General features: G+C 46.6%; 1 protein-coding gene across 3 annotated transcripts; it reads right to left on the bottom strand.

The window, feature by feature from the left end:
* Positions 1–49777: 49777 nt before the first annotated feature.
* Positions 49778–106684, bottom strand: USP48 (ubiquitin specific peptidase 48). 3 transcript variants are annotated; one of them, XM_077837550.1, is made up of 27 exons: positions 106464–106684; positions 105289–105409; positions 104441–104597; positions 103276–103403; positions 97817–97941; positions 97020–97128; positions 95055–95188; positions 94514–94596; positions 93879–94058; positions 91336–91458; positions 87395–87544; positions 80066–80266; positions 77739–77853; positions 77263–77393; positions 75301–75372; positions 66921–67045; positions 66614–66736; positions 62683–62744; positions 61678–61788; positions 60800–60930; positions 60373–60479; positions 55438–55542; positions 53948–54103; positions 53362–53487; positions 52468–52516; positions 52092–52118; positions 49778–52003 (listed from the first exon to the last, which is right to left on the bottom strand). In XM_077837550.1, the coding sequence occupies exons 1-27, from the start codon at positions 106595–106597 to the stop codon at positions 51981–51983; spliced, it is 3108 nt and encodes a 1035-aa protein (XP_077693676.1). In that variant the 5' UTR covers positions 106598–106684; the 3' UTR covers positions 49778–51980. The 3 variants fall into 3 exon arrangements, with proteins under 3 accessions (XP_077693676.1, XP_077693675.1, XP_077693677.1); XM_077837549.1 differs by having other exon boundaries at positions 91336–91461; XM_077837551.1 differs by lacking the exons at positions 103276–103403; positions 104441–104597; positions 105289–105409; positions 106464–106684 and adding an exon at positions 98768–102222 and having other exon boundaries at positions 91336–91461.
* Between the last annotated feature and the right edge of the window lie 22881 nt (positions 106685–129565).

The raw sequence follows: 129565 nt of genomic DNA on the forward strand, positions 1-129565 counted from the left end.
GGCCAGGTGCTCCACTGTGCCCTGCTGGGCTAGAGACCCCATGACAAGGCTGGAGTTTACTTCCACAATGGCTTCCCCCATCAGCCTCACAGGAGCTGTCATCAGGCTGCATAGGCAGGGCAGGTGTTCGCCTTCTAACTGGCCACCTGTGTGTAAGCAGAGTCAGGATGAGCTCCACCCTGACATCGGGTGGTGAGGTGTGGCAAGTTGTGGAAAAGAACTTCAGGGGCTGATCTCATTTGCATAGGCACACCCACCCCACCTAGAATGAGGCCAGAGCTGCCCAAATGGTCACTTTGGCTGTTGTGGGATCCCCAGTGTCTCTGTTATTGGGGCAGGAAGAATAAATTATTACCCTGATTATGGGAACTGTGCTTGGAACTGTACTTGGCCTTTTGTTATGATGGAGGGACTCACCATCAACTAAGTAGCACTCGCTAGGCAAGGGTCATGGGTTCCAAAACTCTGTGAAGTGAGAGAGGTTTGAGACAGGTATTAGTACCTGGTGGTGTGGGCCCAAAACACCAATTGCACCTCTGTCTCTCTCCACTGTGGAATGTCAGAGCTAATTTTGGGTCTATTAAGAGTCTAGCTACAGGCAGGGAGCTGAATTCACTTTGGCCTTAGGGTGCACCAGCACTAAGGCTCCCACTACTATGAGCTGAAATCGCTGAGCGCTGTGTCACGTAGAGGGGAGCTGGAAGATCTAGAGCGCAGTGGTGCTGTTTGTGGCTAGGCTGGCGGAGCGTTCGTGAGACAGCAAGGCGAGCTGTGCAGAGCGGAGCTGTTCGTGAGGCAGCGGAGCGGAGCCCTGTGGGGCAGTCAGCTTCAGGTCACGTAAGGTGCCCCTTGCCTCTTTCCCCCACACACAGGCACATTTTTACCCAGACTGGGGAGTAACACTCTGCAGATGAACTTTTGAACTCTGGGGCTGGACTTCTTGGACTCTGGGTGATTTGTGGATTGCTGGACTCAAGAGACGTTTGGGTTCTGGGACTCAAGAACCCGAGGGAAAGGACGTGGCCCAATTTGCTGGGGTGGGTCTTTGCTCGTGGTTTGGTTGATGAACACTAGTGGTGGTGTTTCCCCAATTTAATGCTGATGGCGTTTACCTCATGTTATTAAAGATTCTCGGCTACACCGAGACTCTGTGCTTGCGAGAGGGGAAGTATTGCCTCTTTGAGGCGCCCAGGGGGTGTGTAAGATTTTCCCAGGTCACTGGGTGGGGGGCTCGAGCCAGTTTTGCATTTGCTTTGATGAGAGGGAACCCCTGTGTACTGAACCCGGCCCTTGCTGCTATCAACTCGGCCTGGCAGAAGGGTTACATGTGCACTCCCCTCCCCAGAGCAGGCAGCACGAATCATGCAGGCACCTATGAATGGCAGCTGGAGCCTCCCAAGGGCTGCAGGGACAGTCGTTCTTTGGTAGCCAATGGCAGCTGAGTTGGTGGGTCTAGGTCCAGCCCCAAGTGGAGAGTGGCCACCCCCCACACTGCCATTGGCAGGGATTGCCCCCCACCACCATAGTGCCCTATGCAGAGAGGCAGATCAGGCTGGGACTGGGGATTTGGATTCTATTCTGTCTCTGCCACTGACTTGCTGGATGACCTTGGGCTTGTCCTGCTGCCCCCCACACAGTGCCCATTCTGGGTGAGCAGAGGCCTTCAGCTCCTGGAGCCACCTGCCTGGCACCACTCACTGTGAACAGCGTGTTCCCACGTAATCTGAGTGGGCAGATGGGACAGATGAAACAGAAAGTACAGAATAGTGGAATCATGGACTATCAGGGCTGGAAGGGACCTCAGCAGCTCACACAAAGGAGTCTCTGGCCATGACTGAGCTGCCAAAAGAGTGGGTGGGCGGCAGGTACTGTGCTTTACTAGCCTGGGGCAGGTCCCAGCTTTCAGGGCAGCATAGCCATGGCCTCCGAGCCCGGGAGGAGCTGAGCAGCAAGGCCAGGGCAGGGTTAATGTGGCTGATACAGCATGAGCGTGCTGAACCCACGCTGGAGCCAGGCACGTGCCCCTGCCAAGCAGCCCCCAAGGCGGGCGTGCGGGGGAGCCACAGGGCGGGGGCTCGTGCTGCGCCAGCCTGTCACTCGCTTGTCATTTCTCACTGACGAGCTGCCTGGCTTGGCGAGAAGAGAAGCTGCCGGGACTTGGCTGGCAGTGGGGGAGCAGCTGACGAGTGACAGGCTGAAGCCGAGGAGGGTCAGAGGAGGCCCAAAACTGCTGACTCGAGCGCTACGCTCAGGAACCAGCAGAGCCCTGGGCAAGTCCCCTGGCACTCCACTGCTCTGACGATTGTGATTAGGAGCCCTGGGAGAGAGGCTCAGAGCTCGGGAACGTGGAGGGAGAAGCCACGCACCTGAAGGGTGCAGGGAGGGAGGGGCTGGCCAGCGGAAGCAGCTCGCAGAAATATTTAGGAACATGCCAGCCATGCCTCTAAAGAGGCTTGGAGGCACCACCCCCATTTGTGTCCAGTCTGCTACCATGCCAGCTGGCGAAGCCAAGGCCTGTCTAGGTCTGCCTGTGCTTCGCCTGGCACAGCAGGCCCTGGGCATAGCTGGGGTGCAGCACGGTGCTTCTGCCAGGAGGTGAGTGATGGCAATGGGGGGGAAGAGGGAGGGAACTCTAGTAACTGACAAATAACTAGACCAGGGGAAACTAAAGCTTCCCTCTCTGGCCGGGTATCCTCCCCCTGCCCCACTCCCAAGTGCTCCGAGATGGCATCCCAACCACAGGAAGGGAAAGCCGAGAGATTGGCAAACACAGCAGTGGAATACAGTGGTGCAGAACAGCGGGGCCAGGAGGCTTCACCCATCTACTTTTCGCCAGGGCAGACCCTGTCCCCTTCCCTTCCTCTTCCCCCCAAGGCCCCACCCCCTGGGCAGGCCAGCGTGGAGCCCGGCCGGGGAGCCCGGACAGTTGTGGGAGCTGTGTGCACGGACCCTCCATCTGCCCGCAGTGCAGGGGGCTGACAGGTAGGGTTGCCAGTTTTGGTTGAACGTATTCCTGGAGGGTTGATCACATGACAATCTTTAATTAAAGATAAATCTTTAATTCCTGGAGAATCCAGGAGAACCCTAGCCTGGGCCAGGGCAGGTGGAGGGTCCGTGACTCCACGGCAGCTCCGCACAGCTGCCCATGCAGCTCTCCCTGACCTGGCTCCAGCCAGGGGGCAGGGCCTCAGAGCTGCAGCCTGACATGGTAAGTGCCGTGCGGGCAGCCATGGTATGGACCCTCCACCTGCCCTGGGCAGGGGGACCTGTCGCACCACGGACAGGTGGAGGGTCTGCTGCAACTCCCCACTGCTGCCTGCACGGCTCTTATCATGGCTGGGCTGCAGCTCCAAGGGCCCCCCGGCTGGAGTTGGGTCAGGGAGAGCTGTGCAAGCAGCTATGGGGAGCCGCATGGACCTTCCACCTGCGCCTAGCCTGGGCTGGGCAGGGGATATGGGCATGGGGCTGCTTTTGGCCCCACCACCACCACCATGGGTGGGCTCCCCGGCCCTGCTCTGGCTTCCAGCTTGCCCAGGGGCAGGGCCTCAGGGGTGAGGGCCTCCAGCCCCCCCCCCACTTTTGGGAAGGCTCGACGCCCTTAATGGAATGTATCTGCAGCTAGAGTCCAGGGCCTTCTTCAGCTGGTGGGAATATCTCGGAGAGAACAGGCCCTTGGCTGCACCGCCCAGCCAGCCCCACTCACACCTGGGAGCAGCGAGCAGCCATCCTCCAAGCGTCCCTTCACTGGTCCTGCTCCAGTCCCATGGGAGCTGTGGCTTGGTACCACCTGTGATGGGTTGGATCACAGAAACTCCTTTGGGACTGCCACCGGATGCGCCTAGATTACCTCTGAGCCCGTTTTCCCTGCCAGCTTGGGACCTCAGTACCTTGTCTTGTTTGAGCCAGACATACTTGCCTGCTGCAAACACAGATCCACATCTGAACCACGTCTGCCACAAGCTGCAGGCTTAACTGAAAACAGCTTAAGAAGTGCTCCTGTCTCCAGCACTCAGATACCCAGCTCCCAAAGGGGTACAAACCCCAAATAAATCCATTTTACCCTGCATAAAGCTTATACACAGTAAATTCGTAAATTGTTTGCCCTCTATACCACTGATAGAGACATAGGCACAGCTGTTTTCCTCCTGCGCCCCCAAGTATGAATACTTACTGGGTTAATTAAGAAGTAAAAAGTGATTTTATTAAATACAAAAAGTGGGATTTAAGTGGTTCCAAGTAATAACAGACAGAACAAAGTAAACTACCAAACAAAATAAAATAAAACACACAAGTCTATCCTAATACAGTAGGAAACTAAATGCAGGTAAATCTCACCCTCAGAGATGTTTCAATAAGCTTCTTTGATAGACTAGCCTCCTTCTAGTCTGGGTCCAGCAATCACTCACACCCCTGTAGTTACTGTCCTTTGTTCCAATTTCTTTCAGGTATCCTTTGGGGTGGAGAGACTATCACTTGAGCTAGTTGAAGACAAAATGAAGGGGTTTCCCTGGGGCTTATACAGTCTCTCTCTTGTGGGTGGACACCCCTCTCTCCCCCTGTGTAGAATCCCAGCGACAAGATGGAGTTTTGGAGTCACATGGGTAAGTCACATGTCCATGCATGACTCAGTTCTCTACAGGCCGATGCCATTGTCCACATGCTAGTTTGAGAACTTGTGGCACCTTAGAAACTAAAAAATTTATTTGAGCATAAGCTTTTGTGAGCTGAGCTGTGGCTCATGAAAGCTTATGCTCAAATAAATTTGTTAGTCTCTAAGGTGCCACAAGTACTCCTTTTCTTTTTGTGGCTACAGACTAACACGGCAGCTACTCTGAAACATGCTAGTTTGAATGTTCCCAGGAAAGCTCAGATGTGGATTGGTGTCTATCAAGGTCCATTGTTAGCCAAGTACTCCCAATTACTTGAATAACCTCTTCACACTATGTTGACCAGATTTCTCTTAGGTGCTTCCTACAGCAAACACTTTAAATACAAGCATAGAGCCATAACTTTAGATATAAAAATGATACATGAATACAAATAGGATGAATACATTCCGTAGAACATAACCTTTGCAAAGATGTGTTACATGGCATATGTAGCATAAAGCATATTCCATTTATGTCATATTTACATTCATAAGCATTATAAAGCATTATGGGGTGCAATGTCACACCACCACCTCAGCTTCCCCAGGGCACTGGGTAAGGCAGACCTCGCCTCAGGTTGTGTTTGCTCACCAGCGAGGTCCTCGCCAGAGAACAGGCACCTGCAGTCAGAGAGCAGAAACTTGACTAGACAGAGAGAGGCTCAGCCTTGTCTGGCAGGGGCGAGCCTGTTACCCTCCCAATATGCCAGTTTATAACTTTTGCTGTAGCTGTCAGGGATTCCCAGCCAGCCATGCCCACACCCTGCCCCATGCCCAGCTACCCTCCCAGCCATGCCCAGCCGGAGCCAGCAAACACAGCAGGGAGCTTTGGGATATGAGTGGTGAGGGAAGGACACGTTGTCTATAGGCTGGAGCAGTCAGTTTGGCAGCTAAAACTCCAAGGCCTGATTGTCTGGGGGTGCTAAGCACCCACTGGTGTCTACATGCCCCTCAGTGGCTCTGCCTACTGGAGGGCACTGCTGTAGTCTATGGCGGGTGTCTGACTCTGCTTGAGAGAGGCAGCTCAGCACCCCTGCGAATCAGGCTTGCAGAGACTGTGGGTCTATCAGACGCCCTGGGCTGGACGCTGGCAGAAGCAGCATTACATGGCTGTACGTCTCCTCCACTGCCTCCTTTCCTCCTCCCTTCGCTCCGTCCTCCACACTCCCTTGTTTCTCCTACGTAATCGACAGCCACAGGAGCTTGGAGAGTGAAGCTGTTTGTTCCAGTCGCAACTCAGCTGTATCACAGCGCATGGAAACCACACAAGAGATGAGGATGGGGTGCAGAACCCCTCCCGCACGTCCAGCACATGGCAGAGTTAGCCAGGAGAGGACCTGACTGTAGAGCACAATGCATCAGCCCAGAAACTGGCCCCACGGGTGAACAGGGCCCTGAAGCCGGCGGAAGGAACAAAATGTTCCCATTGGCATCAACAAAATGTTGGCCAACAAAATGTTCCCATCAATGGCTCCATCTACTGAGGGCACTGCTGTAGTCCATGCTGAGTATCTGTCTGACTCAGCTTGAGATAGACAACAGCTGCTGTTCCCATGGCCAAATCAGAGACAGCACATAGCCAATGGAGACTGCTTGACTCACGTCACAGCAAAGGGTCTTTCCAGCAAGCTGGAAGAAACTATAAAGGAGGGGAAGTGACATCATCACTTAGCCTCACTCCCTCCACAACTCAACACCTGGAAACACATCTGGAGGACAAAGACTGAACTGGGGAGGAAGTCCCAGGCTGAAGGAGTCTTCCAGCCTGTGTATGGAAGATCTGTAACCTGTCACACACAGTTAATTGCAGAGGGGCCTATTGGTGACTTTGTGCAACTATACTGTCCAGCAGACAAAACCCTTCCTAATGCAGACAACCTCACTCATAAGCATCCGAAAGAAAATGACGATGCTTTAGTGTTTAAACTGATGGAATGAGGTGATGGAAATGTGGTGTCTAGTCTGATTCCTGATGAGTCTGCTGATGCTTTGGACCATACGATTCTTGTCCTTTATTTCAAAGTGAATAAACCCACATTGTTTTGTGCTGACTTGACATTCATCTCCTCTGCTGACAGCCATTTTGTCCATGCAGCAAAAACGGACATTTTTGAGATGTTCCAGCTAACTTGGGAAAATGTGACCACAACCAACACAGATACTGCTTCCTACTTGATAAGTATGCCTGGGAGATGAAACTCAATCAGAAACCAGAGCAGCTACGTACTACCTGTCCTGCTCATCTGATAAACATTGTGCTGTCAGCAGCTACTGCGGCAGAGGAAATGAAAGATGTGAAATCTTGCATCATTGGATTTGGGTCCATTTTCAAGCCCACAAACTACCCCTGTTGTGCCACTTTGGTGAACAAGCTTGTTCTTTGCTGCCTGTCATGAAAATAACGTGTGGACTGTGCTAATGTGTTCCCTAGATCATCCTGAGTTTGTTGGGTCTAAAGCGGGGGTGGGAAGAGGTGGGGTGGGGCCTTGGGGGAAGGGGTGGAGGGGGCGGGCCTGGGGCTGAACAGGGAGCTTGAGTGTCTGTGAAAATTTTTAAATCAAAATGGAGGTCATCGGGTTGCTAAAGTTTGAGAACCACTGCTCTAAACAGAATAATACAGTTTAGATTCAGTTCCATCTCCCCCTTTAAATTCTACATTGCTGTAATGTGCACAATGGATTACAACAAGGATTAGCCTTGCAGATCAAAGCAAACCATCCAGGAGACGGGGTGTTTGGGAGTTTCCTCCATGGTGAATGGCTCATGCTTTCCTGGGCAAAGAGGGAGGAAGGCTGCAAACTATAGAAAGGGTCAGCCTCAATTTAAACCCATTTTAGACCACAACATGCCTGGGTTTCAGAAATGAAGGCCTGATTCAGCAGAAAACCTCCCTACCCTTTTGGGGGGTCACGTAAGCCCCAAGAAACCAGTGTGTCTGGCTACAGGCTGTGAACCAGGACAACCAGGTCTAGCCACATCCCTGCCTTCCTGTGTGTCCTCAGGCCAGTCATGAACACTCTCTAAGGCCGTTGGCCGAAACCTCTGTGTGCCTCAGTTAGCCTGTGTGAGCACGTGTGTGTGTGAGTGTGAGGTGTCTGCACATACACGTGTGGGGTGTGTGTACATGGGTGAGCATGTGAGTGAGCACGTGTGTGTGAGCACGTGAGTTAGCGTGTGTGTGTGTGAGCACACGTGTGACGTGACAAAGTCTCAAGCCTGCATTGGCGGGTCCGGCGCATGTGAGCGGTTTCAGGGGCCTCAGAAACTCGGTAAGGCCCCAATGTGACCTCCCTTTCTCAGCGTAGCAGCAAGAGCCGCAGCCTATGGAGCGACTTGCCTCACTGGCCAGCGTGGGAGTTGGGAAGGGGAAACACCCCCAGTCTCTGTTGCTCCCTAGAGCTCAGAAGGCACATTTCGGCCTCCTGACTGGACCGAGTCCTGCTTCCCTTCTCCAGGGGATCTCTGCAGAGCATGGGGCGGGGAAGAACCCGGGCCCACCCTCTACTCCGGGTTCCAGCCCAGGGACACTAATGGTAGCAGCTGGTGGTGGATTTCCCTTCACCACTGACGCCGCTTTCCCCGTGGTCCCGTTCCTAGCTTCACCCTTAGTTCAGGATTCAGCAATGCTTCCTCACCTCCAGCTCCTTTCACCTCAGGCTCCTGGAGGGCCCTGGAAGGACAGTTTTTAAACAGTATAAGTGGGATCTTGATTGGTTCCAGCTGTTCCTATTAGCCTAATGGCTTTAACTGGTTAATTGGCATCAGGTGCTTCAATTGGCCTGGAGCAGCCTTTGTTCGCTATCCAGGGAACAAGGGCATGCTCGTTCTGAAGGCTGATATACCTGCCTTCCAGCACTCTCTTATATTCTTCTGGTCTGAATCAGTCACAGTGGGGGTGTGGGGGGGGGTGTCTGGGTGCACACACACGTGCATGTGTGTGAGAGTTTGCGCACACGCCCGTGTGTACCTCCATATGCTTTCCTACATTTGCAAAGTGGCTGAAGACAAAGCTTCATTACCTGAGAGTGGGCGGACCCCCCCAAGCTCTTTGCACAGAACCAGGGGGTGGAACACAGGAGCAGCAGTTTTATGATGATGCTTTGCACAGCTTTATGATGATGAGGAAGGCTACGTTCATGTCATGGAAGTCACAGAATCTGGAATCCCAGACGTCCAGAGACCTCCATGACATTCTCTGTTTCAGCCCCAGGGGCCCAGGGACTGGAGCTGGCAGCCAGAGGGGACCCAGGAGGGTTCCAGCGACAGGCAACAGCCTCCTCATGGAGACCTCCGCAGGGTTCCAGTGAAGGGTGACAGCCTCGCGTGGGGATGTGAGGAAACGGGGCCTTGGGCGAGTGGCTGGGGGTGTCCTCTTTTCTCTTTGGGAAATATGGTCACCCATCAGCCCCCAGCCACTGTGGGTGCAGGGGAGCCCCCCTGCAGCTTCCAGCTGCCGTGGGAAGAGGGGGAACCCCACAGCTCCCAGAGTGGGGAACCATGGGCCAGCAGCAGCAAAAGTCACAGACAGATCATGGCGTTTGTGGATTTTCCTTTTTTACCTATGACCTGTCTGTGACTTTTACTAAACATAACCATGAGAAAATCTTAGCCTTAACAATGATCCAAGGGGCAGCTAAGCCCCTTGTCAGATCAGCCTGAGAGGAAACTCAGGACTGCAGCAATGTCTTTGCTGTGCCCGAAGACACTTTCAGAGAGATAAGAGAAGCAGTTCCCCAGGTGAGACAGGTCCCATTCCATGGGTTTATGAGGGGAGAGGAGTGATGTGAAAGTCTCTATCAGCATCAGCACCATGGCCCTACAACACCCTCAAAATAAGCGTGTAGGAATACCCATCTAACTGCAATAGCGTCCCCTAATTTAACATCATAAGAGCATCTCTAATGCCTCAAAAATAATGAGGAGTCCTTGTGGCACCTTAGAGATGTCAAAGTTTGACTCAGATTCACAATTTATCAAGCCACTCTGTTTTATTAGCAAAGCTGCTCTGCTAATATATTTAGAAGTGAGCCCCCCGAGTGGGGCTTGTGTCTCTTAATTTATACAGCTTGCTGGAGAACAAGTTACAGAGAAGTTACAGACAAAAGAAGAAAAAGATTTTAGTCACCACCCTTCGAGATCCCTGAGACCAGTCACGTATCTTCAATTACCTGCCACCCTTAACAATCTCCTTTAACAGCTTCCAGTTAACTTAACTATTTGCCCTTCACACCTTCCATTCTGATGCCTGCTTCTTAGACATGCTGGCTCTATCTTAATTGCTTCTCCATTCAAAAGCTAACTGTCCCTACGTGTGCTCCCTCAGATACTTTGTAACATGTTTTGGCATGCCCTCTCATATACAATGTATCCAGCATGTCCCCTTATACAACGTTATACTTATACAATGTTATACTTCCACAATCCCCCCTTTTGGTCAAGGCTACGCCCATGACCATTGACTTACTGGATTCCATACATCAATCGTTCTTTTTCATTACTTTCACTGGTGACATTTAACAACATTAGATTAGCACTCTGGTTAGGGGTAACCTGATGGATGGTGTGTCTTGTGCAGTTTTGGATACAACAAGAAATCAATTGAAAACACACCAAGATTATTAGAATTCCAAATAGGATAGTCAGGATTCCTTGAAACAACCAGTTTCCCAGACTAGAGAAATTGAATAAGTTACTTATCCATTTCCACAAGGAACTTGGTTCTTTGTGGGGAAGGTATGCAATTTGCTCCAGATGGCTAGCATGATTTATTACCTCGTTGGTATTATCAGGTATGTATACACAGCATTCTGTTCCAATTAGAGCACAGCTCCCTCCTTTGGCTGCCAGTATTATATCTAATGCCTGACGGTTTTGGAGGGCCACTTGTTGGACCGCTCCTGCTTCTTTGGCTAGAGCTTTTAAGCTCTCTCCTGTTTCATTGGCCATGATCTCAACCACCGCTTGTAACCTTAAAAGCCTTTTTGCATGGTGGATTACCCCCCCCCCCCACTGGGGCTAAAGAAATGCCAACAGCTTCTTCCCAAGTTAGGGGGTTTTTGTTATCCACATACCATTTAGCATCTGGCAAGTCTCTCCTTTTTCGCCTGAAATTACGGAGGCAATTTCATGGGAGGGATTGAAGCACCCGGAATTGTGGGAAAAGCTGAGCAGGATAACAGATACCTGACCAATTTGCTGGTAACACAGTGTAAGCATTTTCCCCACAAACCCAATGATGTCCCATTAAAGCTGGGAAGGGTTGACTGCAACCCTTTGACATGTAAGAATTTATGAAGGAGAAATAGTATCCCCCAAAGGGCACAGGATGATTTTCACTGGGAGAAGAGGTAGCATTCACATGACATTTGTAGATGGTGCTGTTTTTCTCAGGGAGGCTGTAGGGGAGCAAGAGATTGAATCTTTGGTTTGGTCCCAGGTTGAGAGGAAGTTTATCTTTCCATACCTGGTTCGCCATTCTCCAACCTTGTTTGAATAGTCCCATATAACACGGGACATGATGTATTGGAGACAGCTGCTCCTCCCTAGATTCAGCCCTGTCCCATTACACACCCAGCACCAGTGGCCCTTTCCTTTCACCACACTTATAAGTTTAGGAACATGTTTTTCCCAGCCCCCAAGTGTCATTTTCCTTCCATGTCCTTTCAAGTGGATAGGGTTCTCCAGCAAGCTCTGAGGAATTCAAAGGGATTGCCATGGTGGGGATACTAGCTTGTGAGTGAGCTGGGATGTGGCTGCAGACCCAGCAATTAGAAATATTCAGGATCTGGGCTATCTGCACCTGTTGTTGGATGAAAGAATTGTCACTGTCACTCTGGATTCCCCAGACCCTCAGGACACAGTAGCTGAGGATTAAGCTTCTCAAAGGATGCATGTTGGAAGCAGGACCCTTTCTGGTTCCGACAACCCCTTTCAAGGGAACCGCAAAAGTCACGGTTTTACGTCCACCAGGCAGCAGGCGCTAGGCTCACTACTGCTTCTTGTTTGTGGGGTCCTGCTGTCTGCTTACCCTCTGCTTCTGGCAACCCTTACGAGAGCGCAGATTGTACGGTATTGCAGGCTGTTCCTCTTTGTCTTCTGGGGTTGAAGCTGGTTCTGCGTGGTCTTGCAGAGGTGCTTGGTCCCCTTGAGGTGGCGCTGGCTTACGCTGTGAGGCGTGGATCCATGCAGCGATGCCGGATAATTTCACTGCTGTCTGGGTGGTGAGCAGTACCTGGTATGGACCCTTCCACCGGGGTTCCAAGGCGTGCTTCCGAAGGGGGTGCCGCAGGCAGACCCACTCACCAGGCTCAGGAGTGTGACAGGCAGCAGAGGTGGGTTCCCTCGGCCAAGCTGCTCGCACCTGCGAATGGAAGGAGCTCACAGCTTGCATTAACCCTTTGCAGTACTGGAGGAGCGTGCTGTGAGTTAGGTTTAGGTCTGGGGCTGGTGTAATAGTAGCCATTGTTCGCATAGGGCATCCCATGATGATTTCAAAGGGACTCAATTTGTGTCTCTGGGATGGGGATGACCGAATTTCCATAAGGGCCAGTGGTAAAGCAGCTGGCCAGTTTAACCCTGTGGAACTACAGATTTTTGCCAGCTTATTTTTAAGCACACCATTTCGCCTTTCAACTGCCCCTGCAGTCTGTGGATGGTAAGGGCAGTGCAACAGGTGGGTGACATGTAATACCTGGTTTAGATGTTGAACAATTTTTCCAGTAAAATGTGTTCCCCGGTCACTAGACAAAGTGGCAGGAATTCCCTTGGTAGGGATAATGTGGTTTAACAGACATTTTGCAACGGACAATGAATCAACTTTGCGACAGGGAAAGGCTTCAATCCAACCTGAAAACAGACATATTATAACTAAAATGAATTTATATTTCTGACACTTTGGCATTTGTACAAAATCAAGTTGCCAGTGTAGGAAAGGTGCTTGAGGCAAACCCCGGAACCCTTGTGTTACTTTTACAGATTTGCCTACATTGTGGCTTTGACAAGTAACACAAGCGGCACAGTGGCGGGTTGCAAAGGAGCTGAAATGGGGAGCCCACCACCCCGCCTTACTCATAGTGGAGACCATCCCCTCCTTGCCTACATGCGAAACACCATGTAGCAGGGCGGCTAGAGATGGGTAGAGTGAGAGGGGGGCTACAAAGGTACCGGTGGGCGATCGTCAAAGGGAATCAGAATGCAAAGAGCAACCCAAAGCACTCCAGGAGTCTCTCTCTGTTTCTGGGGCAGAATCCTGGAGCTGAGCGAGATGAGACACGGATGGTGGCATTACAGAGACAGAGAGGGGACCAAGAAACGCTTCTGGTGAAGGTTTTATAGTGGCGGCATGTTTTGCAGCAGCTTCAGCAAGTGCATTACCTTTTGCCTCCTCGGTCTCTGCCGCTGAGTGGCCAGTACACTTAACAATTGCCAAGGCAGACGGTAGTAACTGCATACAGGAGGGCGGCAATGTAGGGGCCATTCTTGATAGGGGTACCAGTAGAGGAAAGAAAACCTCGAGCCTGCCAGAGGGTGCCAAAGTCATGCATAATCCCAAAGGCATACCAAGAATCAGTAAAAATAGTGGCAGAGAGCCCCTCGGCTAGAAAGCAGGCACGGGTTAGAGCAATCAGTTCAGCCACCTGGGCAGAGGTCACAGAGGGTAAGGGCGCAGCTTCTATGCTCTCAGAGAGACCACAGCGTACCCTGCAAGAAGGTGGCCTTGGTCATTTCTATAACAGGACCCATCAGTGAATAATACCAGGTCAGAGTTAGGGAGAGGTACATCTGAAAGGTCGGGGCGCGGGACAGTGATAGCGGAGACAGTTGCAAGGCAGTCATGGGGTTCACCATCACTAGGTAAAGGAAAGAGGGTAGCAGGGTTTAACCGGGAGCAGCGCTTAATAGTGATATGTGAGGCTGAAAGCAGCAAAAGTTCATACCTAGTGAGGCGAGCAGAGGAGAGGTGAGCAGTGTTGCGTTGCAGAAGGAGAGTTTCCACAGAATGGGGAACCATGAGAGTGAGAGGAGAGCGGAGGACAAGGGACTCAGACATCTCGACCAGGCACGCTGCAGCAGCTACAGCGCGTAGGCAAGGGGGTAAACCCTGGGCTACAGGGTCCAAGGTTGCAGAAAAATAAGCCACCAGGTGATTTCTGTCACTGTGCTCCTGAGTAAGAACCCCGAGGGCACAAGCAGATTGTTCGTGACAGAAAGGGGTAAAAGGCTTGTCATAGTTAGGTAACCCTAAGGCAGGGGCAGAGGCTAAATTCTGCTTAAGGGAGATGAAAGCAGCATTTGCTTCAAGTGGCCATGGCATGGGGTTAGGTACAGAGGATCGAGTGAGTTCTTGGAGTGGTTTAGCCAGAGAAGCATATTGGGGAATCCATTGCCTACAGAACCCTGTCATGCCTAAGAATTTTCTGACCTGGCGTGGAGAGCAAGGCTGGGGAAAGCTAAGGTGGCTTGTACCCGGGCTGGATAGAGTGTACGGGAGCCCTGGGAGAGAAGGAAGCCTAGGTATGTGACAGAGGTTTGGCAGAGCCGCAATTTTGTGCGAGAAGCCTTATGACCCTTGTTTGCTAAAGCTGTGAGAAGTGTTAGTGAATCAGTTTCTGAGGCAGACAGAGAGGGGGGAGCACAGGAGTAAGTCGTCCACATATTGGATCAGTGTGGATCCTGATGGGAAAACCAGATCAGTGAGATCCCTGGCTAGGGCTTGAGAAAAATAGGATGGGCTCTCTGTATACCCCTGGGGAAGGGTAGTCCATGTATACTGCTGACCCTTGTAGGAGAAGGCAAAGAGATACTGGGATTCAGAGTGAACTGGGACAGAGAAGAAAGCGGAGCATAAATCTACAACAGTAAAGTGGGTTGCATTTGGAGGAATAGACGCTAGTATTGTAGCAGGGTTAGGAACCACTGGAAAAGAAGGTATGACAATACGGTTAATAGCTCGAAAGTCTTGAACAAATCGCCACGATTTGCCATCAGCCTTTTGAACTGGGAGGATAGGGGTGTTACAGGGGCTGGAACAAGGGACAATAATTCCTTGTTCTTTTAATGCAGATATAACTGGAGCAATCCCAGCCTCTGCCTCAGGATTCAAAGGATACTGAGACAGGCGAGGCAGAGGTTTGGAATTGTCTACAGTAATCCGAACTGGGTCAGTATTTAATCGGCCCACTTCAGATGGGTGAGATGGCCATAGGGAGGAAGGAACCTGAGAGATTAGGTGCTCTAAGGACGGAGTTAAGGGACAGCAAGGGACCGGAGTGGAGAGGGAAGTTTCAGACAGCAGGGAGGCTACAGAATCACATAAGGAAGACTGAGGGATTTGCAGATAGACACCATCTGGGGAGCAGTAAATAGAACAGCCAAGTTTGCATAGCAAGTCACGTCCCAGAAGGTTTGCAGGGGTGGAATCAGAGAGGAGGAATGCATGCTCCTCAGAGAGGGGACCGACCTGAACAGACAAAGGTTTGAGAGGGGAAAAGAGGTAGGGATCCCTGTAATGCCAACAGCAGACACAGATTTTCCAGATCGGGGAACCTCAGGCAAGTCAGTGGTGCGGATTGTAGAAAGAGAAGCTCCAGTATCAACAAGGAAAGGGAGAGAGAGATCATTTACAGTCAGGACACATTCTCCAGTAGGGGACAGAGGTAATAAGGGAGCTAAAACTTTGTGAGGTTCCCCAGCATCCCGTCATTGTTGGGGTGAAAAATAGGGTTGGGGATCAGCTGGAGGAATCAGCGAGGTATTCACTTGATTTCCCATACAATTATTGGGTCGTCTTGGACACTCTTTTTTCCAGTGTCCAGGCTGTTTACAGTAGTTACAAACCCCAGTTAATCCAGCCCCCTGCCCCCTTCCGCAACCCCGTCCCTGTCCCCGGTGTGGTCTGCTTAGTTCTGAATAATGCTGTATCTGCAGAGCCATTAACTTTTGGGAGGACTGTTCCTCCTTTCCTTTTAAAGTGCGGTGGCAATGCTCTGCTACTGCCAGCAATTTGTCCATGGTTTCAGTCTCCCATCCCACACTTATTCGTTTGAACATGCTGCCTGTGGCAGGGAGAAGACCATCAACAAATGCATGTGCCCAGGCCCCCTGCCCATTTACATCGGGCTCTTGTATTCCTGAATGTTGTAGGAAAATATCAGTTAGCCGGGACCTATAGTCGCCTGGGCTTTCTCCTTGCCCTTGCTTACAGCAACGTATTGCTGTCCAGTTTGTTTTAGGAGACCACACTTTGGGAATGGCTTGATGCAGGCGCTTCCAAAGAGCCATACACCGGTCTCTGTATGCCAAATCTGGGCCAGTACTTTTTATGGTTGAGTGGCATGCCTCAGCTGGCCAGTCTGCGGCAGCCAACCATTCTTCATAATAACTGGCAGGAGCTAACAATTTACACAGTTGGAGGAGATCTGTCTCAGAGGGTTCATAGGTTTCACAGATTAACAGAAACTCCTCAGCAAATTCGACAGAGTTTTCCTGTGGTTTGGGAAAACTTTTAACTATAGATAAAAGTTCCGTATGAGTCCAGGGCCTATAATCCCATATGGACTCACTTTCTCCCATCTTAAGGACTCGTAAGGGTGCCAAACAGTTTGATCAGAGTCTCTCATTAACCTCCCATGAGGTTCTCTTTTCCAAGAAGAGATGTCAAGAGAATCTTTGCAGTCTGCTTTGGATTTCTTCTTCATAATATTTTGCAGAGCTGCGAGGCCAATGAGGGTATCTTCTTCACTTTCATTATCTGTAGTCACTGAAGATTTTTCCTTTTCTGATTTCTTATTTGCGCAGGAGTATGGTGGGGGTCGGGTTTGATCCGGATCATTGCACAGGACTGGGCAAAGCGGAGCGCTCGGACTAGTGGTGGGAGAGACTGCATCCAATTGAACTGTTAGTTTTTTGATAGAATTTTTAAGAGAGGTGAGTTTTGACTCAGTCCAGCTACCATTTGCCTCTTCCCACCACTGCGTGAAGCAGTCTACTTCTCCTCTCTCCAATTTGGTTTTTGGGAGGACGAGTTTGCTTTTTAAAGCGTCCACTCGATCCTTGTCCCAAGAACCTAACAGTGGCCACTGTAATTTGGGGTTCTCTAGAGCTAATTTGGACCATTTTTCAAGAAACCTACAAGAGTCCAGACCCCTTCTAAAATACATAAAATAAGCCAGAGTTCCCTTAGGGAACTGTTCTACCTTAGACTTCTGATTACCCATCCAGGAGGACTTCACACAGCACTCACACAAGAAGGAAATTCGGGCTCAGCAGAGCGGTGCCCGGTGCAACACACAGAAAGGAGCCCACAGGCTACTGCCTCAACTGCCCTTGCTTTCACACCAGGGGTTATACCCAAGGCGTGGTGCGGCTGCAGCTGTGCAGATTCCACTTATTCAGACCGTGGGGACGGGGATCCCTTGGTCAGCCAGTCTCTGGACAGAGATAGCTCCCAGATTCACACACACACCACGGGGAAGACGGATAGACACAAAGACAAGACAGTCCTCAAACCGGTTAAAGCACAAAAATAATAATTATCTGAGACGTCTGATTCCAGAAGCTGGATCCAAAGACCCCTACCCGAACAGAGTGGGAACCAACAAGTTCAATGGCGTAGACTGCGCTGCTGCTGTGTACCTTTCTGTCTTGTGGAGGATCGCTTGGACTAAGCGTCCAGGCGCCGGCTGCCACGATTGTCCTGCAAGGCAGTCAGGGATCACACAGCCTCAGTGAAGCCGCTTGCCATCTCGGTGGAACCTTCAAATTGTCAAAGTTTGACTCAGACTCACAATTTATCAGACCACTCTGTTTTATTAGCAAAGCTGCTCTGCTAATACATTTAGAAGTGAGCCCCCCGAGTGGGGCTTGTGTCTCTTAATTTATACAGCTTGCTGGAGAACAAGTTACAGAGAAGTTACAGACAAAAGAAGAAAAAGATTTTAGTCACCACCCTTCGAGATCCCTGAGACCAGTCACGTATCTTCAATTACCTGCCACCCTTAACAATCTCCTTTAACAGCTTCCAGTTAACTTAACTAATTGCCCTTCACACCTTCCATTCTGATGCCTGCTTCTTAGACGTGCTGGCTCTATCTTAATTGCTTCTCCATTCAAAAGCTAACTGTCCCTACGTGTGCTCCCTCAGATACTTTGTAACATGTTTTGGCATGCCCTCTCATATACAATGTATCCAGCATGTCCCCTTATACAATGTTATACTTCCACAGAGACTAACAAAATTTATTTGGGCATAAGCTTTTGTGGGCTAGAACCCACTTCATCAGATGCATGGAGTGAAAATACAGGAGCAGGTATAAATACATGAAAGGATGGGGGTTTATTGTGAAGCAATCCCCATCCTTTCACGTATTTATACCTGCTCCTGTATTTTCACTCCATGCATCTGATTAAGTGTGTTCTAGCCCATGAAAGCTTATGCCCTGTCATAAATATAAAGGGAAGGGTAAACACCTTTAAATCCCTCCTGGCCAGGAAAAGGGGTGTAGTGCTTGGGGGGATATTTTGGGGGGGGAGACGTTTCCAAGTGGGCACTTCCCCTGTTCTTTGTGTAACACTTTGGTGGTGGCAGCGTTTAACCTAAGCTGGTAAGAATAAACTTAGGGGGTCTTTCATGCAGGTCCCCACATCTGTACCCTAGAGTTCAGAGTGGGGAAGGAACCTTGACATGCCCAAATAAATTTGTTAGTCTCTAAGGTGTCACAGGGACTCCTCGTTATTTTTGCTGAAAGAGACTAACACGGCTACCTCTCTGAAACCTGTCTAATGCCTCAAGTCACTGAACAATAAATGTCTCACCTGATAATATTCTGTTAGCAACTTCTCTCATCATTCAGCACTGATGGGTCACTGACCCCAGCCTCTGGAACTCAGAGTCCAAAGTTCTTGCTAGAAGCTCCAAGACTAAGCCCACCCTTCCACTCATGCCCCAGAAGAGTTATTTCAAAGCTGTAGGAACACTCCAGCAGCCCATTATTAGCATTAAGACAACATCTGGATTAGTTACTCTTAAAACAATTCTATGTCCAAGTCTCCTGGTCATTTCTCAGGATGGGTGGAATGAGGAGAGAAGACACCTAAGAAAATGACCAGTTAAGAAAGGTCTCATTGCATTGCATAGCTTCTGGCCTTGTTCCTCACTCATGGAAAGTAGCGAGCAGTGAATCAGAAAGGTAGGGGGTGGAGGGAGGGAAGGTGTAATGATGCTGGTTCTGGTGGAACCCAACTGAGAGTGCCAATTCAGGACAAATTGCTTAAAGCAGGGTAGTTACAGCCCAAGGCTGGGGTTTCTCCATCTCTAAGGCACACTAAACCAGACAAACAGAGAAGACTTTGGTTTTACCCCACTGGCTTACCACAAGTCACACGAGCAATTCCCTTAGACACTCCAGTTTCCCAGTATCACCACCAGTGCCCCTCGTTATGGGGACAAATGGTTATGAAAACCAATACCCCAGTAAAAGAAAAAAGGTTCTCTCGATCCCAAAGGACCAAGCCCCAGACCCAGGTCAATATGCAAATCAGATCTTACCCACCAATCACGCTGCTGCCAATCCTTTAGAATCTAAAATCTAAAGGTTTATTCATAAAAGGAAAAGGATAGAGATGAGAGCTGGAATTGGTTCAATGGAATCAATGACACAGTGATGGCAAAGTTCTTGGTTCAGGCTTGCAGCAGTGATAGAACAAACTGCAGGTTCAAATCAAGTCTCTGGAGAACATCCCCAGCTGGGATGGGTCATTCAGTCCTTGGTTCAAAGCTTCAGTGTAGCAAAGTCCCTCCAGAGGCAGGAAGCAGGATTGAAGACCAGATGGAGGAGCTGCAGCAGCTTTTTATAGTCTCTTGCCATGTGGTCTCTTTCTGTGTCCCAAAGACACGCTGTCCATCCCATGGCCTGGAAACACCTCAGAGTTCTGTCCCTAGGCAGGTCCCTGCACACCTTGCTGAGTTCCAAGGCGTGTCCGCCTTCCCTCAGTGGGTCACTTGTATCGCTGATGGTCCTTAATGGGCCATCAAGCAGGCTAGGCAGAGCTGACACCAACTTGTCTGGGGTGTCACCCAGAAGCATAGCACAAGTTTGAACTACAGACAGTATAGAACCAATATTCATAACTTCAACTACAAAAATGATACACACAGATAGACAGCGTAATCATAACCAGCAAACCATAACCTTGTCTTAGACACCTCATTTGACCCCGTTTATATAAGATTTGGTGCCACTACAGGACCTTGGTTGCAACAATGATCTATACGGTCCCAGTTCAAGTCATTAATGTCACAGAAGGATAAACAGAGTTTTAGTTATAATAGAACACCAGGCAGGAATGGAAGTTCCCCCACAGAAAGCAGGGAATGATGTGGGAACCAACCCATTCTTCCTACTGAAGGATATCTCTGCAGAAGAATGGAAACTTATTTTGCAAATCTTCTTCAGACACACACTTCTCCCTCAGTGCCCCACGAGCCATCAGTGAATAGCTGCCCAGATGCCTAGCACACCAACAGGTGCAACCTCTTGCCTGCAGCAACTTTAGGGCCCTCAAGTCTTGGCATTTTGTTTGGCATGAGATGAACAGGGTACGAATGGGGCATGTTTCTCCCTATATTGGAGATATACCCTTAGCGCACTAGGAATGCCCGTTTGTGCCACTACCTTCCAAAGGATTGTGCTAAGGGTTAGAACAAAATGATGGGGAAATGCTTTCCAGGAATTGTGGCCAGAGGAATTTACGCTGACCAGAAAGGGCTCTGGAGCTTTGCCTCACCACAGCAGCAGGGTTCTCGTGTAGATAAGGGAGCTAATTCCAAACTCTAAGAGCGACTAGCAAGGTCAGCCACAGGCTTCTCTAATCTGGCATTCAGAGTCATCTTGGCGCCTGCTGCTACTCAAATGGAAAGTGCGATATGCCTGCCTACAGAACACCACGATGGCTCTACTCACCCATTCCAGGGTAACAGGTCACTGCATATATTGTATTTCGTAGCCAGAGGGCCGTGCACAGCTTAAGGGGCAGTCCCTGCCCCGGAAGCTTTCTGTTGCCCCTTGCACAAGAAACATCAATTTGGCCAGACCAAGGGATGAAGCATGCTGGTTGAGTTCATTCGGGATCCCAGAAGGTGCCAGAGGCCAGCGGAGAATCCCGGCGGAGCAACATCTCTCTTCTCACGCCAGCTGTTTGTTGCGGGTGCTCCTGGTCCGATGAAGGAGTCCCTGTTTCTATCGGTGAGGTCTTTTCTTCTTCGAGTGATTGCTCATGTGCATTCCACAATAGGTGATTCCAAGCTATATTTGTTGGAGGTGGGTAGGAGTTCACAGACACTCAGGATGGAGCACAGCCCTGCCGAACTGGCATCTTCCCTGGTTTAGGAGACAATCGCATAATGAGATGTGAATGTGTGAACGGATGACCAGGTAGCAGCCCTCCAGATGACCTAGATGGGGACATGGGCCACAAAGGTGGCCAACGAGGCTTGTGCCCTTGTTGGAGCGTGCCCTCACAGTCAGCGGTGGGGGGACTCCCGCCAGGCCGTGACAGGTACGAATACACGCGGTGATCCAGTTGGAGAGCCGCTGAGTGGAGATCGGCTGGCCTCTCATGTGTTCGGCCAAGTCAATGAACACTTCCTGCGAAGACTTCCTGAACGGTTTTGTACATTCCAGGTAAAAATCCAGGGCCCGTCTCACATCCAACGTGCGGAGGCGGCGCTCCTCACTGGACACGTGGGGTTTGGGACAGAGCACTGGCGGGAAAAATGTCCTGACCCATATGGTAGGCGGATACCACCTTGGGGAAGAACGAAGGATGCGGTCGGAGCTGGACCTTATCCTTATGGAACACCATATACGGGGGTTCGGAGATCAGGGCCCGGAGAGCCGAGACCTGTCTAGCGGACGTGATCCCCACCAGGAAGACTACCTTCCATAAGAGGGGCGACCAGGAATATGTAGCTAGCAGTTCAAATGGGGGACCCATCAACCTGGTCAGCACCAAGTTCAGGTTCCACTGCTGGACTCCGGTAACATATGGGAAGAGGCGATCCAAACCCTTAAGGAATCAGCCAGTCATGGCATGGGAGAACAGCGTGTGGCCCTGCACCAGCAGGTGGAAGGCTGATATGGCTGCCAAGTGCACCTTGATAGACAAGGGCTCTTGGTCTTGGGCTCTAAGGTGAAGGAGGTAGTCTAATATAAGCTGAATTGGAGCAGCTACAGGCGAAATGCCCGGCTCAGCTGCCCACTGGGAAAACCGAAACCATTTTGCCAGGTTGGCCTGACATGTGGAGGGCCGTCTGCTTTCCAGGATATCACGCTGAACCCCTTCTGAGCAAGTCCTCTCCTCCTGGCCTAACCATTGAGCAGCCTCGCCATGAGGTGGAGTGCCGCTAGGTTGGGGTGGAGGACGCAGCCGTGGATAGAAGGTCCGTGCAGCGTGGCAGCGGCCATGGCGGGGTGACTGCCAGCCTCATGAGAGTCCCAAACCAATGTGGCCTGGGCCACGCCGGGGTGATCAGGAGGACCCGGGCCCTGTCTGTTTTTATCTTTTCTAAGACCTTGCCAATCAGCAGGATTGGGGGACAGGCATAGAGAAGCTGGCCCACCCAGCAAAGGAGGAAGGCAATGGAGATGGCGCCCACACCTGACCCTCCCCAGAGCAGAAGCTGGGACACGGCGGTTCTGCCATGTCGTGAACAGGTTTATATGCAGGGCAAGGTCCTGTGCAGACCACAGACCTTGGGTCTGAACATTCCCCACATGGGGTCCCCACCCCAGGTCCAACACATCGGACACCAGCTCCATGGATGGGGGTCGGCCCCTGTCATAAAAATAAAGGGAAAGGTAACAACCTTTATGTATGCAGTAACATAAAATCCCTCCTGGGCAGAGGTACAGACAGAAGTACAGAATCATTTTACCTGTAAGGGGTTAATCAGTTCAATTAACTTAGTTGGCACCTGACCAGAAGGACCAATGGGAAAAGAAGATACTTTCACACCTGGGGGCGGGGGAGAGTTTTGTTTGTGCTATCTTTGTTGGTTCCCTCTCAGGACACAGAGAGAGACACTAAGCAGGTAAACGAGCTCCTAAAAAGATCCTGAAATGCTACATCTAAAATTACAGAAATTGTAAATAATAGCAAGGAAATGCATTAGATTATCTTTTGCTTTAGCTTGTGAATTTTCTCTATGCTAAGAAGGAGGATTATGCCTGTTTTTGTAACTTTAAATTTGAGCCTAGAGAGGAATCCTCTGTGTTTTAAATCTTTTATTACCCTGTAAAGTTACCTTCCTGATTTTGCAGGTGTGATTCTTTTACTTTTTTCTTTATAATAAAGTTCTTTTAACAACCTGATTGATTTTTAGTGTCCTAAAAATCAAAGGATTTGGTCTGTGCTCACTTTGTTAACCTATTGGTTAGTATATTATTCTCAAGCCTCCCCAGGAAAGGGGGTGAAGGGGCTTGGGGGAATATTCTGGGGAAACAGGAACTCCAAGTGGTCTTTTTCCTGAATCTTTATCTAAATCACTTGGTGGTGGCATCAATACCGTCCAAGGACAAGGAAAGGATTTGTGCCTTGGGGAAGTTTTAAACCCAAGCTGGTAGAAATAAGCTCAGGGGATCTTTCATGCAGGTCCCCACATCTGTACCCCAGAGTTCAGAGTGGGGAGGGAACCCTGACAGCCTGTGAATGAGACCCCATGGAGCATGTTCCCCTGGCAGGCCCACCATCGCAGAGAGGCAATCACCGGTTCGGGCACAGTGAGGACTTTGTCCATCCTGTCTCTGGACTGGGAGAATACCGAGGCCAACCAGAGCTGGAGGGGCTGCATCCTGAGTATGGCGTGGCGAAGCACATATGTGCATGCCGACATATGACCCAGGAGCTGGAGGCATGCTCTGGCTGTGGTCACAGGGAATCTTGTGACCGGGTTGATGAGCTCCCTTAGGGTTTCAATCTGTCCAGTGGGAGGGAGGTCCTGGCTGATATCGCATCCAGAATTGTCCCAATGAACTCTATGCACTGCACTGGGACTAATGTGGACTTGGTGTCATTGACCAACAGGCCCCGTATGGTGCATGTGGACAGGAGGAGTGTTACGTGATCTCGCACCTGTGACCTGGAGCTGCCCTTGACTAGCCAGTCGTTGAGATAGGGAAAGATCTGGGCCCACCGAAGTCTGAGGTAGGCCACTACCACAGACATACACTTTGTGAAGACCCTGCAAACAGTGGACAGGCCAAACGGGAGGACAGTAAATTGGTAGTGCTCCTGCCCAACGGTGAAACAGAGGAGCCGCCTGTGTCCCTCAAATATATGAGGGTGGAAGTAGGCATCCTGCAGATCAAGGGTGCCATACCAGTCCACGGGATCTTGGGATGGGATGATGGAGGCCAGAGAGACCATGCGTAACTTGAGCTTTGCCATGTCCTGGTTTGGCCTCGCAGGTCCAGGATGGGCCTGAGCCCCCCTTTTGTCTTTGGGACAAGAAAGTAGCGGGAGTAGAACCCCTTGTGTCTGAACTCTGCTGGCACCACTTCCACCGATCCTAGGCCAAGGAGCTGCCTCACCTCCTGCTCGAGCAGGGCCTCGTGAAAGGGGTCCCCCAGGAGGGAGGGGGACGGAGGATGGGTAGGTGGGGTAGAGAGAAACTGGAGGGTGTGGCCCCTGGAGAGGGTGTTGAGGACCCATCGGTCCAAGGTCAGCTGCTCATATCTAGAGTGGGTGGCCTGGGTGGGAGCCTGCTGCAGTTTAAACTTGGTCCTGGCCAGGGCCGGGACATAGAGGCCGAGGGTCCTGTAAGGAGGTCTGCGCCTCGCTGGACAACCAGACAGCAGGAGCCACATCGCCCTTCTCATGGATACCGCGGAGGCCATAGACTTTGCAGCCATATCTGTGGCATCCGAAGCTGCCTGAAGGGCTGCCCTGGCGGCAGCTGTACCCTCCTCCACCAGAGTGTTGAACTCTTTTCTGTCACGCTCTTGGAGGGAGTCCTCAAATTTGGGCAGAGCGCCCCACAAATTTAACTCATATCTACCCAGCAGGGCTTGGTGGTTCACCACCCTCAGTTGGAAACTCGAGGCCAAATAAACCTTTCTACTGAATAGAGCTAGTCTCTTCGAGTCCTTATTTTTAGGAGTAGGGGCTGGTTGGCCTTGCCTCTCCCTATTGTTGACCAGCTCACTAGGGAGTTAGGGGCAGGGTGGGCATACAAGTATTCATGCCCCTTGGTTCTGCCCTCTTAGAGATGGGCGGCAAGGAAGCCGGGGTTTGCCACAAGGCATTTGAGATCTTTCCCACCCCTTCATGGAGTGGGAGAGTCACCCTGGCCGGTGCCGAAGCCGAGAGAACATTGAAGAAGGAGTCCAAGGGTTCCTCCACCTCCTTGGCTTGAAGCTTGATGCCACACTTTTCAACAACTCTTGGTGGGCTTTAGAGTCCTCCTGAGGGACAGATGGAGGAGGGGCTGTGATCGCCTCATCAGGGGAGGATGAGGATGGGGGTGAGGTACTCTGCGTCTCCACCGGTGCTGCAAGTCCCGCCACTCAGTCCCCCTCTGGGTGTGATGGGAGAACGCTGGGATGAACGCTCCATCGACTCCTTTCTGGGAGGCTGAGAAAGGGAGACTGACAGTCTCTCCGAGGCTCCCACCACCAAGTGAGCCAGCACCGGGGGCTGCTTTGGGGGCCATGGGGCCCATTGGTACCATGGTGCTGGCCAAGGAGCCTGATTAGCCTGGCCCATCAGCTGACGACTGTGAAGGGAGGCCATGCTGGCATTCGATCTACTGCTATCTCGGGACTGGGATGAGAGGTGGTGTTGGGAGCGGTGCCGACCATGAGACCGTGATCCTGTTGTGGAGGAGCAGGAGTACTACCGGTAGCAGCTGCTCCGCGATTGGCTCTGATGGGTAGATCCACGACGGCGAGGTGCCAGCGATCGATGCCTGGGGCTGCAGGAGTGATGCCGCGGCAGGGACCTCAAGTGAGACGAAGAATGGGAACGGTCGATGCCCGTACCACGAAGGGCTATGGTAGCTTCTCGGAGACAAGAACCTCTAGTGCCATCTGTCCTGGTCTTGATGGGGCCCACTCCCCTCACGAAGTCTACGGACCATCGAGGCAGAGCAGTCCCTGGGGCCCCTGTCAGTCGGAACCCAGCCAGACAGCCTGGTGGAGGTCAACAGGGACCAGAGTGGACTGTGCACGGGACGGTCACTGAGCAGCGAACAATGTCAGGAACCTTCCCTTGACCGTGAACGGTACCGTCCAGGTGGCGACTGCAGAGATCCTAGTGGCGGCTTGCCTCTGGACTGGGGACTTGATGACTACAGTGCCCCTGGTACCGGCAGAGACATAACGTCCCGGGCCACCTGCAGGGCCTCCAGCGTGGAGGGCACCCAAACGTCCGGGGAGGTCGGCTCGGAGTGGGCCGGGCTACTCTGCTGAACTTGAGTCGGAGGCCGCAAGGCTGATGGGGACCGAGAGCTGCCCAACATGGGTCTAGTCTCTCCCCCAGTCTTGCTCCAGTACCTCGGTGAAGACCTCTTCTTTGCCTTTTTAGAGTGTCCCGGGGACGGAGAACGGTGCCGGCTGGTAGAGGGCACTGTTAGGTTGCCCTACACCGATGCTGTGGTGCTCGGTACTAACTTGGAGAAGTGCAGCAGTTTTGGGGTCAGGGCCAATGCCATCAAAATGGCTTGGAGCCTAATGTCCCGCTCCTCCTTGGTCAAAGGTTTAAAGGATCTGCAAATCTTGCAGCTATCGCTGAGATGGGTTTCTCCCAGACAGCGTAAACAGTCCATGTGCGGATCACTCACGGGCATAGGCCTCTTGCAAGTGTCGCATAACTTAAAGCCCGGGGCACGCCCCAACCTGGGTGCACTTAACTAACTCTAACTACAGGTACTACTAACTATGAACTAACAGAGTCCAAAAGGGAAGCTGCAGCCCAGCTGGAGCAGAACAGTCCCGACGCACCTTCACTGGCAGGAAGAAGGAACTGAGGGTGGGGGGAGCGCACAGTGCCCCTTATACCGTGCCGTGGAGGTGCCACTCCAAGGGCTGCTGGGGCACTCCCCTACGTGTACTGCTAGGGGAAAAACTTCTCACACTGGTGCACGTGGCGAGCATGCACATTTATTGTGGAATGCACATGAGCAATCACTCAAAGAAGAACAGTTACGAAAGGTAGGTAACCGTGTTTTCTTCTTCGAGCGCTTGCTCATGTCATTCCATTCTAGATGACTCACAAGCAGTATCCCTGAGGTGGTTCACAGTTGTGCAGTACAGCTCTACCAAAGCCAGCATCGTCTCGCACCTGCTGGGTCAGTGTGCAGTGCGACGCGAACGTGTGGACAGACAACCAGGTGACGGCTCGACAGATCTCTTGGATCAGCATCTGTGCCAGGAAGGCTTCTGAAGATGTCTACGCCCTAGTCGAATAAGCCATCTCAATTGCTGGTGGGGGCACTTTCGCCAGCTCGTAGCAGTGGTGGATGCAGGCCGGAATCCAAGATGAAATTCTCCGGGCTGGCACCAGTCAACCTTTCATCCTGCCTGTGACAGCAGCGAACAATGGAGTTGGTTTACGGAACGGCCGCGTTCCATCGATGTAGAAGGCCAGTGCCCGTCTGATGTCCAGCGTATACAACCTGTGCTCCGCATCTGACGTGCAAGGCTTTGGTCAGAGGACCAGTAAGTAGATGTCTTGGCCCGTGTGGAACTGGGACACAACTTTAGGCAGAGAAGCCAGATGCAGGCAGAGCTGGACCTTGTCCTTGTAGAAGACCATACAGAGCAGCACCAACATGAGCACCCTGATCTTGGACACCTGGCATGTTGACGTTATAGCGGCCAAGAGCACACCTTCCGGAAAGGAGCAGGAAGCTAGAGGTTCAAAAGGAGGGCCCGTGAGCTTCGACCGCTCCAGGCCCCCTGGGGGACCAGGGTCTCGGACGTGCAGGTACGGGCACTGTAGGCCAGTGGTTTTCAGACTGCGGGTCGCAACCCAGCACTGGGTCACGGAATGGAAGGCATTGGGTGGCAGCGGCTCTGGTCAGCATCACCGACGGGACCGTTAAAAGCCCCGTCGGCAGTGCTACCCGGCTAAGGCAGGCTAGTCCCTACCTGTTCTGACACCACACTGTGCCCTGGAAGTGGCCAGCAGCAGGTCCAGCTCCTAGGCAGTAGGGAGGGTCACAGGGCTCCACATGCTGCCCCCACCCCGAGCACTGGCTCCGCTCTCCCATTGGCCGGGAACTGGGCCAATGGGAGCTGGGGCGGGGGCGGTGCCTGCAGGCGAGAGCGGCACCCTTCCGCCTAGGAGCTGAACCTGCTGCTGGCCGATTAGCACCCCCACTGTGCCACTGACCAGGAGCTGCCCAAGTTAAGCCCATGCCCCAACCCCACACCCCAATCCCCTGCCCCAACCCTGTGCCTCCCCCAAACCCAGAACCCCCTCCTGCACCCCAAACCACTCATCCCTGTCCCCACCCCAGAGCCCTGACCCCTTTCCCAAGCCCCAACCCACTGCCCCAGCCCAGAGTCCCCTCCCACATCCCAAACCCCTCATCCCCAGCTTTGTTGGGTCGCGGGCATCAAGAATTTTCTTCAACTGGGTTGCCAGAAAAAAAGTTTGAAAACCACTGCACTAGACCTTTTGGGAATTGCACCATCATGGGATAGGCAAAGACAGACCTGTCCTGAAGCGGAGGGTGGAACACAGAAATGGCCACCAGGTGCACCTTGACTGAAGACAGGGACAAGTCATGGAGCTTTAGATGCAGCAAATAGTCCAGGATGTCCTGCAATGAGGCCTCCTCAGGACGAACCCTTTTGTCCAAGGTCCAACATGGGAAGTGCTTCCACTTGGCCACATAGGTAGCCCTGGTTGAAGGCTTCCTGCTGCCCAGCAGGACCTGTTGGACCGCCGCGGTGCACTCTTACTCGTCCCTGCTTAGCCACGGAGCAGCTACACTGTCAAGTGCAGTGACATTAGGTTTGGGTGCAGCAAATTGCCATGGTTCTGGGATAGCAGATCTGGATGGAGAGGTAACTGCAGTGGGTTGGCCACCGACAGACTCAGCAGCACACCGAACCAGTGCTGGTGAGACCATGCCAGGGCAATGAGAATGACCCACGGTCTGTCTTGCTTCACCTTTAGCAGGACTCTATGGATAAGTGGCACTGGTGGAAAGGCATACATCAGTGCTCCCAACCAAGGGATCAGGAAGGTGTCCAACAGGGAACCCTTGTCCCTCCCATATAGGGAGCAGAACTTGTGACACTTCCTGTTCTGCCTGGACGCGAACAGGTCTACCTGGGGAGTCCCCCACCATCGGAAGATCAAGTTGACCACCTCCGGATGGAGGGACCACTCATAGCGAGAGGAGAAGGTCCTGCTGAGGTGATCTGCCAGGATGTTCCAGGTAGGTGAGCGGCCACCAGGTGGATGGCATTCTGCACACAAAGGTTCCAGAGGCTCAGCACATCTTGACACAGGGCTGAGGACCTGGCACCGCCCTGCCTGTTGATTTAATACATCGTGGCTGTGTTGTCCGTGAGGACCTGTATCACCTTGCCTTTCAGGTGGGGCAAGAACACCTGACAGGCCAGGCGCACCACTGTGAGCTCCCTGGCGTTGATATGAAGAGTTAAGTCGTGCTGCATCCAGCGACCCTGGGTGCTGAGCTCACCCAGGTGGGCTCCCCAGCCCAGAACTGATGCATCCAAGACGAAGGTGAGTGATAGTAATGGGGACACAAAAGGAATTTCCTTCAGCACTGACTTGGGGTCTAGCCACCAGTTCAAGGACGAGAGAACTGCTCGGTCTAGGGTGTGCCTGCTAGGAACGTAGACTGTTGCTAGCCACGTTTGTGGGGGTCGCAGATGAAGCCAGGCGTGCCTGACAGTGTACGTGCATGCTGCCATGTGGCCCATCAGCTTAAGGTAAGTGTTGGCTGTGGTGAAGAAAGGTAAGCAGCAGGATACGGACCCTGGACTTCAGGAAAGCAAACTTCGACTCCCTCAGGGAACGGATGGCCAGGATCCCCTGGGGGACTAACTTGAAGGGGAAAGGAGTCCAGGAGAGCTGGCTGTATTTCAAGGAATCCCTGTTGAGGTTACAGGGACAAACCATCCCAATGAGTCGAAAGAATAGTAAATATGGCAGGCGACCAGCTTGGCTTAATGGTGAAATCCTAGCGGATCTTAAACATAAAAAAGAAGCTTACAAGAAGTGGAAGGTTGGACATATGACCAGAGAAGAGTATAAAAATATTGCTCGGGCATGTAGGAATGATATCAGGAGGGCCAAATCGCACCTGGAGCTGCAGCTAGCAAGAGATGTCAAGAGTAACAAGAAGGGCTTCTTCAGGTATGTTGGCAACAAGAAGAAAGCCAAGGAAAGTGTGGGCCCCTTACTGAATGAGGGAGGCAACCTAGTGACAGAGAATGTGGAAAAAGCTAATGTACTCAATGCTTTTTTTGCCTCTGTTTTCACTAACAAGGTCAGCTCCCAGACTGCTGCGCTGGGCATCACAAAATGGGGAAGAGATGGCCAGCCCTCTGTGGAGATAGAGGTGGTTGGGGACTATTTAGAAAAGCTGGACGTGCACAAGTCCATGGGGCCGGACGAGTTGCATCCGAGAGTGCTGAAGGAATTGGCGGCTGTGATTGCAGAGCCATTGGCCATTATCTTTGAAAACTCGTGGCGAACGGGGGAAGTCCCGGATGACTGGAAAAAGGCTAATGTAGTGCCAATCTTTAAAAAAGGGAAGGAGGAGGATCCAGGGAACTACAGGCCAGTCAGCCTCACCTCAGTCCCTGGAAAAATCATGGAGCAGGTCCTCAAAGAATCAATCCTGAAGCACTTGCATGAGAGGAAAGTGATCAGGAACAGCCAGCATGGATTCACCAAGGGAAGGTCATGCCTGACTAATCTAATTGCCTTTTATGATGAGATTACTGGTTCTGTGGATGAAGGGAAAGCAGTGGATGTATTGTTTCTTGACTTTAGCAAAGCTTTTGACACGGTCTCCCACAGTATTCTTGTCAGCAAGTTAAGGAAGTATGGGCTGGATGAATGCACTATAAGGTGGGTAGAAAGCTGGCTAGATTGTCGGGCTCAACGGGTAGTGATCAATGGCTCCATGTCTAGTTGGCAGCTGGTATCAAGTGGAGTGCCCCAAGGGTCGGTCCTGGGGCCGGTTTTGTTCAATATCTTCATAAATGATCTGGAGGACGGTGTGGATTGCACTCTCAGCAAATTTGCGGATGATACTAAACTGGGAGGAGTGGTAGATACGCTGGAGGGGAGGGATAGGATACAGAAGGACCTAGACAAATTGGAGGATTGGGCCAAAAGAAATCTGATGAGGTTCAATAAGGATAAGTGCAGGGTCCTGCACTTAGGATGGAAGAATCCAATGCACCGCTACAGACTAGGGACCGAATGGCTAGGCAGCAGTTCTGCGGAAAAGGACCTAGGGGTGACAGTGGACGAGAAGCTGGATATGAGTCAGCAGTGTGCCCTTGTTGCCAAGAAGGCCAATGGCATTTTGGGATGTATAAGTAGGGGCATAGCCAGCAGATCGAGGGACGTGATCGTTCCCCTCTATTCGTCATTGGTGAGGCCTCATCTGGAGTACTGTGTCCAGTTTTGGGCCCCACACTACAAGAAGGATGTGGATAAATTGGAGAGAGTCCAGCGAAGGGCAACAAAAATGATTAGGGGTCTAGAACACATGACTTATGAGGAGAGGCTGAGGGAGCTGGGATTGTTTAGTCTGTGGAAGAGAACAATGAGGGGGGATTGGATAGCTGCTTTCAACTACCTGAAAGGGGGTTCCAAAGAGGATGGCTCTAGACTGTTCTCAATGGTAGCAGATGACAGAACGAGGAGTAATGGTCTCAAGTTACAGTGGGGGAGGTTTAGATTGGACATTAGGAAAAACTTTTTCACTAAGAGGGTGGTGAAACACTGGAATGCGTTACCTAGGGAGGTGGTTGAATCTCCTTCCTTAGAGGTTTTTAAGGTCAGGCTTGACAAAGCCCTGGCTGGGATGATTTAACTGGGAATTGGTCCTGCTTCGAGCAGGGGGTTGGACTAGATGACCTTCAGGGGTCCCTTCCAACCCTGATATTCTATGATTCTATGATTCTATGACTGGATGGCTCCTCACATGGGCAATGAGATCCACCATGGCATGAAAGCATGCTTCCGGAAGGAAGGCCCTGGCTCACGTGGAATCAAGAACTGCTTCAATAAACTCTATGCGCTGGACTGGCGTTAACGTGGACTTTTCTGTGTTATTAACAGGCCCAGGTGGTTGCAGGTGGAGGTCACCCGATTGAGGCTTCTTTGCACCTGCTCCAGAGACTTGCCCTTGATGAGTCAGTCGTCGAGATATGGAAAGAGCTGGATCCCCTGACATGCGAGGTGTTTACTGGAGCCACGGATTTTGTCAACACCCTAGGGGCCGAGGACAGGGCAAAGGGCAGCGCCATGAATTGGAAGTGGCACCTGGCCACTATGAAACGCAAGAATCGTCTGGGTCCTGGGAATATGGAAACATGGAAACAAGCGTCCTTTAAGCCGAGAGTGCGTACCAGTCCCCTGGATCCAGGGAGGGGATAATTGAGGCCAGGGAGACCATATGGGACTTCAACTTCTTGAGAACATGTTGAGGCCATGCAGATCCAGGATGAGTCTGAGACCCCCCTTGGCCTTCAGGATTAGGAAGCGTCTGGAATAGAAGCCTCTGCCTTCCATGTCCCGAGGAAACGACTCTACAGCCCCCAGCTGCAGGAGCTTGCCGACCTCCTGAACCAGGGCTTGAGAGGGGTCCCTGAAAAGGGACAGGGAAACAGGGGGATGGAAAGGAGGGGTATCCACAAACTTCAGGGTATAGCCCCGAGCTACTATGTCCAGGACCCAGCGGTCTGAGGTAACCCATTACCAAGCCGAGCAGTAGGGAGAAAGGTGGTTGAGAAAAGGGTCTGGCTGGCTGACTGGGGTGTTGCTCTCAAGCGCACCCTCAAAACAATCGCTTTTGGCCTCCCGAGTGCTTAGCGGGTCCAGGCTGGGTTGGTGAGTGAGAGGAGGAAGGCTGGCGATGGCTAAACCCCGCGTCCCTTCTCCTTGCAGATCCCTGGTGGGCTTCCAAGGCCTCAACGGTGGTGGAGGCCAGAATGGCTTTCTAGCAGACTGCAGGGTGTGCGTGCCCAACAAGCGAAGGATACCCTTAGTGTCCTTCAACCCGTGCAGCCTGGCATCTCTCTGATCTGAGAACAGCCCAGCTCCATCACAGGGGAGGTCCTGAATTGAGGCCTGCAACTCCTGGGAGAGGCCTGCTGTCTAGAGCCAGGAGCCGCGTCGCATGACACCACCGATGCGACCACCCTCGCCACCAAGTCCACTGCGTCCCATGCCCTTTGCAGGAAGCATCTGGCTGCCACGGTCCCTTCCTCCACCAGGTGCCAAACTCCTGAGCCTGACCCCGAGGAAGGGAGTCCTGGAACTTCTGGAGGCTTTTCTCAAAACTGTATCGACCCAGCACCGCCTGATGGTTGCCATCTGGAATTGTAGGCTGGCTATTGAATAAACTTTTCTGCCAAATAAATCAAGTTTCTTGACTTCTTTGTTCTGGGGGTAGAGGTGGTGGGGACCTGCTTGTCCTTCTCATTGGCCGTCGACCCCACCAGCGAGCCCGCGTGAGTATACAGGTACTCAAAACCTTTGGCTGGCACAAAGTACTTTTTCTTGGCCAGTTTTGAGGTGGGTAGGCTGGAGGAAGGGGTCTGCCACAGAGCCTTAGCAATCTTGAGAACCCCATCATGAACAGGTAGGGCGATATGGGCGGGCACAGAGGCTGAGAGGACATTGAAAAGGGTGTCTTCATGCTCCGCCATCTCCTGCACTTCCAGCCCCAAGTTCTCGGCCATCCGCCTGAGAAGGGCTTGCTGTTCTTTAAAGTCATCAGGGGGCTGGCCCTGGAAGGTCCCGCAACTGCCTTGTCTGGGGAAGGGGAGGCGGCCCTGGCCGCTGGTGGAGGCACTGAGGGCTTGGCAGCCACTGGAGAGGGAAGTTTGGGGGTGGGTATTGAATCCTCCATCCCGACCTCAGAGCGAGCTTCTGGTACCAGGCCCAGTGCCAGTGGGGCTGTCGATCTCCACTCCGATATGGCCACTGATGCACGCTGTGAAGGGGGCATCATCATCACCAGAACACCCCATGCTCCCCAATATGGCCACCTTTTTGGCCACTGGCCTTGCTGCCACTGTGGTGCCATGGATAGCGGAGCTGTTCCTGATGCCCAATCCTGTCACGGAGACCGGGGCAATGGGCTGAACTGGGCCTCCGTGTCAGAGGAACCACTCTTCAGCGACCAGAGAGGAGCCGTCGATGCCTGGGTCTGCTTGCTGGTCATGGCTACCAGTGAGTGCTAACCAGGCGTAAGCAATCGGTGGCTATACCGGGGAGAACAGTCCCAGTGCCGGCGAGATAGGTGTCAGGGGGAACGGTGCCGGGGAGACTGGTAACATGAGGGGGAGTGGTCCCATGGTGCTGGCGACCAAGACCGACGTCTAGACATGGATCGGTGAGAGGACAAATGGCATCAGCCATAATATGGGGAGCATCGACCCCACACTGGGGAATAACATCTTGACATCCGGGGGGAGAGTTTGGGTGACTGGTGGCATGGTTGCGAACTGCCATGGGATTGCTTGTCCAGTGACCAACAGTGCTGCCCTGCCCCCGGAGGGGTCTTAACGGCTGGCTTGCCCTCTCAGGGACCCTTAGCCTGGTCCTGCAGCACCAGAGATGTCATAGGAACAGGAGGAGGCCTGTGTGCTCTCTGTGCCTGGGCTTGGGGTGACGAGGGTGCAGGTAAGCTGGTGGGTCCCATACCGTTCACCAGAGTCAGTGATGGACCTTGAAAGACGGCTAAGAGCCCCAGCTGCGGAGGCACGCTCACGCTGCTCCAGAGAAGGCTGGTGGATAGGCCCGGTCCCTCTACCGGATGACCCCTGGGCCTTCTTGCTCGGCGTTGGTGAGCGCTTCTTCACCTTCTTCTTCGGCACCAGCAATGGCGAACTGTGCCGAGAGGAGCCAGGTGCCAGCGGTGCACTGCGAATGGAAGCTGAAGTACTTGGTGCGGCCTGTATTGAGGGCTCGGAAGCCGGGCAGAGAGTGGACTCCATCAGGAGAGCCCTGAGGTAAGTGTCCCGTTCCCTCTGGGTGCAAGGCCAAAAGTTCTTACAGATCCAGCAATGCTCCAAAGCACTTAAGACAGCTGTCGTAGGGGGCTACTCGCAGACATAAGCCAGCCGCAGAACAAGCAAGGCTTAAACCCGGGAGCTCGGGGCATGCTCCGCTTGGGACAAAGTCCCCTCTGGGACCTTAACTATCAGCTATATGCATTAGTGATGGGCCGCCAGCCTTGAAAAACCAACCAGACTGCTGCCATGGGGAAGCATACCAGTGCTTCTAAATGTCCTTTATTCCAGCTTTTCAGCACAAGCATTTGTTTCTGAATACTTGTGGTCTGCTGTGGAGTCACTATCACCACCCCTATCCAGTGGGTGGTAACAGCTGGACAGGAAGCCGTGGGAGCAGGGAGGAAGAAACAGCATGCATTTCCTGGAGTCCCACTTCCTCCCCCTCTCACCTGCAAGAATCAGGTTAAGTTCCAAGGAGGATGTGACATTACCCAGGGTACAATCTGGACTGTCAAACAGTTGTGTCCCCTCAATTCTTCTATCTGGGGTGCTTTTTACACTGCTTCAATGTGAGAGCTACCACTCCTGGTCTGCCCACGCACAGCCTCCAGCATGTGAATTACTCCCAACTATACAGTATGAATGCTATGGCCAGCCACCCATGAATTATACTGCTGGGCAACACCAGCAAACTTCCAATCCCAGACCTTCCCCCAGAAATGTGCATCTTGTACTGCCCAGCCCCTCCTGGACAACACAAGCTCATATAAAGTCTGTCATTTATTAACAGAAAATAACATGCACAAATCCTGTTATCTCAAATGGAGTTTCCCAAACACTTCAATCCAAACACACTAGTTTTGATAAAATAAGTTGATTAACTACAGAAAGATAGATGTTAAGTGATTAAAAATAAATGAGGCATAAAAGTCAGAATTGGTTACAAGGAAATAAAAGGTAAAACACAAACGAATGCTTAACTTAACAAGCTAAGTGAATTCCAAGCAAAAGTCTCTCTCACCACATGCTTAAGCCATCTTAGTGCCTGAATTCCTTTCAGATAGGATCCCTCCTTCACACCAAAGCTGTTTCTTTGTTCCTCATATGTTACGGCTGCCATGGGTAGAGAGAAAGGGAGGAATAAAAAACAGTTACTTACCTTCTTGTAACTGTTGTTCTCCGAGATGTGTTGTTCACGTCCATTCCACATTAAGTATGCACAAGCATCGGAAACTTTTTCCCTTAGCGGCTCCTGTCAGGCTGGCAGGGCCCCCTGAGTGGTGCCACTACGCCGTTCATATATACCCCTGCCACTTGACCCCCTCTGGTTCCTTCTTGCTGGTGACTCCGACAGAGGGGTAGGAGCGTGGGTGGTGGAATGGACGTGAACAATACATCTCGAAGAACAACAGTTACGAGAAGTAAGTAACCGTTTTTTCTTCTTTGACGGATGGGGGGCTCACCTGGGGGACCTCATGACGCAAGGGTTGTGGTCTGAGGCAGAGCGGTTGCTCCATATCAATGTGAAGGAGCTCAGGGCAGTTTGTCTTGCCTGCCAGACCTTTCACGCCATTCTGAGTGGTCACAGCATGACAGTTCTGACAGACAACACTACTGCCATGTTTTATATAAACAAGCAGGGCGGGGCATCCGGTTGTGGGGCGGCAAAGGGGATGCCTTCGCAAACCACAGCCTGGGACTGCCACCAAGCAGGGAGTCCAGCACGTCCCTTGGGGCTGTCACTACCAAGTGCAGGGGGTCCCTGCCTGGGCGGTACACCCGAGCGAGCCACGCCTGCAGAGTCCTGAGTCTCAGTCATGCTGCCTTGTGGCCCAGGAGCCGCAGGCAGCACCTGGCTGTTGTCATTGGAAACTGGCACAGGGAGGCCACCTCTTGCTGGATTGCTCAGAATTGGGATACTGGAAGGCTTGCCCTGGCCTGCACCATGTCCAGGACCACCCCATGAATTCCACTATCTGCGTGGGCACGAGAGTGGACTTGGGGATGTTGACCAGGAGCCCCAGTTCACGGAACAATCTGAGGGCCACCTCCATGTGGCCCCGCACCTCCGCCTCAGATCGGTCCACCAGGAGCCAGTCATCGAGGTACGGGTACACCCGGACCCTCTGCCTCCGTAAGAAGGCCGCCACTACCGCCACGCATTTCGTGAACATCCGTGGGACCGCAGCTAGACCGAACGGGAGAACCGCAAACTGGTAATGTTCTTGGCCCACGGTGAAGAGCAGGAACCGCCGATGTGCTGGGTGGATGGCCATATGAAAGTATGCGTCCTTCGTGTCAAGGGCAGCATACCAGTCCCCCGGATCCAGGGAAGGGACGATGGTGCCCAGAGAGACCATGCGGAACTGGGCCTTGACCAGGAACTTGTTGAGTCCTCACAGGTCTAAAATGGGTAAAGGTCCCCTTTGGCCTTGGGGATGAGGAAGTACCAGGAGTAGAAACCTTTCCCCCTTAGGCCACGCAGCACTGCCTCTATCGCCCCCGCCTCTAGCAGCGAGCGAACCTCCGTCTCCAGATGTTCGTGAGAGGGGTCCCTGAAGAGGGACGGGGAAGGGGGGTGGGAGGGAGGGAGGGAAGAGAACTGTAGCGAGTACCCGTTCTGTACCATGCACAAGACCCAACGGTCCAACGTAATGCTGGACCACACACGGAAGAAACGGGCCAGGTAGTTCAGGAAACAAGGGGTTGGATCCGGAGACTGGTCTGGTATGCTGTCCTCGAGCACACCTTCAAAAGCCTGGCTTAGTGCCTGGCTGGAATTTGTGCTGACCTTGGTTCTGGCCCGGCGCATTATTGTTACTGTTGTTGCTGCACCGTCGCCTGCTATCCCTGCCTCGCCTATGGTCAGGCTCGTGCCTATGGTGAGGCTGGTACTAGCATTGAGGGGGAGGCTGCAGCTTAAACGGCTTCCTCTGTGTCACCCGGGTGTGCATACTCAGCGACTAGAGCATAGCCCACGAGTCCTTGAGGCTATGCAGCCTCACATCTGTCTGGTCCAAAAAGAGCCCAGACCCTTCAAAGGGGAGGTCCTGAAGCGTACTCTGGACCTCCGGGGTCAGGCCTGACTCCTGGAGCCACACCGAACGCCTCATGACCACCCCAGACTTGATTGTTCTGGCCCCCGTGTCTGCTGAATCCAGGGAGGCCTGGAGAGAGGTCTTGGCTACTGCCTTGCCCTCGTCCACCAGGGCTGTGAACTCCTGTTGGGAACCTTGTGGAAGATTGTCCTTAAACTTCCCCACCGCTGCCCAGGAGTTAAAATTATGCCTGTTGAGAATGGCCTGCTGATTAGCAATCCTCAACTGAAGGCCCCCTGACGAGTACATCTTTCTGCCAAAACGGTCCAGGCGTTTTGCCTCCTTGGCCTTAGGTGCCGGGGCCTGTTGTCCGTGGTGCTCCCTTTTGTTTACCACCAAGACCATCAGGGAGCATGGATTTGGGTGGCAAAACAAGAATTCATAGCTCTATGGTTTAAGGGTGGAGGGTCGGACACCGCTGTTCCTGCCACCGCCTCATCCAAGGATGAGGAGATTAGCAGCTGCTCAACCCCCTCTGGCTGGTCCTCCTGCTCCCCTTCTCCCATGGGAGGGGCCTCCAGCTCAGTCCGGGGTGGGAGACCTCGGGGCAACACCGTACTTGGTGCTGGTCTCTTCGGTTTGCCCTGGGGGGATGCTGGAGACCTGGATACTGTGACTTCTGGCACTGTCAGGCATCGGCGCGGGGACCAGGACCACTGCACCAAGTAGCTTGCCTGGGATGGGGCCCCTTGGTGCTGTTGATAGGCACAAGGAGTCCAGAAGGACCAATGACCTGGTGGCCCCCGTTGGGGGTGCCACCCCGTCTGAGGGTCCTTGCTGTCCGGAGTAACTGTAACGGCCTGAGTCGGCGTTGGACTGTGGCGACACCGACCGCAAAGGCAATGGTGGTGCCGATGATTTGTGCCGGTGGGAGGTCGATGAGCGGCTCCTAATGGAACAGGAGCGAGACTGGTACCAATATCTAGTTCTTTTTTGAAGCCTGTTATAGTGTTGGCCTTCACAACATTCCTCTGGAAGGAGTTCCACAGGTTGACGGTGCGTTGTGTGAAAAAATACTTCCTTTTGTTTTAAATCTGCTGCCTATTAATTTCATTTTGTGACCTCTCATTCTCGTGTTATGAGTGAATAACACTTCCTTATTTACTTTCTCCACACCAGTCATGATTTTATAGACCTCTATCGTATCCCCTCTTAGTCATCCCTTTTCCAATCTGAAAAGTCCCAGTCTTATTAATCTTCTCCTAATATAGAAGCTGTTCCATACCCCTAATCATTTCTGTTGTCCTTTTCTGAACCTTTTCCAATGTATCTTTTTTGAGATGGGGTGACCACATCTGCACACAGTATTCAAGATGTGGGCGCACCATGGATTTATATAGAGGCAATATGATCTTTCCTTATTATCCCTTTCTTAATGATTCCCCGACATTCTGTTTGCCTTTTTGGCTGCTGCTGCACATTGAGTGGAAGTTTTCAGAAAACTACCCTCAATAACTCCAAGATCTTTTTCTTGAATGGTAATAGCTAATGATCATTTAATATGTATAGTTGGGATTATGTTTTCCAGTGTGCATTACTTTGTATTTATCAACATTGAATTTTATCTGCCATTTTGTTGCCCAGTCACCCAGCTTTGTGAGATCCTTTTGTATCTCTTCACAGTCTGCCTCGGACTTAACTATCTTGAATAATTTTGTATCGTGACATTGCACTCCATATGTTCTAGGGAAATCTGCTTATGAGCATAAATATGATGAAACTGGAATATGCTTTATGCACAAGGTCTCGTCAGGTATCATTACAAAGGTTATAACCTACTGAATATATTCCTCCTATTTCTTTGCGTGTATTGTTTATGTCTGGAGTTAGGAGAATAAGAAACTTGTACCACTGATGTAAAACATATTAAGTGGAAGCCATTAAAAGTGCTTCAGAATCAATGAACCATAAATGTCTCTGTTTACTTGTTTCAGAGTAACAGCCGTGTTAGTCTGTATTCGCAAAAAGAAAAGGAGTACTTGTGGCACCTTAGAGACTAACCAATTTATTTGAGCATAAGCTTTCGTGAGCTACAGCTCACTTCATCGGATGCATACTGTGGAAAGTGTAGAAGATCTTTTTATACACACAAAGCATGAAAAAATACCTCCCCCAACCCCACTCTCCTGCTGGTAATAGCTTATCTAAAGTGATCACTCTCCTTACACTGTGCCATTTCCAGCACAAATCCCGGTTTTCTCCCCCTTGAAGTGGGATTCCAAAGAGAATGGCTCTAGACTGTTCTCAGTGGTAGCAGATGACAGAACAAGGAGTAATGATCTCAAGCTGCAGTGGGGGAGGTTTAGGTTGGATATTAGGAAAAACGGTCCTTGACAAAGGCTTGACAAAGCCCTGGCTGGGATGATTTAGTGGGGGATTGGGCCTGGTTTGAGCAGGGGGTTGGACTAGTTGACCTCCTGAGGTCCCTTCCAACCCTTATATTCTATGATTCTACTGTTTCTTTAAAAGGTTTCCTTGCAGCTTGCAGGGATTTCCCTATTGGCACTGTACCTTTTAATTTCTGTTTCACTAGCTTCCTTATTTTTGTATAGTCCTCCTTTCCGAAATTAAATGCTACAGTGTTGGGCTGCTGTGGTGATTTCCCCACCATAGGGGGATGTTAACTTTAATTATATTATGGTCACTATTACCAAGAGGTCCAGTTATATTCACCTCTTGGACCAGATCCTGTGCTCCACTTAGGACTAAATCAAGAATTGCCTCTCCTCTTGTGGGTTCCAGAACTAGCTGCTCCAAGAAGCAGTTGTGACAGGATCCCCAGGGTGCAGCTTGGGACCATGGGACCACTGTGCCCCCCATAACTCTCCAGTCTGGGCTCTCTCTCTCTCTTTCTCTCAATGCTTTGCTTGTGACAAGCAGCAAGCCCCTCCAGGTGCTGCTATCACTCAGCACAACAGCATGTGGAGCCCCCACACCCAGCTAGATTGCATGAATGCTCCCAGAGCCACTCATGAATCACAAAGGGAAAGGCACCAGCCAAATCCCCCCAGCTCCCAGCACTGTACCTCAGGAATATACCGTCTTGCACTGCTCAAGATGAGCAATGCAGATTTATTAATTGGTTCACCACTTCATCAATGGAAAGTGAATATACACCAGCCTTTGTAAACCTGAGCAAACACCCTTACCAAACACTTCAGGCAAAGTCCCTGGTAAAGATAAACAAAATAAGTTTGACTACAAAAGATAGATTTGAACTGACTATTAGTGATAGGTAAAAAGTCATAGTTATCAAAATAAAATAAAATATAAGCATGCTGTCTAAACTCTCAACTATTAGACTGGGCAACATCTAGATGAACCAGTTTTTCTCACCCCACTGGATATTGCAGTCCTTAATATACAGGTTTGTCCCTTAAACCTGGGCCAGTCTCCTCTGTTGGAGTCTTCTGAGGACATGTCCACACTGGCAGAGTTACAGCGCCGCTGAAGGGAAACCGCTGTTGTGTGTTCACAATAGCGTGTTCACACCTGTGGCACTCGTAGTGGTATTCAGAGCAGTGCACTCTGGGCAGCTATCCCACAGAGCATCTCTTTCTTGTCTGCAGCCTAGGGTTGTGGGAAGGTGGAGGGGGGTCACGGCGCACCTTGGGTCCTGTCCCAATGCCCCGTGATGCATTGCTTTGCATCCCAGCAATCCTTGTGCTTCCATCCGCATTTGGCGCCATCTTTCCATGGTTTCTGTATTTCACGACCTGCCTCTTTGGGCTGCAGGAATGGATCCCGAACTGCTGACCAGTATGTTGCTTGCTCTGACCAACACATCACAAATAGCAGTGGAGTTATTCCTTAAACTACAAAGGCAAGAGGAGTGCGACATTGATCTCGCCACACATACTAGCTACGACATGAGATTGTTTGTAGCATTCACGGAAGTGCTGAACACAGTGGAACGCTGCTTTTGGGCTTGGGAAACATGCACTGAGTGCTCGGATCACATTGTGATGCACGCCTGGGATGACGAGCTGGCTGCAGAACTTTTGGATGAGGAAAGCCACTTTCATGGGACTGTGTGATGAGCCTGCCCCAGCCCTACAGAGCAAGGACACAAGAATAAGAGCTGCCCTGCTGCTGGAGAAGCGTGTAGCAATTGCACTGTGGAAGCTGGCTACTCCAGACTGCTACTGATTGGTCGCTAACCAGTTGTGAGAGGGAAAGTCGACCACTGGACTCCCGTTGACAGAAGTCTGCAGGGCCATTAATCGCATCGTGCTCCAAAAGACCATGACTCTGGGGAATGTGCGTGACATTGTGGATGGCTTTGCATAAACGGGCTTTCCTAACTGCGGAGGGGTGATAGATGGCACGCATATTCCAAATTCTGGCACAAGATCACCTAGCCACCGAGTACACTAATTGCAAGGGGTATTTCTCAATGGTTCTCCAGGTGCTTGTGGACCACCGTGTGTGTTTCACAGACATTAACACAGGCTGGTCCAGAAAGGTGCATGACGCATATATTTTTCTGAACATGGGCCTGTTCAGGAAGCTGCAAGCAGGAACTTTCTTCCCAGACCAGAAGATCACTGTAGGGGAAGTCGAAATGCCTATTATGATCCTGGGAGACCCCGCATACCCCTTAATGCTGTGGCTTATGAAGCCATAAACGGGGCAACTTGACAGCAGCAAGGAGTGGTTCAACAACAGGCTGAGCAAGTGCAGAATGACTGTTGAGTGTGCTTTTGGCCGTTTAAAAGCCTGCTGGCGCTGCCTCTGTGGGAAGCCGGACCTTGCAGAGGACAATATTTCTATGCTTATAACTGCACGCTGTACACTCCATAATATTTGGGAAGGGAAGGGAAAAAGCTTCACTCAGGGCTGGACTGCAGAGGCTCAGCACCTGGAGACTGAGTCTGAATAGCCAGAGAACAGGGCTATTAAAGGGGCGCAGCGTGGGGCCATAAGGACCAGGGATATCTTGAGGCAGCAATAAAGCGGTAAAGAGTCCTGTGGCACCTTATAGACTAACAGACTTATTGGAGCATAAGCTTTTGTGGGTGAATACCCACTTCGCCGGATGCATGAGGCAGCAAGTTGAAGCTGAAAACCACTAATGCTAGCAGGTGATTGGTGCAGGCAATGAAATATGAAGGTTTAACGTAATTGTATGTTGCTTTGCAGGGTGCTTTTTGCTTTCAATTCATAGAATAAAGATTGCTTTCAAACCAATACAATTCTTTTATTAAAAAACAACAACCGGAAGAGAGTCAAACAAAAAAACCCCACAACAATAGTAGTAAAGGGGGAAGAGAAGGTCCCAGGAGGAGGAGGAAGGGTCCCGGGATGGCTAAAGATTTTGTATGTCCAGGAATGATATCCAACCTTCTCCTTTGGAGTACAATGCAGTGGGTACTGTGCTTCAGCAGGGCCAAACTGCAGAGGGACGGGCGTTGAGTGCAATGGGTAGCAGGAGTCCGCAGTGCTGGACCGTGATGGGGGAGGAATGGAATGCCATGGATATAGACTGGAGCCAGGAGGTTCATAAGAGTGTGGTGGCGGTGTCTGGGGGGAGCATGAGAAACAGTTTTGCTACAGTGGCTGCAGGGGCGGGCGGGCATGGAGCTGCTCGGTTTGAAGAGCTAGTAGCGCCTGGAGCATGTCCGATTGGCACTGCATAACCTTTAAGAGCTGCTCCATGGCTTCATTCTGGCGTGCCATGTTCTCCTTTCGGTCCCTCTTCTCGCTGTCCCGCCACTCCAATTCCTGCTTCTCAGCGGTGGAGTGCATCATGACATCAAGCAGAAAGTCCTCCTTAGTTATTCTTGGCCGCTTTCTAATTCTGCACAGCCATTCAGCCACCGATAACAAAGAGAGATTGGGCTCCCAAAGTCACCTCTGTGCAGTTTAATACTATTTCTGTAAAATATTGCGTTTGTTTGCAAAACAGACAACACTGATTCAGTGATTTAAAATACAGCCAGTAATCTCGCACCTGTCACTAACTGGCTGACCCCAGGCAAGCACACATGAGCCACAAGACCCTCCAAAATGGTGAGTAGCTGCAGGGGCAGGATACATCACTTTTCCCGGACCCTGCTGTACACTGGGCTCGTGGCTCTTGGGGAGGGCCAGCACTGTAGGGTGGGCCTGATAATCATTCTTGTCCCCACACTTTCCACAAGATGTGATCATTATGGAAAATATCTCACTGATGAGGGTCAGCAGGGAATCAAGGGAGGGTCTTCTCCAAGACTGCAGCTTCTGCCCTGGCCCCTATGTGACTCGCCTGTGTGCAGCAATGATCCTCCTCCCCATCCCGTGATGGCACAGTGGTGCAGGAAAGTTACCGTTAATGGGGCAAGAAACAAAACTGCTCTGCCAAAGAACCTGTGGCAGCAGATTGCCCAGTATCTCCACAAGAGCTTCCTGGAGATCTCCGAAAGAGATTCCCATGAAGTGAGGGAGTCAATCAACAGACTATTCTGCCACTCAGACTAGGCATGCGGTGGGAGACAAGCCTGCTTTCTGCAACCCTCCTTCTTCCCACCAACTCGCTTTAGCGATTCCCAAAATCAGATCCACTTACCAGGGGCCGCCTCTCCTGTTTGCGCTTCGCCAAGATCCGACTGCTGTGACTGGCTAGCCTCCTCCTGGGTAGAAAAGAGCTCCTGGCTGCCTGCATCTCTGACCTCCAAATCATCCTCTGCCTCTGGGTCCCCCACTCCACATCCTCATCCAAGATTTCCTCCTTCTGGCTCACTCCACTTTAGACTGGCATGCGAGCCACCGGAGTATCCACAGTGATGTTAGCAACGGAGGTAGAGTCACCGCCGAGTATTGCGTCCAGCTCTTTGTAGAGCCAGCAGCTCGTGGGCGCAGCACTGGAGCGGTGGGTTGCCTCCTGTGCCTTGTGATAGGCATTCTGCAGCTCCTTCACTTTGACCCTGCACTGCAGTGGTCCCAGTCATGGCCCCTTTCTGTCATGCATTGTGACATCTGTCCACAGATATAATTCCTATGGCTGGAGCTCAGCTGGGACTGGCAGCCTCCTCTCCCCAAATGCTGATGAGGTCCAGCAGCTCGGCACTGCTCCAAGCAGGGGATTGCCTGGTGCGTGGAGCAGGCATGGCCACCTGGAAAGATGCACCGAGACCACTACACACTTCACCGAGCAAACAGGAAGGGGACTTTCAAAATTCCAAAGGAATTTATGGGGTGGGGATGACGGTTGGTAACCTGAAGGCAGGGCAGTAGAGTTCTGATGACCAGAGAGGTGAGAACAGGCATTGTGGGACACCTCCTGGAGGCCAATCGCAGCCCTGTAATTGACCAGTCACCACGGTGTCTACACTGGCACGGCAACGCAGTAGCCCCGGCACAGACAGCTGAAACCCTCGTTGGGGTGTTTTTTTTACAGCACAACTGCACAGTTTCTGCACACTAAGAGGCTTGGCCGTGTGCACACCTCGGGAGTTACAGTGCAGAAAACTGCTTTACTGCACAGAATCTTGCCAGTGTAGACAAGGCCTGCCTTTGTTGTTTGCAGCATAGATGGGGGCAGGAGAAAGGCCAAGCATGGGGGCCCTGTGTTCTATTTTATACCCAGGTCCCATGTGCTAGAGAACACAAATCCAGGCATGTCTGGTGGGCATTGCTGTCACCAGGCAACGTTGAGCAATTCCCCTCGTGTGGCCTTATGCCAGTGAGTCACTGAATTGTAGCTCCCTTGCTGGACAATGGCTGTTAATGGTTGTTTGAAACCTGCTCGGGCGTTGGTTACTTTCCTTGGCATTGTCTCTGTAGAGCCAGTATCTGGGCACTTCCCAAACCCATAGCATATTTAATGACAATGATACAACACAATTCTCACAACTTCATATGCATTAATAATATACATATTTAGACAGAACCGTGACTTTCAGCAGATCATAACCTTTCCCCGGAACCTCACATAGCCTGCTTTATACGCAATATCACAATTATATATAAATGAAGAATACGGGGGTTACAGGACACTCCAAGGTATAGAATGTCACAGCAGTCAGTTAAGGTGTCAAGAAACTTTATCTCTGCCTCCCGTCCTGAGGTGACATGTATCCAGTCAATACGGGGATAGTTGAAATCCCCCATTATTGTTGATTTTCTTATTTTTATAGCCACTCTAATGTCCCATAGCATTTCACAGTCACTATCACCATCCTGGTCAGATGGTCAGTAGTATATCCCTACTGCCATATGTTTATTATTAGAGCATGGAATTACTATCCATAGAGATTCTATGGTAGAGTTTGATTCATCTAAGATTTTTACTTTATTTGATTCTATGCTTTCTTTTGCATATAGTACCACTCCCCCACAAGCACGACCTGTTCTGTCCTCTGATATATTTTGTACCCTATTACTGTGATCATAAGAATGGCCATACTGGGTCAGACCAAGGGTCCATCCAGCCCAGCATCCTGTCTGCCGACAATGGCCAATGCCAGGTGCCCCAGAGGGAGTGAACTTAACAGGTAATGATATAGTGATCTCTCTCCTGCCATCCATCTCCACCCTCTGACAAACAGAGGCTAGGGACACCATTCCTTACCCATCCTGGCTAATAGCCATTAATGGACTTAACCTCCATGAATTTATCCAGTTCTCTTTTAAACCCGGTTATAGTCTTAAGTCTTCACAACCTCCTCAGGCAAGGAGTTCCACAGGTTGACTGTGTGCTGTGTGAAGAAGAACTTCCTTTTATTTGTTTTAAACCTGCTACCCATTAATTTCATTTGGTGGCCCCTAGTTCTTATATTATGGGAACAAGTATATAACTTTTCCTTATTCACTTTATCCACACCACTCATGATTTTATAGACTTCTATCATATCCCCACTTAGTCTCCTCTTTTCCAAGCTGAAAAGTCCTAGCCTCTTTAATCTCTCCACATATGGGACCCGTTTCAAACCCCTACTCATTTGTTACCCTTCTCTGAACCTTTTCTAATGCCAGTGTATCTTTTTTGAGATGAGACCACCACACCTGTACGCAGTATTCAAGATGTGGGCGTACCATGAATTTATACAAGGGCAATAAGATATTCTCCATCTTATTCTCTATCCCTTTTGTCCCATTGATTATCCTCATTCCACCAAGTTTCTGTGATGCCTATTATATCAATATCCTCATTTAATATGAGGCACTCTAGTTCACCCATCTTATTAAGACTTCTAGCATTCGTATATAAGCACATACAAACTTTTCAGCTGTCTGCCATTACCTGATGTAATTGAATGGGCCTCTTTCATTTGACTGTTTCTTATCAGAGCCTACCCATATTTATCACCTTCCATCATCTCCTCTTTACTAGGACATAGAGAATCTCCATTAATAGATCTTCCCCTAGGGGATGCCTCTGTCCAAACCACGTGCTCCTCTGCACCTGTCAGCTTTCCCCCAGCCCTTAGTTTAAAAACTTTGAATTATGAGTTTTTAAATGATACCTCACAAAGCATACGTTGTACAAAATTTATCGTAATCTTGTAAAAGGGAACATATGGGTACAGACTGTCTCAGAGCTTTCTTTAGAAAGTGATCGAACTAAAGGGAGCTAGCTGGGATGAGAGAGAGAATGGAGGTATCTAAGTTTGCAAGTCTCATTAGCATCCCACTGCTTTATATCATGTGGGTGCTTCTGCGAGGGTGGGGAAGAGGGACCCGGCCCAAGTATCCGCTCAGCTGTTCCTGGCAGCCTTTCCACAGGGCCCAAGCAAGGGGCTAGTTAAACGTGCACATACACAAATCCATTTATAGCAGGAGTCCAGGCTCAGGTGAGGGAGTGGTGGAGGGGATTGGTAAGTATTTGAATGAAAAAAAGGAAGTTGGGGAAGCATGACCCACAATGGGAAGTGTAAACAGCAATGGCTTTTCAGAAGTGGTAACTTAGGACTGGGATGGGAAGTGCAACAGGGCAGTTGATCCCACATTCACTTCAAAAGCCATCACACATTCATTAAATTAAAATATTTTAAACCCTCCTTCTGCCACTTCCCACTCAGATATAGCAACTCTTTCCTACCTGACATATGGAAAGCACAAATGCGCTTACTATATGGAATTATCAATGGTAGATCTGTTGTTGTTTATATATTAGAATTGGGAAGTTGACAGATCAAGCTCAAAGGGATTGTGAGGATGGAGAGAGAAATCCAAAGCTGCATCTATAAAGGCAGTTGGTGGGAGGTCAGAGCTCAGGACTGGAATCAGCCCATATGCAGGCACAAATGCACTGGTACAGCAGCAGAAGCCCAGAGATCACACAGTAAGAATGGGCCATGTCACACTGAGCAGAGCTAGGAGGAGTTTTCCTGCCCCCATTACCAGTAGCACCAGGATACCACGGATGGGATTTGAAGCGGAGCACTGACATTTCATGTTGATGTTTTTGTTGCCATTATTTTGTACTGCAGGCAGCAGGTTGTTTTAAAACATTTTGCTGACACACAAAAGTAACCCCACATGCTTGCACACAGCCCCAGCTCTTTTATGTGCATTTTCCACAAACTTCTCAATGCCTTCTCAACCATCAGCCCCTAACAATAAAATAGCAGCAAAGCATGTTGTGGGCCTGGCAGGAGATCCCACTCAACAGCGGGCCACAGGACCGCTGCTAATATTGCACCTCTTGATGAGGGCTCAGCTTCTTTACTCTGCACACCCGTAATGCGTAGCGATCCACTGGAGTCCTAGCAGCACACAGGGATACCCCACTGCAGTGCTTCACAGGGTAAGAGGAGGAGAAATACTGACCTGCCTCGCAGAGGGGAGACACCCCAAGACATAGTTACAAGAAGCACAACAGACACAACAGATCATTCCATCTCTATGGCCATTTTTCTTAGTACACAACAGAGCACCGCAGAAGGTGAAATGCTGTCTAAACTACAGCTGAAGGGGGGTTTGTTCTGGCATGCATTAAGTGTATCTTCCTTTGATACAGAAACACCTCTGTCATGAAGGACAATTGCTTTATCAGTTATTTTCACTTCTGCAGAAGAACAGCTGCCAAAGTTTACACTACACAAAGAAGTCTTCTTGAGCCATTAATTTGGGACGCGATAGTCACAAGACCTAGAGTGAGGAAAGACTGGTTTTACTGATGTTTTTATGGTTTCTCAAACGTCACTACATGAAAAGCCAGTCATTCTGGTATAGTAGTTTCTGGACATGGAGTTTGATTTGTGTATGTGAAGGCCCATATTTAATCATAAACCTAAGCTGGAGCTGACTCGCCTTCTGGATTCACTCAGCATGGATTCTTTCACAACTATGAAGTATTTAGTACTACAGGAATGTTTCTGTAACCGTTTTAGACTGTGCCTCCTTAACTACGCCTCTGCAATACAACTAACAGTAGATGAGATCCATATGCCTAAGTATCTGAACAAGATTATTCAATTTAAGCTGCTGTCTCTGATATTAATTTGGGAACAGTGAATAGACAACCATGAGAAAATCAACTGGGACTGCGCTTAAGTGTTTACACATATAGTGTTTCTTACTAGAGGAATCTGTACTATTGTTCTGCTACAGTTTAAATATCCTGAGACCCACGTGAAATTTGGTTTTTTTACTCAACTTTCCTCCTGGCTTTATTTTAGTAATCTATTGTTCCTGCCATCAAACAGTCAACTACCCAACGACTTTATGGCACATTCAACTCATGGAAAAAAGTTTCAAACTGTGGAATTCTCAGAAATACTAGAAAAAGACGACAAATTTTACAGAAGATACCTGAACCGATCAATGTAAAAAATGCTTTATGCAATACATTAAAATATGAGAAGATAGACCATGTGTATGTACTTTAATAAGGCTTCCACAGCTCAAATGACAATTTTAGTCCAATATGTTTGCAAATACAGACAAAACAGTTAATGTGCCTTTGATCACATCTTGTACCTGTTTCCCTTGCAAAGCTGTAAGATATAGCAATACCAAGGCCATTAGGTACATCTATACATCACATCTGTAATTGTGTCTACTTATACATCATGGTTTACAGTTCTTCCCTGTGAAGTTTAAGAGACTTAGTTTTGGAACATTGTAATCTCAAGGAAGAGACTCTAGTAACAAAAAAACAAAAATAAAAAACAACCCCCCCGCCTCCCCCCCCAAAACCAGCAAATTGAAAAAAATATCAAATTTCCAGGGGCTATGTACATGAGTGAGTGCTTCAGTCTAAAAAGAAGAATAAAATCTCTTTCAGGCAAACAAGCCTGTTTTCAAGGGAAGTAGAGTTGCTTAATCAAGCACTAACAATAGCATATTGAACTTTTACTGAAGTCTTTACCTTGGGAAAGAATAAATTGCTCAGCTGCACTGTTTCACCTCTCTAAGATCCAGCCCTTTTATTGGATCCAAATCCCGTATCTTGAAGTACAAAGCCAAGATACATTAGAAATAATCTCAGTTTTAAATCCCCTTTTCTGAATCATTTCCAAGCCATTATTTATGGCTTTACAACTGCTCCAAATAGAATACTTTACATCAACTGTTTTGCCATTCTCACTGGTCCAGACCTGCTGCCTGAATTCCCTACCGCCTTCCCAAAATGGTTTTGGAGGAAGGGAGGGGGGGAAAGATGGATTAAAACAGTATAGAGAAAAAGAACAAAGGTTAATCATTTTATGAAGGGGAGCTATAACTATTCTGATAAAAGGTAAATTTAAAAAAAGAACACTATCAAGGGCCCATGTTTTTATATACCCTCCACGCTCCACAACTGACCCCTTAAATCTGCCTGCAATGCTCATGGGAGTGTTAAATACACTAGTTTTGCTCTAAACAGCCAATTTAAAAACAATAATAAAACACTGCCGAAGCCCAAACTGAGCAAGAGGCTATTTTGCTAAGGGAGCACAGTTGAGCATGAAGCTACCAGGAAATATTTAACTTTATTATTAAGGATACCTTGACAGTGTCCTTTTAAAAATTTTAGTGGTAAACTATTTCCAGCTAATATTTAATAGGGTCAGGAAGAGATCCTTTCTGGGAATTACAGATGGTTTAAAAAAAAAAAAAAAAATTAGTGCATTCCTGAAAACAATGAGAACAAAAGGAAAATCTCTTCACATGAAAAACGTGCCCCAAGTATGACACCTCATCCCCTTCAGTATCTCTGATTCTGATGTTCTAGTGAAGATTAATTCAACGTTCCTGAATTGATCAGTAGAGCGGAAATGGATTTCTGGCTCTTGGCAGTAGCATACTGGAGAAGATGTTATCAAAAGTTGTTAAAATAGCCAACAATTCTAAAAACACATTTCACAGAGAAAGACCATGTGATTATTAAAGTTAGGATCATCTTCAAGTTTGAAACTGAAACTGCAAAAGGACGGGTGTGTGCTAGAGCCTCCAGACACAGCCAAGAAGGCAGTTCCTTATCCCCCTCATCTCGGTATTGAAGAGCCACTGATGGAGGCTTTCACAGGCAAGCCACAGTTTACATTTTGGGGTACATATCTGAAGTCTGAAAAAGCTAGTCATTCTTCACAATTAACACATTCTTTACTTCCATGCTGCACTGAGAGAGTAAGAGTGGATCAAAGACAGGGTGTCTGTTAGCAGGGTGATCTCTAAAGAGTTACTTGAGGGCAGATCAAGATGTTTTTGATCTACTGTAATACTATTTCTTTATGGACAGGCGACTGTGGTAGGAAATCAGAGCAAGGAAACAGCAGAGCCTCTCCCTTCCTCAGCTAGAAACTTCTGTCTGTAAACATGATGTATTGTTCCTGCTACTATACTTTTACTTTTGTTTTATTAAATATAAAATTTGAAATGCTCTCTTGAAGTCAGGATGTCCCTTCAGTGCAATCTGCTTTGACATAAGGCATTTGGGGCAGTCATTTCAGAATGGGTTTCTGCCTTCTGGAAGAGTCAAGCAACTGTTTAGTCCTATATCCACCTTTGTTTTAATGCCCTACCATGTCAAAATCCTCTTCCTTTCTGGTCATTTCTCTGCTGCCAGCGGTTATAAAAAAAAAAACATTAGTGTCCAAGAAGACCAGTCCCTGTAAGTGAGAAAGCAACAAAGAAGATTACATGCATTCAAGATGAAATTAAGGTAGGTTCAAATAAATGAAGAAATAAGTGTCTTACCTTTAAATCCTTCTTCAGGCATACAAACTGAAAAGGAAAGATACCACATCAGAAACCTCTAATTACAGCGTGACTTCTAAGAGAAGAATCAAGTGTTTGAATTATAGCAAATTGCAAGCTTCAACAACTTTCAGGTGCTGGCTACAGGGAAATCTTGAATGCTTCCATCTTCTGCTAATTTCTCCTACCTTTCTCCTCCTGACTTCAGCTCCACAAATTAGCCTGTCTTATGCTTAACATGTTCTGTCCCAAATGCAGTACTACATGACCATAAATAATTTTTGTCAAAGCAACCAACCAGGAAAGAGTACAGTGGTAATAATGTGTTTTCACAAATAAGAATGTTTCTAGATTGTAATTATGAAATCCTCTTTACCTTGCATAACATCATCCATTGCTGCATAATCTGCAATTGGTTCATCAGCCTGTAAAACAAACCCAACAGAACTATAAAACAACATGAATACTAGAAGTTTACCAGTCCTATTAGCTAAGCAAGAGACTCTGGCAGATGTGCATTTAAACAGACTGGAGAAGAAAATATATGCTGCCAAAGAAAGAAGTTTTCCCAGGGCGGTTTGGGGGACAATAAAAAGAGGCCTGGAAGCACTTTTGAGGCTTTAGGATCTCCAGTTCAGTAATGTATCTCTGTTGAGGAAGGGCTGTTTAAGCCTGTGCTTTAGTCCCACTGAAGTCAACTAAGCATATGCCAACTGGGGCCATTGTATTTTGTTGTGCTGCATGCTTACGAAGGTATGTACATGCACAGATATGGAAGCACTTACTGTCCTTGCCCAACTGGCACCTGTTAAATTTACAAGTGCACAGGTTACTAATGACACTAGTTAAGGCATTAGTTAGCCTTCACCATCAACAGCTCTTTATAGAGTTTAAGATTTTTCTTCCCTCAAAAAGGAGGACAGGAAATTAAGTATGAAAAATTATACTTCAGTTATACAGTTCAGTGCTCAAAAATCTAAGTGTGAAAGTTGAGTGCACAACCTTAATTCTGCTGGCCTTGTGCTTATGAGCTACAGAACCTTTCACATTCACTACACACGTATACCTTCAGTTGTAGAAAAAACGTTAACTTCTCAGATACCGTATCTCAGACAATTAAAGACAATGCATGCATCCTAGGAGGAGAGTTCTGACTCAAATACTTAACGGTGTAATCTCAATATAGTGTTAGTGTAATTCTAAGTTTGTATCATTTCTGCTGCCAGTCAGCATTCCTTTCAGCAGACCACCACAATTCTCACGTTGTTACCTTTAATAAAACGACTGACTCTGGAATGACTCCAAGGGCGCCAAGTGTTGCAGTATCATCATTTAGTATCTTCCCATCGATCGACAAATTCTGGTCAAACGGAGCAACTGAAAATGCGTGCATGATCTGTGCCAACACAACAACACACACTGATTTTGTGCAAAAGCAAAATATGTAAGTCACACACACACCAATAATACTGTCAAAAACCATGCATCTTAGGACACCATACAAACAGAGCCACGGATTAGCATATCATTGTGGGTGCTGCTGCCCCACCCCTTCTGTGTCATCACAGAGAACCACGGAGCAGTACTTTGCAAGAGCCCCCTTGGGCACTGCCGCCATCTGGTGCAGAAATGTGGTACTTAGAGCCTTCCTCAGCCATGAAGTGTGGAACAAGATTTGGCTGCGAGTTACCATGACAGATCTTGGAGTATTTTATAAGTTCTTACACAGGAAAATCTAAAACAATGGCAACAGCTAGGAGTACAAGACATCTAGATTTACTTCCTTGTCACCATTGTGCGCTCACACACGACAGCAGAGGAGAACACTGTTTTTAGGAACAAAGGAAGTTCCTCACCTGTATTTTCAGCTCTTTCAATGTCTGGTTGGCGGAAACAAGTAGAGCCTTTTCCCCTCTGACTTTTCTGTGCCGTGTACTCCGTCTGATGCCTTGCTTTTGATAAACAACGTAGTTCTGATGGGATATCTTCTGTCGTTTCGCACCACCATTAGTCTAGGAACAAGGGTCAGAAATAGGAAGTTCGCTTACTGAATTCACTGATAATGCAAATTCTTCAACCTGCCTCTTGCCCAGGTGGCCTTGTAAATAAGCTATTTAAACAAGTGAAGCCACAAAACATTAAAGTACATCTGTGATAATCAACTGATGCACACAGGCATCAGAGAGGTTGCAAGTACTGAAGGACTTGCTCAAAGACAGCCACATTTCCATGTTTAACTTGAGGACAGCATGGAGTACAGAACCACTCTTCAACATGTGTTAAATATTTAATATTGTAGTAACCACTTCTCTCTAAAAAAAAGTACAAGGAGGAAGACACTGCCAAAATCAGGGGGTAAGACAACAGTATGCATTACCATCACTTGAAGGAAATATCTCAGTATTTCTATGGGTACCAGGAAGAGCATGCATCAGTGTTAGGACAGATGTACTAGGACTAGGAATGTTTAAGAATTTTAAGCCCAAATTTTCATAGGTTCCAAACCTATGAAAGTCCTCTAGGTTCCAAGTTTCTTTTAAAGAAGGTAAGTTAAGTAAGGTAATATCATTTATTGGATCAACTTCAGCTGGTGAAAGGTACAAACTTTCAAATTACACAGAACTCTTCTTCACTTAGTGCCTCATATACTGGGACCAACATGGCTATACTACTTTTAAAGATGACTTAATATCCACCATTTTTGTGGGGTTCACAAAAACTACATGTTCAGTAATTTAATAAAACCTTGAACTTGGAGAACACCTTCTATCAGAACTTTAAAATGTTCTTTAAAATGTGCTTTACATTTAATAAATACACTTTCACAATACCCCGTAAGATGTACTAACAAGGAAACTAATCAAAACAATATTAGCTCCACAACCATATTAGACACATAGGAGCAAAGAACAATTGGTTTGTCAAATGGAACAAAAGGGTAAGGAAATTTTAAGAACATAAGAATGGCCATACTGGATCAGACCAAAGGTCCATCCAGCTCAGTATCCTGTCTACTGACAGTGGCCAATGCCAGGCACCCCAGAGGGAGTGAACCTAACAGGTAATGATCTAGTGATCCCTCTCCTGCCATCCACCTCCACCCTCTGACAAACAGAGACTAGGGACACCATTCCTTACCCATCCTGGCTAATACCCATTAATAGACTTAATCGCCATGATTCTAATTTTAAGAAGGTATTACAACAATATGCTTAAAATAAAGAAGCTTATATATTTCTGGTTTCAACAGTAAACATAAGAAGATTCCTGTATTGTCAGAGTTGGACACTTTGCTATCTAGAGGGAAACTCAAAATTGCAAACCTTGCAGCGTTTTAGATCTTTACCTGGTTAAAATCTGGATCCTGTTCCCCTTCTGGTTTGGCTTCTTCCCTTTCCTCTTCAGCTTCTGAACTGCTCACATTCAGTTCTGGAGCAGCTTCCTTCATTACCTGAAGTTACACAAATCACACACTGTGTAACTGTGTTCCAACAGCACAAACTCAGATTGTCCCAGGGCTTTTAGCAAGTTCCTTACAGAGCGTTTTTAAAGGTGCTCCCTTAATATAATGAGCTTAAATAGGGCACAAGGACAAGTGACCATAGTGGATAAAACGCCAACTGCCCTAACCCAGGCAGATACTTGGAGTGCATGAACCTAGGAGATACCAAGAGACAAGGCTCTAGTTTAACACACATATAGCTTGTAAATGATCTTTTAACAGATTTTGGATGCTGGCTAAAATGGGAGAAACCATTGCAGGGATCTACTGCTTCCTGTAGCTCAGGAACTCTTTCCCTTTCTCGACAAAGGAAAAGTCTTTGGGGCTGGATTCTTTCCCCTTCAGCCAGCTCTCTCTCTGACCTGAACTCAGTGTGTTGAGAGAGCTGTAACCAAGAGAAACTAATATTCTCCATAAATGACACATACAGGTCAGTCGTGTGGTTGCATTTAGCAGATGGACAGAAGTGCTCATTAGTGATTTATTGGTCTGTCTGCAGTTAATCTGTAAGTAAACTACAGATAAATAATTTATACATATCTATCCCTATGTTACTTCATGATAAATGTACCTACCCTACACTAATGTACGTATTTACACTTGTGCTAGGCTCCTCAGATAGCGTCGGAGACTGGAATTTTCAAGGGAACTTATGGAAAAGTTACACATACTCCCACCTGAATGCCTCAGAGCATGCTAACCTATCTAGGTGTATGCTTGTCCATACATGTATTTTGCGATTGAAGAAACCAGCACATCTTCTAAACACTGAGCATGATTTGCAGCATTCTCAAAGTTATTAGCAGTTTATCAAAGTTCTCACGTTTACAGAATATACAACCGTGGCTGCCAGGTGAAGAGACAAATTGCCCATCTTTCACCCTAAGTTTAGTTATAAATGCTGAATGTATATCTTTTACTAAATCTCTACTAGTTACTGCTAAGTAGCTATATCTGCCATGAACTGAAGGCAAGTGCAGTGACAAATAAAGCTTAATTGATTTATGAAGCCAAATAAATGTGTTGCAGAAAGTTATCAGTTAAAATACCCACTGTTTAGTGAGCAGTCACTCCCAGGAACACATAAGAACATAAGAATGGCCATACTGGGTCAGACCAAAGATCCATCCAGCACAGTATCCTGAGTGGGTGGGTGAGATTCTGTGGCCTGCATTGTGCAGGAGGTCAGACTAGGTGATCATAATGGTCCCTTCTGACCTTATATCTATAAATCTACTGACAGTGGCCAATGCCAGGTGCCCCAGAGGGAGTGAACTTAACAGTAATGCTCTAGTGATCTCTCTCCTGCCATCCATCTCCACCCTCTGACAAACAGAGGCTAGGAACACCATTCCTTACCCATCCTGGCTAATAGCCATTAATGGACTTAACCTCCATGAATTTATCAAGTTCTCTTTTAAACCCTCTTATAGTCCTAGCTTTCACAACCTCCTCAGGCAAGGAGTTCCACAGGTTGACTGTGTGCTGAGTGAAGAAGAACTTCCTTTTATTTGTTTTAAACCTGTTACCCATTAATTTAATTTGGTGACCCCTAGTTCTTATATTATGGGAACAAGTAAATAACTTTTCCTTATTCACTTTCTCCACACCACTCATGATTTTATAGACCTCTATCATATCTCCCCTTAGTCTCCTCTTTTCCAAGCTGAAAAGTCCTAGCCTCTTTAATCTCGCCTCATATGGGACCCGTTCCAAACCCCTACTCATTTTAGTTGCCCTTTTCTGACCCTTTTCTAAGGTTCCTGCTCATTAACATCTGGTCACGACACCACATGTTAATGGGCAGTAACAACATTTTGGTACTACTGATTTTTCTCAGTGTAGGACGGTTTGATACATGTGATCATATACAAGAGCATTTAAAAAAACTTTCCTGAGTAGAGGGCCAGTTGATTAAAAATCTCATCTGGAAATAATTTGCAATAATAATTTGAAATAATTTGTAGGTCCCACCAGTTCTACCTACATGCAGATTCTACTCTAGTACTCAAAATCTGCTCATCTCTGCAGAGACAGAGCAAATTTCTGTGCATGAGAACTATGACTTTCAGCAACTCGCAAGCCAGCTGCTTCTGTTAACTCTTATACTCATCATGTAAAGCTCGATTATTAGGGCATGCATCCGATGAAGTGGGTTTTAGCCCACGAAAGCTTATGCCCTAATAAATTTGTTAGTCTCTAAGGTGCCACATGTACTCCTCGTTCTTTTTGCTGATACAGACTAACACGGCTACCACCCTGAAACCTGTCAAGTATTACTGACTTCACTGGGCACTGAGGGTGCTCAGCACCCTTCAGAAGGCAGAGTCCCTCCCAGAATCTGGCCCTGACCCAAAAGAAAACAATTCTTACTGTTCCATTTATTTTCCTCTGAAACTGACAGCAGAGGGGATAAAATGAACAGCTATTTCACCTTCTTCGCCCACACGGGCTAGCTTGTACACTTACAGCTACTAGTGTAACCCCCACACGGCTCCTGGAACAGTGGACTGAGCCTCTGAGTGTTTCTTAATGACTGGTCCGCATACGGGCAGTCCCCGAGATCTCCCTGACACAGTTTAGGAAGGCAGCAAGCCAGTCCCTGGTATCAAAAAGGCTGAAAAACACTGCTCTAGAGGGTCCTACCCTATGGACTACATTTAACAATAATGGCTACCAGAGCCCTATGACATCATTTCCCAGCATGCCTGACTGCAGGCATGGAGACAGAATGCACTAGAAACTCCTACTGAGGTCAAAAGGGAGGCTTCTGCATGGGGTGATCTGGACAGGCAATGTACTGGGGCTGCTTAGGGAGTCTCTGATTAACCCCCCTCCACAAAACGGAGCCTTTGATCTGCTGTGGGATTCAGTGCATAGGTCAGGCAGCTCCAGCCCTACAGAGACCAGTGTCCAAAGTGGCAGAGATACGACCTGACACCACTGACTGAGCCAACGGAGACCTCCACAGGACTCCAGATCAGGGAGCCAGCAGAGGACCCTGCCCCACAATACGACGATACAATAAAAGGGCACCCTCCTAAGTTGGCCAAAGCTCACAGCACTGCAGCATTTATCTCTGGATTCATTCCCAGCATAGATTCTACCTGGGCAGGTGCCATGGAAGGAGCTGGGGGTTAGGAAGAGTTGAGTGTGTTGGGAGGCAGGAAATGGTTGGTTCTGGTCAGCATTTTTTAATTAATCCTCACCCTTTCCTTCCCCAGATCTAATTTTCCTATTCTCAGCGAAATCCTCTTTGTTATACTGTTATTTTGGGGTTTGTCATTCCTTTGCTGGGGTTTTTGTTTATATACTTTATTGTATCTTGTGTACTGGGTTTTATACTCCTTGCAAGCAGGGGTAGAATTATTCATTTTCCCAAGAGACAGCACCTCTTGGTCTCAGGCACAGTGAGAAGTCACCAAGCATCCCAAAAAGGAACTCAGGACCCAAACCCAGGTGAGGAGAGGGGAGATGCCTCTCCACGCTGCTAGCACCAGAGAAGACGCTTGAAAGACACACCTTGAGAGAAAGGTTACTCTACTTAGGCCTAACATGCTTTAGTAGAGACAAACTAGCCAGTAACTCTTACAAAAATAGAATAAAATGTCACAAACTGAACATAATACACTGTGCAGCCACTTCACAAAAGCCTGAGTTCACAAATCTCCTGACAGCTGAAAAGTTAAATATGTTTCAGGGACATGTCGGTAGGCAACTGTTTGCCTTTCCCAGCACTATCACTCCCCTTGAATCCTCAAACCACCACACTCCCACTCTGAACAGCATGACGACGCAGGGCTTCATTTACCCCAACTCATGGGCTGATGGGCACCAGTAAAATCTGTCCCTCCTATCCACTGTGCCCTCTGAAAAACTCCTAGTACAACAAAATCCTGTGACCATCCCACACGAAAGCGCCTCTATACTATCAGCTGGTTCTTGTCAGCTTATCTGAGGAGTTTTCCTATGAGGAGTCTTGGTTTCTCACCCAGAACTACAGAGCATTAAAATACAACTAAAAGAAGACTGGAGGCTTACTGTAAGAACCATCAGATACTTGTAAAGCAAGTTCTAGGGCCATTATTTACCCTGTAAAATGCTGTTTAGATTTTTGGTAAAGTAAATTTACAACCTAACCTTGTGTCTGATTTTTAAAAAGCATCTTAACTCACCAGTAGCGAGTCATTACACAAAGTAGAACTAGTTCCCCATGCTTATTTTTTTTCCCCCTACTGGTCCTCACACCTTCTTGTCAACTGCTGGAAATGGCCCATCCTGATTATCACGGCAAAAGGTTTTTTTCCCTCCTGCCGGTAATAGCTCACCTTAACTGATCCCTCTCGTTATAGTGGATATGGCAACACCCATTCTTTCATGTTCTCTCTCTCTGTGTACGTGTGTGTGTGCGTGTATGTATGTGTGTACGTGTACACACCCACCCACCTTCCTACTGTATTTTCCACTGCATGCATCCGATGAAGTGGGTTTTAGCCCACGAAAGCTTATGGTCAAATAAATTTGTTAGTCTCTAAGGTGCCACAAGTACTCCTCATTCTCTCTGCTGAAGAGGTATCCTCAACATAGCAGCAGTCACTGAGAGGCCCATTTGTAGAATAGAGGCACAGAAACAATGCTGAGTAATTTCTCATGCAGCACGGGCATTCTCTTTGCCAGTATATATTATTTGATAACTATTTTTATAGCTATCTTGGCTACCACTCAGTACAGTTTACCTTTAACAAAATTCAGTGAAGATTAGTAGTGAGAGATCAGTACCTTTTTATTATCCACCACTTTATGTACATAGATGGTGGCCTGGGTGTACTCACGCAGGTCCCTCTGCTGCTGGCATAACAATCCTTCTCTGCATTCTGGACACAGCTCTAGAAGGATAAAAAGGAAAGCATAGTTAAAATGCTAACAGATATTTTGGTGACAGTGACATTACACAAGGGACCACTACAAATATTCGCCACCTTCATGATTAAATCAAGAATGGCTTACACAATGGGGGGTACATTCTCTGAACTCTGGATTTACTCTATAGCTGTTACTGAGAAACTGGCATCTATCTTTTCCACTCCTCCCTTAAGTTCTGACCATTTATGCTAAAATGGCAGGTCCCTCTCCAAACCCCACAAGGGAGCCAGTATCAGTTGAAAAAGCTATTCTGCAGACACTGGTGAAGATAAGACTCACTTACTGGGTTCAGAATCGAAAAGCGTGCTCTCCGGGCTCATCTCAGCTGTTTGCATTCTGATGATTTTGATAATGTGATCCACAACAAATAGTTTTTGTATTGCCTCCCACTCACTGGGCCATATTAGAGCTATACTGTGCAAAGAAACACAACATGCTTCATGACATAGAAAAACCAAACCAGAAGTATTCAATTACAGCTGTGTAGCTTAGTCATCATTAAAGGAAACACTGTGCACAAGCCTTACAAGTGCACTGGGCTCTAGGTTTCGGAACCTTTTAAATGTTAAGAACAGTCTCTCTAACTCCTAAAGCAAAACTATGCAGGGAGGAAGGACTGAGATGGAAGAAAAAGTACGAAAGTGGAAGATGTGTTACATTTACTCTGTGCCATTGAAGAAGCAATTCCACAAAGCATGAAATCCATTGATGGTATCTGATACTTTGAAGACAAGTCTTGTGGAAATCAACTTTGAGAAGACCTGTGTCCATTCTGATCGTAAAGGTAAGGAAGTGAGTTTCCAATGTCAAATAATAGTCAGGTTTCAGAGTAGCAGCCGTGTTAGTCAGTCTCACTTGAGCTCGTTCAATTCCTAATAATAAATTCTACTTTACTGATCATATTTCTTTCTCCAATGCTAGCCTGCTTCTGCAGAACACTTATCACTGAACATGTATGGTACTTTCTGCATGAAGATCCATCTAAAGGTGTAAACGGGTTTTCACATCAAGGTCATTCAAAAACAGAGACATCTCCCAGGAAAATGTTACAGTTACAGAGATCAACAGTACTGTCCTCACAGGTCATTTGATTTACATATTCCTGGAGACAGGGAGAGAAATACCTGACAAAAGGAAGACAAGAGAGCAGAAGAAACTCACAGTTTAGAGTCTTCTTTGGTCATGGAAGCAAATGTGAACATGAGGCCCCCATGTGGGCAGAGAAGAGCACTGTTTCCTACTGATGATACAGGACTGCATCTTGTAGGCCTCCTGCTCAAAACAGGAGAAGAGAAAACAAATGTGTACTTAGGATGGTTAGACAGAGCTGAGTGAATTTTTTTTGGCAGATAAGTAAATTTACCAAAAAAATATACATATATGGGAATGGAAACTACTCATGAATGTGGGTCAAATCTGGCAAATTATTTCAGCTGAAAACAACCTGCATTTTTTTTTTTTAAAAACATCTGAATGTTTTGAATCAACATTGTTTTGAAAAGGCTGATTTGAATCAACATTCAAAATGTTCTTTTGTTTGATCCAAACAATTTTAATTTTGGTTTTTCATTTTGGTGAGAAAAACTGATTAAAAACTAGCATAATTTGGGGGGATTTTTCACTGAGCTCTAGTTAGACATCACAGGGTTATGCTATTTCCTTAACAAGAAATCAAAAGTCAGCAAATAGCACTGAGAAGAGAGATAAGTAGAGTATTTAAATTTGTGATTTTACAGAAAAGTAGCCAAAATTCAGAAGTATTAGATTGCTAGGCTCAGGGAATCAGATATTGGGGGTTTTTGATCTTGGGATGTTACTTATATCTAGCATTGCAGGGAGGATTTTCATCTCCTATTAACGACAGACTACAGAAGCAGGACGGAGTTATGTCCTTTGACCAGGATATAACTTTAGTCATGAGAAACTAATCAATATGGTATCTAACCTGACCAGCTGTTTCTCAGAACCTGTAATAACCAATACCAGCTTAACAATCCCAGTGCTTCCTTATTTCCACAAGGCCAGTCACTACACAGCAAGATATTTTAGTTTTAGCATAATTCTACACTGCACTATACAAACTTCATTCAGAAGTCAAATCACTACATATAAAACTAAAAGGAATAAAGGGAGTTCAGTGAAGATTTAAAATATGAACCAATTTACCTTACAAATTTCCTCCATTCTTCTACAAAAAACTGTGATACAATGTAGAGCTCATCTGTCTCCTGGAAAAACAGACTTCATTTAAATTAACCTAACAATGGAGATAGAAAAAACCTAAGTTTTCACTGTCTTTGTTACACCTGACAGGTTGTTTCAGAATAGCAGCCGTGTTAGTCTGTATCCACAAAAAGAACAGGAGTACTTGTGGCACCTTAGAGACTAACCAATTTATTTGAGCATAAGCTTTCGTGAGCTACAGCTCACTTCATCGGATGCTGTAGCTCACGAAAGCTTATGCTCAAATAAATTGGTTAGTCTCTAAGGTGCCACAAGTCCTCCTTTTCTTTTTGTTATACCTGTTCCCTTTCAAGATCCTAACATTCTTCACAATAACTCCATTCAAGTGTGACTTCTGAAAGCCAACTACAATAATTTGAGATCAAGTACCAAGAACATAGTACACAGTGAACCCTTGTGTTACTGCTTATATTACATTAGAAAGCTAATTCAGTTTTGTACCAATTATCTTCAATCCATTGTATAAATCATTTCTACTAAACTCCAGCAAGTCTTATGGCACACACAGCCTGTGATTAACCAGCAGAGCATATTATACTAACTGCAGAGTTGCAGACTTTGCTGCTTCGATGGGCAGATCTCATTGCACACAAAAGGGGCTACTGGCATTCTTCCATTCCACACCCCCGAGTTCCCTGTGTGCCAGCCTCACATCCCCGTTATTTCAGGGACTTCCTATAACCCCCGCCCCAACACACATGCCAAGGGCATTGTGTCCCTTCTCTCTCCCCTCTGCCCATACCAGGATCCTCCATTCTCTCTGCCCCATGCCATTGTGTATCCCCCATGCCATTATCCTCCATTTTCTCCTTCGGGGCTGTACGTCCCCACTCCTCTGGCCCCTCATGCCAGAGCCCCCTATTCTCCCTCCATCCCAGGGGCTCTGTGTGCATCCCTATTTCCTCCACCATTCTTAAGTCATTCAGGGCATCAACATGTTGAACTCTATTGGGAGGAGGGGCAGAGCTGGGATGGAGTTATGCAGCAATGTTGTAATGTCAGCCATGAACTGGTTCTCTGATCTACAGAAAATTACAGAGATGACTGAACTTGCTGGATATGCTAATCAGAAGCCGGGGCTGTCTCCCCCTCATTTCCCCTTTCTGGTTTTCACCAAAATCAACAGGGTTCTGCCCACTGATGCTAGAACATTCCCTGAAATTTGGAATTGATTTGATGTGGTGTTCAAAAGTTACATTCAAACAGAGAAATATCCATGTGCATAAAACACTCCTCTTGCTGCTACAATACTCCCACACACGCTCAGTGAGGTGGCAGTAAGAACAGCCTTGCTACTCCTATCATGACTGGCTCCAACATTCACAACCCCCTACCCCAGCTGTGACTTGTTTGCTGCTTAAAGACACTCCACCCCCTCTCTAGGGTTTTTGCCTGCTGCTGGAAGTGTATAGCAAGACAAACCCTTCCCTCCAGTAGGGTTCAGAATGGAACTCTCCAGCACTGTAGCAACAGCTAGTGCCCTAAACCCAGTCCTGTGGTGCAGAAGATTAATTAGTACCACTTCCATGTGAAACTGCTTGAAGGTGCTGCTCTTACTGCTGGCTCAGTACCATGGGAGCAGCAGGTGTAGATAACACAACTACTGTCAAGTTACTTTCTTCTACAATGTATTGAAGAGAGCAAGGACCAAATACTGCCCTCAGACAGGGGTGTACCCCTAACGACAGAAAAATAAATTTAAAAATATATTCCAATAAACAAATTAGCTGATAAAGTATCACCCTAACACCAAAGAGCAAACCACTGAGGCACTAATTGTATCAGCAATTGGTTGATAAAAAGGAAATTCCTTTCTTTGGTAAATTTAAGATTTGCCTTGCAAAACAAGAACAGTGGAAACAGCTCCTCTTTTGAAAGAAAGAACAAAAAGGGCAAAAAACTTATTGGATTGTGGGCTGCCATTTCTGCTCTCACTTCTTCCCCCTGAGATGAGCTGTTCTAGCCTGCTCTCACATATGGCCCCAAATACCTTTCCCCATCCAGACATACACAAACATTTCCTCTTTTGAAAGCTAGAGCCACATAGGATGCGGGAGGAAAGAGGGATGATTACAGGAGGGGGAAGAGGAGCAGGAGTAGCAGCTAGGTTACTGTGACAGATGATCTGGATGGTTGACAAGATCATCTGGAGAAAGCAGGCAGGGTCAAGAAGTAGTGGATGTGGAAGCAAAAGGTAGGGGAACAAGACCCAGGCAGGAGGCCTGGAGATGCGGGGGAAGGGGGGTGGGGAAGAGAGGAAGGACACTAAGAAACTAGCTGGGATTCAAGATTAGGCTGAAAGAGAGGTTCACTGATGTTTGAGTGACATTTGGATGGAAGGGGAAAAACACTAAATTTCTCTTTGATCAAGTATCAGCCTCCATGCAGTAAGTGCAGCTCCAATGGCTAGGGTGTCAATTTAGGACTCAGGAGATCCAGGTTCAGTTCCCTGCTCTACCCCAGACACCCCTGAGCACATCTTGCAGGCACAGGGAGACTCAGTTTCCTATCTATACAATGGGGATAATGGCCTTGCTCAGCCTCGCACAGGGGTTGCGAGAATAAATACATTCAAGTTTGTGAGGTACTCAAGACACTGCAGAAAGAGGGCACGGTCAATATCTAGGAGAGACAGACGGTACCTGAGGAAGTTTACTTCAACTAATATTTGCTATTCTTTTTCATTTTAAAGGACATTCTCATGAAAGATACACACTTCTACAAATGCCAGTCAAAAGAGCACCATGGAGTTCTTTATCCTCAGCAAGTTTGCAGATGACACTAAACTGGGAGGAGTGGTAGATACGCTGGATACAGAGGGACCTAGACAAATTAGAGGATTGGGCCAAAAGAAATCTGATGAGGTTCAACAAGGACAAGTGCACTTAGGATAGAAGAATCCCATGCACCGCTACAGACTAGGGACCGAGTGGCTAGGCAGCAGTTCTGCAGAAAAGGACCTAGGGGTTACAGTGGACGAGAAGCTGGCTATGTGTCAACAGTGTACCCTTGTTGCCAAGAAGGCCAATGGCATTTTGGGCTGTATGAGTACGGGCATTGCCAGCAGATCGAGGGACATGATCGTTTCCCTCTATTCAACATTGGTGAGGCCTCATCTGCAGTCCTGTGTCCAGTTTTGGGCCCCACACTACAAGAAGGATGTGGAAAAATTGGAAAGCGTCCAGCGGAGGGCAACAAAAATGATTAAGGGACTGGAACACATGACTTATGAGGAGAGGCTGAGGAAACTGGGATTGTTTAGTCTGTGGAAGAGAAGAATGAGGGGGGATTTGATAGCTGCTTTCAACTACCTGAAAGGGGGTTCCACAGGGGATGGATCTAGACTGTTCTCAGTGGTAGCAGATGACAGGACAAGGAGCAATGGTCTCAAGTTACAGTGGGGGAGGTTTAAGTTGGATATTAGGAAAAACTTTTTCACTGGGAGAGTGGTGAAGCACTGGAATGCGTTACCTAGGGAGGTGGTGGAATCTCCTTCCTTTGAACTTTTTAAGGTCTGGCTTGACAAAGCCCTGGCTGGGATGATTTAGTTGGGGCTTGGTCCTGATTTGAGCAGGGGGTTGGACTAGATGACCTCCTGAGGTCCTTTCCAACCCTGATATTCTACGATTCTATGATTCAAAGAGAGTACCCAAGTCAGCACTTAAAGGATTTGTAAGGAACATTTTTTCAATAAGCTTTACACCATGTTTGCATGGTCTATTTTGCTCAAGGATTACACACACAAATTTCCCTCTAATAGATCAGAATTTTACATTCTATTGTCAAGTGCAAGAGTACACTAATAGCCTTTTCCCAGATCTGGTAGACAATCAACTTTTCCTAGTCTTTGTACCTGAGGCCAGCTCCCAAGACACGGTCTGCATTTGTCTTGGAACAGGTTCTGGAGAGCAGTCTTCTGCTCACTTGCCATCATCTTATGCAGGGCTTCGTTTTCCTCTCCTTCTCTTTCCAGAATCTGTGTGAAAACAGAGAATCCTTTTCGCCGCTTGTGTTTGTTTTCAAAGGTGCTATTAAAAAGGTAAAAGCAGATTTTTTTCCTCCCATACATTTTAAGCAAGGGGAACGCCAACATGAAAGCTAAAGCTACCACCATACATAAACTGTCAAAAGTCTTACGAAGTCATCAGATATTCAGATACCTTGCACTGGGAACAACACTCTTTGCTATTTGGAAATTCTGGAGCCTTTGGAAAATATTGCTTGAGCTTTTTCCAGGCTTCTTTAGAAACAACCCTCCTTTCATTTTCTGATATGCATAGGTCACCTGCATGGAGAAATGCAAGAGATCATTTTTGTTCTGCACATACTCAGCAAAAGTTTCACAGCACTAAAACAGATTTAAGAGATTACTTGTATGAATACAGAAGTAGATTTTACACCCTTATAATCTGACACCTGTGTCAGCACTAGAATAAAAAAAGAATTTATACAGAAGAGTCACCTTCAGCCTCTATTTCTACCCCATCAATGATTAAGTTTCCTCCTGGAGGTAGGATTTTAGTGCTTACTCACAGCAACAGTATGTTTTAAGAATTATAGCTAATTATTTTAAAAGCTAACCCAATACATTCTTAAATACAGCATTCCTATTTAAAAACAGAAAGATCTTAATCTACCATGATTGCCCTTTGGATTTATAAAACCATGTGCCTGAGCAATAGGCACGGGAACTATGGGTGCTGCAGCACCCCCAGATTTTACGCGGTCCTCCCAGCTCCCTTACCCCAGCCTAGGCCTCCTTACCCCCATCTGGGTCCCCGCCTCCTGGAGACATGGCCCTGCTCCTGGTCCCAGCTCTGGGAGGGGGAGCGTGGACAGGGTAAGGGGGCTGGCTTTCAGTTCCTCCACTATTAAAAATGTTCCAGCACCACTGGCCTGAGCCACAGATTCAAATGCAACAAAAGGAAAGGAAAGACAGAAATCCATGGAATAGGAAGAGAAATTAAGGGCAAGAACAGAACCAGGACAGAGGATACAAACACACAATGGCTAATCTTTTCCCCACTCATGGGTGCCTCAAATTAGGCACTTAGAACCTAAAAAAGTGGTTTGATTTTCAAAGCTGCTGAGCACCCCACAATTTGTATTGACTTGAAAATGAAGGTGTATGTGCTACACCTCTGGAAAAATAAGACTACAATGATTTATTTGCCTAAATATGGCTTTAGGTGCCTAATTTCAGGCACTGAAAATTCTGTCCAAGATGTTCTCCCCATACATCCTCCCACCACCCTTCTGAAAGCGTTATGGCATTTAAAATGCCACATTTCTGTAGCAATCACTCAGAATGTGAACCTCCACAGGACACTCAAACACAGTCAGGATCCATAATTAAACATGGCAGATTCCATTTTCCATAATGCCCATCTTGAAAAAAAGTGAACTGCACAAAATCTTTTGATCGAGAGAGTGCCTTATTACATCCAGTTGGGTGGAATTAATTGTGTGTGAGAAAAAATATGAAGTGAGGTGTACCAAATATTATTTAAAAATTATGCCAATTACTTACATATTATCGTTTATCTTGAACTATTTTTCAGGTAACTAACAAAAAAACTGACAATCAGTAAGATAACAAATTAACAGAAAGCATTTATGAGTTATCCTGGTAACAACTATGCCAAAAAGGTCAATGCGCTGCAATACAGGCATCGAATTTATGTGTTTGACTCAACATGGTGGGAAAACATAATATTTCATATATGAGAAACTATGCTACTTCATTGCTGACAGACTGACCAAGCCATAATTTTTGCTTTACTTATAGTTGTAAAGGGGAGAGGTACAACACAACTGAGCCCTCGCTATTTAACTGCTGCTGCGTCAAAAGCTACAAGGTGTGGTAAGAATAATGCTGATACACAACCAAACGAGAATAATATTAATTTCAGTACAGAGGGTAAAGTAGTGAATGGTAAACAGCAAACAACCAAACACTGACATGGGAAAGAATGATGCTCAACTTTTAAAATGAGTACTAACCAACAGTGGGAAGAAAAAAAAAACTTGAGAAGTTGCTATACTTGACGGAGTAAAGTCTAGCTAAGAACTATTTAAAAAGTTTTTTCTTTCTTTCTATAGTCTACCCCAGCATGAAATGGGTTTAAGATAGCCACAAGATAGAGAAAAAAACACCAGGGAAACTCATTGGCTCTATGTATTTAGTATTAGAACAAGACTTCAGTGCCACTGACCTGTCATCTTCTCTCATTCTGACAAAGTCTGAACTCCTGCCAATTTCCCAAAGAAAAAATAGCAACACTCCATTCCTGGATTTATTACAATAAATGAAGGTCAGACTGGATTGTTTTAAAATTTTAAAATTTTGCTAATGAAACAGTTGCTAAATTTGACCAATTATTAACCTAGGTTCACCATATGGAGAAAGCAGGACTGGGATGATTTCCAGAAACCATCAGGGACATGAAAATAAGATTGTGCAAGTAATTGCTCTGACATCATAAGATTTATGAAAATAGATCAAGAAGCTATAGTGAGAGGTGGAAAATCTGATCAGAATGTATAAACGCTGTACCATCTGGAAGGCAAAGACCCTGACCATTTACTCCTGGAAGAATTGTGCACCACTGCAAAAGCACAGAATTCATGTCCCCTGAATATTTCTTTGCTTCCCCGCAGAAAAATGACTTTCTGGCAGGGAAGCAAAGGGAAGCTGTAACAGTAGTCATGCACCACTCCCCAACTGTGAATATACAGAGTTTCAGGAACCTGGAGCAGCCGGCTGAGAGATAAATCACTGCAGGTTTGGGGACATCCCAGCCAGTGGCTCTTACCCTGAGCTGGGATCAGCTGCTAGTTCCAGCTGGGCTGGAGGCAGGAGAGGATGGGAATTCCTCCTCCCCTGCAAGGACTGGCTGGGGCTGTTTCAGACCCACCCCCAGAAACCTCCCTCAGCTGCAGGAAACTCAGCATCCTCCCTTGCTTCCTGCCCCCATCGCTCCTCACCGTAGGGGGCAGGAGGCACCGTACAGGGAGCTGCTCTCCCATCCGCTCAACCCCCATGCACCTGGACCTCCCATGTCCAGACACCCCTACCAAGCCTCAACCGGTACACCCAGAACTCCCCTTCATACCTGAACCCCACCCATTGAACCTCAACCCCTGCATCTGCAGCCCCCCGCACCCATACCACCCCCACTGAGCTCCCTACACTCAAACCCACCACCCTGAGCTTCCACATCCAGACCCCCATGCCACTGACCCCCAACTAGCCGCATCCAGACCCCCCCCCCCACCAAGCCCCACTCCCCCAGACCCCTCCACTGAGCCCCAACCACTTTCACCTGGAAGCCCCTGCAGAGTCCCATTGCACCTGGAACCCCCCATCCGGATCCCCCCATACCTAGACCCCCTTCCCCCCCCACTGAGCTGTCTGTACACCCAGATTGTCCCACACAATCCTCTCACCCCACACCTGGATCCCCCGCACTGAGCCCTTCCACACTTGGATCCTGCCTGGTTGAGCCTTCCTGCCCCAGACCCGGTGCGCCTGGCGCAGAGGGGCAGGACCCCAGGGTGTATCTGGGGCAGGCCCAGGCCTTGTGCTGTGTTAGTGGTGAGGCTGCACCCGACCCTGAGTCCACGTCCCAGAGGTGGGGAGGCTGCATGGTGATCTCCCATCTTCGTACAGCCAGTGGACTGTGCTCCCCACTGCCATGCTGGAGCCTCTGCATTTATTTATTGACAAATAAAACTTGCAGAATTTTAAAATATTGTGCACAGAATTATTAATTTTTTTGGCACTGAATGCCCTCAGGAGTAACCATTGTCCCCCTCTCATCATCTCTGCCAACCTCCCTCAGCCTAACCTGGTAATCAGACAAAAATTATTCGACAGGGTCAGGAAACTATCGGAGAAAGAAATTATGACAATCCTCTGGAATTAGAGATGAAAAAGGTTCCTGACATATGCATGTAAGAAGATGGTAGTGGGAATTCATAAGGGAAAAACCTGTGTGATACTTTTGGATGCATGCCAGACCTAACAGATCAAGCACTGGGCTTTGCAGAAAGCACCATGAAGGAAGTAGTTTCCTTCTCTGCAACATTAAGGATCTATTACAGAGAAAACAGATTAGTTGATACACTTAATTGAATGGAAAATTTTGAACGCATAAGATGAAGAGAGCATTTTACAAGAACAGTCTGAAGTTAGCTCAGGATAATGAAACCTGAACTTTTGATGGCCCCAATATTTAATGTCATTTATTTTTTATGTGGACCAAAGTCACAGATCAATTTTTCTAGGGAAATATTTTCAAAATACTTATTTTTATGGTGTTTCATCATTCTGCTCTGCAGTTTTATATTAGCCTTGTGGGACTGTCAATTACAATGCACAACAATGAAAAAGGGTTAAAAAAGACATTTTAACCTTTCTATTTGAGAATACAGCTTTATTAATCAAAAAGCATGCATCTCTTATTAGTTTTAGTGGTGGAGCTTGCGTTGTTAGTTCATATCAACTGACAATAATGTATTCATTGTCCCAAACAGACCTGAAGGCCTAACTGCTACGATTACATTAGGGTAATGCTTCCAAAATGGAGCAATTATAGTCTATTAAAAGTGCCAATATTCTGCACAAAAAAGGAGACTTGAAAACTTGGATAGTAGAGGATGCAACTAACTAGCCATCACTTAATGTTATACAGCATCTCATGTTAGGCTTATAACACAGAGAACAGGTCTCAAAATACCCAGCACAGTTTGATTACAATCCTTATGTCAAGGACACCGAAATACTTACTGAGAGAAAGTATTTTTTATACTGCACTTCCACAGTTGTCAGTACCCAATTACAGTGTCTCACTTTAAAGAGTTTTTATTTTCTTAATGTACAAAAGGAAAGGGAATGGATACCATGCCACAAATAATCATGACTAAGGGTGCAAGTTTGTCATGGAGATCACTGATTCCATGACTTTCCGGGACCTCTGCAGCGGCCGGTGCAGCTGGCCTGGGGGCCACCTGAACAGCTCAGGCAGCCCCTGGGCCAGCCACACCGGCTGCTGCTGGGGCAGCCTAGAGACACCGCACCTCCCTCCCCAGCAGCAGCAGGAGTTTGGACATGGGAGGGGCTATGGTCTGGGGAGAAGAAGAGGGTGAGGGCTCTGGGAGGTGCTCACCTCGGGAGTGAGGGAGGTTGGCAGGCTCCCTGGAAGAGGCGACATCCCTCAGCTTCGAGACGGAGACACGGCCAGGGAGCTCTGTGCGCTGCCTCCGCCTGCAGGCACAGCCTCCACAGAGCCCATTGGCCAGGAACTGGAGTGGAGGCAGCGCGCAGAGCTGCCAGGCCGCGTCTCCACCTAGGAGCTGAGGGATTTGCTACTTCTGGGGAGGCACAGAGCCGGATAGGGAGCCTGCCAGCCCCGCCAAACCCTCCCCCTCCTGGAGCCCCCCCCCGAATGCCTCCGGGCTGCTGCCCCCACCCAGCACCCGCGACACGTTTCCCCGCACCCAAAATGTTTAGTCAGGGGTATATAGGACAAGTCATGGACATGTGAATTTTTGTTTACTGCCCGTGACCTGTCCATTACTTTTACTAAAAATACCTGTGACTAAAACATAGCCTTAATTATGACTGATTGCAGAGTATATTTCATCCAAAACCTCAAAGTACGTTCACAGATTTCACAGAATTTAAGTGGCCCCAGACCATGCACTTTTGTCTTATCCAACGAACAGCACCCTCCCGCAGAACAGAATCCCTCTACTTCATATTGAGGCAATAGTTCAGCACCAAAAGATCAGAGGGAAGAGCAACACCAAATGAATTACTACTAACTTTCTGCAACATCTAGGTCAGTGATTCTCAGTCAAACCAAATGTGGCCTACCAAAGCTTCCTCTGTGGCCCACCAGCACACCTTAAAAAAATGTTTATAATTAAATTAATAAAAAGCTTTGTGATGCCTATCATTTGCCTATGACTTCCTTAGTAAGTAACTTACTGGCAGTGCTTCATTTGTAATGAAAGAGGTGTCGGGACTCAGTGCCAGCAAGCCCCTCTACAAATGAAGCACTGACTGGGCGACCAGAGAGTGGTAGCTTCCGGCTGGGTGCCCAGCTCTGAAGACAGCACAGCCGCCAGCAGAAGCGCCACCTTCAGAGCTGAGCAGCCGGGGAGTGGTGGCTGCTGGCCTGCAGCCCGGAGGTGTTGGGGCCAAACTAAGCACTGCTCACTGGATCGTAAGTTCTCGCGATTGCAACAGCTATGATTTAGCTAGGATGCCACCCATTTTTTTCCATCAGTGATGGAAATGGAGCCAAAAATGAATGCGAGGGGGAGTAACCATCAAAACTAGACAGTGAAAACTGAGCTTTTAACCCAAACTGGACAGCAGATTTTTTTCTTATGTCACCTCATTTAAATGAAAATCCTTTGCGTTTAATACGCCAAACCACTGTTTCCATCTGTACGGTCACCAGCTTCAAGCACCACTTTGAATCAAAGCACAGTAACTTCAACGTGGCCTGTCCTCCTGGCAGTGTTGCAAGATGTGACAAAACTGAAAATATGAAGTTTTTGTATCACACTTCAAATATTCTCACAACATCAACAACTATACAGGAAAAGCAACAGCTGATTTTTTTGGGATAATGTTGGTACTAGCTGAAAAGAAAAAGCCTTTCCTGGATGCCGAGCTTGTGAAAGAATGCACGCCAGAAATGGTGGAGTAGTTTTTTGACAGAGATAGAAATAAGGATGACCTTCTGAAGCAAGTTCCCCTGCCTGATTCCACAGCAGTGCGAAGATTGGAGGTAATTTATGAGAACTGTTTGTCAGCACTGATTTCCAATTTAAAAGTCTCTTGAAGTGGACAAATCTGTCAGATTTTATGACGGTATTAAGCACAAAAATTCTTGCTTGAAAATTTCACCATTAGAAATCTACACTACAGGACAGATCATTTTTGAAAAAGTAAAAAGCTTTTTTTGGGGGAAAAAAAGATTTAGATCTGCAGAAAGTAAACTTGCTTGTTACAGATGGAGGTCCCTCCATGACAGGGAAATAGAAGGTCTTTGCTCTGTAGTTTGGCAATGATACACCCCTCATTAAATACACTTCACTGCTTCATTCACCAGACTGTGCTGTGTAGTAAGTTATCTGGGGATTTGAAAAAAACAAACAAACAATGGGTATTGAGATGAGATTGGTGAACTGCATACATTTAATTTCCTGTTTGCAACATCGTCTTTTTAAATGTCTTTTTACAAGACATTTCAGAAAAATACAGTGACCTGTTGCAGCACAACCAGAGAACGTCATTAAGTAGAGGGTGCGGATTAGAGAGGTTTTGTGCGATTCAAAAATAGAATTTCTTTCAAACCACAAGACCAACAAAGCTTATGAGTTCATGGAATTTAGGGATGATGTTCCCTCTCCGTCACAGGTAGCTTTTCTGTGCAATATTATTGGTCACTTGAATTCCCTCAACTTGTAGCTCCAAGGCCATGCAAGCAGCCTTGCGAATCCTTTTGAAAAACTGTGCCTTTCAGAAGAATCTTGAAATCTTTCAGACTTTACAGGAAAGACGTTGCATTTTCCCACATTGCATGTTGTTGCTACCGATGAAAACAATGCAAGAATTCCTAAAAAAAAAATCTCATTGAAAATTTTAAAATTCGATTGAGAGTTTTAAAATGCCAAAGGATTTGCTTTTATTTGTTCCTGATCCAATTGTTGTCTCTGCTGAAGCAAAGAACACTCTTGATTCAGGTGATGAAGGTGCATTTCAGTTAGAAACTATAAGGCTCCAGAGCTCAGATGTCCTCCAAGGAAAAATTCAGAGAAGTGGGACTTTGTGATTTGTGGACTCAATATACTGACCAGTTTCAGAATAGCCAGAATCTAGTCATCTATCTTTTAACAATGTTTGGCTCAACATGCCTCTGCAAATATGGGTTTTTTACCATTAACATCATAAAAAAAAACCACCACCACAATCACCTTACAGGTCAGCATCTTCACCAGTGCATGTGCCTTGCCCTTATCTCCTACAAACCACTTCTCACAAAGCTTGCCAGAGATCATTGATGTCACCTTCATTGCCACAAACACAGGTAAGAACGTTGATTTATAAACTTTGTTAAAAGATAAAAACATTAATATTTGTTACAATTAAGATCTTTCTTGGCAGCTGGAGTTTGTTTTTTTTATTTTATTTTGTTAGTCTTCTGTGCAAATGGCCCACTTCTTGTCATAAAATTTTCATATCAGCCTGCGGGTAGATCTAATTGAGTATCACTGATCTAGGTTTTCTTTGTAGGTCTCCCATCAAATCTATCCCAACATCACACTAGCTCGTGAGATCTGATGCGATCACAGCTCAGGATCAAATGATAAACATTTAAGAAAAACAAAGTAAGTCAGAAATAAACATAATTAAGCCCAGCTTATCTTGGTTTTTGCAGAAGAAATATGGAAGATCAGTCTGTAAATGGTGGGTCATCCAAATACGACATGTTCAGTTCTGTCCCCTACATTCGCACTTACCATGTGGGCAAACAAGGTCTTCATTAAAATTTAACTCCTCTTCCTCCTCCCTCTTTTCTTCATTTGACTCATCTGACCAAAAGAAAAAGTAGATTGCACAGATACTCTCTGTAGTAGAGTTTGATTCTTTGGAGGAACTGTAACAATTTGCTTCCTTTTCAAATTGCTGCAAAATTCTAACACTAGGGAAACTTCAACAACAATATATCTTTAAGTTTATTGGCCCATTTCTCCAGTACCAGGGCAGGATTATACATTACAATATATTTTGAGTGCTCTGAAGTTCATGGAGCACTCTTAAGACTATCTTCGACACGAGACTACAAAGGTAGCATTCATTATAGCTAGAACACCTGGGCTCTTTGCTACTCCCAAATAGCTCAGATCAGAATTAACAGAAAAGTTACCACCAGATCACAGTGGAGGGAACAGAAATCTTACAGGCAAAATATTAGTCAGCTCTCTGCTTTGAGGAATCTGATCCAAACCAGATGTCCCCAGTGCGGCACCACGATAGCGTCATTCGAATGAGGCCAAGAACCACTCTGCTTGGAAGGCTTCAATGTGAGTAACTTGCAGATAGGATTGTGCCTATTTCTGTTTTGGAAAGTGCCTACAACACTGTGGGCAATACCTGAAGTAATAAAAAGTAACATGTGCTTACTTTGTCAAAGGACAGTTTTTACTAGTCACTCCCATTAGCTCTGCAGGAGAAAATAAAATGGATTGCACCGAAATACAGTTGACAACTGAAGCCTGTTTTACACTTGAAAGTCAAGTCATCACAGCTACAGCACTCGGGGGGGTGGGGGGGGGGGGTGTCACACCCTTATGTGCCATAGCTATGCCAACCTAAGCTCCAGTGTGGATACAACTAGGCTGATGGAAGAATGCTTCCATCAACTTAGCAATCATTGCTCAGGGAACTGGAGTTCCTACAGCCACAGAAAAAAACCTTCTATTGCTGTAGGAACCATCTACCTTACGCTGCCCCGGCTACGGTGCCCCGGCTGTGCTGTTGTAGCACCCATGGCCTATGTTCCAACTGCAGGACCAGATTCTACCTTCAGTTTTAACAGGGAATTAGGGATGTAAAATGTTAACCAGTTAACTGATAAATGCCTAATCCGTTTAAAATGGGGTTTACATGCCTAATGTGCCGGGCCCACGCCCAGGGTCCTTCCTGCCGGCCCTGTGCCTGCCCCAGCCTTGGCCCCTTTCCCGTCTGGGTCTGGGCACTGGGCAGCAGCTCGGACCCCGTGTAAAACGTGGGGGCGCTGCAGCACTCCCCCGCACTCTTAGTTCCTGCACCTATGTTGTGAACTTGCTAACAGTTAAATGTTTAACTGACACAATTTTAATAGTTTAAATGGTTACTTTTTAAAAACACTATTTACACCCCCAGTGGGATTACGTAGGTGTTGTGAGGGCAGAGTCTGACCTGCTGAAAACTTTCGGAAAAAAAAAATGTATTTGAAATTGCTCAAATATGGATCTAATATATGCTACTTTGTACTATAGTAGCACCGCAGAGTTATGAACACCTCGGAAATGGAGACTGTTCGCAACTCTGAACAAAATGTTATGGCTGTTCTTTCAAAAGTAACAACTGAATATTGACTTAATACAGCTTTGATCTTTAATATGCAGAAGAAAAATGTTCCTATCCCTTTATTATTTCAGTAGTTTATGTTGAACAGTACTGTATTTGCTTTTCTGGGGGGGGGGGTGGGGGACGACTCTACTGCTGCTTGATTGTGTACTTCCAGTTCCAAATGGGATGTGTGGTTGCCTGGTCAATGCATAACCCTGAGGTTCTACTGTATATATCATTCAGACCTGCTCAAAACAATCCCTACAACTAAAACAGAACTGCTAGAATGCTTAATCAATACTATAGGAACATCTGATCTATTTATCAGGTAGTGGGAGAAATAGAGTTGCTTGGTTTTAAACAGCTACCTTTGTTTTGTGCATCTCCATTCATTTTTCCATTACTCTGGTCTGCATCTTCATCTTGTTCATTTAACTGTTCCAGAGCCAACTGACGCCAACTCCGCAAGGATGACTTTCCAACCCAAAATCCATCATTACTGTGTAGAAAAAAAAGACTAGCATTTACAATACAAACTGTAACAGATTTACAGTTTTGGGCTCAGAATGAGAACCGTTACAATCTTTGTTGGAACAATTCCTGTTGATGAAAGAACTCTTCATGTCCTGAAGCTTATCTGTAAGCTCAAAAGCTCATCTCTTTCACCAACAAGAGTTGGTCCAATAAAAGATATTCCCTCACCCACCTTGTTTCTCTTATATCCTGGGACCAACACAAGCTACAACACTGCAAACAATTGTTAAAATCTCATTTTAGAATATTTAAATATCACTGACAACAGACTTGTGCAATGCAAACATTGGAAGGTGTCAGCACCACATACCCCTTTACTGTAATTTTCAGCAAGTTTGTGACAGTTTTATAATCTTCGTTTAATTGGTTTTTCAGTCGTAGTATTCGACACCTCTCTACCACACAATCCTTGCAAAGTGCTTTAACTAGAGAAACAAAAAAAGACAACACCATGTTACAAGAACACTACTGCTACACTTCAAAACAAACCTAAGATTTCTGCAAGTGCGGGCATCACCATTTCAAGGTGCTGTCAGTCAAGTGGGCTTAATGTAGTTACTGACCGTGACATTTTCTACTACATATGATTTAGACGGAAATACATGGTAACAGCTGAACTGGACCAAATTTAGATATAATTGTAGTAAGCTTTTGATGAGGGTGGATTTGTTCCTTTAGCATCCACATTTCTCATCACCTCAGTTTCATAAGTCTGCATTTCTGATATTAACAGTTTATATTTACTGCAACAAGCTTGAGAACAGCAGTATGTGTAGACCTAGGTAAGCCGTGCGTTTGAAAAGGACAGTTCAGAAATTTGCAATACCAGTTTTGCCATTCATAAAAAAACCTGTCACAGTATGCAAACATGCAACATATACACACTATGAATATACTTCCTAGGCAGTGGGCTGCTTGGGGGAAATCTACAGGTGAAGGAAGACAGTTTCTCTCCTTGGCCAGCACACCCTCACTTCTTTATTGCTCTGAGAACAGGGTTCCAAAATACTGGCTCATCAGCAGAAAACGATACAATACACGAGGCACTGTTTATACTGCATCTGTAGAAATAATGGGCCCAGGAGCTCCACCACTCCCCAATTTTAGGGTCTTTATACAAGTTTCCCACAGTATTCTTGTCAGCAAGTTAAGGAAGTATGGGCTGGATGAATGCACTATAGGGTGGGTAGAAAGCTGGCTAGATTGTCGGGCTCAACGGGTAGTGATCAATGGCTCCATGTCTAGTTGGCAGCCAGTGTCAAGTGGAGTGCCCCAGGGGTCGGTCCTGGGGCCGGTTTTGTTCAATATCTTCATAAATGATCTGGAGGATGGTGTGGATTGCACTCTCAGCAAATTTGCGGACGATACTAAACTGGGAGGAGTGGTAGATACGCTGGAGGGGAGGGATAGGATACAGAAGGACCTAGACAAATTGGAGGATTGGGCCAAAAGAAATCTGATGAGGTTCAATAAGGATAAGTGCAGGGTCCTGCACTTAGGACGGAAGAATCCAATGCACCGCTACAGACTAGGGACCGAATGGCTAGGCAGCAGTTCTGCGGAAAAGGACCTAGGGGTGACAGTGGACGAGAAGCTGGATGTGAGTCAGCAGTGTGCCCTTGTTGCCAAGAAGGCCAATGGCATTTTGGGATGTATAAGTAGGGGCATAGCGAGCAGATCGAGGGACGTGATCGTCCCCCTCTATTCGACATTGGTGAGGCCTCATCTGGAGTACTGTGTCCAGTTTTGGGCCCCACACTACAAGAAGGATGTGGATAAATTGGAGAGAGTCCAGCGAAGGGCAACAAAAATTATTAGGGGTCTAGAACACATGACTTATGAGGAGAGGCTGAGGGAGCTGGGATTGTTTAGCCTGCAGAAGAGAAGAATGAGGGGGGATTTGATAGCTGCTTTCAACTACCTGAAAGGGGGTTCCAAAGAGGATGGCTCTAGACTGTTCTCAATGGTAGCAGATGACAGAACGAGGAGTAATGGTCTCAAGTTGCAGTGGGGGAGGTTTAGATTGGATATTAGGAAAAACTTTTTCACTAAGAGGGTGGTGAAACACTGGAATGCGTTGCCTAGGGAGGTGGTGGAATCTCCTTCCTTGGAAGTTTTTAAGGTCAGGCTTGACAAAGCCCTGGCTGGGATGATTTAACTGGGAATTGGTCCTGCTTCGAGCAGGGGGTTGGACTAGATGACCTTCAGGGGTCCCTTCCAACCCTGATATTCTATGATTCTATGATTTTGCTATTTTACAGAAAGTTTATTTTTAAAAGTTTAATTAAAATATTAAAGTTTCAAGTTGTTTCTACCTAAATATACCACTTCCTTTTATTGTATTTGTTTAAGTGACTGCACAAAACTTCAAGGCACAAAGCAGAATCAAGATCTGAAATATATCCACCACTCATGTTCCCTAGTCAGCCTAATTATCTGTTTGACCATAACGAAGTAGTTCTCCCAAAAGCAGCCAACCAGAAAAATACAAGCAGGACAGCTATTTTGACCAAAGATAAAGCTACATTAGATTGACAAAGGATGCAAAACAGATTTCAATATACAAAAATTTAAATAATAAAAAAAAGCTTGCCATGTGAGTGTGTTTTATATCCAGATACTATGGTTTAATCTTACCATTTAGCCTTGGCCCCCCTCCATATCTCCTGTAGAAGTAGTCAGCCACATACTCAGATATTCTCTTCATAATTGATATTTTATCAGGGTGTAATTTGCCATGTGAACACAAGCATGCAGTGTTATCTATGGGTTTGGGAGGGGCAGATTCATCCAGCCATTTCTGTAACCATTCGAGAGAGACAAACTCATAAGGGCACCCTGGAAAAAAGTAAACATAAACAAACCTATACATTTCCACAAGTACATGATATAGGAGATGACATTTTAAAATTACTCTACTGTTCAACAGTACTTTTTTAAAATTAAAAAGTTTGTGGGGGAATCTTTCCCCCCCAAAAGTTAGATTCCCATTACACAATATTTTCAGACATGTAATTCTGTTTCCATGCCAATTCTGATCTTAATTATGCAGTTTTATATCATGGTGTCCCTTCTAGAAGTCAGCAGCTATGTGAAATTACATCTGAGACGAGAAACATTTTAAATTTAAATAGGAAACTGGCTTGTGCAGCCAGAGAACATTTTCAAACTGCAACACCTTTTGGCTACAGTAGCTTATTTTATTTCAGAACATTATAGGAAAAATGTGTAACCAAACCTTCCTACTGTTAAATTAGTAGAGAATGCAATGTAGTTAAATGCTCCATTCAGAAGTCTGTTTTCCTTAATGATGAGGTAAGTATGTAAATTAGAAGTTTAAAGTAATAATGTAGGAGTGTAATAAGGGTTAGTGTGTCTGATATATATTAACTATTAGTGACAAGGCGGGTGAGGTAATCTATTTTATTGGACCAACTTCTGTTAGTGAGAGAGAAGTTTTCAAGGCCAGAGAGAGCTCTTCTTCAGGCCTGGGAAAGGCACTCCAAGTGTCATCCACCTTGTCTCTCTTAATATCCTGGGACTGACACAGCTACACACTGCTAGATACATTAACTAGGATAGTCATAAGAGGACAGGATACAATTTTATAAAGAACTAGATCTCTGTCTTGAAAATCACACAAACCCCTATGTGCTTAAAGTACATTTAAAAAAAAGAGGGGAATCTAGATGATAAATGCTAGCAATTAACCCTAACTAGAACTACAGTGAATAAGTTTGTCTACTGCCTATATAATAGACGAATGGAAGCTTGCATGTGATATGCTGCCAATTTTTCAAATGCAGATTGTTGATGTAGCATTGCTTCCAAAACAGAGCCTTGTATGTCCATGTTACTGTTGAAGCACCGAACCAGTCACTCTTCTGAACAGCTCTGACATCAAACTTTTGATGATACATGTTCCCCAGAACAAGTTTTTGTTAAATATTGTAAGATATCAACAGTATCAATCAAGTTAACAAAAAGTAAAGGAGTACTTGTGGCACCTTAGAGACTAACCAATTTATTTGAGCATGAGCTTTCGTGAGCCACAGCTCACTTCACTGATGAAGTGAGCTGTGGCTCACGAAAGCTCATGCTCAAATAAATTGGTTAGTCTCTAAGGTGCCACAAGTACTCCTTTACTTTTTGCGAATACAGACTAACACGGCTGTTACTCTGAAACCAATCAAGTTAACCTGGATTTACAGGTTGCTTTTTACAGCATCAGGCAGGCAGAGTGCTATTTCTTTAGATTAGACTGTAAAGTCTTGAGACAATGGACTATCTTTGTGTTCTGTGTCTGTTCAACACCCAGCACAATAGGGACCTGGACCATAACTAGGGCTCCTAGGTGCTACAGTAATACAAATTAAACAACAAATGGGAACTACTTCACCAAATTTGCTTCATCTATCAGATTTACCATAATGCTCAATTTCTGCATTTTGCGTGGAAAAATATTTTTGATATTTGAATGCCTGATCCATGCTGTCCAAGTAGACAACGAACCATCAAAATAGACTCAAGAGCAACAGGATATCTCAGTAATGATGCAAGATTTGGCTGTAAGGAGGAAACTATGAAAATATCAAGCAAAAAAAAAATTTTTTTTTAAAGTCTAGGCTATTCGTCAAAAATTAGCATTCAGAAAAAGCACGCAGACCCCAAATTAAAAAAAAACTTATACTGAAGGAGAAGCTGACTCAAAATTTCACAATACTAACAATTTAAGATTGTAGCAATTTCTGTTTTGTTTGTTAAACAAGAAATGCTTTTCTACACATTTACAAAATACATAGGTGCAATTTCTGGGGGACCTGAGACATACCAGCACAGACACTAGAAGGAATGAATGACTTTATATAAAATACTTGAGTCAAATATCTTGATACAAAGTCACACTGATGACACATGCAACCCAAAACAACTTGGCTATATCATTACAGAATTTTACAAAAAAAGCAAATGGAAATGTAATTAACAAATTGCTATGAAATGCAACAGCAGCAAAAAGCTGAACTCAAATAATGCTTTTTCTTATTTTCCATTAGTGACAATCATCTTTGGGTTCCAAGATAGATTTAATTATATACCGAGCAACATGTGTTGATTGTGGGAACAAAGCAGATTTACTTCTGCACACCAAATCTAGTCAATATTGAAAAGATAATCACTGGCATTTCTAAAAGAATATTGGAAAATTAACGGGGGGGAGGGGTGAAGAGAGAGAGGGAGGGAGAGATCAGGAAATTAAATCCACCTAGCTGATGCATCAACTACACTTCTGAAATTTCCCTGCTAGATGTATTTATAAAGTGACTATGAGAAGCTGGATTCTGTTTCCCCATAATCTTAGACCTCAAACTGTTCTTCAGCACATATCAGCAGCTTCTACATCTCAGGCAATGATACTACATAAATATGGTTTATCTGAAAAAGTGTAAGCTTCACTATTGCTATATTGTATTTACTTTACATAAAACGTGGCCACAATCTCTGGAGGATTTATTTAAACCATTTTTAATGTAACAACTTGGGACAAAAAAAATCCCAATTCATGCAACTGAAGGAGAAACTCAGACCACCACCTTGACTTCCAAAAGGTAAGCAGCATGAGAGTGCACTGTCTGGAAACCTGTCACAGTGACATTTACTCCTTATATAAATGTCCATATATCAATAACAAACGATTCTAATTATGTTTAGAAAGCCAAAGTGACAGAAAGTTACTTGTAATTCTTGTTCTCCAAAAGTGACCCATATCTGTGAAGATCATGCCCCATATCCTTGATTTATCAATGGCACTTCAAAAATACATTCAGAACATGGACCCAACAGTGGGGAATCTGGTGTGAATGCCTGCTTTCACACCACAGGTTTTCATTAGTTTTAGGCATAAATGACAGAACTTTAAGTATCCAAGTTTGAAAATTAAGAATCTGAACAGAAGCGACTGGATATTTAGAGGTGCCGAGCTCTAGATGCAGCTCCCACTGACCTAAAGTTGCTGGTGCTCAATACCAAGGAAAGAAACATCAGGCCTTATATTTCGGTGCCTTAATTTGGAATCAAGTGCTAAATTTTGGGCATCCAAGTCTGAAAAATTTGGCCAAAGTATTTTATGAACTAAACTGAAATATCACAACACTCTACTTGCTCTTTTTACAAAAAGGAGTTACAATCTTAATTGAAAACTACTGAAAAAGTTTCTAGGAGGCGTGTGTTTTGGATAAATACTGTCTATATAAAGTAACCACAGCACTTGTCTGTACCCTCACCCCATGGAAAACTGAGGAGAGAAAGGAATAAATCAAACTTCTAGTATTTAAAAAATGTGTAAAAGGCAGTAAGTAAAAAGTGGAAAGGAGTGAAGAATCAGTCAGTGACAACTTATTCATGGGACACACAAAGCTCTGGACAGAGTGACTCCTGGGAGAGAGCTGGTTAGAAATTTTCTGATGCAACTTAGTTTCACCAGAAAATGCCAATTAACAGAAGTGAAATGTTTTGCTGAATCCATTACAATGGCTCTCAGGGCTGCTAGGCTCCCCATTCTGAAGCAGTAGCACTGGGAGCCCCATCTGGGGCTAGGACTCTTGGGGTTGCTAACTTTCCTTCTCTGTGGCAGCAGCCTTTGGAGCCCAGGCTGAAACTGATATTCTTGTCAGTTTCACGTTGACTATGCAGTGGTGGCAATGGGTAAACCAGGGATGGCCAACCTGAGCCTGAAGAGGAGCCAGAATTTACCGATGTACATTGACAAAGAGCCACAGTAATATGTCAGCAGCCCCCCATCAGCTCCCCCCACTCCCAGTGCCTCCCGTCCACCGGCAGCCCCGCCGATCAGTGCCTCCCCTTCCCTCCCCACACCCCCCAATCAGCTGTTTTGTGGCCTGCAGAAGGAGGGGGAGGGGGTCAGGGGGAGGAGCTAGGGCATGGCAGGCTCAAGGGAGGGGGTGGGAAGGGGTGGAGTGGGGCAGGGCCTGTTGCGGAGCCAGGGGTTGAGCAGCGAGCACCCCCCAGCACATTGGAAAGTTGGCGCCGGTAGCTCCAGCCTCGGAGCCGGCGCCTAGACAAGGAGCCGCATATTAACTTCTGAAGAGCCGCATGGGGCTCTGGAGCCACAGGTTGGCCGCCCCTGGGGTAAACTCACAAGAATGTAAATTTCCCATATTTCTATTCTGGAACACCCTATTTCAGTGTTTTTATTACATGAAATGTTGAGGGTGCTTTCAGTTCGTAAGAAATTTCAGTAAAATCTGCTTCCATTCCAAAATACAAAAATTTTCTTGCAAACCAAAACCCCGCATTTTGGCCACCCCTAACATGGAATTTTTTTAGATAAAAGCTTGCCTACATGGAGTTTCTAAGTGTCTGTAAGAATTAAATTAATGCCTTTCTGGCAAAAGGTTGAATGAATGTGTGACTTATTACCTGCTGATTCACTTGGATCAACAGCACCAAAGCATGCAAGTGACCTGGATATGCAGGATTACCTAAGTTACTTCCTTCTCAGTGCTACCAATCAACAGGGAGCTGAGCTGTTCACAGGGCAGCAGAAAATGGATGTATGGTGGTACAAGGGAAAAGTACAGGAGGGTGACTGACAAGGGCATCACTGATGGTGAGGGAGTAAATCAAGAAAGAGGAAGACGGGGGAGACGGCACCAGTGGCAGTTATAATGAGGAACAGGAAAAACAAGAAAGAAAAAACAACAAGGAGTCCGGTGGCACCTTAAAGACTAACAGATTGATTTGGGCATTTTACCCATTTTCGTGGGTAAAAAAACCAGTTCTTCAGATGCATGGAGTGAAAATTACAGATGCAGGCATTATATACTGACACATGGAGAAGGGAGTTACCTGACAAATGGAGAACCAGTGTTGACAGGGCCAATTCGATCAGGGTGGATGTGGTCCACTCCCAATAATTGAGGAGGTGTCAATTCCAGGAGTGGCAAAGTTGCTTTTGTAATTAGCCAGCCACTCCCAGTCCCTATTCAAGCCCAAATTTACGGTGTTAAATTTGCAAATGAATTTTAGTTCTGCAGTTTCTCTTTGAAGTCTGTTTCTAAAGATTTTTTGTTCAAGTATAGCTAATTTTAAATCTTTTATAGAACGTCCAGGAAGACTGAAGTGTTCTCCTACTGGCTTTTGTATATTAAACACCACCCTATACCCGAAACCTACTGACTGCTATACTTACCTACATGCCTCCAGCTTCCATTCTGGACACATCACACGATCCATTGTCTACAGACAAGCGCTAAGATACAACCGAATTTGCTCCAATCCCTCAGACAGAGACAAACACCTACAAGATCTTTATCAAGCACTCTTACAACTACAATACCACCATAGGGAAGTGAGGAAACAGACTGACAGAGCAAGACAGGTACCCAGAAATCACCTACTACAGGACAGGTCAATAACAGAACAGAAAAATAACAGAACAGCACTGGCCCTAACATATAGCCCCCAGCTAAAACCTGATCATCAATGACCTACAACCTATCCTGGAAAACAATCCCACACTCTCACAGACCTGGGGAGGCAGGCCAGTGCTCGCTTACAGACAGCCCCCCAACCCGAAGCAAATACTCACCAGCAACTACACACCACACCACAGAAACGCTAACCCAGGAAGCAATCCCTGTAGCAAACCTTGTCGCCTACTCTGTCCCCATATCTACTCTAGCGACACCATCAGAGGACCCAACCACATAAGTCACACCATCAGGGGCTCATTCACCTGCACGTCTACTAATGTGATATACGCCATCATGTGCCAGCAATGCCCCTCTGCCATGTACATTGGCCAAACCAGACAGTCCCTACGTAAAAGAATAAATGGACACAAATCGGATATCAGGAACGGTAACATACAAAAGCCAGTCGGAGAACACTTCAGTCTTCCTGGACATTCTACAACAGACTTAAAAGTAGCCATTCTTGAACAACAACAAAAACTTCAAAGAGAAACTGCAGAACTAAAATTCATTTGCAAATTTAACACCATTGATTTGGGCTTGAATAGGGACTGGGAGTGCTGGCTCACTACAAAAGCAGCTTTGCCTCTCTTGGAATTGAGACCTCCTCCTCAGTTTTTGGGAGTGGACCACATCCACCCTGATCAAACTGGCCCTGTCAACACTGGTTCTCCACTTGTCAGGTAACTTGCTTCTCTTCATGTGTCAGTATATAATGCCTGGAGTGAAAATTACAGATGCAGGCACCTGAAGAACTGTTTTTTTACCCATGAAAGCTTATGCCCAAATAAATCTGTTAGTCTTTAAGGTGCCACCGGACTCCTTGCTGTTTTTGTGGATACAGACGAACACGGCTACCCCGATGCTTGACACCATGAAGAAAGAAAAAGAAAGTAGGTTGTGGCAGAAAGCGTTAAGGGAAAAAGCAACACTGATCATGCAGCCCCTACTGCAGTCTTAAGTGTTGGTCAACACACAGTTCGCCTTCTCTCCTAAGGCTATTGGTTTTTCCCCCATCTAAAAGCTTCTAATGATATGCTCTGATCATGAACTCATGTGCTAGCATATATTAATGTGGCACTAATGATCTGGAAACCAACAGCATATCTGAAGAAAAAAGGGAATGAACTTTTGGGGAAAGGCTCCTACAGAAAATTAAACACTTGCAAATTTTAACTAATGTTTACAAACTCAAACCTTCCAAATCTTGTTTAGTTACTTTAAAATCAATAGCAGCAGGAAGTCTGAGTGGATAGAGAATGAGTGGATGTCAGTGTCCTTCTCTACCGCCCAAAGTCTTACAATAGGTACCACAAACACCAGAACACAAAAGGCTATGAGGAAAAGGGGAGTAACACCCACTATATGAAGTTATACATAAAAGGGAAATAGGATTAATTTAGTGATTTATTTACAAAGAGTACTAATCTTAACAATGGTCTACTACAAAATACTACCAGAATATCTTACAGACCAGCTTCAGCAGGCAACCTTTGGTAGAGCTCCTTCACCTCTTCATGTTTGATTTTGCCTCTGACCACGCTTTGTTTACGCATATCTGCCATTTCGTTACACCACTCTTCAAACTTGCAGTTATCGCGTTCGACTAGCTCCTGCAGAAAAGCTATGGAGAAAGACAGAAAACAGAAGTACTAGCTACCACTAACCCTACTCGGTCTTAAAAACAAAAAGATGGCCAAAATTAAAGTCAATTATGCCAATTTTCCCAGTGAGCAGTAATATCCAATGATAACAACCCCCAGCTTAAAGGTTTTCTCACACAAATAATGAAATACAGAGTCTTTCTAAAAGTCAAGTGCCTGGATAGCCCTTCTCTCCAATATTCACATTTCAGTATTTGTGCCCATATGGGTAATTAAATGTAAAGGAGACATGGGATGCAAATGATTTAATACTGCCCAACAAAATTTACTCTGGAGGACATGATACCTGCAGTGTTTTAGAATATAAACCTTTGATGCATGACAAATACTTTTTGCATGTTTGAAAGGATTACCAATAATGTACTATAATATGTTTCAGAGTAGCAGCCGTGTTAGTCTGTATTCGCAAAAAGAAAAGGAGGACTTGTGGCACCTTAGAGACTAACCAATTTATTTGAGCATAAGCTTTGTGAGCTACAGCTCACTCCATTGGATGTTAATCCCACTAAGGAAAAAAGCAGCAACAGTTTTTGTACAGCTGTAATGGTGAAGGGCTGCAGACCATGAGCGCACCAGGCTCTTTCAGAGATGTCCCTACTACTCTTTGAGGCCCCTGGTTTCATTTCCTTGCCTCCCACTCATCACAGCAAGCCACAGGTCCCCTAGCTGTTCTTCTCTATTTCTCTGGAGCAATGGTTCTTCCTACTGAGATGCAGAAAACCTGGGTCTTCAGTCCCAGTAGCACACCAGAATCCTTAATGCCACCTACCAGAGAGGCCACCAACAAGGATTTGGGGGCACGTATAAAATCTTAGTGATCCAGGTTTTACATGGTTCAGTGATAAGCACAGAAAACTATTAAGAACTCCTGTGGATTAAAGGGAACAGGCAGGGAAACTGAAAGGCTGCTGATTCAAGTGAAAGGGGAGTGTGACTAAGTTTTAGTGTCACGAGTGAAATAAAATACTTCAGAAGAAAAGATGGAAAATGTGGGAATGATGGGAATTCACACATAAAAGAGGAAGGAAAGGGAGGAAAAATAAGTGAGGGTGTGCAATAACAGGCTTAACACAAAACAGATGTAGCAGTCAATTAATAGTGAAAAGAGGACAAAGGGGAAAGACAGAAGACCACCTACATACTTACAGTAATGGTATAAAAAAGGTGCAAAATATTTCCTGTGAAATTTTCTTCTACATTTAGAATTTTTTAAGAACTAACCTGTTTGAGAAACGTGAACTGCATTTTTCATTTAGATACCATCATGACAGGTACTATGCAAATCTCATAGAATGTTCTTAATTTTAACCTTAATGCTAAAAAAATTATTTGTTTCTGGGACAGTGAATTTAGTTCAATACATTCAGGCTGACCCTTTCACTTTTATGACTGCTAAGTCATCATGGCATGATAGCTAGGGCATGAGGCCATGACTCAGGTGACCCAAACTGTATTCCTGCTATCTGTAGGACTTGCTGTGTGGCCACGGGCAAGTCAATTCACTCCAACACCTTACTCCCCCCGCCCCAAAAACAGGAGTAACAACTCCATGCTTAGTGCCCCACGAAGATTAATTACTATTCATATATAGTGCTTTGTTAGGTATTATTATTAAATCCACTCGCCAATTGGATTCCCACCTCCCCAAAGCTCTAAGATAGGCCATGAATACGTAAATGAAAAATCCTTGAATGGCCTGCACTCTTACATTTCTTATGCCCTTTGTTCACATTAAGAGAAGTAACAAGTACTTGCGAGGCATAGCAGGCCATTCTGACAGAAACAAGAAAACTGAGCCACTGTCAAATATCAGGACTGCCCACCCTCATTACAGTATATACACCACTGACATCTTATAGCCATCATTATTTAGCTTTATGCTTACATTTAAGACATAATTAGTTTAAAATTAAAATGAGAATCTGGCTGTGGGCACTAATTATTCAAAGCCACTTTGACTGGCCAGCTGACCATTTTGTGACTACATGCACAGACTCGGCAGTCAACAACTGGGTCTACTTCAACACACACAATAAAGCCTCACAACTGTTTTGTTACAAGAGTTCAGGTGGTAACGTTGATGGGACAAGGACACTGAGCTGTTATGGGCGTGAAATTTTAAACGTACTCTCCTTCATACACAGAGTCAAACTGTCATTTGAACTGCAATGTGATATCCTTTCAGACACGCCACTGTTTTTTGCATCCGATGAAGTGAGCTGTAGCTCACGAAAGCTTATGCTCAAATAAACTGGTTAATCTCTAAGGTGCCACAAGTCCTCCTTTTCTTTTTGCGAATACAGACTAACACGGCTGCTACTCTGAAACCTGTTTTTAATGAAAAAGCTAACTGGGGGGTAACTTGCCAGTATTCTAAATTATTTTGTAAAAGAAGGTGAGAGAAGACTGGCTGTTGGGCCACAAACTGCTGCTGAAAGGCTTTTAGAGGGGGAAAGGAAGAGCACAATAGGGGTGGAAGACAAAAGGTTAAGAACTACAACACAAATACACCTCTACCCAGATATAAGGTGGGTTCACAAACAATACAGTAAAGCTCCAACACACTGCTGTGAGCAGCACGTTAAGGGAGCTGGGCCGGGCTGGGGCCAAGGGGTTGGATAAGGGGCAGAGGGTCTGGGAGGCAGAAGCTGTGGGGGGGCACTTTTGGGGGCCCTGCAGTCCCAGAGCAGCCTGGGGGATTAGTGGGGGGGCCGGGAGCAGCCCGCTCCGCTTCCCTCGCCCCAGCCGTGTTGCTCGGGGGAGGGGGCTTGGGGGAAGGGATTTCCCCCCCCCCCCCCGCCCTCACCAGCAGTGGCGGAAGTGGAGCAGCCCGGCCCCAGCCCACCCCACTCCGCTAGCTACCAGCCACAGTGCTCTGCTTCCCGCTGCAGGTGAGTGCGGGACCTTTCCCCAACCCCCCGCCCCCCCCAACACAGCTGGGGCTGGGGCAAGGGAAGCGGAGCAGGCTGGGGCCGCATTGCTCCACTTCCTGCCGCCGTTGAGTGCAGAGGGCATCCTTTCCCCCAACCTCCCTGCACTCACCAGCGGCGGGAAGCGGAGCACCGCGGCTGCGTTGCTCCACTTCCCGCCGCTGCTGGTGAGTGCCTGTTAGGGGGCATGGGGTGTGGATAGGGGTCAGAGCAGTCAGGGGACAGCGGGGTTGGGTAGAGGGTAGGGTCCTGGGGGTGATTAGGGATGGGGGTCTCTGGAGGAGGTGGTCAGGGAACAAGGAATGGGGGTCCAAAGCAAGTTCGATATAACACGGTCTCACCTATAACGCTGACTCCCGAAGACCGCGTTACATCAGGGTAGAGGTGTATATTAAATATATAGATAAAAAGGTATGTATGGACTTCTTGCTCATATTTTTTCCACTTTCCTAGGAACTATTTTTCATAGTGGAAGAATACATTGCAAAACTTAATTCTTTAAAAAAGTTATGTATACATTTAGCAAGTCAAATAGAAACAAATATCAATAAGCCACTGCTGATGCACGTATCAGGACCAGGAGTGACTGGTACACTACGCAATAAGTGTATTAGTTATAATTACCAGTGCACTATGGAGTGAGTGCTTATTGCTGGAATAATCGTTGGATCATTTAAGATAAGCTTTTATTTTACTGGACTCAGTGCTGCAAAAAGTATTTAAGAGGAAGTGCTAATTTCCCTCTGGAACTGACCCAAACAGACTTACGAGGCCTCGCTATATCTGACAGGAATAGGTTTGAAAAGTCCAAGTTCACTTACTTGGGACTTCTGCTGTTAGAGATTTTTCCCGTGTTTGCAGTCGGTACACCAACATGTAAGCATTTCGAGAGCAGTGAGTTCCTTTCCCACACTTGGGTTTACGAGTTTGAGACTTAGAAGGCTCTGCTGAGGTACAGAAGTCAAAAAATAATAAACATGCATGCCAACATATTTATTCTACTTTAACGGGGAATATCACATATCCCATTTCAATTCTTCCCTAACACATATACACTACCTCCAACCTCGCCAGAACTTTTCTCCAACGTAATACGGACAGTTTGTCCTGCATATTGTGTACACAGTCTTATCAATGCAGATTTCCTTATACCAAATAACACTGTCTAATGCTTACTTAGATTGTGTTGCAGAGAATTTAAACATTGTTTTATGCACATAACAGAAACATGTCCTTTCCCACGACATGACACCTATAAATAACAAAGTGCAGTGCAGGAAATAAAGAGTTATTCCAGAGTGGCTGGTTCCAACTTCCACCTTTAAGAGATGGAAAAAATTTGGCCATATAATACCAACCAATATTTCTCAATCTGTAATTCTATCTTAATCTCCAGTCTGTCAGAAAAATGAAATTTACAAAAATATGCATATACATTTGCAATTTTAAAAACAAAGTTTAAAAAAAAAAGTAAAGGAAAAACCTGCTTATTATCAAACCTTTAATACAACACAAAGAAAATACTGTAGGCATATATTGTTATTTCTTGGGAAACTCCACTACTACACTGATAGGCCACAAACACTTAGCCCTCCAGCATAACAATCCACACTTATTTGCAAGTCAGCCCCCCATGCAGGGCCAGAGTTCAAGAGTGTTTCCCTGCAGCAGATAAGCAGATCTCCAGTACCTGAAGCAGAACTCCTTCCACAGCTATATACGTTTGGGATGGCATCTGCTCTTATAGGAGAAAGAACCCTGAACTCAGGGCTTGGGAGGAGCTGGGAAAATCACTAACACACACTGAACAAAGTTTGTATTTATAACTCTTTGCACATAAAAGCTCCAAAACCACAAATATTAATCAACATACTTAACTTTAAGACCCCAAGTAGTTCTACTGACTTCAGTGGGACTACATCTGTGCTTAAAGTTACGCATATGCATGAGACTTTGTGGGACCCTGGCTTAATATTGTTTGTGATCTGAATGTTTTAACTTACTGTTACAAGTAAACCAACGAGTAACCAATGAGGCTAACAGAACAAAGATAAAAGAAAACCATTTTTCTGTGTTTTGCGATTTGACAGCACTGTGTATAATCAGCTTCATGAGGGTCAATTTCATCACTCATGCACTAAGCATGACAAAAATCACAGGTCTAGTGGGAGTTCACATACATGCTCTTCACCACTAACTTTACCAACAACAAGCAGCAAAGCTGAAAACTAAGAGACATCAGATAGGTGTGTGCATGGAGGAAGTCGGGGGGTGGGGGGGAGAGAGAGGAAGGCAGGGGAGGTCTGAGCATGTTTGGTGTTGTTCTCAGGGTTCCCCAGAAGAACCTTATACAACAAATGATGGATCAGGTAAAAAATAGATTTAAAAAGTCCTAAAGGCCATATTTATGGTGCTCTGTCAGAAAACTGAGGGCCTTTTAAGTCAGTCAAGAAAACTTCCCTTTGTACAAGCATAGCCTCAACTCTTTGAAAAAGGGATTTTTCTGCTTGCTTTTTAGATGAGAAAAATCTGGTCCGACACTTCCCTGCTTTTGTTAAAGCACTAGAATGACTCTGCCCAAGCCTACAAACCCATCCTGAGAAGTACTGAGCACCGACCCACTCACTGAAGTTACTCACAGTCACAGGAATTTGCCGATTCAGGCACTCAGACTGTTAGTTCAGAACTCAATAGCTCCTCCACATCAGCTGCAAGCAGAGCAAGCTGAAGCTCTTCAGCAAACTCAGGGAAGTCAAGACCAACAATGTCAATGTAAACAGATATGGGGGGGGGGGTTGGAAGGGGGCGGGAAGAAGAGGAAAAGAAGTGATATAAAAGATAAAAATATTATGTAGTTTTTGCTCCAAAAATGTTTTGGTTTTGAGATTTATGAAAACTTTTCAGTTCCCCTTCAAAAAGATGAACAACCTCCTCAGTGGAAGTAAATATACAAAAGGTAACTAAAAATAATCTTGCTCTCTAATAATAAAGCCTCATTCTGTGTGCTGGGTTGGGAAGAAACAGCTTTGCATACATTTTACCAATACGCAAGTTAATGATTTGTTTAAAAAATGGTTGTCTAGGTGGATATGCACACTACTTGCCATATTACAATCTATAAGAGAACTGAAGTAAAGTCAGTCATCACCAGGCCCATAAGACATTCAACAATCAGATGGGGTTGGGGTGAGGGTTAAAAATTGGCTGCAACTAATCAAGTTGCAATTTCATTAGTTACCCTTAAAAAATGTTAAAAAGTTATGACTGCAAATCACTCAATACATATATCAGGGCAATTGATTTAGCCTCCATGTTTTTGGTGAAAAGTTATTTTAAAAGGGCACTCACAACTTAAAGGTTTTACCTAGATCTTCCTCAATCCCCAGTTGCAATTTCTTCCCCTCCATCTTTTCTATGTCTTCATCATTAAACTTGTACCATTCACCAGTCTGAGGGTCTTTCACATGAGCAATGTAATGACCAGAATATGCACTCACTCCCCTGTGTATAAGAACTGCACTAAGTTCATATATATAGACACCATCTGAAAGAGAACAGGCAGTTTTTTAATCCACCAGAAAATACAAAGAACACAAGCAGCAAAAAAGTTCTTTTAAGAACCGTACCAAGACTTACTTTATACAAGACGTATACACAACACAGCATAATTTTTTTCCCTATTATTTCCCAAAGAGAGCAGCAGCACACACGTTGTGATGTATACATTCTTAACTCACAAATCTGGTAGCCAGAGCTCCAAACAGTTTGAAATTTAGCAATTTTTGTTAACGTACCTAAACTCAACTGCTGGTTTATCAAATGAGGACAAACACTGCTTAAGCTTCCATTTTAAATAAAAAGGTTAATAGCCAGAAATGACTTATTCATTAGCACAACTGTTTTAGTTGTTTTCAGCTAGAGGACAGGTTCAGGCAAGATCTTGGCAGCTAATGGCTGTATTAGTACAATTAGTCAATTAATACTTCATGTATAACTCACCTTTTTGTTCCATAAAAGGTTCCATATCAAGCAATTCAGAAAAGCCAATGTAAGTATTCAACTTTTTCTTATGGCCAGTTTGTCTATTCAAAAACAAATTACAAGACTTTCATGTACAAGTATTCAATGCAGCAAGGAGAGTAAACATCTTTTTGCATATTTAATCTAAAATTTTAATTTGCAAATCACTACTGTATTTAACAGATGAGACTACTGGATAGTTAAATGAACTTCACACTGAATGCATCCGATGAAGTGAGCTGTAGCTCACGAAAGCTTATGCTCAAATAAATTGGTTAGTCTCTAAAGTGCCACAAGTCCTCCTCCTCTTTTTGCGGATACAGACTAACACGGATGCTACTCTGAAACAAAAAATTAAGTGCACAGATGCTCAAATTCATATCATGTAACTCAGTTCAGACTTGCTGAATAGAACCAAGTTGTATGAAGTAAAAGCCAAAGCAGAGAAAGTAACTACAAGCATTTCCGAGTGACCAATATCCTTCCTAGGTTTACAACACATATAGGTTAGGTCACTTACCTGTCAAACACAAAACGCATCAGCTGCAAGTTGAGTGTACATGGAAGACTAAGCAGCCTGATCTTCCTTGTTGCATTTTGTTTACTCTGACAAGTTTCACAAAAGTAACGATTGTCCCCTTCTAACTTTTCTTCCTGACCAAGAAAAAAAGGAAGGTCATCAGTACATGTTACAGAGTGCAACATTAATTCTATGCTCAGCAGAGTTATTTGCTGCGGCCCACCAAGCTCCCCCTGGCGCTCCCCCCGCCCCCCGAGGTGCCCCCCCCGTCCCCCGAGTTATTTCCTGTGGCAGCCGAACTCCCCTCACCTGCCATCCCCGTCCCCCCCCAGTGCACCACTTCCCCGCTCCTCTGCCTACCTCCAGCGCTTCCCACAGCCAAAGCAGCTGTTTGGCAGTGCTTAGGGTTTTCCAGGACGGAGAGGAGAGGAGCGGGGAGCTGCCCACTCAGGCGAGGAGACAGAGAAGACGCCGGGAATTGGGGAAGGGGTTGGAATAGGGGCAGGGAGGGGGTGGGGACTCACTGAAGGGGTGGAGTGGAGGCGGGGCCGGGGGCAGCAGGGTGGGAGGTGTCAGTGATGCGGCCCTCGGGCCAATGTACTAGTCCTCATGTGGCCCTCCTGGTGATGTGAGTTTGAGATCCCTGCTCTAGCCTGAGATTCAAAACTATATATAGATACCAAGTTAAAATGTGAGAGTTCTAACTATATCATTCAAGCTGTATTCCAAAATACTTTGGAGTGATAGTACAAGACAGCATAGAAGATACTGAAAGCTCTGGATTCACCACCCAGTAAAGTTATCATAGTTATTAATAGGCAGTCAGTCTGAGGAAACCACCTGAGTTCAGTCTGGAAGACATAAACCCCAGTTGCAATATCAGGCAGATTATCAAAATTGCCCTCCACAGTACAGAGAGATGTGCAAACTTGGCTTCTACCAGAGAGATGGTGGAAAATTCTAATTTAATGAGGTCACATAGGTAGTGTGGCATGGCTGTATGGCCAGAATGAATAGAAAGCCATATCTGAGCAATGAACATGCAATGAGACCCATGTAGATGGATCCCTTCCCCCATGCTGAGCCACATTAACTCCAATGTGGATCAGCAAGGGCCAAATGTAAGCAAGAAGGCTTGCCTTTTAATTGTAAGGCAAACCTTCAAGCCCAAGTTCATTGTTGCAAGGCGGAGATACGGTAGTCTTGGGGTGTGGTAGCCTCCTAATGCATCTCTTAGATTTGCAGACATGTAGTTGTTTGCTTTTTATTGTAGAAGGCCTTTCACAAGCAAAGCAACATGTTGGTCAAGCAAGTCACCCTGCTTCACCAAACTATTGGACTAATTACAGAGCAAAAGACTAAACTTATAATTAACTTTGCCCTTAATATTTTTAATGACTTTCGTAACTCAAGCCTTAAACACCCTGAACCTGAGTTCTAATCAAATTTTAAATATGCATTAAAAGCAGACGTAGGTGTTGAGGCTGCTTCTCCAGAGCCACCAGCCAATATTTTAGTTTTTAAAAAGCTCTGCAGTTGACAAGCCAGGGAAGCAAGGGAAATGACCATACACACAGAGTGCTACGAACGAAAAAGCAAACAAACTGAGAAATACTTTCTAATCTTTCAGTTCTAGTAATTTTAGATGGAATATTTTCAGAAAGATGTCTCTCTTTAATTGCCATTATTTTACCATTAACACACTCCTTGTTCTCTGACTTCATTAAAAGTTTCATTTGAATTAGGAGTACAGGACTGGGCCCACATTTAGGATAGAAAACCCAAATTGTTACTCGTCACCCCGCTGAGTAGATTCAAAGCTCTGACCACTAATTGTGATACCATGTTGAAAATTAAAGCACTTCTTGAACAAAAAGGGAAAAACTTAAACACCCTCTCAACAGGCAAGGAGACTAATGCTTTGTGGGTGCTACGGAAACAGTAGGATTCCATAGGAATTGGTACCTTAAGAAATTCTGTGATACAGTCTGTCAACTGCTTGTGCCCTTGGATATTTAACTCCAGTTCATAAAATTTCGATATGAGTTTGGACTCCCTGCCACACTGGTTACAGCTAGAATTAAAAATAAATTAAAATAGATCAGTACATGTCTTAAAGTGTCAGTCATTTAACCACCAGAAAACTTTACTGCTGAAGTTCTTCCTCTGATTGTTAAACTAGGAGAGAATGGATTAAATTATCTCCAACACTCTGTTTCCAAGATTGCACGGGTCACAGAAGAGGACCTCGTACAGAGAGAAGAGAGCATCCAGCAGGAAGTAAAGAAATGCCCATTTACAACTGATCTTTATGCTATGTTTCAAACATAATTTACAATTCCACTACTGGGAAACAAAACAAGCATTGGGGCACCATAATACCACATGTTCTAGATATGGGGAATTAATCCACATAATTAAATAATTCAGGTGGCTATTTATTTGTGAGTTACTTTCCTTTACTAAAGGATGAATTACAGAAAAATAGATAAAATGTAGAGTGTTAAAAATTATGCAAACAGTCTTATTTTTAAGAAACTCAAGATTTTAAAACACACTGAAAACATTTTTTAGTTTAAAAATAATTTAACAAAAGTCACCTTCCCTTCTGCTAAAGATTAAAAAAGAATGGCTCCTTCCCACTCATGCCCTTCTCTCCCCCACCAAAAAAAAGTCTTCAGTATTTGTAGGAAGATGACCAGAAGAATAGGCAAACACACTGAGCAAGAAAGCACCACTAGAGAATTAAAGCAACTACTTACACAGTGACATATGCATACTCTCCGCAAAACTGCTTTTGAACAATGTTCCGTACATCTGGATTTTTTTGTTTAGACAAAGTATCCTCTAGCAGTGACATGAATAGCTTTGAAAATTCCTGGGCATCCTAGAACAAAACAGCAATACTTGGTAATATACTGCAACTCAAAAGTGGAGTCAGAACCTACCTCTCTAATTTACTGAATTATGTCCGTGATGGAGACCCACATACCAAATTACATGGAAGTGTACTAAGGAGCATGATGAATAGAAAAATACAAGTTAAGAGGGCTAAGAAAAAATTGAACTTGAGTAAAGGGAACGTAAGACACCTAGCATGAGAATACCAGCATGAATGAAATTGGTACAGTGCTGGTAGCTAAGAAGTGTTTGATTTCTGGACTGCAATGTGCGACTGAACAACAGGAGTGGCTCATTTATGATATAAATCCCATTATTCTCACTTTCTAACTCCACACTGTGAGCCAATTTTTTCCCCACAAGAATACTGAAACAAATATTTGACTGACAGGCTTTTTCAGAGCACTGCTTATGTTGTAAAAACAGCACACAGTAGTTTAAAGTGTATTAATCTTCCTTTGTTAGGGAATGGAGTATCCTTTGCTAAAGACATGGAACAGCTTCTGTGTGAGGAGAGATTAAAAAGACTGAGACTTTTCAGCTTAGAAAATAGACGAGTAAGAGGGGATATGATGGAGGTCTATCAAGTCTTGACTGGCGTGGAGAAAATAAATAAGAAGTCAAGTATCAGAGGGGTAGCTGTGTTAGTCTGTATCCACAAAAACAACGAGGAGTCTGGTGGCACCTTAAGGACTAACAAATTTATTTGGGCATAAGCTTTCGTGGGTAAAAAACCCACTTCTTCAGATGCACGGAGTGAAAATTACAGATGCAGACGTTATTATAGTGACACATGAAGAGAAGGAAGTTACCTTACAAGTGGAGGACCAGTGATGACAGGGCCAATTCAATCGGGTTGGATGTGGTCCACTCCCAATCCCTGATGGGAAGGTGTCAATACCAAGAGAGGGAAAGTTGCTTTTGTAGTGAGCCAGCCACTCCCAGTCCCTATTCAAGCCCAAATTAAGGGTGTTAAATTTGCAAATGAATTGTAGCTCTGCAGTTTCTCTTTGAAGTCTGTTTCTGAAGTATGGCTACTTTTAAATCTGTTGTAGAATGTCCAGGGAGACTGAAGTGTTCTCCGACTGGCTTTTGTATGTTACCATTCCTGATGTCCGATTTGTGTCCATTTATTCTTTTACTTAGGGACCGTCTGATTTGACGAATGTACATGGCAGAGGGGCACTGCTGGCACATGATGGCGTATATCACATTAGTAGACGTGCAGGTGAATGAGCCCCTGATGGTGTGACTTATGTGGTTGGGTCCTCTGATGGTGTCGCTAGAGTAGATATGGGGACAGAGTAGGCGACAAGGTTTGCTACAGGGATTGCTTCCTGGGTTAGCGTTTCTGTGGTGTGGTGTGTAGTTGCTGGTGAGTATTTGCTTCGGGTTGGGGGGCTGTCTGTAAGCGAGCACTGGCCTGCCTCCCCAGGTCTGTGAGAGTGTGGGATTGTTTTCCAGGATAGGTTGTAGGTCATTGATGATCAGGTTTTAGCTGGGGGCTATATGTTAGGGCCAGTGCTGGTCTGTTATTTTTCTGTTCTGTTATTGACCTGTCCTGTAGTAGGTGATTTCTGGGTACCTGTCTTGCTCTGTCAGTCTGTTTCCTCACTTCCCTATGGTGGTATTGTAGTTGTAAAAGTGCTTGATAAAGATCTTGTAGGTGTTTGTCTCTGTTTGAGGGATTGGAGCAAATTCGGTTGTATCTTAGCGCTTGTCTGTAGACAATGGATCGTGTGATGTGTCCTGGATGGAAGCTGGAGGTATTCAGGTAAGTATAGCAGTCAATAGGTTTCCAGTAAGGATGGTGTTTTTGTGACCATCGCTTATTTGCACTATAGCATCCGGGAAGTGGATCTCTTGTGTGGACTGGTTCAGGTTGCTGTTGGGGTGGAAATTGTTGAAATCCAGGTGGAATTTTTCAAGGGCCTCCTTCCTGTGGGTCCAGATGATGAAGATGTCATCAATGCAGCGTAACTAGAGGAGGGGCACTAGGGGACGAGAGCTGGGGAAGCGTTGTTCTAAGTCAGCCACAAGAATGTTGGCATACTGTGGGGCTATGCGGGTAAGCATAGCAGTGCCGCTGACTTCAAGGTACAAATTGTCCCCAAATCTGAAATGGTTGTGGGTGAGGACAAAGTCAAAAAACTCAGCCACCATGTGTGCTGTGGCCTCATCAGGGATACCGTTCCTGACAGCTTGTAGCCCATCCTTGTGTGGAATATTGGTGTAAAGAGCTTCTACATACATGGTGGCCAGGATGGTGTTTTCAGGAAGATCACCAACACATTGTAGTTGCCTCAGGAAGCTGGTGGTGTCTTGAAGATAGCTAGGAATGCTGGTAGCATAGGGTCTGAGCAGAGAGTCTAAATAGCCAGAAAATCCTGCTGTAAGAGTGCTGATGCCTGAGATGATGGGGCATCCAGGATTTCCAGGTTTATGGATCTTGGGTAGTAGATAGAATACCCCTGGTCGGGGCTCTGGGGGTGTGTCCGTGTAGACTTGTTCCCGTGCCATAGCAGGGAGTTTCATGAGCAGATGGTGTAGTTTCTTTTGGTAACCCTCAGTGCGGTCACAGGATAGCGGCGTGTAGAATGTGGTGTTGGAGCCTGGCAGCCTCCTGTTCATAATCCGACCTGTTCATTATGACTACAACACCTCCTTTGTCAGTCCCTTTGATTATAATGTCAGAGTTGTTTTTGAGGCTGTGGATTATATTGTGTTCTGTACGGCTGAGGTTATTGGGCAAGTGATGCTGTTTATTTACAGTTTCAACCTGTGTACATCTGCAGATGCACTCTTTGTAGAAGTCCACAGTCTGTTGTTTTGATCATCAGGACGGGCCCACGCAGAATTCTTCTTGTTTTAGTGTTGGTAGGAGGGTTCCTGTGGGTCAGTGCACTGTTCAGTGGTGTACTGAAAATATTCCTTGAGTCAGAGACATCAAAAGTAGGCTTCCAGATCATCGCAGAACTGTATCATGTTCATGGGGGTGGTGGGGCAGAAAGAGAGTCCCCGAGATAGGACAGTCTCTTCTGCCAGGCTAAATGTGTGGTTGGACAGATTAACAATATTGTTGGGTGGGTTAAGGGTACCACTGTTGTAGCTCCCTGTGGCATGTAGGAGTTTAGATAGTTTACTGTCCTTTTTCATCTGTAGAGAAGTGAAGTCTGCATTGTAAATGGCTTGTCTCATTTTTGTAAAGTCCACCCACATGGCAGTTTATGTGGAAGGTTGGTTTTGAATGAGAGTCTCCAGTTTTGCGAGCTCATTCTTGATCTTCTCCTGTCTGCTGTACAGGATGCTGATCAGGGGGTTCCTCAGTTTCTCTGAGAACATGTGGCACAATTCTCTCCACCGTCAGTGAAGTATGTCAATTGCAATGGATTTTTTTTTTTTTTTTACCTTCAGTCCATCTGGTATGATGTCCATCTGTTTGCACTTGGAGAGGAAGGTGAGGTCTGTCTGAATCTCAGAGTTTTTTGATGAGGTTGATGGATTTCCACTTCATATAATCATTATAATCCAACCGCAACTAAATCATCCCAGCCAGGGCTTTGTCAAACCAAGCCTTAAAAACCTCGAAGGATGGAGATTCCATCACCTCCCTAGGGAACCCATCCCAGTGCTTCACCACCCTCGTGAAATATCCAACCTAGACCTCCCACACTGCAACCTGAGACCATTACTCCTTGTTCCGTTATCTGCCACCACCAGAACAGCTGAGCTCCATCCTCTCTGGAACCCCGCTTCAGTAGTTGAAAGCTGCTATCAAATCCCCCCTCACGCTTCTCTTCTGCAGACTAAATAAGCCCTCAGCCTCTCCTCATAAGTCATATGCCCCAATCGCCTGATCATTTTCGTTGCCCTCCGCTGGACTCTCTCCAATTTGTCCACATCCCTTCTGTAGTGGGGGGGACCAAACTGGATGCAATACTCCAGGTGTGGCCTCACCAGTGCCGAATAGAAGGAAGTAATCACTTCCCTTGATCTCCTGGCAATGCTCCTACTAATACAGCTCAGTATGCTGTTAGTCTTCTTGGCAACAAGGGAACACTTTTGACTCATATCCAGCTTCTCATCCACTGTAACCCCTAGGTCCTTTTCTGCAGAACTGCTGCTTAGCCAGTCAGTCCCCAGCCTGTAGCAGGGCATGGGATTCTTCCGTCCTAAGTGCAGGACTCTGCACTTGTCCTTGTTGAACCGCGTCAGAATATCTTTTGGCCCAATCCTCTAATTTGTCTAGGTCCCTCTGTATCCCATCCCTACCCTCCAGCATATCTACCTCTCCCCCCCGTTTAGAGTCAAACGCGAACTTGCTGAGGATGCAATCCATCCCATTATCCAGATCATTAATGAAGATTTTGAACAAAACCGGCCCCAGGACAGACTCCTGGAGCACTCCACTTGATACCTGCTGCCTACTAGACATTGAGCTATTGATCGCTACCCATTGAGCCTGAGAATCTAGCCAGCTTTCTATTCACCTTACAGTCCATTCATCCAAGCCATACTTCTTTAACTTGCTGGCAAGAATACTGTGGGAGACCGTATCAAAAGCTTCGCTGAAGTCAAGGTAAGTCCACCACTTTCCCCATATCCAAAAAGCCAGTTATCTCATCATAGAAGGCAATTAGGTTGGTTAGGCTGACTTGCCCTTGCTGAATCCATGCTGACTGTTCCTGATCACCTTCCTCTCCAAGTGCTTCAAAATGGATTTCTCGATGACCTGCTCCATGATTTTTCCAGGGACTGAGGTGAGGCTGTAGTTCCCCGGATTCTCCTTCTTCCCCTTTACGAAGATGGGCACTATATTTGCCTTTTTCCAATCATCTGTGACCCCCAAGATCGCCACGAGTTTTCAAAGATAATGGCCAATGGCTCTGCAATCATATCAGCCAACTCCCTCAGCATCCTCAGATGCATTAGATGACCTCTAGGAAAAAACAATCACCCAAGTGTGGCTCCAGGGTTTCTCATACCTCTTTGAGACCCACCATAACACTGCTTTGCAGTGTCTCAGCACACAAATACAAGTTACTTCTGTTTACATGATAGTTCTAGTCAAGCAACAGAAAAGTAAAAGCACAAGCAAGCAAGACATTATGATTTTAATCAGTTTTTTCATTTTAAATCTAAGGCCGGCTCCTCAAGGTGTAAATCAGCACAGCTACAATGAAATCTACCAAACAATGCCAATTTACACCTACTGACAATCCAGTCAATAGGCTTTTATGCTCTGTTACAGGATAAACGTTCCACCATGCCCAATTTGTTCAAAAGGAAAGTTCATCAAATATAAAAACCTCAAGACTACCTGTTGTTGTCCTGTATCCAAACCTAGTGCTTTAACAAACCCGGAGGGATCAATATATCGTCTATTACTGTTCTGTAACAAAGCAAACAAATACTGAAGATGTTCACAAATTGTCTGGGGTTCATAATCTATTGGAAAAAAAAATGCCCAAGTTAGTGATCAGCAAGTTACAGTTTTTCTCAAAACAATACAAGAGAAAATTAAAGTCGTTCCAAGTAGAATAATTTACTTTTTGTTAGTCAATGGAAGAAACTTTTTTAAATACACATCTTGATGGCCAAAACAAGCTGTTCTTGTTTACAGCTCACATTATAAATCGTCATGAGCTCTAAAGTGGTTAAAATTAAGAATCAGAAAAATCAGTTCTAAAGAAGACAGATTTTCCCATTTTAGACTGCACTGCCTTTCCCACAGCCAACGTTCAGTAGGGGGAGAAGGCCCTAAGGCTATTAGTTAATATTAAATTCTGTTATGTTGTACACTTGAGGTTTTCCACAATATTTTGTTGCTTTCAAAATACCCTATCTTCTGAGTACCTCCTCCAACAAATGAAGTGATGGGCTAAAAGTAACACCTTACCAAAAATGGCCAAAAATGTATTTTATCTGATGTGAAATACCAGCTGCAAGAGTACTTTTAAGCAGCATGGTAAAACAGATATTACAATGCAGTATTCCATGGTGTAAAACAGAAAGCACCATACCGTTAAGCCACATTAACTGCAAAGCACACCTATAGCACGCCAAACAAAGAACATGGGCCACTGGTCTAATCTAGTGTGAACAATCTATCTAGTACATAATTCTAGCACCAACAGTGGCCAATGCCAGATTTTTCTACATAATTTCCTTATGTGGGACTGAAGTTCTCGCATGAAATATGCCTATGGGTGGAATCTTCTTCCTATTCCCAGTCATCTAGCGGTAAAATAATGTCCTGAAACATGAGAATTAATATTTCTTCTAATTTTTCCCTCTCTAGTCACTTAATATGGTTTACCATGTTTCACTTTATAAAGCAGAAAATGACTTCACACCATCAGGTTCACAAAATTTCAGAGTAGCTCATTCGAATACATTAAACTTCTCTCTTTGCTCAGATAATTAAAGCAACTTTTGCTTATAACAAGACACAGGCTTAGGAGATGCTGTGACCTTCCACTAACCTCTGTCTTTAGGGATGCCTTCACCAGTTACATATTCACTGCAGGTGCTTGGACACAAGTAAAGCGCTTGCCGAAGTTCCAAGTTAAGAAACCACATCTGCAAGAAAGTGTTCACGTAGCATGTGGCTCCAAGGTTCGTTAGGCCTACAAAGGCGTTCTAACAGAAAACATGATATGAATTAATTCCTATTTAAAAGGAGCAGACTGATAAAACTGAGTGTCAGTTAGGCTCTTTCTACACTACTGCTTTTAGCTGAGTTTGTAACTAGTTATTGGTGCTGAGACTCTACAGATTTCTGGAGTTTTCCTTCAAACTTCTTAGTCTCCAACAGCACGTGTCCAATCAACATGGTGTCATTAAATAGACAATTGTTCATCTGTAATTCTGCTTATCTGCAGATATCATCTGACTCTAATTATACTAACACACTTCCCTGTCCTGTTTCTTAACTCTGGAGGGAAGCACGTAACATTTTGAACTTCTAATTCTCTTCTGGTGATTTCTTTGGATGCCTCTTATTGTTAGAATGCAGAGAATTCATTGCATTCTGCTCATCAAGGAAATGAAATTGAATGCACCGAGGCATTCAGAGCTGGTCTCAGATGGGGAATGAACAACTAGTGCCTCAAATCTTTGAATGCTAAGGGAATTCCAGACCCATACTCGGGAGCTAAAACCCAGTAATGGGAATCCAGTCAATATGGTATTCTTTGAAGAAGAGGGTTCTTCTATATAGGCCCTTAACCTACAAACACGTAAGCAGATATATAAACTTTCCTCACATAAGTAGAAAGCATTTGCAAAACTAGAGCTACAGTCTGAATGACAAAAGAAGAGTTTCTTTTACCTTTTTCCTCCGTTCAGAGTTTGGATCATCAATGTTGTGAAAGCTATTTTCATCAATTTCTCCTAACCAAACATGTTCACCAATCCCAACCAAACAGTTTGGGTTTCCTCTGCAGTTTCTTCTACAAAAACAGTTATGAAAACACTAAATTATAGACAATACGCTTGCCATTTGTAATTAGTGCATAAACAGGCAGCGGACAAGGTGAACCAAGTTATTTTTATTTGCAAAACAAAGGGCAACAGCAAACAGAATAAAGAACACTCAGAAGTAACTTGAGAAGTTTTCTTTAGTAATAGTATGTGTTCTTTAATTTATGACCAACAGGTTCTGGTTTTTACGGAACAGGCTTGGAGGTACTGGTTAGTGTTAATCTCAGTACAACTCACCCAAACAAAATCCTCGTTTTAGTTGTTGAAAAGAGCAGAAATACCACTTTCTCCACAAAGGGCATTTTTATTTGGTTTTACAAAGGCAATTTACAGCTCACAGCGATGCTGCCTGATTGCTCTTGACAGTGCTCCTATCCCTCGTCCAGCTATGTACAACTTCAACTCGCTCACCCACACGTAACAGGGTGACAAGCCCGAGACGGTGGAAAGGGCTTGATGTTGTCACTTGTTCAGCAGGCACCGACAGCCCATTGGGGGCAGGCGGGTATTTTAACATACTTAGAGTAGACTGGGTGCGTTAATGGCCTATGTCTGCCTAAAAGCATTTACTGCTGGGGTAGGTGAGTTTTCCAAGAAATGTCTGTAGACAAAAGCCCCTCCCTAGCGGAGGCAGAAGCAGCCGTTCTGGTAAATCCATCGGAAGTCGGCACAGGCTGGTTCCCACCAGGCCCAAGGCCCGACGTCCGGCAAGACACTGAACGCCACCGGAACGGTGCCAACTTGGAAGTCTCAGGTGCCCAGGGCTCCGCCGCTCTCTGCGGCCGCTACAGCCCGAGGGGCGAGCGGGCGGCAGAGCGCTTGGGCGGCGTGTAGCGCCCCGGGCTCGGCTGCGGGCTCGGCCCGGGCTCGCCGGCGGGGGTCACGTGGGCGCCGGCGGGGACGGGCCAGCCCCGCGCCGAGCCCGCCATCGCAGCCGGGCCGGCCCGGAGCCGGGAGAGCGCGGCCGCGGCGGCCCAGGCGGGCGGGGCCGGGCCGGGCCTGCCCCGGGCGGGGGGGCGGTACCTGCACACGCCGCGCTGGCAGGGCTCCAGCCCGACGCGATAGGCCGCCTCGATGTGCTCCTGCGTCACCTCCTCGGGCGGCACGGTCTCGGTCCAGCGCCAGGCCGCCTTCTCCAGCTGCAGCCGCGGGGCCATCGCGCTCCGCGCCGGGCGCCGCCTGCGGAGCGAGGGAGCGGCTCAGACGCGGCCGGGCCCCCCGCGACACGGACGTTGAGCGCGCGCCCGACGCCTCTGCCGCGCGGGCCCGCCGGGAGCCCCCCTCGCGCCGCGCGCGCGCCCGGCGCGCGCGCCCGGCGCCCCCGCCCGCTGCTCCGCCTGGTACCTGGCCGCCCGCTGGCTGCGGCCCCTCGCGCGCCGGTGCGCGGCCCCGCTCAGCCCGGCCGGGCGGCTCCTTGGCTGCGCGCCTGGCTCCTGGCTCTCGGGCCCAGGTGGGGGCTGCGCCGACGCGGTGACGACATGGAGCGACCGCACGTGAACGGGTGACGTCGACACCCCGCGCGAGCAGCGTCCGCGGCGTGAGGGGCGTGGCCTGCGGAGGGGCCGGAGGAGGCGGGCTCCCGCCGACGGGCCCCGAGCCGGGCGAGCCGGCCGCGGGGGAGGCGCTGTGAGGAGAAAGGCGGGCTCCCGGGCCGCCCGGCCTCCGCGGGGAGTAAAGGTTCTGTCGCCCAGCCAGAGTTGGCAGCTCCCGGGCGCGGGCAAGGTGGAGAGGCCTGGTCCTGTGGGGCGTCGGGTCCTGGGGGGGCTGGGGCCGCCGGGCCGCTGCTGTGGGGGGGGGGGCGTCGTGTCCTGGGGGGGCTGGGGCCGCCGGGCCGCTGCTGTGGGGGGGGGGCGGCGGGTCCTGGGGGGGGCCGCCGGGCCGCTGCTGTGGGGGGGGGGGGGCGGCGGGTCCTGGGGGGGGCCGCCGGGCCGCTGCTGTGGGGGGGGGGGGCGGCGGGTCCTGGGGGGGGCCGCCGGGCCGCTGCTGTGGGGGGGGGGCGGCGGGTCCTGGGGGGGCCGCCGGGCCGCTGCTCTGGGGTCCTGGGCTCCACGGTGAGAAAAGTGAGGGGCTGGTTCCATGGGCTGCCGCCCCCGCGAATGGCTTGCAGCAGACGCAGACCCCTCTGTATAGGGAAGGCGCTCAGGGGTACGTGGCTTATGTGAAACATTTCTCTCTGCTGCCCTCTTAGGCCTCTGGCAAGATCAAGTCCGGCACCAGTGTGAGGGTGCACCCCATAAGGCTTATGGAAATATGCTTAGGCATGTAACTATGACATAACTGGCATATGCTTTGTTACGTATGTCATGTGACATCTCTGCAAAGGTTATGATCTACTGAATATATTCATCCTATTTGAATGCATGTATCATTTTTGTATTCAAAGTTGTATACGAATATTGGCTGTGTACTTGTTTGATGTTAAGTAGCCTTAGTAAGGCATTTGGCCAGCTTCTTTCGGCACTTAACTTGCAAATTCCTTTCTAATCAAGAAACACTTAACAGATAATGGATCTTGGAAGGCTCCAATCTACATAAGAAGTCTACATGAGGCCATTCAAGGTAGCATGTGAACCATGTCTGCTACCTGTAAGTTTTGAGTCATGCATGGACATGTGACTTGCCCATGTGACCCCAAAACTCCATCTTGTAGCTGAGTAACAGCCGTGTTAGTCTGTATTCGCAAAAAGAAAAGGAGTCCTTGTGGCACCTTAGAGACTAACCAATTTATTTGAGCATGAGCTTTCGTGAGCTACAGCTCACTTCATCAGATGCATACCGTGGAAACTGCAGCAGACTTTATATATACACAGAGAATATGAAACAATACCTCCTCCCATCCCACTGTCCTGCTGGTAATAGCTTATCTAAAGTGAGCATCAGGTTAGGCCATTTCCAGCACAAATCCAGGTTTTCTCACCCTCCACCCCCACACACAAATTCACTCTCCTGCTGGTGATAGCCCATCCAAAGTGACAACTCTTTACACAATGTGCATGATAATGAAGTTAGGCCATTTCCTGCACAAATCCAGGTTCTCTCACTCCCACCCCCATACACACACAGACTCACTCTCCTGCTGGTAATAGCTCATCCAAACTGACCACTCTCCAAGTTTAAAACCAAGTTAAACCAGAACATCTGGGGGGGGGGGGGTAGAAGCTATTACCAGCAGGACAGTGGGGTGGGAGGAGGTATTGTTTCATATTCTCTGTGTATATATAAAGTCTGCTGCAGTTTCCACGGTATGCATCTGATGAAATGAGCTGTAGCTCACGAAAGCTCATGCTCAGATAAATTGGTTAGTCTCTAAGGTGCCACAAGGACTCCTTTTCATCTTGTAGCTGGGATTCTACACGGGGAGGGCTGTCCACCCACAAGAGAGAGTCTATTTAAACCCCTGGGAGACCACTCCATTTTGTCTTCAGCTGGATCAAGAGATAGCCTCTTCACGCCCAAAGGATACCTGAAAGAAACTGGAATAAAGGACAGTAACCACGGGGGTGTGAGAGATTGCTGGACCCAGACTAGAAGGAGACTAGTCTGTAAAAGGAAGCTGACTGAAACACCTCTGAGGGTGAGATTCCATTTGTAATCACTTTCTTTCTGTATTAGGTTTAGACTTCAGTGTTTCATTTTATTTTGCTTCGTAATTCACTTTGTTCTGTCTGTTATTACTTGAAACCACTTAAATCCTACTTTTTGTATTTAATAAAATCACTTTTTACTTATTAATTAACCCAGACTATGTATTAATACCGGGGGGGGCAAACAGCTGTGCATATCTCTTTCAACGTTATAGAGAGCAAACAATTTATGAGTTTATCCTGTATAAGCTTTATACAGGGTAAAACGAATTTATTTGGGCTTTGGACCCCATTGGGAGCTGGGCATCTGAGTGTTAGAGACAGGAGCAGCTTTTGTGGGACATGGTTCAGACTTGGGTCTGGCTCAAAGCAGGCAGGGCACTGCACCCCCAAGCTGACAGCTACCTCCCTAGGTAACGCATTCCAGTGCTTCATCACCCTTGTAGTGAAAAAATTTTTCCTAATATCCAACCTAAACCTCCCCCACTGCAACTTGAGACCATTACTCCATGTTCTGTGATCTGCTACCACTGAGAACAGTCTAGATCAGAGGTGGGCAAAACTATGGCCTGAGGGCCACATCCAGCCTTCGGGACCCTTCTGCCCAGCTCCTGGCCCAGGAGGCTCATCCACAGCCCCTCCCCCACTGCTCCCCTTCCCTCACTGCACTGTCGGCGCAATGCTCTGGGCGGGGGGGCTGCAGAACCCGGCCACCGGTGCTCCAGGCAGCGCGGTGAGCGGGCAGGGAGTAGGGGGTGTTCTAGATAGAGGGTTGGCTAGAGGGCAGGGGAGTTCGGGGTGGTGGTCGGGGGTGGGGGAGTGGATAGGGGTTGGAGCGGTCAGAGGGCGGGGAACAGGGCGGTTTGATGGGGCGGAGGTCCTGGGGGGGGCAGTCAGGAATGAGAGGGGGAGTTGGATGGGGCGGTCAGGGGACAGTGAGTTGGGGGGCAGGGCGGATGGGGCAGAGGTACCGGGGGGGCTGACAGGGAACAGAGGGGGTTGGATGGGGCAGGAGTCCCGGGGGGGGGGGGGCGTCAGGGAGCAAAAAGCAGGGGGTGATAGGAGGCAGGGTCAGTCACCTGACTGTTCTGGGACGCACAGCCTCCCCTAACCGGACCTCCATACAATTTTCGAAACCTGATGCTGCCCTCAGGCCAAAAAGTCTGCCCGCCCCTGGTCTAGATCCATCCTCTTTGGAACTCCCTTTCAGGTAGTTGAAAGCATCTATCAAATCCCCCCTCATTCTTTTCTTCTGCAGATTAAACAATCCCAGTTCTCTCAGCCTCTTCTCATAAGTCATGTGTTCCAGTCCCCTAATCTTTTTTGTTGCCCTCCGCTGGACGCTTTCCAGTTTTTCCACATCCTTCTTGTAGTGTGGGGCCCAAAACTGGACACAGTACTCCAGATGAGGCCTCACCAATGCCGAACAGAGGGGAATGATCACATCCTTTGATCTGCTGGCAATGCTCCTACTTATACAGCCCAAAATGCCGTTAGCCTTCTTGGAAACAAGGGAACACTATTGACTTATATTCAGCTTCTCGTCCACTGTAACCCCTAGGTCCTTTTCTGCAGAACTGCTGCCGAGCCATTCGGTCCCTAGTCTGTAGCGGTGCATGGGATTCTTCCGTCCTAAGTGCAGGACTCTGCACTTGCCCTTGTTGAACCTCATCAGAATATCTTTTGGCCCAATCCTTTAATTTATCTAGGTCCCTCTGTATCCAATCCCTACCCTCCAACATATCTACTACTGCTCCCAGTTTAGTGTCATCTGCAAACTTGCTGAGGGTGCATCCACCCCATACTCCAGATCATTAATGAAGATACTGAAGAAAACCAGCCCCAGGACCAACCCCTGGGGCACTCTGCTTGATACCGGCTGCCAACTAGACATGGAACCATTGATCACTAGCCGTTGAGCCTGATGATCTAGCCAGCTTTCTATCCACCTTATAGTCCATTCATGCAGCCCATACTTCTTTAACTTGCTGGGAAGAATACTGTGGGAGACCATATCAAAAGCTCTGCTAAAGTCAAGGAATAACACATTCGCTGCTTTCCCCTCATCCACAGAGCCAGTTATCTCGTCATAGAAGGCAATTAGGTTAGTAAGGCATGACTTGCCCTTGGTGAATACAGATGACATATGCTACATGTTCCTGGAGATAAAGGTTAAAAGAAAATACTAATTTCCACAGCAGCAACTTCAAACCAAATTGTGTGTGTGCAGGGAGAGAATCAGTTCAAAGGCAACTTTGCTTCTTGCTGCTGTGCGTGGGAATTATTAATATATTAAAACTGTCAAGATTCTAGGGAGAGTTTGGGAGGAGCGTGATGGGTAACAGCAGTGCCTAGACATAATTTAAGAAATATATAGCTTTAATGAGGTCTCAAACATAGGCGCTGACTCCGTGGGTGCTCCGGGGCTGGAGCAGCCAGGGGGAAAAATTAGTGGGTGTTCTGCACCCACCAGTAGGCAAGCTCCCCTCCTCACCTCACCTCGCCTCTGCTGAGTGTGCCAGGTCCCCACCCCTCTGCCTACCTCCTAGCGCTTGCAAAACAGCTGTTTCATGGCGTAACAAGCTCCGGGGGGCGGGGGAGAGCGGGAATGTGGTGTGCTCAGGGGAGGAGGTGGGGAAGAGGCGGGGCTGCGGTGGAGATTTGGGGAAGGAGTGGAATAGGGACAGGGAGGGGGCAGGGACTTTGGGGAAGGGGTTGGGATGGGGGCGGGGCAGGGGCGGGCGGGGCATGGGTGGAGTCGGGGCAGGGCCAGGGGCAGATGGGGGTCAAGCACCCACGGGCGCCAGCAGAAGTTGGCGCCGATGGTCTCAAATATGTGCCCAAGGGAAGGAGATGCACAGTATCTTCTGCTGTTGCACAGAGACTTTTCTGTCATGCCAAGTACTGCTGTCTCAGACTGTGGTTCCAATTAACTGCTGTGGGACTGTATTTGGAATGTGAGAAACTTTGGCAGCTTTCTAGGATGCAAGGCTCTGGTAGTCATTGGTATGTTTAATACTATATAGTCTAAGCCTGCTCAAAGTGGGTCTAACCAGCGTAGTGTTCAAAATGCCGGCTGCTGTATTGAACCCTGCCTGCAGTAGTGCTCTCAACATTCATGCTACCATTCATGGAGCTGAACTGGGGTAGTGATGGTGGGATTTTTTTCATCAAAAGGCCTTAGGTCAGATGCAGTTTTTATTCCTGGGGGGATTCTGCACAAAAAAATTCAAAATTCTGCAAAATTCTGCATATTTTATTTGTCAGAATAATGCAATATAAACACACCATAGAATATCAGGGTTGGAAGGGAAGGGAAGGTCATCGAGTCCAACCCCCGGCTCAAAGCAGGATCAATCCCCAATTTTTGCTCCAGATTCCTAAATGGCCCCTCAAGAATTGCGTTTGCAACCCTGGGTTTAGCAGGTCAATGCTCAAACCACTGAGCTATCCCTCCCCCGTTTCACTTATTTTGGTAATTTATTTAAACTACAACAGGGAAAAAAGTCACAATATCTATTCAGCATTTCCTAAACACATGAAAGTTAACTTACAAACACTTGGTAACCGAGACCCTGCCTTCCAGTTATAATCCTGGATTTTCATTTAAATTACATTACAGAACACCAAATAGAAAAATAAAAGGAGAAACTCATTTCAAATTGGTCAGACTTTCACACATGAAAGTCATAGTCTTGCTAATCATTGTCCTGGACCTGGCTGGGGACTTTGGAAAGTGTTTGCTTCTGATTGTCCTGGCGTTTTACTGACTGCTTGAAATGTTTTATTTCCCTCAAAGTCTTTTTTTTTTTTTAAATGGGTAAGTAAAATAAATCCTGAGCTGTACCCCACTGTGCCACTTTGGCACAGGAGAAAAGTGAGAAAACGCATAGATCTTCCCAGCTGATTCCCTTCCTGTCATTGATAAGGCTTTCCATCCCTCTGGCAATGTAGAGGCCTTACAACTTCTACAGGTTTTTATGCTCCTGGGAGAACTGACTGAGAATGGGAACAGTTAACTAACAATAGGAACGTTAACAATGTTACTAGGCAGGCAGGCGGTTCCATTTCTGCCTTGGGACAGAACCTTCCTCCTGCATAATAAAAAGCCCTACCCTTCCATGTCCGGCAAGCCGCAGAAGCAAGCAAGAGAGAGACAGGCCTTGTCTACACTGCCACTTTACAGCACTGCAACTTTCTCGCTCAGAGGTATGAAAAAACCACACCCCTGAGCACTGCAAGTTTCATAGGGGTGGGTTTTTTACAGCGCTTGGGAGAGCTCTCTCTCATGGCTGGTGCCACAACTACACAGCCACAGTAAAGCGCTGGTATGTCAGTGCTTTAACATTGCTAGTGAAGACATCCACAGTCTCTCTCGCTTGTTGGCCGGTAGGCACGCCCCACCCCCTGACGGTGAGCGTCTCTCCCCAGGCATGCCCTGCCCCTCTGCCCCCCTACCCCCCGCAGTGATTGGCGTCTCTGAGGCTGCTCCAGGCATGCTGGAACAGATGCACTGCCTGGGCTGCCAGATAAGAGGCATGTCCCCCCCAGATTTCTTTTGCACTTTTCTGCACGGGGGTCACAGAAATATGCAGGCCGTATGGGGGCGCAGAATTTTGTCAGGAGTAAACGGTTTTGGAGACGCATCAATGCCCATTCCTGCTTCAAGAGAAGGGAGAATCTCTCTTGTCTTTGCTGAGCTGATAGCCTCTAGAGTAGAGCATATTAATAGTTACTCTGTACCTCGTAAACTTGAGCTTCAGTTTGCTGCAAATTATAATCCAGCGTGGTCAAGGAAGCTCAATATAAGAAAATGTACAGAAAAGGACAGGAATCTGAACCTGAACTAAATAGTTGCTTTGCAAGTACTGTAAGGTGGAAATCTGTGCGTATTATAGTGACATACAAGTTCATGGTGCTGCATATGAACACCATGTCTGCTAAAAGAAAAGGAGGACTAGTGGCACCTTAGAGACTACAGACTAACACAGCTGCTACTATGCTCAGATAAATTGGTTAGTCTCTAAGGTGCCACTAGTCCTCCTTTTCTTTTTGCCAATACAGACTAACACGGCGGCTACTCTGAAACCGTGTATGCTGTGCATCAGGATCTGGGGTGAGATCTGATGACCACAAATGCAGGGAACTGTGTATAATCCCCTGTGGGGCCAACAATACATCCATAGATGCTATCACTAAGATGGTAGAAATCCTCAAGGATGAAATTGGATCACTTCAAATGAACCAAAGCATACAGCAGTTATTGATTTGCTTCTAGGCCTGCACTTCAGAGGGCAGCTGCTCAATGACCTTGACACATTGCCATTTTCTTTGCCTGTGGGTGACTAGACTGACAGTTCACTTCAGATGCTTTTTTATATTTTCATCAAATACTCAGCGCTTATGAACACGTCTCTGGGCATGACTGAACTATCTGAACCACACAGGGCATCTCAAAAACTACACTGCAAAGTAAAAGCTTTAAAACATCATTGTACTTGCTACAGACGCAGGAAAGTTTAGTTGCATTAAAATTGATGCACTGTTTAGTTTTAAGAGCACAACTCTCTAATCTTCAGTTTATATCTAAGGCTAAGATTTTGTCATGGTTATTTTTAGTAAAACTCACGGACAGGTCACAGGCAAAAAACAAAAATTAACAGAAGCCGTGACCTGTCGGTGACTTTTGCTGCTGCAGCTCCATGGTTTTCCCGTGCTGGGAGCTGTGGGGTTCCCCCTCTACCCATGGCAGCTGGAAGCTGCAGGGGGGCTCCCCTCCACCCTCGGTGGCTGGGAGCTGCAGGGTGACCATATTTCCCAAAGAGAAAACAGGACACCCCCAGCCACTTGCCCAAGGTGCTGCCCCGCCCATACAAGGCTGTCACTTGTCACTGGAACCCTGAGGAGAGCCCCCTCGGCTAGCCTGTGGCTAGAACCTTGCAGGGGGCCCCCCTGGGGAGGCTGTTGCTGGCGCGGGCCACACTGGCTGCTAGCCCCAGTCCCTGGGCCCCTGGGACTGAAGCAGAGAATGTCAGGGAGGCCTCTGGAAGTCTCGGATTCTGTGACTTCCATGACCTCCATGACATAAATGTAACCTTAATTATACCCAGTGTTTGTCATTCACTTTTTATTGTGCTCAGAAAGCAATGCAGTTGTCTTTCTGGTAATCCTGATATGACTTTAAAGAAACATACTTCTAGTTTGCACAATCTGAAGGCGGGGGGGAGCCAAGCTGATTTCAAGGAACCGCATTAGTAAATGGAAACTGCCCAGTAAAGATGATTTCCAGTGCTACTGTTTGGTTAGTTGCTACAAGTTTTATAAAATGAATTGCAGAGCAGTATAACGAACTAGTTACACATCAGCCTGCTTTATCTGCAGCATGCTGCTTTTGCACCTTTTGACAAAGAGAAATGTACAGTAAGACAGAAAATTAAAGGATTTAAAGAAGACTTTTCCATCTTAAATCAGGCACATTGGTAATTGTGACCTAGTGCAGGGGTTCTCACAACAAATATCTTGGTGGAATTCCTAGTGCGGCCACCAACTCTTGCTGGTGGCCGCTCTGACAATTTTTCCTAAAATACTTAATTAACTTTAGGAAAAACAAATAAATATGCATAGATACATGTCCAAATCATTGTAATTTGTCTATTTAGGGGTTTTTTTGCCAACTCAATAATAAAAATAATGTAGTTGTCCCTATTCTTTACTGGACCTAAACAGAACAGAAACACAAATAAGGTGCTTTGCCTGTTTTGCTTTTTTCGGTTGATTTTTTTTTTTTTAAGACTTGCTAGCTAGTAAGTCTGCTATTGTGAAAAGTGATATTTGTATATTTGTTTATATCACTTTTCACAGCAGATTTACTCATCCACGGCAAGCGGGGGGACAAATTATATCCTGGATGGGGAGATGAGTAAGGAGGCAGGAGGGCCGGGACAATGGGGCACTGGATGGCTGGTGGAGGCAGTGGGGGTTAGGGGAATGGGGGGGTGAGTCTGGGCCTGGAGCCTGGGGTCCTGCTGCAGGAGTGGGAGCTGGAGGAGTGGGAGCCAGGGGCGATTTGTGGGGGGGAAGCCTGGGGTCACAGCCTAAAGCCCTGCAGTTCGGGGACAGAACCTGCTGCCCACCCCAGGGCTGAAGCCCAAAGCCCAAGCCCCGCTGCCCCCAGGAAGGCGGGGAGCTCAGATTGGTTGCCTGGCTCCTACAGTGTTCTTACTATAGTTTCAACAAGTTTGCCCCGTACTGAAGTCAGGGTTACCGGCCTGTAATTGCCGGGATCACCTCTGGAGCCCTTTTAAAAAATTGGTGTCACATTAGCTCTCCTCCAGTCATCGGGTACAGAAGCTGATTTAAATGATAGGTTACAAACTACAGTTAGTAGTTCTGCAATTTCACATTTGAGTCCCTTCAGAACTCTTGGGTGAATACCATCTGGTCCTGGTGACTTACTATTGTTTAATTTATCATTTTGTTCCAAATCCTCCTCTAATGATACCTCAATCTGGGACAGTTCCTCAGATTTGTCACCTAAAAAGAATGGCTCAGGTTTAAAATCTCCCTCACATCCTCAGCCGGGAAGACCAATGCAAAGAATTAATTTAGTTTCTCCGCAATGGCCTTATCATCCTCGAGTGCTCCGTTAGCATCTCGATCGTCCAATGGCCCCACTGGTTGTTTAGCAGCTTCTTGCTTCTGATGTACTTAAAAAAAAATTTGCTATTACTTTTTGAGTCTTTGGCTAGTTGTTCTTCAAATTATTTTTTGGCCGTCCTAATGATATTTTTACACTTCATTTGTCAGAGTTTATGCTCCTTTCTATTTTCCTCACTAGGATTTAACTTCCATTTTTTAAAGGATGCTTTTTTGGTCCTCACTGCTTCTTTTACTTTGTTGTTTAGCCACGATGGAACTGTTTTGGTTCTCTTACTGTGCTTTTAATTTGGGGTGTACATTTAAGCTGAGCCTCTATTATGGTGTCTTTAAAAAGTTTCCATGCAGCTTGCAGGGATTTTACTTTTGGCACTGTACCTTTTAATTTCTGTATCACTAACTTCCTCATTTTTGTGTAGTTCCCCTTTCTGAAATTAATTGCTACAGTGTTGGGCTGCTGTGGTGTTTTCCCTGCCACAGAGATGTTAAATTTAGTTATGTTATGGTCACTGTTACCAAGAGGTCCAGCTGTATTCATCTCTTGGACCAGATCCTGTGCTCCACTTAGAACTAAATCAAGAACTGCCTCTCCTCTTGTGGGTTCTAGCTGCTCCAAGAAGCAATCATTTAAGGTGTCAAGAAACTTTATCTCTATCCCATCCTGAGGTGACATGTACCCAGTCAGTATGGGGATAATTGAAATTCCCCTTTATTATTGAGGTTTTTGTTTTTATTGCCTCTCTAATCTCCCTGAGCATTTCACAGTCATTCTTTTTCTGGACTGTTTGTGTTCGAAAAGTATTCTCACTTACACTAGCTGGTCACACATCTTAGGTGCACCATGGAAATCAAGTTGTGACAGTCTTGATTGGTTATCAAGTACAGGAATAAATGCAGTAAAGGGGGATAAACCTGAGAGTCTCTTCATTAAGTTTAGAAGTGGGAGCAACAAGGGTGATGTCATGGTGGGAGTCTGCTATAGACCACCGGACCAGGGGGATGAGGTGGACGAGGCTTTCTTCCGGCAACTCACAAAAGTTACTAGATCGCAGGCCCTGGTTCTCATGGGAGACTTCAATCACCCCAATATCTGCTGGGAGAGCAATACAGCGGTGCACAGACAATCCAGGAAGTTTTTGGAAAGTGTAGGGGACAATTTCCTGGTGCAAGTGCTGGAGGAACCAACTAGGGGCAGAGCTCTTCTTGACCTGCTGCTCACAAACCGGGAAGAATTAGTAGAGGAAGCAAAAGTGGATGGGAGGCAGTGACCATGAGATGGTTGAGTTCAGAATCCTGACACAGGGAAGAAAGGAGAGCAGCAGAATACGGACCCTGGACTTCAGAAAAGCAGACTTTGACTCCCTCAGGGAACTGATGGGCAGGATCCCCTGGGAGAAAAACATGAGGGGGAAAGGAGTCCAGGAGAGCAGGCTGTATTTTAAAGAATCCTTATTGAGGTTACAGGGACAAATCATCCCGATGTGTAGAAAGAATAGTAAATATGGCAGGCGACCAGCTTGGCTTAACAGTGAAATCCTTGCTGATCTTAAAAACAAAAAAGAAGCTTACAAGAAGTGGAAGATTGGACAAATGACCAGGGAAGAGTACAAAAATATTGCTCAGACATGCAGGAGTGGAATCAGGAAGGCCAAATCACACCTGGAGTTGCAGCTAGCAAGAGATGTTAAGAGTAACAAGAAGGGTTTCTTCAGGTATGTTAGCAACAAGAAGAAAGTCAAGGAAAGTGTGGGCCCCTGACTGAATGAGGGAGGCAATCTAGTGACAGAGGATGTGGAAGAAGCTAATGGACTCAATGCTTTTTTTGCCTCTGTCTTCACGAACAAGGTCAGCTCCCAGATTGCTGCACTGGGCAGCACAGCATGGGGAGGAGGTGACCAGCACTCTGTGGAGAAAGAAGTGGTTCGGAACTATTTAGAAAAGCTGGACGTGCACAAGTCCATGGGGCCGGATGCGCTGCATCTGAGGGTGCTAAAGGAGTTGGCGGATGTGATTGCAGAGCCATTGGCCATTATCTTTGAAAACTCATGGTGATCAGGAGAAGTCCCGGACAACTGGAAAAAGGCTAATGTAGTGCCCATCTTTAAAAAAGAAAAGGGATCCTGGGAACTACAGGCCAGTCAGCCTCACCTCAGTCCCTGGAAAAATCATGGAGCAGGTCCTCAAGGAATCAATTCTGAAGCACTTAGAGGAGAGAAAAGTGATCAGGAACAGTCAGCATGGATTCACCAAGGGCAAGTCATGCCTGACTAATCGAATTGCCTTCTGTGGTGAGATAACTGGATCTGTGGATGAGGGGAAAGCAGTGGACATGTTGTTCCTTGACTTTAGCAAAGCTTTTGACACTGTGTCCCACAGTATTCTTGCCAGCAAGTTTAAAGAAGTATGGGCTGGATGAATGGACTATAAGGTGGATAGAAAGTTAGCTAGATTGTTGGGCTCAACGGGTAGTGATCAATGGCTCCATGTCTAGTTGGCAGGCGGTATCAAGTGGAGTGCCCCAAGGGTCGGTCCTCGGGCCGGTTTTGTTCAATATCTTCATAAATGATCTGGAGGATGGTGTGGATTGCATCCTCAGCAAGTTTGCAGATGACACTAAACTGGGAGGAGAGGTAGATACGCTGGAGGGTAGGGATAGGATACAGAGGGCCCTAGACAAATTAGAGGATTGGGCCAAAAGGAATCTGATGAGGTTCAACAAGGACAAGTGCAGAGTCCTGCACTTCGGACGGAAGAATCCCATGCACCGCTACAGACTAGGGACCGAATGGCTCGGCAGCAGTTCTGCAAAAAAGGGCCTAGGGGTTACAGTGGACTAGAAGTTGGATATGAGTCAACAGTGTGCCCTTGTTGCCAAGAAGGCCAATGGCATTTTGGGATATATATGTAGGGGCATTGCCAGCAGATCGAGGGACGTGATCGTTTCCCTCTATTTGACATTGGTGAGGCCTCATCTGGAGTACTGTGTCCAGTTTTGGGCCCCACACTACAAGAAGGATGTAGAAAAATTGGAAAGCGTCCAGCAGAGGGCAACAAAAATGATTAGGGGACTTGAAACACATGACTTATGAGGAGAGGTTGAGGGAACTGGGATTGTTTAGTCTGCAGAAGAGAAGAATGAGGGGGATTTGATAGCTGCTTTCAACTACCTGAAAGGGGGTTCCAAAGAGGATGGCTCTAGACTGTTCTCAGTGGTAGCTGATGACAGAACAAGGAGTAATGGTCTCAAGTTGCAGTGTGGGAGGTTTAGGTTGGATATTAGGAAAAACTTTTTCACTAGGAGAGTGGTGAAACACTGGAATGGGTTACCTAGGGAGGTGGTGGAATCTCCTTCCTTAGATATTTTTAAGGTCAGGCTTGACAAAGCCCTGGCTGGGATGATTTAGTTGGGGCTTGGTCCTGCTCTGAGCAGGGGGTTGGACTAGATGACCTCCTGAGGTCCCTTCCAACCCTGAGATTCTATGATTCTATGATAAAGCGTTAAGTGATTATGACATTGGGAGTAGTTGTTGTTAGTTCTTCTTGGGCTAACCATGTTCTCTAATTTCTAGCAAATCACCATTTGGAGGAACTTGTGGCTTATAAATTCAGCCTTTACCAGATTGGGAAGCCCCCAGATTTTCCAGAATAACCCTAGTGGGTGCAGCGGGAGCGGGTGGAGTTCCTGCCGTAATGCTAGCACTGCAGAACCCGTGGCCTCTCATGGGAGAGCTAAAGCTTTATGCCGATGGTGCCACAATCAATCAAGGAAGGATTTTTACAAACACACCCACATACTCCACAGATGGGAATTTCAAAGCCAACAAGGGGATTTGGACACCCAGTTTCCATTAGCATTAAACCTCCTGCACCGCTCTGCAGATCTCAGCCTCCAGCAGTAGTTCTGTGAGTGCCATAAGCAAGTCCTACGGGCTGAGCAACCTGCACGGGGAGGGAGACGAAAGGCAAGGGGGAAGTGGGCCCAAGTAGTAGAATCGGGGAAATGGGACCAGGACAATAAAGTTTTGAAGGAAGAAAAAGAAGATGATTTTGTTTTGTCCAGTTGGGTCTTCTGAAAAACGTTGGCGACCTGATACCCTTCCTTAAATGGTTACCTTCTCCCACCTCCCTTGCAAGGTTAAAGCTGCCTGGGCCTGTTCTATGATTTTCCTCTTTATGGCCTGGATTCAGCCAGGTGCTTCAGCATGTGCTTCCCTTGAACGGTCTGTGTAGCTCCATTGATTCGATGGGAGTGCTCAAACACCTCATGGAATCAGGGCCTCAGCAGTTTCCATCAGTTCTAAATCAGTCCCGAGTCCATCGTTTTCAGCCTGGATCTCCCAATACCTGTCTTGTTAATGCTCTGGCACATCCATGCCTCATCCTCACTGGCTAGATATTGTCCATGTCGGTTTGCTGTCACCACATAGATGCCTTTTAGTCTCGTAATGGATTGGAGGTTCCTGGAGCAGCATGTTTTATTGTTCCCCCTGGCTCTTCTACTGCTCCATCAAATTCCCATAGTTGCCATGGCTACCCAACCAACACAAATCCTGACCGTAAAAAGCGGAGTGAAGCAAGGACAAAAGTAAAGCTCTAGGAGTCATTGTGCCCAGACAAGAAAGAGAAAAGTCCTCTGCCTTTTAATCAACAACCAGGGCTGCTGCCTTTCACTATGAGCAGATCAGCTGCTTCCCTTTGTTCCCATGTCACAGCAACCTCCAGCTTGATTTGCTCACTGAAAGCTAGAAGGTCACCACACTCCTCAGTCTACCAGCTGCTGCTGGCCTAGCCAGTACTTCCTCATGTCTCGCTGTAGCTTGGGATTTGGGGCTCCTGAAAAAGAAAACACAAAGATGAGGGGACACTTGCATATGCTATCAAAGTGGCTGATTCTGCTGAACTTCATGGCATTGGAGGTCTCATCCATAGAAACAGGTATGGTGGTTTTTCCAGACTGCTTCTTTTTCCAGACTGCTTCTTTTGCTCCCCAGCTGGGCTGATCCAGAACTCGAGCTCTCTATTTGGTTTACTAGTAGAAACCTGACTTTACACTTGAATCTAAAGTGCATATCTGACGTGCACTGTAGCCACACTCCTTCCTATCTTTGCATAGGTGAGAGCTAAATGGTTTCACTAGGATGGGGAGAGATATGTTCATGGCCTATACAGAAGCTGCTATTTTTCCCGGTTTAAAAGGCAGCTGCATAATGCTGAATGATTCATATGGTCTAAGGGGAGACAGGCACCTGTGGCTAGCAGGTGACCATCAGTAGTTTCCCAAATCATGATTGGCTGTGCCCCTGTGTGTATTTGCCTGTGTGAACTCACTGCTAGTTGCGACCTGTCTAAGCATGGAAGACATTCGGCACACTTCCAGGGCCCTGATGTTGTGCTGAGTTGTGCAATGACACGTTGGCATTCACACACAGCTACTTGACAGACTGTTTGCAGTTAATATTTTTCCTAGGGTGTTGAGGCCAAACTCTCATTCACAGTGCAAGAAGAATCACTGTTATCATCATTCCTGTTTCACTTCTGCAGGTGCAAATCAGGAGTAACTGCTCTAATTAATGGAGTTCCACCAGTGTGAAAGTGGTAGAAATTACAGGAAAATCAGGCCCAATGAGTCCAGCCAGGCAGTATGAGTCCTACATGGCATCTTCTGTCCAGGGAAACATGACTGAGTAGGTAGAACCTCTTAACTTGCCTTGGAACAAAATTCTCCCCTCTGTTCTGTGGCATGGGTAAGAGATCCACAGTGTGGACCGGAGAGCAGCATTTTGACCTTAGTCCTGTGGCTGAATGCAGCCCTCTCTCACCCTTGTGCAGCCCCAGTAAGCTGTACAAGGAGCTTGTACGGGTGTGACCAAGTGCTGCATTTGGCTCTCTGTCACATCCAGGTCTGGTTAGCCAAGACAGTGCAGGTGCCTTAGCTGCACCCTACACAGAAAGCTATCTATTGTCCATTGTGTAGCTGCATTGCTAGAATTATCAATACCTGTCTTACCATAGAGAATGAGCACATTCATTGCATGTAATTCACCAGCCCAGTAATCTTACTGGCCTAAGCAAATGTTAGTTTGGAAGGGGTGGCTCCCCATCAGGAGGTGGAAACATTAAGAGGGAGTTTCTACAGTGGAGTCCAGGAGTCAAACCCTTTGGCATAGGAGCGGTAGGTGCTTTCTTGTGTTGGATTTAGTACTTTAATGCCCATGAGGAAAAGTGGGGAAGTGTTTCGAGGTGATGGAGGAAATTCACTGAAACCCAGAGGAACTGGGTTGTGATGGAAGTTCACTTTGCAGGGTTGTCTCATGCCTTCCCTTCCTGTGGGAACTGGAATGAACCGGGGCCCACAGACAGAACGAGACATTTTCCTCGAGGAAGCGTCTGAGAGGGGCATAGGCTACACGGGGAGGAGAGGACGTAGGTGGATGCATATATGCTGGAACAGCCACGCCCCCGGCTTGAAGTAGTTTCCATGACATACGGGTTTTACCGTTTGGTTCAATGGCTCTCAGCACTCCCACTATACACGTTGTTCCCGCACGCCTGGGTGGGCGGACAAGGGCACATGGACCCCAGGAGAGTTTGGAGTGCCCTCGTCACCATGTCCTATCCTCTGGGTAACTCTGTGAGTGCTGGCTGCCCCACACCGGGCACCAGAGCACAGCACAGAATGTTGCACCCATTCCAGATTTTCTCTGCTGTAATGGACTTGCTGTAAAAAACAGAGGGGGAATCCTGGCCCCTTAGGAATTTTTGCCATTGATGTCAGTGGAGCCAGGATTCACCCAGACATGGACCCGAACTGGCACCTCCAATCGAGTCCCCTCTGTGTTTCAGATGGGGTTGGATTCTTCTAGTTCAAATTCCCACCCAGCTGAAATTTTATGAGAACAGCTGGTCTTGTGTGAGCTGCCCCACTCAAGATGGCTCAAGTCTCATCAGGTCAGACAGTTTTACATGTTTTGGGCCAAAATATTATGAGATCAGTTTTTGAGATTTCACTGAGTCAAATCCAGACACAAGTCCTAATCCTGATTTGGCTTTGACCCTAAACCCTAGCCTAAAACAATGCCAGAGCTAAAAATCTGATCTGCTTCTCTGTACCCAATATCATCTGGACAATCTAAACAACACCCCCCTTCAGTGCTGGGGGATCACTGCTGAAGGTTTTGGAGGAGCCAAGCCCTCATCGCTCTGCAAACTAAGCTCCACTGTACAACTTCAAAGGGTATTTCAACAGCAAGCTGCAGGCTTGTTTCTCCAAAGGAGCTGTCTCAGTCAATGATTTGAGATGTAATTGGATTAAAATCACCTGCATAGGACACAAGATGTTTTGGCATCAAGGAGACACGGCCCTTTGGCATTGACAAGCAGGAGAGCTGGAATATGCTGGCACTATAAAGTGCTTCCCCGGCGCTTCCCAGACGTGTGGGCTCCCAGAGGCACAGAGCAGCATTGTTCAGGTCTGTGTGTGTGTAACTGCAATGGCATGGCAGGGAACGTGAGCAGATTCTGTGTGTGCTTAGCCGCAGTGGGCTGCTCCCTTGCGATTTGAGGGCAACAGTCAGAAGGCCCATTAAACGAGCCCCTGGTAATTTGATAGGTTTCAGAGTAGCAGCCATGTTAGTCGAGTTTTGGAGTACACTACAGGAGCAAACCTTTTTCTTTCTGCTCATCAGGACCAGTGGTGCGGGTTCACGGCTGACCATCCCACGGTACAGCAGGGGGCTGTTAGGAGCTGGGAACTTTTCTGACTTTCTCCAGGGCCCAGTCTACCTCCCTGAGGTGGGAGAGACTTTGAAAACTGCAATTCTGCTCCCCACAATTTGCCTTGAGCTTCTCCTCCCCCAGGAGGGAGAGCTGCCCTCTGTGCCCCACAGGTGGAGCTGGGAAGACACCGGGACCAGCAACTGCATTGAGGAGGCAGTGGACACCATCCATTGCACCTCTTTCTCTCCTTGTGAAGAACCCGAGACAGACAGAGCTGGACACGCCCACTCGGAAATTGATGTCCAGTTCATGGAGCCAGCTAAGTTTTTAAACTAAGGGCTGGGGGAAAGTCAACAGGTGTGGAGGAGCACATGGTTCAGACAGAGACATTCCTTAGGGGAAGATCTATTAATGTAGATTCTTTATGTCCTTGTAAGGAGGAGAGGATGGACGATGATAAAATAAAGGCAGGATCTGATAAGAAACAGTCAAATGAGAAAAAGTCCCATTCAATTACATCACATAATGGCAGACAGCTAAAAAGTGACAAATTTTTAAGTGCTTATATACCAATGCTAGGAGTATTTTCCACAGTATGCATCCGATGAAGTGAGCTGTAGCTCACGAAAGCTTATGCTCAGATAAATTGGTTAGTCTCTAAGGTGCCACAAGTCCTCCTTTTCTTTTTGTGAATACAGACTAACTCGGCTGTTACTCTGAAAGCTGTCAAAATGCTAGGAGTCTAAATAATAAGATGGGTGAACTAGAGTGCCTTGTATTAAATTAAGATATAGATATAATAGGCATCACAGAAACTTGGTGGGATGAGGATAATCAATGGGACACAGGTTTCAGAGATTTGTGCTGGAAATGGCCCAACCTGATGATCACTTTAGATAAGCTATTACCAGCAGGACAGTGGGGTGGGAGGAGGTATTGTTTCATATTCTCTGTGTATATATAAAGTCTGCTGCAGTTTCCACGGTATGCATCCGATGAAGTGAGCTGTAGCTCACGAAAGCTCATGCTCAAATAAATTGGTTAGTCTCTAAGGTGCCACAAGTACTCCTTTTCTTTTTCTGGTTTCAGAGAGGTAGCCGTGTTAGTTTGTATCAGCAAAAAGAACGAGGAGGACTTGTGGCACCTTAGAGACTAACCAATTTATTTGGGCATAAGCTTTCGTGGGCTACAGCCCACTTCATTAGATGCATGCAGTGGAAATTACAGTAGAAAGATATATATATATATACAGAGAACATGAAAAAATGCCATACCAACTCTAACAAGACTAATCAATTAAGGTGGGCTATTATCAGCAGGAGAAAAAAAACTTTTGTAGTGCTAATCAGGATGGCCCATTTCAAATAGTTGACAAGAAGGTGTGAGTAAGAATAGGGGGGAAATTAGCATGGGGAAATAGTTTTTAGTTTGTGTAATGACTCATCCACTCCCAGTCTTTATTCAAGCCTAATTTAATGTTGTCCAGTTTGCAAATTAATTCCAGTTCTGCAGTTTCTCTTTGGAGTCTGTTTTTTTGTTGAAGAATTGTGACTTTTAGGTCTGTAGTTGAGTGTCCAGAGAGGTTGAAGTGTTCTCCGACTGGTTTTTGAATGTTATAATTCTTGACATCTGATTTGTGTCCATTTATTCTTTTGCGTGTTGTGACAAAGTTCCTCCTCTACCTTGGTGGGTCTTGTGCTTATTGGCGGATTTGCTCACCTCAGAGATTCACAGCAACCCTCAGTTTGGCAGTTTTTGTGAACCCACAGTCCAGGTCAACTCCTCCTATGTTGGATCAGGAGTTGGGAGGTTTGGGGGAAACACAGGCCCGCCCTCTACTCTGGGTTCCAGCCCAGGGCCCTATGGAATGCAGCTGTCTAGAATGCCTCCTGGAACAGCTGTGCGACAGCTACAACTCCCTGGGCTACTTCCCCATGGCCTCCTCCCAAAACCTTCTTTATCCTCACCATAGGACCTTCCTCCTGGTATCTGATAATGGCTTGTACTCCTCAGTCCTCCAAAAGTATGTTTTCTCACTCTCAGCTCCTAGTGCCTCTTGCTCCCAGCTCCTCACACGCATACCACAAACTGAAGTGAGCTCCTTTTTAAACCCAGGTACCCTGATTAGCCTGCCTTAATTGATTCTAGCAGCTTTCTTGATTGGCTGCAGGTGTTCTAATCAGCCTGTCTGCCTTAATTGTTTCCAGAAAGTTCCTGATTGTTCTGGAACCTTCCCTGTTACCTTACCCAGGGAAAAGGGACCTACTTAACCTGGGGCTAATATATCTGCCTTCTATCACTCTCCTGTAGCCATCTGGCCCGACCCTGTCACAGTAGAGACTGTCCAGTTTGGCCAGTGTACATGGCAGAGGGGCATTGCTGGCATGTTACTCACACCTTCTTGTCAACTGTTTGAAATGGGCCATCCTGATTATCACTACAAAATTTTTTTTTCTCCTGCTGATAATAGCCCACCTTAATTGATTAGTCTCATTAGAGTTGGTATGGCAACACCCATTTTTTCATGTTCTCTGTATATATATATCTTTCTACTGTATTTTCCACTGCATGCATCTGATGAAGTGGAAAATACAGTCTCTAAGGTGCCACAAGTACTCCTCATTCTTTTCAATGGGACACAGTAATACCAGGGTACAAAATATATCAGAAGGACAGAACAGGTTGTGCTGGTGGGGGAGTGGCACTATATGTGAAAGAAAACGTAGAATTAAATGAAGTAAAAATCTTAAATGAACCAAACTGTACCATAGAATCTCTATGGATGGAAATTCCATGCTTGAATAATAAGAATATAGCAGTAGGGATATATTACTGACCACCTGACCAAGATGATGATAGTGACTGTGAAATGCTCAGAGAGATTAAAGAGGCTATTAAAAAAAACCCTCAATAATAATGGGGGATTTCAACTATCCCTGTATTGACTGGGTACCTGTCCCCTCAGGATGGGATACAGAGATGAAGTTTCTTGACATCTTAAATGACTGCTTCTTGGAGCAGCTAGTTCTGGAATCCACAAGGGGAGAGACAATTCTTGATTTAGTCCTAAGTGGAGCACAGGATCTGGTCCAAGAGGTGAATATAACTGAATCGCTTGCTAATAGTGACCAAAATATAATAACATTTAACATTCCTGTGGTGGGAAGAACACCTCAGCAGCCGAACACTGTGGTATTTAATTTCAGAAAGGGGAACTATGCAAAAATGAGCCAGTTAGTTAAACAGAAATGTAAAGGTACAGTGACTGGAGTGAAATCCCTACAAGCTGCATGGACACTTTTCAAAGACACCATAATAGAGGCCCAACTTAAATGTATACCCCAAATTAAAAAACACAGTAAAAGAACTAAAAAAAGAGCCACCGTGGCTTAACAGCCATGTAAAAGAAGCAGTGAGAGATAAAAAGGCATCTTTTAAAAAGTGCAAGTCAAATCCTAGTGAGGTAAATAGAAAGGAGCATAAACTCTGCCAAATGAAGTGTAAAAATATCATTAGGACAGCCAAAAAAGAATTTGAAGAACAACTAGCCAAAGACTCAAAAAGTAATAGCAAAAAAAATTTTTAAGTACGTCGGAAGCAGGAAGCTGCTAAACAACCAGTGGGGCCATTGGACGATCGAGATGCTAACGGAGCACTCAAGGGTGATAAGGCCATTGCAGAGAAACTAAATTAATTCTTTGCATCGGTTTTCCGGGCTGAGGATATGAGGGAGATTTTAAACCTGAGCCATTCTTTTTAGGTGACAAATCTGAGGAACTGTCCCAGATTGAGGTATCATTAGAGGAGGATTTGGAACAAAATGATAAATTAAACAATAGTAAGTCACCAGGACCAGATGGTATTCACCCAAGAGTTCTGAAGGGACTCAAATGTGAAATTGCAGAACTACTAACTGTAGTTTGTAACCTATCATTTAAATCAGCTTCTGTACCCGATGACTGGAGGAGAGCTAATGTGACACCAATTTTTTAAAAGGGCTCCAGAGGTGATCCCGGCAATTACAGGCCTGACTTCAGTGCCGGGAAAACTGGTTGAAACTATAATAGAGAACAGAATTGTCAGACACAGATGAACATAATTTGTTAGGGAAGAGTCAACATAGCTTTTGTAAAGAGAAATTATGCCTCACCAATGTATTAGAATTCTTTGAAGGGGTCAACAAGCATGTGGACAAGGGGGATCCAGTGGATATAGTGTACTTAGATTTTCAGAAAGTCTTTGACAAGGTTCCTCACCAAAGGCTCTTAAGCAAACTCTTAAGTAAGCAGTCATGGGATAAGAGGGCAGGTCTTCTCATGGATCAGTAACTGGTTAAAAGATAGGAAACAACGGATAGGAATAAATGTCTGTTTTCAGAATGGAGAGAGGTAAATAGTGGTGTCCTCCAGGGGTCTGTACTAGGATTCATAAATGATCTGGAAAAAGGGTAAACAGTGGGGTGGCAAAATTTGCAGATGATACGAAAGGCTTTGAGCCGGGGCAACTGCTTCAAGCTAGCAGCCCTATAAAAAAGCAGCCAGTTGCGAACCAAGTGAGCTGCGAACCGAGGAGAAGCAAACAGAGGGAGTTTACCTGGGAACCATCCATGAGGAGCTACAGTGAGTGCTGCATTAGGGGGCTGTGTTGTGAGCTGGTGGGATGAATATCTGAGTGTCTATCTGCTGTGACTATTTGTTTGACTGGTGCTCGTTGCAGGGACTGTTTGACCGTGTGTTTGTTTGAAAAGTGTGAATTGGGAGTGCTTTGTTACAGGTGGGCCTTGAGTGGTTGATTGGAGGGAAGGCTTTGAGCCAGCAACCTTGTAAAAAAGCAGCCAGTTGCGAACAGAGTGAGCTGCGAATAGAGGAGAAGGAAACAGAGGGATTTTGCCTGGGAGTTCGCCTGCGGGGGGCGCCCCCACAGATTTTTTGCCTTTCAGGCTTCTGTGAGCAGTAAATACAACATCTGAAGAGGCTCTTAGAAGGAAGACAATATGGATAGTGAGCAATCAGCTGTTGTGACATGCACAGGATGTGCCATTTTGTCTTTCTCCCAGAGGACAGAAGCGATTTCATCTGTACGAAGTGCAAGCTGGTCTCCATACTGGAAGAGAAGGTTAAAGGATTAGAGACCCAAGTATCAACCCTGCGTTGCATCAGAGAAAACAAA

Source organism: Eretmochelys imbricata, chromosome 18 (assembly GCF_965152235.1).
Source record: "Eretmochelys imbricata isolate rEreImb1 chromosome 18, rEreImb1.hap1, whole genome shotgun sequence".
NCBI lineage: Eukaryota > Metazoa > Chordata > Testudines > Cheloniidae > Eretmochelys > Eretmochelys imbricata.

What these genes read in the sequence shown, in the direction of transcription:
- USP48 (XM_077837549.1), bottom strand. Translation starts at nt 106,597, where the DNA reads ATGGCCCCGCGGCTGCAGCTGGAGAAGGCGGCCTGGCGCTGGACCGAG. An exon ending in AGGCATCCCTAAAGACAGAG is followed by an intron (nt 103,404 to 104,440) that starts GTTAGTGGAAGG and finishes TTTTTCCAATAG; the next exon opens with ATTATGAACCCCAGACAATT. An exon ending in ATGCGTTTTGTGTTTGACAG is followed by an intron (nt 94,597 to 95,054) that starts GTAAGTGACCTA and finishes GTTTTTGAATAG; the next exon opens with ACAAACTGGCCATAAGAAAA.